General features: G+C 44.8%; 8 protein-coding genes, 1 long non-coding RNA gene and 1 pseudogene across 15 annotated transcripts; 7 read left to right on the top strand and 3 right to left on the bottom strand.

Annotated features, from left to right (window-relative positions):
- The first annotated feature begins 1,039 nt into the window (after positions 1-1,039).
- On the top strand, positions 1,040-22,512 carry WEE2 (WEE2 oocyte meiosis inhibiting kinase). Its single transcript, XM_081147548.1, has 11 exons — positions 1,040-1,921; positions 5,680-5,876; positions 7,738-7,789; positions 9,933-10,105; positions 11,279-11,400; positions 16,382-16,528; positions 17,158-17,262; positions 17,397-17,482; positions 18,075-18,245; positions 19,892-20,034; positions 21,486-22,512. Exons 1-11 carry the CDS (start codon positions 1,589-1,591, stop codon positions 21,649-21,651), a joined length of 1,695 nt encoding a protein of 564 aa, XP_081003674.1. The 5' UTR covers positions 1,040-1,588; the 3' UTR covers positions 21,652-22,512.
- SSBP1 (single stranded DNA binding protein 1) lies at positions 1,730-58,236 on the top strand. 4 transcript variants are annotated; one of them, XM_081147551.1, is made up of 8 exons: positions 1,730-1,740; positions 26,244-26,266; positions 26,889-26,951; positions 29,157-29,217; positions 29,782-29,922; positions 30,133-30,220; positions 31,571-31,659; positions 35,405-35,558. In XM_081147551.1, exons 3-8 carry the CDS (start codon positions 26,928-26,930, stop codon positions 35,446-35,448), a joined length of 447 nt encoding a protein of 148 aa, XP_081003677.1. In that variant the 5' UTR covers positions 1,730-1,740; positions 26,244-26,266; positions 26,889-26,927; the 3' UTR covers positions 35,449-35,558. The 4 variants fall into 4 exon arrangements, with proteins under 4 accessions (XP_081003677.1, XP_081003679.1, XP_081003678.1 ...); XM_081147553.1 differs by lacking the exon at positions 1,730-1,740 and adding an exon at positions 57,259-58,236 and having other exon boundaries at positions 26,188-26,266; positions 35,405-35,478; XM_081147552.1 differs by lacking the exon at positions 1,730-1,740 and adding an exon at positions 46,753-49,388 and having other exon boundaries at positions 26,188-26,266; positions 35,405-35,478.
- Positions 2,109-26,051, bottom strand: LOC308561923. Its single transcript, XR_013999569.1, has 6 exons — positions 25,837-26,051; positions 25,630-25,666; positions 21,888-22,010; positions 16,311-16,405; positions 11,213-11,349; positions 2,109-2,874 (listed from the first exon to the last, which is right to left on the bottom strand). It is a non-coding gene; the product is annotated as an uncharacterized lncRNA (long non-coding RNA).
- Positions 47,102-48,055, top strand: TAS2R3 (taste 2 receptor member 3; the record flags this gene model as incomplete). Its single annotated transcript, XM_081147549.1, has 1 exon — positions 47,102-48,055. The coding sequence occupies one exon, from the start codon at positions 47,102-47,104 to the stop codon at positions 48,053-48,055; it is 954 nt and encodes a 317-aa protein (XP_081003675.1).
- On the bottom strand, positions 51,817-52,859 carry LOC308562040 (ferritin light chain pseudogene; annotated as a pseudogene). The gene is made up of 2 exons: positions 52,449-52,859; positions 51,817-51,870 (listed from the first exon to the last, which is right to left on the bottom strand). The product of its transcript is annotated as a ferritin light chain pseudogene (transcript).
- TAS2R4 (taste 2 receptor member 4) lies at positions 54,037-54,927 on the top strand (the record flags this gene model as incomplete). Its single annotated transcript, XM_081147724.1, has 1 exon — positions 54,037-54,927. One exon carries the CDS (start codon positions 54,037-54,039, stop codon positions 54,925-54,927), a length of 891 nt encoding a protein of 296 aa, XP_081003850.1.
- Positions 58,237-64,807: 6,571 nt separating the features above from the next.
- On the top strand, positions 64,808-66,169 carry TAS2R5 (taste 2 receptor member 5). Its single transcript, XM_081147341.1, has one exon. It carries the CDS (start codon positions 65,024-65,026, stop codon positions 65,909-65,911), a length of 888 nt encoding a protein of 295 aa, XP_081003467.1. The 5' UTR covers positions 64,808-65,023; the 3' UTR covers positions 65,912-66,169.
- An 8,747-nt stretch (positions 66,170-74,916) lies between these two features.
- On the bottom strand, positions 74,917-82,674 carry LOC308562038 (putative inactive serine protease 37; the record flags this gene model as incomplete). The annotated part of the gene is made up of 5 exons (XM_081147723.1): positions 74,917-75,063; positions 75,763-75,895; positions 76,476-76,733; positions 78,040-78,181; positions 82,641-82,674. The coding sequence occupies 5 exons, from the start codon at positions 82,672-82,674 to the stop codon at positions 74,917-74,919; spliced, it is 714 nt and encodes a 237-aa protein (XP_081003849.1).
- Positions 82,675-92,406: 9,732 nt separating this feature from the next.
- LOC308561919 (putative inactive serine protease 58) lies at positions 92,407-110,113 on the top strand. Of its 3 annotated transcripts, none has more exons than XM_081147547.1 (4): positions 92,407-92,548; positions 94,741-94,988; positions 95,778-95,914; positions 110,043-110,113. In XM_081147547.1, exons 1-4 carry the CDS (start codon positions 92,418-92,420, stop codon positions 110,100-110,102), a joined length of 576 nt encoding a protein of 191 aa, XP_081003673.1. In that variant the 5' UTR covers positions 92,407-92,417; the 3' UTR covers positions 110,103-110,113. The 3 variants fall into 3 exon arrangements, with proteins under 3 accessions (XP_081003673.1, XP_081003672.1, XP_081003671.1); XM_081147546.1 differs by lacking the exon at positions 110,043-110,113 and adding an exon at positions 108,499-108,797; XM_081147545.1 differs by lacking the exon at positions 110,043-110,113 and adding an exon at positions 96,323-99,288.
- A 2,742-nt stretch (positions 110,114-112,855) lies between these two features.
- Positions 112,856-113,761, top strand: OR9A4 (olfactory receptor family 9 subfamily A member 4; the record flags this gene model as incomplete). Its single annotated transcript, XM_081147316.1, has 1 exon — positions 112,856-113,761. The coding sequence occupies one exon, from the start codon at positions 112,856-112,858 to the stop codon at positions 113,759-113,761; it is 906 nt and encodes a 301-aa protein (XP_081003442.1).
- Positions 113,762-115,463: the final 1,702 nt, after the last annotated feature.

Genomic DNA, 115,463 nt, shown 5'->3' with positions numbered 1-115,463 from the left:
TGGAATTTAGATTCTATTGGGGGTGGGATGGGAGGAGACACAATTTTTTAAATAAACCATTAGATATGTAATATATGATACAGCTCTAAGTGCTGTGGAGGAACCTGACACAGAGTTAGGGGCCGGAGGATGGGTGATGGGGACAATTTGGGGTTTCTGGGAAGTCCTCTCTGATAAATGACAGTTGAGGAGACCCCCTGGAGGAAGCCGGGTGAGTGAGCCGTGGGGGAGACTGGCATCTGGAGGGACAGTAAGGAGTCTGGGGGAGATGCAGGAGTCAGACAGGCTGCGGGTGGATCCTCAGGCCCTTGGTGCAGGGCTGGCTGTCTTCTGGGTGAAATGGGAGGCCCCAGAGGACCTGAGGACACGGTCCTTTAAAAGGATCCCTTTGGCTACTGGGTGGAGAACGGACTGCAGGGAGGTCTGGGGGAAGCAGGTCGGAAATGGGGAGGGAGTGAGGGAGGGGAAGGGGTGGAGGGAGGGTGCAGAGAGAGAAAACGGAGGAGGGGTGACGGGCCTAAAGGGGAACCGAAGACTATCAGGAGGAGGGAAATTAAGTTGGCTTCAGTCCCGATCAAACTGGTCCTCAGGGCCTCTCTCCCTCCCGGCCCACATTTATCATGTAAATAACTCCGTCCGTCACCGCCCGAGTCTCTCCAGAGTCTATGGAGGGGGCTCTTGGGCTTCATTTTCCGTTCTCACGGACCCCCTTTCACTTGCTCTCTTATAAAGCGATGTGGGTGGCTTGTTTCTTCAAAGAGTTTCTACCCTTCCCAAGGGGGCCCCTCTGAGCAAGGAACTGACCAGCGCCTGCTAAAGATCGCTAAACAGTAAGAAAACGGGTTTTACAAAATAAGGCAGCGGGGGGCGGAAGTCATTTCCATTTTCAAGGGATACGTATCTGCTTCTATGCACGACCGATCTTTCTAGCTTTTCTTTTATCAGCTTGAAAATGTGTCCAGTTCCTTTTATAAAAGCTTTAACCGCCCGTACCTGGCGGTGGGCAGGGTGGCGGGGTGTTACGCGCGCGCGTGTTTGGGGGGGGCTGGAATTGGGGCAGGTGTGTCTGGCCGAGGCCCGAGGTGCCTCTCCGTTTGGGAGATGAACTCGAGCCTGGGCTTTGTCGGAGGCAGTTTCAGGATCATTCCCACGCCCAGGTGATGCTGGATTGTAATGAGCTCCCCGGAGCCACGGGGCGGGTGGGGAGCGGGAGCGAGAGGAGAGGGTGAGATTTCTAAACGCAAAGGAGCGCGAGCCATTTCTTTCCAACACTGAGCTTGTTCCCAAGCTGACTGCTGGGTGTCTTCAAGGCCAGGCGAAGTCAGAGGAACCCACAGTCTCACCAGCCTTCTGTGCCAGGTGAGTGCGGGGAGGCCCTGTGCTGGCCAGAAGAGTTTTAACACGCACCGGATCGAACCGCTCCGGGAGTTGCCGGCGCCGTCTGGAATCAGTGGCAATGAGGCCAAGCTGAGGCCCCGACACCTGGTACTTAAGGGGGCAAATCCACCCACAGGTGCGTCCGGGCAGCGGGCTCAGGCTCCCCACTCCGGACAGGCCCTCGGCCACCAGGTAGAGCTCGGGGGCAGAGATGGATGAAAACAGCATTAACAAAGAGCTGAGGCAGAAACTGAACTTCTCCTGCTGCGAAGAAGAGAGTCGGAACAAAGAAGGGCAGGAAGCGCCCGAGGGCGGGGAGGCCCCGAGCCACACCCCGGAGAAGGCCGCGGCCCCGGGCTGGAGGGCCAGGCCCACCCCTCCCAGGACACCCCGCAGTGAAGGACGCGGGCTCCCCACCTTTCAGGGAAAAGGCCCAGTGAGCCCGGAGCCTCTGCTGTCAGGATCTCCCAGGTGTCCTGCAACACCAGCCCAGCCGGACGACAGAAGCCAGCTGCTGTACTGTGAGAGTCCCTTCACCCCCAAAGTGAGTGGGGGGGGTGGGGGGGGCCCAGGCCCCAGGCCCCAGGCCCCAGGGGGAGGGACCCAGGTTCCTTCAGGCCAGCTGACAGAGAAAGGACTCTGTGTATAGGATAGACTTGCCTCCCAGGCTCTCTTAAGCCCAATTACGTATTTATTGGTGAAAATGAAGCGTGTTCCGAGTGATCAGAAAACAGAATTAAACGTCTCGCCAGCTGTCTTCTCGAAACCACGGGCGCCAGCGACTATTTGTTGGAGGCCACCCATAAAGGTTGGGTGGGGAGAAAGCTCCCAGTTAAGTAATATTGGCACTGGGAGGGACATTGGGATCTGGGGCCGAACCTGTACGCACCACACAGGAGAAAATCAAGGTCTCCGGAGATAAACTGGCTTCTTGCTCAGCCACTGGGCTCTTTAGAGACAGGACTGCAAACCTGACCTTTTGGTCTTAGCCCCTTCTTTCCGTTACGCCAACTGGCTCTATTTTATGGGATCATTCACTAATATTTCGTGTTCACTTTGTTTGGACACATTCATATCTCCTTGCTGCTGCTCTTTCCAGAAGGAAGGCTCTCCCCCCCTGGGCCTTGCCAAGTTCAGGCGCTTCTATTATATGTGAGCAAAGAGGCGAGCTGTTGACACTTCTGTGCAAGCTGAGGGTTGCAAATAAGCAGGGGCCCGAGCAGTGAGCCTGTTCCTCTACTCCTGTTGTGGCTGGTCTCCTGCTACATGTTTCGTGTTCCTGAAGCCAGGGCTGGGGCGGGTGGCCTGTGATGGATGGGCGCCCGTGGGGGAGGGAGCTCGGGACTGCTGTTGGCTCTGCTTCCTGCTGGCTCAGCTGGAGGTGCTTGATCCTGGTGGAAACATCTAGGCTCTGATTGAAGCAGGCGCTGTCTGCAGGTCTCTTTAGTGCCTGCTGGGTATGGGCCCCACGCCCACAGGAGACGCTAAGCTTCTTGTCTGCACGGTAGAAAAACTGCTCTAATACGTTCATGTGTTCATCTGTGGGGTTTTCAATGGTCCCAATGCCCACCAATCCACAGATTTTTATTTTTATTTTTTTGAGAACCCACTGGGTGCAAGGAGCACAGGACACAGACAGAGAGAAAGAAGAGACGCGTCTGTAGACACTGTGTGATGGGTGTTTCAAGAGCGGCCAGAGTTCACTGGGTGGGCTGCTTCTCAGGGGGGTGATCAGGAAAGAAATAAAGGTGAAGGAAACATAGGAAGGTCAGTGAGAGTTGGTGTGGTTTTGACGCAGAAAGCGGGGGGAGAGTGGGCTGAGAGAAGGTGGTGCTGAGCAAACGTACACAGGCAAGAAAGCACGACATGGTACATATTTCACTCGTTAGCTTAAAACTGAACACCGTGATAGGCTAGCTGGCCCTCTGCTGACACACCCATCTCCTGCCTTCAAGGAGTGCCCACAAAATAACAATAGACACAAACTGGAACAATAATTAAAATTCAGATCCGGTGTCCTAGGGGAGTGGCACCACAAGATGAGAGAGAATTAGGAATTAAGTCTCAAGAGATCAGAGAAGCCTTTCCAAAGAGAGCGATGTTTGAGAGACGTCTCAGAGAATGAGCTGGAGTTCACTGGCAAGAAGGGATTGAAGACTTGAGGCCAAGGGAAAAGCACCTACTGAATTTTGGAGGGGAAACTGCACGTTACAGAGCTGTTGCTCATGGAATTAGCTCCAATCTCTGGAGCATATTTAGATTCTCAACCTGGTCATCTTCCCAGAAATTTTCAATCTGCTTTACTTTGATGAAATTCTTTTCATACATCTTGTCCCAAACTATGTTCTTTTAGGTTCCAAAAGGATTCCTCCTAGTTCTGCCATTCTGACAATACAATCCTTATTAATATAACTAATATCCTTCCCTCTCTTTTAAGTGGAGCTCAGAAAACCTATCAGCCTTCACATTTCCAGACTAGGAATTCTGATATTGTCTGCCCTGGTGCAAATACTTTTCCTTCCTTTTACCTGAAAACTATCCGGGCCCGTTTTGTGGTCCTGGAGGTGTGGCAGCCAGAGCTCTGTGCGGGTGTAGATTCCAGGTGTGCGGGTGCCCCGCTGTTTCATGTACGAGAGATGCCCTTTACTTCCCACATGCTGATCAGCATCACAGAAAAACCGTTTCTCAGACAATGACTATCATTCTGAATTCGTCTCTTGGATCACATGGACAACTGAGAATCTGTTCAAATAGTTGTTCTTTTGAACCAAAGCTCAGCCCTATGGTAAACTTACAGGAAGACTGTGACCTGTCATTGATGGCCTTCTCCGACAATAGCCCCAGGGTAGTTCATCCTTCCATTCTAGGACATGCAGAATCCTTGTAAAAACTCACCCCTGGCAATGACATCTTTTTCTTCATTAAAAAAAAAAAAAAATGTTAGTGCCCTGGCCCTTACGTGGTCCCACGCACTGAAAGATGGCAGGTTCGATTCCCGGTCGGGGTACATACCCAAGGTTGCGGGTTTAATCCCAAGGAGGGTGCATACGGGAGGCAACCAATTAATATTTCTCTCTCTCTCCCCCCCTCCCTCCCCCTCCCCCTTCCTCTCTCTCAAATCAATTTAAAAAATGTTAGGTTACTGTGCGTGCTCTATTGCTTCCTTCGTTTCTGCTTGTATTGGTCACTTAGTGAGCATGTACGAGGTCAATATTCATTTTTTGTAGCCTCACATCCCTTGACTGTATTTGTATGTGGTGAGCCATGGTGTAACCTACCTTCTGCTTCTAGCCTGAGCCATGGGCAGAGGCCCTGAGAGTGGAATTCTCGTAGAGAGAGCCTCCAGGACAGCGCTTGCCCTATGGGGTTATCATGGCCCCCATGTGTACCCTGTACCCCTGAAGACCTAAAACACGGGTATCCCTCTGGCCCCCCGACATTTAGGTCATAAAGGCATCTGCTGTCTCATCAGAATTCCGTCTTTGACCTCTGCCCTCTGCCTTTGGGTTCGTTCTGGTTCGGTCTTAGGCCTGTGTTCTCTTACTGTGACCTACTGGGAGTGGTAAGTCCTGCACAGTCTTCTGTTTGTTGGTATGTTAGGTACAGTGGCTGCGAAGCCTTGAAGCTCAGGGGTTTAGACTATTACTTCTCCATTTTTATTTTACTCTGCTTCATGGAGCTCTTCTCATTTGGGGCCTACGTTTTAAGGGGATTGGACATTTCTTCTTCCATGTTGTCTGTGAAATCTTTCCCTTACAAAGTGGTTATTTCCGACACATCAATGAATGGAGTGGACCGTTCATTCCTTAAGAGCTGGAGTCCCCCTCTGCACCCCTCGCCCCCAGCATCCCGCTCAGAGTACTCAGCACGCACCAAACGCGGATTTCCACGAGTGAACGAGGGGAAGCGAAAGCGCACACTCTGAGGGCATAAGGCAGGTCTTCTGAGGTCGTTTTTGTTCGTCTAAGCTTAAATGCCATCCTTAAAGTGTTGGAGGTAGGGCTAGATTTGGTGGTTTTCCAAGCTGGCTATCAGAACTGCCCAGGGCAAGGCTGGGAGATAACCCAAGTAGGGACTCTTGTGTTGGTCCCATGAATGGGAATACCCAGCAGGGGACAGGGAATCCGTAGTTTTCCCCTGAGGACCAGTTATGAAGGACTAGTTTGCACCGAGCCAGATAACCCCTGAGGCCCCTTTCAGCAATAACAGTCTTTGGTTCAAATATTAACTAGCTAACTGATACGAATTTTATTTTTTCTTCACTAACCCCATTCTGATTTGCCTTTTGTCACCCCCGTTCAGGGCCTGCCGGGCCAGTCCATGATTTCTTCAACAGGGAAGCTGCCCTCCCGAGGCTCTAAGCATTTTAGGCTCACACCTGTCTCCTTCACAGATGAAATGACCTCATCAGCTCTGGTTAACATTAACCCCTTCACCCCAGAGTCCTATAGGAAAGAGTTCCTTCAATCCAGTGGCAAGAGGAAAACTCCAGGAGACCTGTAAGTACATTGCTGCCTTTGACTTTTGAGAACTGATCTCACTGTGGTCATAGGAAGGGAGAGGGCTGAAGTGAGATTGGGAACAGCAGCTCTGCCTCCCTTCCCCTCCTTCCTAAATGTCACTGGTTTCCCCCTGCGTTGCCACGGAGATTCCAGCATCTTTCCATTCTGCAGTGTACCCAGAGGTGCCTTCTCTAGGCGGGGCCAGAGCAGAGGGAGCCACAGACCTCTGACTTCCATTAGGAAGTTAAATGGGCTATGGAATTGCCTTCAGGGGGTCTCCTCCGGCCAGCAGAAGCCTAGCAGCTGGGGAAGGTGTAGTTCACACTTCAAAGAGTCTATTACTGTTTCCAGAAGAGCTGTGGGGCCAGGAGTTGAACTTCTCTGCTGGGGATGGAAGACTGGCGAAAAGAAGAGTGTTGCTTTCCAAAATGTTAAAAGCCAAACTGAGCCCATTGTGTGTCTCACACACGGACATTTCCTTACGACGTTCCTCCAGGCTTCTTTTCTATAACGGAGCCACCTCTAAAATGGGCCAGTCATCTGTGCCCATAGGTACTCGGCAAGGCAAAGGCCCAGGGAGCCATCCGAAGTCTGCGGAGCGTTTGATGTGCTACCTTGAGTTGTTTCTTTGGGGATCAGTGACTGTGTATTAACCAGCCTCAGGCCCAGAACAGGATTTCTCAGCACTGCCTCCTGGATCTTAAGCAAAAAGGATTTCAGCAGGAGTAAACTGCCCACTCTTGCTGCCAAGAATTCGGGGGCGTTAGCTGTTTGGGATTATTTGTAAGCCATGAGAATTCATGGTTCCCTCTCACGGAAGCTGGCCACATAGACAGTTCACTCGTAATTCCGGGCAATGAAAGTGGGGACGCTTTAGTAACGTCGCTCAGTGCTCCCGAGAGGGTATTTTTCTTATTTATGGTGTTATTTTTATAAAGTTTAGAATGTAATATACAATTTAGGTCACAAATGTCGAGCACCAATTCATTTCCACGAGTGTGATGTCCTCCATTGGCCATTACTTCCCTGTACTTGTCAAGAAGAAAAATCTATGGCCTGGCTGATCTAGAAATTAAAATCTTGCTTCAGGATTCAGGATGCAGCTGCTCCTGCCAAAGAGGACACTTGTCAGAGGCGTCGGCTAACCTATGAGCATTTTTATACTAGTTTGGCATAACACTCATAGATTAGGAGGCGTGAGATCTTGCAACAATTTTGTGTTTTCTTTTATAATTTCTATTCAATCTTTGTATATTGTTTAGGACAGTCTTTGTAGTTTAAGGTTTCTAAATTCGATGTAGTTAAAGTAAATTTTTCTTTTAAAATATTAAAGAAAAGAAATCAACAATGTCTTAGCCAGGGTTTGAGCTCCTTCTTCTATACTTCTGGTCTACCTGGGGCCCGCACATGTGCAAAGCCAGGTTCTGGGGGATGTGGGGGTGGGAAAGGGAACGTGCAGGGTGGTGGTGAAGACCATGGACGGTTGCACGTATGTTCTGTGTGCTTTCCTGCCTCCAGTTCTCAGCAGCTGTTGTTCTATTTGCCTAAAACGCCGCTCCTTTCCTCTACCTGGTTCCAACTCATTCTTGGAACCCAGCTTACACGGCCCCCCTTTTGGGAAGGACTTTTACTCTTGAGATGATTAACTGGGTGTTGTCTATGGCATCCCTTGATGTCTTGCTCTTGTCCTGGCTTCTTATATGGAAATTGCCTGTTTTACCCTGTCCCCAAATATAAACTGAAGTGGCGGAGTAATTGTCTTATTTAGTCTCTCAGCTCCAGAACCCAGCATAGTACCAGGATCAATAAGTGCTAATTATGTATCTTATGGTGATATCACTTTTTTTTTTTTTTAAAGCGAGGAAGCTGATCCAGGGCAAGGCAAGGTGGAACAAGGGCTGCCTGCCAAGGTGAGCACAGTTCTTTGGCCCAACTGCAATAGCAGTCATTTGGTTCTCCTGTCACTGTTTGTCTCCTCTCTTCTCTCTTCTCCTCTCCCACTCCTTCCTTCCTTCCTTCCTTCCTTCCTTCCTTCCTTCCTTCCTTCCTTCCTTCCTTCCTTCCTTCCTTCCCTCCCTCCCTCCCTCCCTCCCTCCCTCCCTCCCTCCCTCCTTCCCTCCTTCCCTCTCCACCCCCACCCCCAACACTTTGTAGCAAATGTGCTTTGTAGCTGAATTCATTTGGACTCTCATTAGGGTCTATATTATTAGCTATTTTTTTAATAGAGGAAGGGAGAGAGAGAGAGAGAAACATCGACTTGCTGTTCTACTCATTTATAAAGTCATTGGTTGATTCTTGTATGTACCTTGACCAGGGATCGAACCCGCAGCCTTAGCATATCGGGACGACGCTCTAACCAACTGAGCTACCCGGCCAGGCCTAGCTAGTTGTTACTTTACCAGACACTGTCTGGTATGTATGTTGCTGATTCTTTATCTTGGGGTATTTTTATATTAAAGACTAACTGCTTCTATCCTTGATCGGGGGGGGGGGGGGGAGGAGAAATTCTACACTCATGGGGCAGAGAAGTTGAAGGAAAAATTGTGATATCTAAGGTCCCAAAGTAGAAAAGTAGAACCGAGAAAAATAGCACGAAACCAGGGGTCCTATGTAAAATTTTAACTCTCAAATATGTCAAATTCTATTGATTTTTATAATGGTCACAATATTTGATCTAGTAACCCTCATTGGATAATCTAACCTAAGAAAATACTGTAAATATTATCACCAGAAATGTTTTTCAGCCATAACTGTAAAAGAAAAAAAAAAATGAAATAAAAGAGGGGGGAGTACTCAATGTCCAAAAATAGAATGGCAAATAAATTATGGTTTAAAGTCAGTGGAATATTACATTACCATTAAGATATTTATCATGAAAACATGGCTATGTTCAGTGTTCAGCGCACAAAAGAGGAAGGGAGGGGTTGGGGTGGGGAGTGGTGTGGATGGTAAGCTGGCTTATTAGGCGTCTGAAATGATGGGGAGGCAGACGGCCTTGAGGCCTCTGATCAGAAGTTTGGGATCCTCGTGGGAAACAGTTAAGTGTGTCTGATTCTACAGTGTCATTTTGCAAAAATCATTCTTACTGGTCGAGGAGACGGAGAGAGAGGGCTGGTAGCTATAGGAAGTCCAGGCATGGAAGAAACAGAGCTTGAGGCTGGCTAAGGGCCATGGAAAGCACAGGTCTTGCTGATGAAGGCTGACTGATGTTGGAGGTCGAAAATGAAGAGGTAGTAAGAGTCAGGATTTTCAAAACTCAAAGTTAGATGAAAAAGTTCTTGCTCATGGAGACGCTGGGAAAATGTCTTTGTGGAGAAAAATGAGCTTGGATTGAGATTCATATAAATTTATGGAAATCAGAGCCACAATTTACTGAGAATTTACTAAGTGTTTGGCATTGCGCACACACACATTTCATTGAGTAATATTTAAAAGAACCCCGAGAAGCAGTTGCTCTGAACCTCATTTTACAGATGAGAGAATGGATTAGAAGCTGAGCGATTTCCCGGGGGTTATTTACTAGCTGGGCAATCAACGATGTTGCTACCTGGCCCAGAGGGGGAGTGGCTGTTATACCTGAACATGGAATCTGAAATAATTCAATAATTTTGTGTTCCAGACTAAGAGTTTTGAGGAAGCAAATTGAACACAAGTATGTTTATCCAACCTGAGATAAAATGATTAGCAGCCGGAGTGTGAGACACGTAGACTAGTGTCAGAGGGAGATTGTTTTGGTTTTTTCCTAACATGCTCTACCCAGGTCCCAGTCACTCCTTCAGCTGAGGCCGCAGCTCTGGCTGTGAGTGGATGTGTCTCCTCTAGGGACATACAGGTAAGAATTTGTACGGTCAGACTGGAAGCGACAGTGCAGGGAAGGCAGGCAGCCCCTGGGCAGGTTCTCGCTGCCCTGAATATTGACACAGGCAGAATCCAATGAATTGGCCCCACAAGTCATTCTGAAAACTTAGAGAAATGTAGGAATAGACTATGCCTCAGTTTGAATCCCCCCTAACGGAAGGGCTATTTTAACTGTTTTTTACGAAAATGTTTCAGAGATGTGTTCTACGAGAAACCAACATGACCTCCCGCTACGAAAAAGAGTTCATGGAGGTGGAAAGGATTGGGGTTGGGGAGTTTGGCACAGTCTACAAGTGCATCAAGAGGCTGGATGGATGTGTTTATGCCATAAAACGCTCCACGAAATCTTTTGCAGAATTATCAAATGAGTGAGTACCTTTGAAATGTTCTGGAAGCACAAATTTGGATTTGGAAAGCTAAATGTTTTAAGTAATAGCACTGATGTTATTAAAAACATTTGCTTTTCTGAAAACCACCCTACCTCCTCCATTGTATGTTATCTCACATGTATAAGCTTTCTGAGTTTTCCAGATGAGAGAGAGGTTATTTCTTAAAATATACCATGATCATTTCAGGGCATTTTGTGATGTGTGTGTGTGTGATTTTTGTGGCTTTTGCTACTGGTCTTACTGCTTTTTAATAATTAATAGATTTACGGACTGATCTTATGGCGCCTGCTTAGTTCATCAGAAATAGCACCAAGTAGGAAGTTACTGTTAACTCCCTGATTTATCTCTACTTTGTATTAATAATGAATTCAACAGTCACGTTTCAAGGACTTACAAGCAAGGAAAAAATTAACAGAAATTTGAATTTCATTCCCGGAAGTAATTGTTCGTCCTTTCCATAAGGAAAACAACCATGTTCAGATTTAGCCAATGACTTTTATGAACTATGGGGATGTAATACTTAGGCTGAATCTGAAATGATCGATTTTGGAATTCTTCAGTTTTATACTGAAACTCACCAAATACTGTATTTTGCTTTTCTTGCGTTGGATTTCCTATTCCACAATAAATATCCCTCTCCAAGACTGTCCCCGCGACATGTTGGCCGAGTTTCCTAGTGACCCTGACTGTCTAGCCTCCATAGAGAAGATCGAGGGCCCAGGTCAATATCCATAATCAAGTCCATGGAGGCCTTCCCGTGGGGCCCATCAAGATTTTTTGATTACAATACAGTGAAATTAAGACCCAAAGCCCGTCTGCAGTTGAGGTAGCCCCACCGAAGCCTCCTCTCTGTGCCATGTTTAATCGAAAAACCATGGACTTTGGTATCAAGATGACCAAGGTCCTGGTCCGAGGTCTACTACTATCCCTTGCTTGACTTGGGGGTCAGTCGCCGAACTTTCTAAAGCCTTTATCTTTGCCACTGCGTCTCACTGCGTAGTTTATGGAAACCAGGGTTAAAATAGTAAGCAAGCAGGGAGCATTCCACGAGGGTGCTGCTCTTGTGAATCACGCGTCATCTCTTACCTTCTAAAAACATCTTGCGTGTGTATGACCGCGATTCCTTTCTCTCAATGCTCTTCTCTCCCTTAGGAATTCGGCTTTGCACGAGGTTTACGCTCACGCGGTGCTGGGTCACCACCCCCACGTGGTCCGTTACTATTCTGCATGGGTGGAAGACGACCACATGATCATTCAGAATGAGTACTGCAATGGTAAGCATGCGGCCTACTATCTGCGGGGAGGGAGATGAGCTTCAAGAAAAATTGATTTAAGAGAGAAAAAAGACATTGATTTGTTGTTCCACTGATTTATGCATCGTTGGTGGATTCTTGTATGTGACTTGACTGGGGATCAAGCCTTGGCATAGGGCGACAATGCTCTAACCAACTGAGCTCCCAGGCCGGGGTGGGAGGTGCACTTTTAAGTCTTCAGAAAAAAACATCTTGGCCTATTCTTTGTAGCTTCTGCCTGGTGTAGCAGATTCATAGCTAAAATGCCTGCACTACAGTTTTGCTTGGAAGCAGAGTGCTGCAGGAGATGAGCTGAGTGGAAAAGGGGTGTCAGGTTCATGCTATGACCTATTTCTGTGGAAGCTGATGTATGACTGACACACCGAAGCTCTCACGCCTTGACTTAATAGTAAGTCAAGGACTGTGACCCTAGTGGTATGAGTGGGAAACCATCCTTTTACCAATCTGCTAGGTATTCTGAAAGATGCAAGCACAGTCCCTGCCGCTTTGGGGGGAGGAGGTGGTAAATGTATACAGCCAGCTTCTGATGAATTTTCAGGTGGACTCCCGAGTCTGGGGATTGTTCATGCTTCTTGCTGCCTCCGACCTTTTGAGCTTCAGTGTTCTCACCAGACTGAGGACACGGGGTGGGTGCTGGCACTCAAACCCAGAGACTCCAGACCTATTCTCCCAGGCCCTTCGGCGCCGGGCAGACACAGTAACCAGTACAACTACTGTTCTCGGAAATATTTTTCTCCAGAAAGTTCAGTGGTGTCGTAGAAAAAAATACCACCACACTGAATAGAAGCTTGGCATCGTCTGAGGAGCAGCAATCCATACTCTGCACACGATGCTTGGTAACAGCATCCCTCTTTCCCAACACGCCCCCTCTCCGTGGACACCCACCCGAGTCTCTAATAGCACAGCCTGTCTGCAAGTAATTTTAGTAACCGCCATAGAGGCCCGAGTGTGTGTGTCCAGCCAGGTCAGTGATAAAGCTTCATCACTGTACAAACTATTCAGCATACAAATAGGAAATAACACTGAAATGCTAGTAACACAGGAAATGGTCCCCATCCTGTAAAATAATGATGCGGCACTTTCCTCCTTTCCTTACAGTCTGATTTCTTTGTAGCCCCACCTGTGAACTTTGTGAGGGTTCTTTTTCCCTCCAATAAGCTCACCCCAAATCCCTGTCTCTCTGGGATAAAAAAAATGGATCCTGTCTTTATTCTTGGGGTGGGAAGGTTGAGCCTTTTCTGAATCTCTTCCTAATTTCCTGTGATTGTGGCCTAAGATTCCCTTTTCCTTTCCTCCCTCTCTACAAGAACATCGGTTTTATTTCTATGACTTTTAGCTACTAACCAAAATAATACCCAATAACAAAGAGTACTCAATAAAGCAAAACCACGACAGATCTGGGGCAATGTAAAGATTTCAGATTTTCAAAAAAAAAAAAAATGAGATGGAGTGGTTCCTATTCCAAATCACCTTTCAACTCTTGTCCACATTTGAATACCTCCTGCGGGTTGACACCGTATTAGGCTCTAGGGTAAGAAACACTGTAGAGTGAGAGAAGGGAAGGCCTTTAAGAAGCTTTGTTCCCCTTGCTCTGCAACCGTGAACACATTGGAGACGGCGAGGGGCAGAGCCGGGTGGTACAGCTGTGGGTAGAAAGCGTCCAGAGAAGCGGGACGTGGGCAGAGGCAGCCGGAGCGGAGGGAGGGCCTGGGGTCGCCACCCCGCCCTCTGCACACTAGTTGTGTGACCGCTGGGATGCCACTATCTCACCCAGTAGAGAGACTGTAGTAATTAGATCAGGGAGGAGCTTGAGAATTAGCAACCGTCTAGGCCAGGCGCTAGCACAGTGACGACACCCGGCACAAAGCGAGGAGCCCGTAGCCGTTATTAGAGTAGCCCCAGGGAATCTCCCACAGGAGGCAAGACCTGGAGGAGGCCCTGCAGGAGGATTGTGAGAGTTTAGGGGAGGGGAGGGAAGACGTCCAGTTAGGGGGCGAGGTGGTACTGGCCCTGGGTGCGGCCCAGCAGGACCGAGGGCACCCCTGTAGTGGGAAAGACCAGCAAGGTCAAGTGTGGGAAGGCTAGAGGGAGCCCGGAAAGCCAGTGGCCTGGGACCAGACGTGAGAGATGATGGGGAGCCACCCTCTGTTCGCCCTGGTGCTCCTCTACCCTCAGCACCTGCCAAGGAAAATGTAACTGTGATTTATCAAGCATCATTCCCACGCTTGGAAGCTTTGAGATGGGAGCTAACTGTGGAAAATAAAGCACGCCCTTCTACCTTGTCTTGTCTGTGGTTCTGGATGCTCATGGCGAGACTTTGCCTGGTGGCTCTAAATCAGGGGTGGGGAACCTTTTTTCTGCCCAGGGCCGTTTGGAAATTTTTAGCGTCATTCGAGGGCCATACAAAATTATCAACTTAAGAATTAGCCTGCTTTATTTGGTCAGACGTTTAAGGTGATGGCTGGAACTGCCTCTCTTTGGCGAGGCCTTGGCAGGGCCAGGCCAAGTGATTTTGCGGGGCTGGACTTTCCCCACCCCTGCTCTAAATAAAGGGTGAGTCCAAGGTGTCTCTAAGGCAGCAGAGTAGCCAGTGCCTCGGTGCATCTCCTCCCTCCCCGCCCCCGATCCCCTACTTCATCTCCTCCTGCCCTGTGCCCCCGCCTGTCAGAGCAGTCGGGCTGGGACATGCACAGGTATGCTTTTAACTCAGATTATAACTACTAGAGACCAGCAGCCATCAGATTTCCCCAACGGTCCCTTCCGAGCCCCGAACCAAGGAAACGTTCCCTCCTCCTCTCACCCTTGCCACGACCCCTACCGGTCACCTGTGGGCCAGCCTCAGCCACCTGGAGGTCCCTGTAGCAGGCTGATGCCGTGACTAGACCGTGACTCTCCCGACAGGCGGTATTCTCCTGGGTGGTCCCGTCCCTAAGGTTTCACAGAGCATGCTCCTCTAGAACAGCGGTTCTCACGATGGCCCCAGGGATGGGACATCGGACGTCGGTGTCCTCCGGGGAACACCACGAATACCGGTCATAGTTTCCACCAAACGGGACGCTCCGCCGGCAGGAGAGTAGGTTGGTTGCGGGCAGAGACCTAAACCCGGGTGTGTGGGCAGAACGGCCTGTCGAGCTGCTGGCCTGCCTGCTACGCTTTGTTGTTGGAAGGCGTTTGCTAGTATCGCTATGTATTCGTTTTCGTATCTGTTAGGCCTCATGAGCAGGCAGGAAAATGTAGATATGTTTTTCTTAAGCCCTTTTTTGTTTCTGCCAAGTGGGGAAAGTGCCTTTATTTGACCTGGAGGGGGGAATTCGGCAGCTGGGCGGGGGTCGCAGTTCACTCAGTGTTGCTGTGTCTATAAACACGTGCCTCCCTTAATACCAATTTATTACGCTCCTGTATGTGAGGCGGACAGTCAGCTTCAGCTGTAGCAAAGCAAGGGTGTTCAATACTCTGCGTACAGCATACCTGGGGGTTTTCAGTAAGTTCTACTGTAGCTCGGTGTTCCTGGGCTAACTTTCATATTACCACCTCCGGAGCCAAGTAATTACAAGTGCCGCGGGCACGGGTCTAGTTACCCTCACTAAGCACCTGTTGCTCTGCAGGGCATTAGAAGTACTTCTGCGTATCTAAGAGAACATATTAAAGGGTTTCTAAGTACCCCCCAGGGTGCTCTGTTCTGTCCATCCTGGTACCGGATCCTTGATTAGGCCTTTCTCTTCCCTCGGTTGCCAGGATAGACATTCAGTTCAGAAAATACTAATTACGTGCCAGACCTTGGGAAAGGGAAGGTAAGATGCAGGCGCCGCCCTAAAGGGACACCCTGGCTGGTAGGAAACCAGGGTTCTAGTGGACATGGGGGGCTGGACGCGGCCCTCCCTCCTGTCACACCTCACCGCCTCGTCTGCAAACTGAGTCTCGAGGTGACTCTGTTTTTAACAAGCTCCAGCACCTTTACTGATTCTTCCTAATTCATGTCATCTGCAGTACATACACCCTTTCCTAAACAGGGTCCCAGAAAAACAAACAAAAAAACACCCCACTAGCCCTCCTTGTGTTTCTGAAAGGGACTGAAGTCCTTTCCTTTCTGAACTTATTTTAACACAACAGATCCATCTTTAAATTCCGTTTTACATAGGATACCCTTAAATAGGGATTTCCTAAAAAAAAATATACTGTTACCGTCTGAGATCCTATTGTTCTGATATACACATAAAGGGTGGAACCGTGAGCTTTATAACTGCCAGGGAGACACAGGACTCTCTAATTTTGACTGACGAGGCTCCCAATAAGTGCTAATTAATGAAATAAAGGGTACAGAAGCATTCTAATACCTTAGTACAGGGGCATCCAAGACCAGGGAGTCAGATGAGCCCAGGCCTTACTTATTGATTATAGTGATAAATCAGGAGTCTAGAGCTGAGGAACAAAACTGTGGCTCAAATAGCATTTGGATGTATGTTGATGTGTGATGGTTTCCTTGGGCCAGCAATCATTAAATGTTTCACGATACATTTTTAATGGAATTAAACTTAGAATCAATTACATTAAAATTACTAACGGCCTATAATTACTAGATTGATACCGACACAAAATTAATTATCACACCAGTAGATCTATGACTAAGGCCGATTGGCCTTCTGGTTGATAATTAGGTAAAGCTTTAATTAGTGAGTTGGGTCCTACTCAAGACAATAGGGCCCCATATTGGATATCTGGGATATGGCAGTTTCTTTTCCTCCTTAAAAGCCCTGTAATTCTTCTTTCTAACACGTCTGTGGGATAGGCAGAGGGGAGATAGTACGTTTCGCACTGACACTGGAGTAAATCTAGACTGGCTGGACTGAGATCATTCACAAGAAATTTATTACTGTGCATTTGTCTGTAAGATGCGTCCCTTTTCTCTCATTCTGTGGGGCTACCCCTGGTGGTTCTTTCCCAGGTGGGAGCTTGCAGGCCGTTATATCTGAAAACACAAGGACCGGCGATCACTTCGAAGAGCCGAAACTCAAAGACATCCTTCTGCAGGTTTCCCTGGGGCTCAAGTACATCCACAACGCCGGCATGGTGCACCTGGACATCAAGCCAAGTCAGTAGCCCCGCGGCCTCCGGCCGCACCGCTTCTTCCCCGCCCTTCTCAGAACCCGCGTCTGTGTGTCTGTCAGGTGTCAAAGGGGCCGCTGGCTGGCGGAACCCTTTTCTGTCATTTGTTTCCCTTCCTCTGGGGATGGAGAAAGAAGAAAAGACTCTTTCCCAGGTAGTGAAGTCAGAGGATGAAAATAAGTATTTAATTTACTATGTGGATCAATAACAACATACTGGCTACATCCTGTGTTTACTGGCGCTAAACCCTTTTGAATTCACCGGATTGCAGGGAGCAGAAGTGAACGGCTTTGGCCTTTGTCAATGTGAAACTCAAGGAAATGTTACTATATTGTGTCGTCTTCTTGCATCTTTGTTGTGAGGCCACCGACCGGCCTCTTCAGAGGCTGGGGTCGTGTCTGGCGTCACTGTCATGCACCGAGGTATTTATCGATCACCGAGCCAGCCGTTCATAAGCAGAGAGAGACTCCAGGGAAGGAAAGACGCCCTGGACTCTTGTTAGAGCCACAGGGAAGAGGGGGAGAGGAGGGTGGCTGTAAAGGCAGATGCAGAAAAGAATCTTTGGGGTGAAAAAGCTTAGGGATGATTATTTATATCAGTTCTGTGTATTTGCAGGTAACATCTTCATTTGCCATCAGGTGCAAAGTGGCTCTCCAGTCCAAGAAGACACTGGAAATGACGCAGATTTGTTTCTCTCTGCTAATGTGATATATAAAATTGGTGAGTCTGTCTTATACCCTGACCTGTATTCTATTATCTTACAACATTTATACTGATGACTCCATTTATTCCTGTTTTAAGAAAGACATGCTTTTAAAGGGCTCTATTTTTTTTTTTCTTTCTTCCTGTTTTAGGAGACCTGGGTCTTGCAACATCGATAAGCAACCCCAAAGTGGAAGAGGGAGACATTTACTTCTTGGCTAAAGAGATTTTGCAAGAGGTATAGATTAGGGAAACAAACAGAGGCTATTTTATAATCCACCGAACCTTTTGGCCCTCAGATGGAAAAAAATGAAAAGTATATGTTTATAATTTAAATTTATATTATCGCTTTTCCTATTCAGAATGGAGACCAAAGATAGGAGAGAAATTTCCCCCCCAAAAAGCATGAGGAAAGCTGGCTCATTTATGGGTGAATCGATATTTGTGGCGTTCCTTGTGAAAGTCCCTGTTTCTAATCCTTCTTAGAATTCCAAAGCCCACGGTTGCCCAGTGGGAAGGGAGGCTTCATTGGTCCAGCCCAATTTTATCACGCATCCTGTTGCTGGCACACCAGCTCTGGTCACTGAAATGACCGTCAGTCATTGTCCACCTTCTAGGGTGTCTGCAGAGTCAGCCTGGCACGGTGGATCTGGGCCCTATCTGCATTCCTAGGAGCAAACCACTAACCGTAGAAGATGCCACCTTGCCCACTGTGCCCGTTTAAGCTCTCATGCCCTCCGATGAACCTTTCTTCCCAGTTGTATTTTAGTCTGGACTCATTTCACCTGGCAAAAAAAAAACCACTGGCCTCCCTGTCTTCTGTTTTGAAGGATTTTCAGCATCTCCCTAAAGGAGATATATTTGCCTTGGGACTGACAATGGCGATGGCCGCCGGAGCGGAGTCCTTACCCAGCAATGGTGCCCTGTGGCACCACATCCGCGAGGGCAACCTTCCACGCATCCCTCAGGAGCTCTCGGGAGAATTTTACAAGCTACTCAAGGTGATATATTGTATGGAATGAAGAGAAAATGGCAATATCTATTTTTTAAATAAATGTAATGGCAAGTAGGTTGGGGAAAGGGCAGTGGAAATGTTGTTACTTCTGTTGATATAGAAGGAAAAGGGAATCGTGACCAGGAAGCCCAGCAGTCACTGGCACAGCGTCTCAAGGACATTTAGAGAGTGTCATGAAGACCTTTTATGTTATAGTTTAAAAACCCTGTTATATTCTTTTCATTTGTCTTTCTTGACAACCCTGTGAGGTGGACAGTTGAGAAAACCAAGGCTCATGGCAGTTTCTTCACTTGTACACCACCTTTGATAACCGATTAACTCCAAAATCAAACCTGGTCTCTTTGCTCCTATTTTGGGGTTTTAACCATTGTCAATAGTAACAGTGATGTTATTACTAAAAAACAACAACCTTGAATTTTGGGTACATAGAAGAAAGTATAAATTAATTAATAATTGACAATACCGCCAATCGTTTGAGCTATCAGAAGAAAGAAAATGTCCATTCAGGACGCTATGTGTCACTCGTATTCAATGATACCTGAGTATGTGTAGGGACAAGGGAAGGCAGGTATTACATTAAAACAGAGAGGTATGAAAAAAACCTACACTGTCGAGAAGCTTAGAATTATACTAAGAATGCAAAATGTATACGGAAAGCTTGCTTTAGGGCTTAAGGAACAGGATCTGTTAGGCTCACCAAATCAGCCTTAGAACTATCTGCTCTCTTGGGGCTTAAATTTGAGTTTCACGGTTTACCTGAAAACTTCCTATTCAGTGACAAGCTTGTCCTTCTGCACTTCTGCTTTCCTGAGAGGAGGAGGCAGACCCTTCCTCACAGTGGCCTTTGCTTGTACCATCATTGCCTATTTTTATGTGTAAATCGGCCTTGAATTTAGTAGATAATTATTGAGTGCCTCGATGCTGGTAATACGTACTTGTTAATTCAGTTAATTCTCACAACAGTCCGGAAGGCGAGTATTTCTATCCCAGATATCAGGAAAGGGAAACTGAGCTTCAGCACAGCTCAGAGACTTGCTCAGGACTGCATGGTAGGTGGTGGAGCTGGCTCGGAACGCTGCTCCCCAGATGGAAGGAGGGCTCAGTGTCTTCTTCATTATAGGACACTGCTAACTGCTGTGTATCATTAGGTATTTTCTACTGTATTCAAGTCATTTTAGGTTATAGACACCTCTCCCCCACACACCTGAAGATAGGTGCTAGAGGAATATTGTCCTTAATTAATTTTAAGTGGGAAAGGAGCACGTTGTGGTAGAAAGTAAGCTGAATAATTAGAAGTTGGGAACCTGGATTTTCATCTTGGTCCGGCCAATGACTTAGGCGCGTCACTTTTTATTTCAGGACCCCAGTTTCTTCCTGTTTAACATTAAAGCATTAGACTAGTTAATCATCCAGCTAGCTCTCAACTATGATACTTCAAGTCAGAGGTATGGATGGCTGATGCCACCAGGCAGGGATGACGTCCTGTCCCGGTGGAGCTAAGTTTTCATCGATTCCGTCCCTCCGCACGGAGAAGAGGAGGTTTCACAAAACCCACCAGCGGAAGCTGGCTTGGGGCTGGCCTGGGTGAGCAGATTCCCCAACAGTGACGCCCCTGTTTCCTTACGCCATCAGAACATGATCCACCCTGACCCCGGGGAGAGACCCTCGGCAGCAGCTCTGGCCAGAAGTCGAGTCCTCCGTCCCTCCCTGGGGAAGGCAGAAGAGCTCCAGCGGCAGCTCTACTTGGAGAGGGTGAAGACGGCCGCGCTGGAAAGGTAGGCCTTGGCCCCTGGAGCCGAGAAAGAGCCTCTCCGTGCACTGCTCATAGTGATAGGACCAGTGTCTCTCTATGGATTCAAGTGGAACCAAGGTTATAACACATAGGTCTCTGCCCACAAAGAGAGTAGGAGCACGAGGCCCTTGGTAGCACAGGGCTGGGGCTCTGGGACCGAGAGAGAGGAAATTCAGTAAATGCGAAGGAGGCAGAGTGAAGGCTACAAGGAAATACAACAGGTAAAGAAAATTTAGTAGGATTCTGAGTCACAACAGGTGTTCAAGAAACTGGTGGATGGTCTCCCGACGCAAGGTAACCCTAGCTAAGGTGGGAGACCTACTTTTCATTTCAGGGGCAGGCAGGTAGTTTCTCTTGGTACATGTTCAGAGCGAGAGGTATTTTTCCAAACCAAAGGAAAGCATTCTGATGACCTAGTCACTAGGCTCGAATTCGTGTGCGCACTCATTTGTTAACCTATTCCTCCGTTCAACAAATGGGAATTAATTAGACGGGGTGGGCTGCTGTAAAGGTCAGGCGGGGCATTCGGGCAGCGTCCTGAAGGCGCTTCAGAGTGACGACCACATACACTGTGCGCTGTCGAAAATACAGAAGATGAAAAGGGCCCATGGGCAGAACAGGTGTGGCGTGTACATTCGTGAAGGCAGCTATGCGGGCACAGGTGACGGTCATGAGCCATCACCAGCAATGGGCACCCACCCTAGGGATGGGGCAGGTGCCTTCTTGAAATTGTCTCGACCAGGGGTTGGCAAGTTTTCCATAAAGAGCCAGATAGTAAATATTTTATACCTGTGGGCCGTGTGATCTTTGCTGTGATGACAACTCTGCTATAGTAACGTGAAAGCAGCCATAGGCAAGATACACATGAATGGGTGTGGCCACGGTTTCCAGTAAGACGTCATCTACGGAAACAGGCAGCCGGCCAGATTTGACCCATGGGCCATGGCTGTGGAGTTGTCCCCCCCCTTTTTAAATCCTCACCTGAGGATATGTTTTTAGAGAGAGAGGAAGGGAGAGGGAGAGAGAGAAACATGAATCAGTTGCCTCCCACACGCACCATGACCAGGGATGGAGCCCAAAACTCTGGCATGTACCCTGACTGGGAATCAAACCCATGACCCTTTGGGGCACAGGATGACAACTCCAACCAACCAACTGAGCCACACCGGCCGGGACCCCTTTTAAAGAAATTTTTTTAAAGACCATTTATGCCCCAATCAGGATTTAGGAAACGGAACCTGCCGTGTGTTGTGGCACCTGTGAGCCAGCCATTTTTCAAAACAATCGCAGGAGCGAATTTTCTATTCTGTGTATAGCTTAGATTTGTTTCTGTAAATACCGAAATAAAAAGAAACATCTGTTTATATGTTAGTTTTGATCATAATCATCTCTAATTTAGGATGGAGTAACACACGTTTTTCCTTTCATTGCTAGGGAACTGAGAGAAGCCCAACAGGCTCAGTACCCCCAGGACCTCCAAGAAGGCCATAGTGACCCTGAGGTCTTGAGGACCCCCACAGGATCAAGAAGCACCAAACGCCTGGTGGGAGGAAAGAGTGCAAAGTCTTCAAGCTTCACCTTGGGAGAGTCTTCCCCATAAGAATTCATTTCACACCAACCCACAATACACATTGACTGCGCCAAACTACCTCCTGTAAGTGGAAAGATTAACCAACTTGAACACCCGAAGACGTTAAAAGCCATCCTAATTTAGCATTTATAGCCGAGATCCTAAAGCTATGGAGGCCTTTTACTAGCAGTGGTCTCCGGCACAACCCTCTTCTCTATTGTCACATTCCTAACACCGCCTGGCCATAGTTGATTTCTCACACTCACTGGACACAGCGGGAAATCACGGGCCTCCGAGCCGATGGAAGACAAGGAATCGGCCCTCAGTGCAGCCGACGGACTAAGACGCTGCTCCAGCTAATTTCCTACGGAGGATCCCAGCGACTCTCCCTGCACACGGAAAAAAATGCAATTTTGTTGCGTTGAGGCAACAGCTTATAAGAAAATGCACCTGAATTTCAACAGATGTTTCCCAGGTTATCTGACGGTATCTGCAAAAGAATTCTCAGCCACTTTAGTTTTCCTACCAGGCTCTCTGAATGGAGACCGTCTCTTCCTCTGATACTGTGTTTATTAAATAGGTGGGTGGAACTAAGGTGATATATAACTTGAAATTCCCGAGCTGGCTATTAAGTTATGGGACAGAAATACTGGGTAGAGGGTACAAGAGAAGTCTGATGGCTGGTCTTCCTCAGTCTATTTGCTCTGACCCTCCTGTAGCTGTTATGACTGGTATTGATTTTCTGCATGTCACCAACCTCCCCTTGGTTTTATCAGAATTTGGCTTTGCTTCCTGGGATTTTTATCATGTTTTATCCAAATCTTTTTCTCTGTATATATTTTTAAAGGAATAGAATATTTGTAAATAAAGGTTTTTATCTCGTCCAAAGCCAAATATGGGTAAAGGACTCTTCTTTGTAATCTGTAACTAACAAAGAGTGAGAAATTTATGTGGGAAACCGTCCCACGAGTAGACAGGTGAGAGAATTTGGGGGCCTCGTACTGACAGGTCTTGGCTTCGAGGCCCAGCTTCACAGGCCCAAAAGCTTCTAATGGCCTGCCTATGATATAAAATAAGGTTGGTCATAAGGGCATTTGATAATGATGTCATATTAATAAAGGTAGCCTGTAAATAGTTTGTAAGGGTTTTTTTCTGCCTTATTTTCTTTTCCCTTAATTTTTAAGTTATTTTTAATTGAATAAACCATCATACCATTTTTTTTCTTCTGTCTTGGATTAGCAGTTCTTCCCATGCAATTAAGTGGGGTAGAGTGCTCCGTATGGCCCACTGCCATTTTTAAAACCAGTCTTTATTCAAGGTGTTAAAATTGAGTGGATTTGTCTCTTGCTTCCAACCCAGCCATGTCCTTTGCAGTACAGTGCAAGGTCAACCACGATTTGTGATTTGTAAACAGGTATATTATTAAGAGCATGCAATGTATAGACCAGAATTTTCTGTAGACTTGTCTTCTCTGGCATTGACTGCTCCTACTATTAGGGTCTATGGTCCCTTCTCTACCATGTTCCCACCGTGACACCTGGATGCATGTGGTGTCAGACTAGTGGTTTCTCTCCCTCTGTCTTTTGCTGGGCTCCACGGGAGCGAGAAGTCACTGAAAGGGCAGGTAACTGCATGGACACTGCTGAATGTGGAAGGAACTGGGACTGTTTTCAATTTGCATTGTGCTTTCTACTTTTTTTTTTTTTTTTAAACAACCTTTTCTGTGCTTCTCACCCCAAAGTATTTGTGAATACAAAGAAAGAGGGAGAGATCAGTGGCATAATGAAGAAAGAACTTTCAGGGCCAAATGACTGGGTATGGATGGATAGATGTAGGTGATCGGGAGAATTATTTTAAAGAAAATTCCAACGTTCAGTTCTGGGAGAACCTTGGTATCATTAACACAAGCAAGGAGCTTAGAAAGGGGGACACTGCCGTTGAAGGAAATGATAAATTTAGTTTCTCATTTGACTCAGCAGCTCAAGTGGAAGGAGGATTTTTAAATAGTAAATCACTGAAGGGCACTGACAGTAACTTAGTGGGTGGAATGTGGAATGGCTAATATCTGTGCAAGGCCTAAAGGCAGTAGAATAAATTAGGATAAACATCGCTAAGGGAGTCACTTAAAACAGCCAGGAGGCTATTAAGGAGGTAAGGGACACCTTGTGCCTCAGTTCTTAGAGCTGCTATTAAGTTGCTAAACCTGTTACTAAACTCAGCTCGAGGCCCAGCCATAAGCATCCTGGAACAACAGCTGCTGCCTGGACATATGTGGACCTTCCTATCCTTATAGTTTTCACCCCCTCATCTGCATCCTGGAACCAACCAGTCCTTGTTATGCTAGCCAGCAATCCGTCATCTGCATGGAAGAATTATATTTCGTGGAACCCTGCCTTCCTTTGTTCTCTCCAGAGTGTAGTTGGGTTGCTACCGGAATTTGCCTTGTTTGGATCCAAATCCTTTAAGGCCCCAAATAAACTTTTGTTTTACAGCCTCAAATCTTTATTGGTTAGCCTGGCATTTCAGGAACTAAACACTGTGAAGGTGGAAGCTACACGGAGCTAAGCGTCTGGAAATACGCTGTGAATGGAAAGGGGGCTGTGCAATAAACCTGACAAGCCCCTGGGTGGGAGGGGGGCGCACGCAGGCCTCACAAACTCGGTGACTGAGAGTAACCCCGCAGGATGGTCTGATCACAAATTCCTCACTGGGTGTCCCAGACCTTTGGCAAAGGTCAGTCTTTAAGTGAGTTCTGTCCATTGTTCCTATGCACAGAGGATAACACACCTTTGAAACGTCAGAGTCATTTCCTTTTCCTGTGCCTCGAAAACATAACTTAGGTCAGCACCAGGGCACAAGAAATGTTAATTATTAACTATCCTATACCCACCTATGTAAAAGAAGCATTTTTCTCCATTTGCCTTTTATTCAATCCTAGGGATTTCCCGGCACCCCCTTGCTTGATGCCACCTCCTTAATCTTGTCAGTGGATTTCGTGCACCTTCCTTAAGTCTTCTCCTTTAATTACGACTTATAAAATCTGCAAAACTGCCATTCTACAGAGCATTTGAGATCTTCCTTCCTGGCGTATGTCATCAGTGAGGCTCAATAAACTTGTAAAAGTTCTTGATAGGTTTGGACATTCTACGTCAACAGTACCAACTAGTAAGTCGGCCTTTTAGGAATGGGTTACTGTGTGCGTTGGAAACCACCGTAAGCAGTTCATATTTTTTTCCTTCAAGGGCGAGCATGGGCACTGAAGGGTTTTTAAGTTGTGTCCTGAGGAAATCTGCATGTTAGAAGGATCTGGAGGGTACCTTCCTTTTCTAGAAGCGGGACAGAGCCAGAGCCACGATAAAAGGGAGACCCCCCTCTAGCCTGCATTCTGCAATCTGTGGGGTTCCATACCCCTTTTCATTACCAGGGCCAAGAACAGGGTGAACGAGGCAAAATTTAAGGGGTGCCCAAAAACCCAGCCATTAAGATGAGTGATACTTTAATGCAATATTTTTTAAATGTTAAAATTAATAAAAAGTACCCACAATGAATAAAATACCAGAATTTCAAATAAAGACAAGCATCTATAAGCTGAAGTTAATTAGAAGTATTATTTAAATATTAGTCAAAAAAAGTTGTCAGACATGGCAATTCTTGCAATCAGAAATAGATAGGAAGTAGGTATTGAAAATATTGACTAGCCCAGCTGAGCATGGCTCAGCGGTTGAGCATCCACCTAGTATCCAGGCGATCAGGGTTCGAGTCCCGGTCAGGGCACATGCCCGGGTTGCGGGCTCGATCAATGACTCTCTCATCATTGATGTTTCTCTCTCTCTCCCCCTCCTTTCCTCTCTCTGAAATCAATAAAGATACATTAAAAAAGAAAAAAAAAAGAAAATATTGACTAGTTTACCTCCACTAAAGCCGGGAGAGTAAAATTATAATAAATTGTTTTTGCTATAAATGAAATAATTAACCTTAAAACAGTATTGTGAGTTTTAATACGCCTACCTGAAATAGTCAATGTTTCTTCCAGTAATTGAATGTTCTGGAAAAAAAAAAAAAAAATTTAATATATAAAAATACAAGGATGCATATTTTTCCTTGTGCTTCAGAACCCAATATGGCTCTGCTTTTTTGCATTTAAAATTCTAACTGTTCAGCACGAATTTTTTGCATCAACTTGGACTTCTTTAAACATCGCATGAACATATTCACCTTAATTGCCCATTTTTTGGCGCCTCCTTCCTCGGCGCGCTCAGCCCTGTCTGTCCCACTCCTTTTTTCTCTTGTTTCCTTTCAGCGTTAGGCTGGTCTGGACCTTTCTGGTGTTTTCCAGAGGCGGAGCTATGCTCTGCGGCGCCCATCAAAGAATCTCGTTACATTTTATAACCTTGAAATCAGCCCCATTCACCACCGGGCGGCGTTCCCGTCTCGGCTCCCCGCCCGGAAAGAAAAGCTCCCGGAACCAACACGTGATGGGGGGGCGTGTTTCCCGCGGCGACGGCCGGTAGCATCTCTACCACGCACGCCAAGCCCTTTCCGGTTTCTCTTTCCTCTCGCGAGTCCTGCGTCGCGGCTGCGTCGGGAAGTCACTTCCTGTCTCGGGGCTGCCGGGGCTGGCGCGTCCGGTGAGGGCGGGAGGAAGGTAGGAGCCCTGCGCCGGGTGCTCGCGCGGCCCCGCGTGGGTCGGAGGCGGGGTGCTGTGGCTGCCTGTCCCCTCTGTCCCCACGCGTGGGGGGGGACTCCGCGGTTCCCCGTCCCCTCCCAGCCCCTCCGTGCCGTCGGTGGGGGGCTCCGCTCGGAGAAAGGGCACCTGCCCATCCCGGCGGTGAGGCCGGCGGCCCAGGAATCCCCTTGAGCCTTCGCCAGCCGGGATGGAGGCCGTCATTCTGCAGCAACAAGTTTCAGATTTAAGTCTCTTGGTGACACTCCTGTTTATCGAGCCCTCCTCCCTGTGTTAGAACTGTTTTACCTGTATTGGATTTGACAGTGAATGATCAATCTGGACAAAAATCCCTGCACACCGGGGGCTTGCCTTTTAATAAAACTTGAGACGACAGTGGGACGGCAGTGGGAATAACTCAGAATAAGGAGTTGTTTGGATGGATGGATGGGGTCGAAAAGATACGGATGGAAGGAATGGCGATGTGTTACCGTTATAAGGTGAACGGCGTGCACATCGGGAATGCACCTCCGCATTTAGGATTAGCGAATTTGTGCTATTGCCATAAGAGGGAGTATTAATTTACCTTTCTTTTCCCATTCAGGAGGAGACTACAGATTAGGTTGTAGAAAACGGAGAAGCGATGTTTCGAAGGCCTGTGTTACAGGTAATCATTTTCCACATGAGCACGGGGATGTGTTCTCATCCGTCTTTGTGATTAGATTTCTTTAGGCTTTTGACTGCAGAGGCAAAAGACTTTTGATTCCCTCCCCCCCCCTTTGTGTGTACTTATTTGATATGGAGGTGTGGGGACAGACTTTACCTGTGTAAATAATATTCACTAAAACAAAACATATTTTCCAGACATTCATATATATATATATATATATATATATATATATATATAATGGGAGTCATTATTTATTAAAACATGTTACTTGCATTTAGATTAGTTCAGGAGCATTTAAAGTCTTCATTGGTCCAAAGACTATGAGACTCGTTGCCCCAGCATTTTTCTGTAAGTGTGGTTTCTTTTCTGACCGTCTGCCTTCTATGTTGTCAGCTGCCCCCCAACCCATCTCCGCATACTGAGGAGAGCTGCTGCAGTCTGGGCATCACTATTTGCTATATTCAAAATTCCTTCTCATTCCACCCAGTCTGACATCGCTCCAGGCATTTTTGCCAGCCCTGAGCCAGCCTGGGCTACCCCTTTTCCCTACCTAGCACATTTGGGCATCAAGTCCTGCAGATTTTCCTTTATGACGCTTCTTACTCCCCATGCTGTTCAGGCTAATGAAGAATCAATTCCTCCATGAAAACTGTTCTTATCTCCCTCCTTCTACTGGAGAATTGACCCTACATTCTTGGAACCCCATTATAACCCATGCATACTTTTAGCGTGTGTGTGTGTGTGTTGAAGTGTGAAACTTGAAAAAGTTACTACTGGCTTAATACTCAATATTTCAGTATTAAGAGATCTTTGAAACCAGATCTAGAAAACCAGAGTTAAAAGTTTCATTTAAAAACATTATCCCAGTTAAAAAATTGTTTTCCTATTTCTGCTTCTCCTTAAGGCCTTGATTTTTGTAAACCCAAATGAAACATATTAATATTGTATAAAACTTAAGAGCTAGTTTGGATCATCTGAGTTCTCAAATCAGTACATTTCTAGAATCATAATACAGATACTATTTAGCAGTTTGATTCTTTAGTATGTTCTGACTCATGTCTTTATTTTCTTACCCACTCTCAGCCCCAAAACATAGTGATAGGATTTGATAGCCAACAGTACCCCAGAAATGGGTGTTTGTATGATTGGTGGACATCTGCTTTTTATGTTAACAGTGCTGCCACCTGGCACAGGGAGTTTCCCTGAGCCCAGCGCTGTGCCCAGTGATGTGTACTCGTGTCTTAGCAGGAGCTCTTGAACAGAGTGTCTTTAAAGAGGGAGCAGAGGGCATTGGGAAAAGCAGCAGCCCTGGTGCCAGAGGGTTCTGGGTTCTAGGCATGACTTGCCACTGTAGGATTTTGGGCAAGTTACTTAATCTCTCTGAACTTCATTTTTTTCATCTCTAAAGTGGGGATAATGTCCCGGCTGGGCATGGCTCAGCGGGTGAGCGTTGACCTGGGATCCAGGCGATCAGGGTTCGATTCCCAGTCAGGGCACATGCCCAGGTTGTGGGCTCGATCAATGACTCATCATTGATGTTTCTATCTCTCTCTCTCCATATCCTTTCCTCTCTCTGAAATCAATAAAGATATATTTAAAAAATAAAATAAAGTGGGGATAATTTTGCATAGTTTATAGATTTATTCTAAGGATTAATTGATAAGAGCTAAAGCACTTAGCTGGTATTGAGTAGTGATAGCTGTTATTGTCATTGAGTGCTGCTGTTATGTGGCAGCAACTACCTTTCTCTGCCAAACTGATTTAGACAATCATATCTTTATACTTTATCAAAGAACCAAATTTGTTGATCTTAGACTTTTCCTTTGGCCTATTGAAAGCATGAGTTTGTCCAGCGTATATTGGGTTTTACCTTTTCTGTGCAGCCACAGAAGCAGCATAATCAGGAGGGTTACCACAAAAGACACAGGAGAGGAATGTAAGTTAACTTTCTTCAGCATGCTCTCTGGTGCCTCCTTCGTACCTTTGCGCTTCTGTAGTAGGTTGCCCTTAAGTGTTGCGTGGTCCTTCTGGCACCGTGTGACAAGAGAACTCGGGAAGTGTGTCTCTTGTTTTCCGTGGATGTATGCTGCAGGAGCAGCTGACTAGATGGTAACTGAATGTGAGTAAGTCTTCTGTTTGTGTTTGCCTTTCCCTGAAAATTCTAAAACATCACAGCCATTTTATTCATTTGTTCCACTCTAGGTGCTTCATAAATTTGTAAGACATGAATCTGAAGTAGTAAGCAGCTTGGTTCTTGAAAGATGTAAGTAGTAGCTAATTTCCAAGTTTAAAGTATGATATTTGTAGCAATGTGCTAATATTCTCTCACAGGTGCACTGGGTGGGTCATAATCTATTAGTCATGGTGCCTTTGGCTCACATTTGCCTCTCAGGTTTTGGCCTTGACCTATCAGGCTGTAGGGCCTAGTATAAATGGGCCCTTCTCCTTTACCAGTCAGATCGCACTCCCTCTGCCACAGAATTTCCTTGAGTCGTAGTTGGTTATCTGAGTTACCCAGGGTTATGTGCTATTTGGCCAAGGGACTGAGTTTATGAAACCTGTTGTTTCACAGAAATATTCCCTTACATTTATAAAGATTTTCAGATCTCAGATTTGTTATTTTAATGATACAGTTTTTGTAAGAGGTATTTTAAAGAAAAATTTTAAGAGCTTAATATTTAGTTTGTGGGCTACTCTCTCTAAGAATATTTTCTCCTTTCTTGCCAACCCTTTTTTCCTCCCAGCCTCTCATTATTTGCCTCCTCAGCTGATTTTCCTCTTCAGGATATTTCTCTCAATCTCATTTTATCTCTACATTGCATTTCAGCTCTGAATCGTGTGCAGTTACTTGGGCGAGTGGGTCAAGACCCTGTCATGAGACAGGTGGAAGGGAAAAACCCAGTCACAATATTTTCTCTAGCAACAAATGAGATGTGGAAATCAGGAGACAATGAGACATACCAAATGGGTGAGTATAAAAGACAGGGTGACAGTTTTATCAGCAATAAATAGACATTGTTTACTTTCTGTTACCTGACTAGAGATGAGCTACTTTTAGAAAGGATTGTTCTTCTCTGACTTTGTTCTGTTCTCCTAGACACTGTGACATTGGCTTTACTTTTGTCATCTATTTTGTCTGCTGGCATTTGTGATCCTATTTCGTGTTCTTGTGATTTAGGTGATGTCAGTCAAAAGACAACATGGCACAGAATTTCAGTATTCCGACCAGGCCTCAGAGACGTGGCATATCAGTATGTGAAAAAGGGGTAAGTGGAGGCAAGAAGCATCTTACAGTGTGAATGGTTTAAAAACTGATAACAAGTGTTCTCATGGAATGTGTAGCTCCTTTGTTCCTGAGTACTACTGATTTATATTAACTCAGATATTTATTTAATCAGTGCTTAATTCTATATGCATTTGTAGCTGTGTGTGAAAAGGTGTATAAAATCTGGTTTAGCCTTCTAAAAACTTAAAGTTTAGGGAAAATGGGACGTGTACATAAATAGAAGCAGATGAGGCCAGAGGGAAGGCAAAAGTGTACCAAGTGCCCTGTGAGCAGGTGCAGCACAGACTTAAGGCATACATGATTGCCTTAGCAGAGGATCTGGAATGTGTGAAGCCTGGCACAGTGAGGTTTATGGTCATATTCACACCAGGTATTTTATATTTGACAGTTTTATATAAGCTTCATAGTTCCCCTTTGAAATGCTTGGATCGATTATATATAGAAAGTGCTTTGTCCAAACCCACAGGACAAAGGGTGTGTGTAACAGCAGCTGTATTCACAGTTAATATATTTCGTAAAAATATTTTCAGCAACGACAACAATTCAATTTCCTTTCAGTAACTGCATACCTTCTCTTCTTATGTACTTTTGTGTCCTTTATATATGTGAGTATGAATATGTGCCTATACACACGCAAACACATGTAGGAATGCATACCTATTCTTCGTATGTACCTCTGTGTCCTTTATATACGTATATATGAATATGTGCGTATACACACAAACACATGTAGGAAATTTCAAGGAAAATGTCTATATGGAACTTCACCTTGTGTGTCATGACTATCCTCTAGCTTAGTCTCCTAGATAATGCAGAACTAGTCTTAGTTATTAACTCTGAGTGAACTGCTAAGCTGAAAACCTCTTTTGAATTTTAATATCTAAGTCTCTTGAGAATAACTTGAGGAATTGAAAGTGAGAACCAGATCTGTTAGCGAGTCCAAAATCAAAGGTCAGGGAAACGACACATTAGAAGTCACTCCTAAATACTTAACGGCTGTCTCTAGATTGCCCTTCCATTTCCATGGTCTTCAGGTTGCCTTTTTTAAAAATTTTACCTTAAGATTTTGAACAATTTTTTTTTTGAACTTCCTTATGGACCACAGTCAGCTCAAAGGTGAAACATTGTCCTTTTTACTGAGATGAGTCTGTCCGTGCGTACGCTCTGTTTCAGTCCTCTTCATTCTAAGCTTGGAGAAGTGGTAACAAAATGAGGTTATGTGTGATTATACATTCCATCCTTAGTGTACACTCATTACTGCACCCAGTTTGACTCTCTTGTAAAGCATATTAGAATCTCCAGACTGAAAGCGAAATTTTACGTATTTCAGGTCTCGAATTTATGTGGAAGGGAAAGTAGACTATGGTGAATACATGGACAAAAATAATGTGAGGCGACAAGCAACAACAATCATAGCTGGTAAGAAGCTTGTGGTAACAGCTGTTCTTTCCCCCCTTCTTTAAAAGCTTGGTTGTGTTCTAAGTAACTTAAACTGGGGTTGTAAGTGCTGATAACTGATGAGATTGTATAAGGCAGCTCACTAGAAGGATGCTGAGTGTGCTTTCTGGCCTTGCTAAGAGCTTTTACACATATCTATTCCTTTAGAAAATTATCTCTATACTCAGACACTCTTAGTTCACAAGTAATGTTGAATAGAGTATAAATTGTGCTGTCTCTGCCAGTTTTTATTGTGGGGCCATGGCCTAAACAGGGAGAAGCCTGTGGCAGGATAGAGTTCCACTATTCGAGAGGCATTGGACATTTGTGCAGATTTATTCAGAACCTCTTTGGTACTTAACATGATGCTTTTGTTTTAAATTCCTATTGTTCTCGTTAAACAAAATACAAAATAACTTAGAAAAGATGGACGCACAGAGTTTAAAGAAGGTTAAGAATCCCCTAGAGCATTTTTCAACCTTTTTTGAAAATTCTACAAGAATTTTGCAAACTACCCTTTTGGACATCTTTAAATTGACATTAACATTTTTTTCAATGTAAAATTGTTACTCTTAAATGCATTAATGGATCTAAATATAGCAGATTGATACCAATCATCATTTAAAAAAAAAATCTGAATCTTCAGGATTTGGAAATTTTATAATACAGTCATGTACCATATAACGATGTTTGGGTCAACAAAGGACCACATATAAGGTAGTAGTAGTACCATGATATTGTAATGGAGCTGAAAATCTTCTTTCACTTAGTGAAGTCGTAGCCATTGTAACATCATAGCACAATGCACAACTCACGTGTGTGTGTGTGTGTGTGTGTGTGGTGAGGCTGGTGTCAACAAACCTGCGCTGCCAGGCATATAAAAGTACAGCACATAGACCTACGTACAATACGTAATACTTGAGAATGATAATAAATGACTGTGGCACTGGTTTGTGCATTTACTTTTTATCATTATTTTAGAGTATACTCTTTCTACTTATTAAAGAAAAACTTTACTATATAAAACAGAATGTGTGTCACACCCGGCAGCTCTTGATTGTGTCATTTTTTCTAGAGCTTGACTTAATCTCGTGTTGTTTGTACAGTAGCAGGATGTATAGGCTTGTAGCCCAGGAGCACTAGGCTCTACCATACAGCCTAGGTGTGTAGTAGGCTACACCGTCCAGGTTTGTGTAAGTGCACCCTGTGATGTTCACACAACGATCAGAACCCATCCCTGTTGTTACGTGGCACATGACTGTATTCCTTTTCTCTGAACTTGTGTTTCCATTCCATTTTCTCCTCCGAAGTGTGTCTTAATAAGTTGCATAGTTAAGGATCTTTTATTATTTGTCTTGCTATATTTGTAATAAAAATGCATAAATAGAAATTTAAAAATATTTTTAAAAATTCTGTGACAGTAAGGTGCTCAGTGTCACAGAATTTCTTCTTCATTGGATCATATTTTAGTTGTTTTTAGTACATAATTGACCAAAACAACTTTAATATATAAATATAAAAACTAAAATTATATTGGAAATGCATCATATAATGAGATTGATAGTTAAAGTGCTAAAATAAGACCGTTAAGAACTAACTGTGTTCTTTTGTTTGTTTTTATGGATATAAACACTGAGAAACCTTGTTTTTATAAATAAGTAGATGGGAATTATAGACATTTTATTGTAGTAATGTCTCAATGTTTAGGAAGTTCAGAGACATGCCAAAATTAGCATTTAAAAGTTAAGTTTTCATTATGGAAAATGTCACACATACAAAAGTGGAGAGAAAATTTTTTAAAAATTCCATCATTTGGCTTCAATAATTATCAACTGGTGGCTGATAGTACTTCATCTATGCCCCCAGCCACTTTCCCTCCACCTGGGTTATTTTGACATGAATTTCAGACATTATATTATTTCATCCATAAATATTTCAGTAGGTATTTCTGAAAGATATGAACTTTGTTTTAAAATGTAACTATAGTGCTGTTAAGGAATTATTATTCAAATTTTTTTACAAGTTATCACAGTTTTCAGGGTTCCTTGATTGCTCCAAAATACAAGTCCAAACATTATCTTACATTGTTTACATGTGTCTTAAGTCGCTCTCATTTTTTTTTTGAAACAACAGAAATTTATTTTCTTAAAATGCAGAAGGCTGGACGTCTGAGAACTTAAGTCTCTTTTAATCAACAGATTTTTTCTTTTTAATGTTTCTCTTTCCCTTGCTCCAGAGTCCATGTCTTAACCACTATACCACATTGATAAATTACAATTTGTTGTAAATAATAATTACAGTATATATTTTCTTACCGATTTCTTTGAAAGTACATTGTCCTTGAAAACCAGCATAGGTATCTTTCCACCTTCATTATCAGACCTTGGATGAGGTTCTTCCTGACCATTTTGCTTTCATAATTCTCGAGTGTCTCAACAATAAATCATTTCCTACATGCCCTGTTCTTCCTTTGGTCATATCTACAGAGATATCTACCTGTTCAGAATTTTTTCTAGATCTCTGTATGGTATAGATCTACACCTGTGAGTTCAGCAGTGGGAAAACATGCTTTCTAATAAAATAATAATTGACATTTCTAAATCTCTATTTATTTATAAAGCATTAACACTTTCATATTTCACTGTAAACCAAATGTGTGGGCTAAGTTTGATTTGTGAATTGCTACGAACCGAGCCAAATAGATGCATTTCCAATTATCTGCCTTTTTGTGGTTTTCTTGTCACTGGTATTCACATAGGTTTATAGCTCCTAGTAAAAATGAATAGCTCTTCAGTGACATTTGAGTTGAAGGGAGTAGCCTTTAACTTGGTCGATCTATTTTATAGGCCTTATTTTTTCTTCCCTGGGATCGCGTCTGTAACTTAAAAATAATCGCCAGCAGATGGCACTCTTGCCTTTACACACTGATGCAATTCTAACAATCTTCTGAAATGGCCATTCTGCACCAAAATACTCCATTTTTGGAACATAGATAGTCATGAACAAATAGTCATTATATAATAACCATTTTTGAATAATTCCCGAGTTAAAAGAATCTAGATCTTCTAATGTTATACAGGAAGTGCTATTTAATTATTTTCCTTTGCTCATCCTAATTGAACTCTGTCTGGGACAGCATTTTAAGAGCAATGTCTGTTCTTAGATAAAAATGCTCTCTCTGTAATATTGATTAGTAAAAATTTTCCAAAGAATGAGTCTATAAAACTCATTCTGTTTTAAAATTAAAAAATAAAATGTCTTCTATGTGAGCGTTCTGAGTTACTTAAAAACATAAATCTGTCCTTGCTGACAAGGCCATCTGTTGAGCCCTGACTTTCCCCCACACCTCTGGCATGAGGAGTCTTCTGCTGGGTTCTTTCCTGCGTGAGGATGTGCTGCCTGGTTAATGGCATCTGTCTGAGCATTGAAAGCTTCGAGGTTTGTGACTAGTTGTTTGGTAGAAAGTCATTGCTGAGAAGACAAGAAAAATCCCACTTCTTCTAACAAGGCCGAGTTGTTGACAGACAGCCCAAGCTCAGCTTTGAACTCCATCATGCTGATTGTATGTATCTCTTGTGAACATAACAAGAGTTATTTCATATTTTGAGAATTTCTATGAAGTCCTCTTAGTTAACAGCACTGAAGTATGTATGTATTAGAGGGGAATGATTAAATGGGATGGGTAAAGAGTTCTGAAAATAATACTTGTACTCTGGCTTCTTTACAGATAACATTATATTTCTGAGTGACCAGACAAAAGAGAAGGCGTAGAGCGGACCGTTCTTCTTTGGCCAGTGTTTGGTACAGTCTCATTTCCAAATCATGTATAGTCTTTATAGTTTCTAAGGACAATAATTAAAATATTATTTTATATAAAATGAGTGATAATATTTCTCCTTTCTCCTGACTGTTGCTCCCCACTCCCTGATTTTGTGCTGTCAGCCTTGGTAGTTCCTGTCTAATGTGACATTCACTAGTTGTTTATCCTTTAAGGGATGGTTTCTTTGTACAAGTATACAAAATAGTGAACTGTCAGGGTCACCTGTGCTGCGGTGAAGCGATGTGTCCTCTCGTGTTTCGTGCCAACTTCTGTTATGGTATTGACTCAGCCGCTCAGTGACTATTGAGCATCGCTGTATGTCAGGCATCTGTCTCACTGTTGTAAATGTTGACTGTCCTACCTGTTTGCTCTGTAGACTTGAGGGCAAGGACTGTATCTTCTGTGTGTACCTGCATGTGTGTACCTGCACGTTAACCAGTGCTTGGTGTAAACAGACACTGGATAAGTCTGACAGATGCAGGATCCCAGGGGAATATTAAGCTTTAGCCTTAATTGAAGGGGGTTGCTGAGCAGTGGTTGTTATCTGACCTAAACGGCTTCAAGACTAACCTACCTTCTTCACGCCTTCTGTTTGTGGGCAATTTGAATCGTAGCATTTATGAAATAGAGTTTGCTAGCAGTAAAGACCAAAGCATGACTAGGAGTGAAATAGTTCATCTCCAGGTGATGACACAGGGCTCTGGTTCTGCCATTCTCTGTCTGAGCCACTGTTCTCTGTTGGTTGAGTCTCATCTGGAACTCTCGGAGCAGGCCCCTGGCTGCCCGTTGGCATGGCCTCCCTAGGTTAGAGCCTCAGGGATGACATTTTCCTTTTGTTTTCCACGTGGCCTCTTGATGCACATATGTTTACAGAGCATTGTGTACACACAGTGACTTCTAGTATACAATTCTGGAAACTACAGAGTGCTAACAATTTACTAATAAGGATCACACAAAATAAACTCAGCTTTTCAGTGCATCTTTTACTTGAAGTTTGCATCAGTCCTCCACAGGTCCACTTCTAGTTTGTTGCAGGGTTTTAGAGGTTGGCTGCTGCTGCGCATGCTGTCCAGTTCAAATTATAGAAGTCACTCATTCCATCTGGGCCAGGCTCCAGCTTGGACTCGGGCCCACTCTGTAGTGCCCTGGACTGCGCGTCCTCTCCCCTCTGCCCGAGAGCGTGCTGCCCACTGCAGCTTAGGTCGTGCTGGACTTGAACAGGTTCAGGATTCACACGCTATGCTATGGACCCTTAATGACCAACTGAAAGGAATTCCGAGTCCCGGGCACGGGCAGAACCGTGTGTTGTACAGGATCCTTGTGAGCCGAGGGGCTCTTCTCCAATCTCCCCCTGGAGACTCCCTGAAGGCCTTGAAGCTGGGGCAGCAGAGCCTGCAGTAGGTGTTCAGCGCAGAGGCCTCAGGAATGCTTGGTACGCAGACCCACGGCCCACACCAGTCAGGCTGTGGGGGCATAGGCTTTGCGCTTCCACCCAGGCGGCCCCGTGTGCTGCTCTCAACCCGGCTAGGCACAGAGGAGACGTGTTGAAAAAAAGTACCAAACAGCGTGTGTGGTGCTATCCCAGTTTTGAAAAGGAAGTTGCAGTTAATATAATTATGTGCTTGGAAAAGTCTGGAAGAAGAAACGTCAAATGTTAATGATCTCTGGATGGGGGGCTGTGTGGTTTTTCCTTACACTTTTGTACATCCTAATATTTTTCTTAGCATTGAAAGTGTATTACTTTTATAATAAGAAAAAATAAAGCTGTTTCCATCTTGGGGAAAGCAGCCTTTCCATTATTTCCGAGCCGGGCTTGCCCTGCTCATTTACCTGCAGCCAGTACTGCTTCATGTCCTAGAGGCAAGTGGATAATCTCACTCATCTTTCCCCACCGTCTGCAGCCTGGCAGCTCACTTAGACACTTCAGTCGCCTCTTTTTTTCCCTACACTCTTTTTCTTTCATTCTTTTATTACATGTGCACAACCCAGAGTGACCGCCTTTAAAGACCGGCCCACGTGAGAGCTACTGTTTGCTGCCAATGCAGTTTCCAGGCAGCCATCTGTTTCTTAAATATCCCTGGACGGTTAGTCCAAAGACGTCGAAAAATACCAAGGATGTGCTTCTGTGGCTGTTTAGGGGAGTCCTGTCACTGCCAACCGGTTTACAGCGGAACCTTTGCAGCTTTGTTCCCCAAAGATCATGCAGTTCTTTAAGGCAGGGCTGCCTTTGACTCAGACTACCCTCTGCCCCGTCCAGTTCCGCCTAGCACAGCGACACTGGGACGTTGTGAATGTTTGTTATTCAGTTGGAGTCACTGAAGCCCTGACATGAAAATGAGGGCAGGATCACTTTACCGAGTTTTCTGTTGGGGTTTGCATTATGTGCCCTGAAGATGGGTGGAGGCAACAGCAAGCAAATGGAGACTGCGAGATGATCAGAGTTGAGTTGTAGAGAAATCTCTTAATAATCATATGGATGGCCGACACTTACTGTGTGCTTACTGTGGGCCAGGCACTGAGCTCTGCATTCTACCATTGTCTCATTTAACTTAGACCCTGAGAAGAAGGTAGTATTAGCCCCATTTTGCCTGTGAGGAGGAAATGCTAGGGGCTAAGTAGCATATTGAAATCACACAGTGTAAAAGAGGCAACCTTGCGCTGGCCGGTGTGGCTCAGCTGTTAGAGTGTCAGCCCCATGCACAGAAGGGTCATTGGCTCAATTCTTGGTCAAGGGCACATACCTAGGTTGCATGTTCGATCCCCGGCCCTGGTTGGGGCACGTGATAGAGGCAACCCCTCCCCCTCTCCCCTCCCCCTCCCCTTCTCTCTCCTCCCCCTCCCCCCTCCCTCCTTCCCTTCCACTCTCTAAAAATCAATGAAAAAAAATATTCTCAGGTGAGGATTAACAAAAAAAATAAATAAAAAGAGGCAGCCTTGAGTTTGAACTTAGGTGTGTGAACTTTGCATTTTGCTTTCTTCCTGCTGCCTGCCTCCAGCCACCCTCCCACTCCCATTGCCCCCAGTATCCAGAACCCCCCACGACTAACCTTCGACCAGCACCTTTGCAGGGTGCGTCTGAATCTCACGGGGTTTAATATGTAATTGGTGGGGAGAGAATGACCTGTGAGAGAGAGGGAGACCTCTACCTCTGCCTCTTCATTCTTTCTGATTTTCAGCCTGACATCCTACAGGAGAGTAAGTTACAGTTGGTTTCCCTACCAGGTTATCTTTATAGATTCCTCTTCCTTTAGTCAAGCAGTGTCTCTACTGGTTAAAATGAGTTCAGAGTGTCTGCTCCTCATTGTTTCCTTCCTGTGAAGAGATGGAATTGTCAGGAAGTTGGTTCTAGAATTTGTCAGGCTCCCTGGAGAATGAGACTTGTCAGACGTCAACAACATTTGAGCCCTCTCACTGCTGTACTTGCCTCTGTGCCAGTCCCACAGTCTGGGACAGGGTGGTGTGTAGCTTTTCTGGCTGTCTGAGGGAACCATGCAGCCACAGTGATGAAATTTCTCTTTTATCTCTTTCCTCTTCATTCTTTTGCTCTCTCCTGTCCAAAAAAACCTTTTTTTTTTAAATCTTCACCCGAGGATATTTTTTCTATTGCTTTTCAGAGTTGGGGGTGGAGAGAGAAGCATCCGTGTGAGAGAGACATATTGATGGGTTGCCTCCTGCATGCACCCTGACCGGGCCCAGGGATCCAGCCTGCCACCGAGGTACGTGCCCTTGGCCGGAAGTGAACCCGGGACCCTTCAGTTCACGGGCTGATGCTCTAACCACTGAGCAAAACTGGCCAAGGCCATCTTGACATTTTTACGTTTTTCTGCCGCACCTGTCATTTGAGAAAAGGCGTCCATCATACTAGTTCAGTTAAGGGTATGCAGTCGGAGGGCCTGGATTTAAATCCCTGCTCCCCTCGCCAGCCGAGGGGCCCCTGGTGAGTTTCTCAGCTTCCCCTGCTTTGGGTTGTTGTTGTTTTGTTTTTTTGCAACTAAAACAGGCAGTAGTAGTATATACTTTATAGGCCTGCTATGAAGAGCACAGAAAATATATGTAGCTAACTTAGCGTGCAGTGACTGGATCAAGTGCTCAGCACATACTGGCTATTGTTACTGCTGCAGGTGTTTTAAACAGGGCCTGTCACTCAGTCACCATGCCCATTGCTTCGTCTTCATGGAAACATACGAGAGCATATTAACTTCAGTATATTGTACTTGACTTTTTTTGTTAGTAATGTCCACGGATTACTGAGCACATACCCCCACTTGGGAAGTGTCGTGTTGTTTTTTTGTTTTAATCTTCCATGGCTTTTTACAATTAATCTGGGCTTTTTTTTTTTTTTTTAAACTCGAGTCAATTGGACACCTGCTGTATGCCGTGCTCCCTGCAGGCCTGGGTGTAGGGATGGATATAGCAGGAGTCCTGCATCGAAGGAGCCCCTGACCTAAGGTGACGGGTTGGGTGGGGAGGACAAGCAGGAGCCTGTGCAGCTGAGAGGGATGCGGTAGAAATAAAGTCCTGTGTGGGGCACAGAAGAGGATAGTTAGGTTAGTTTTTAGCAGAAGAAACAGTATAGACGAAGATCCAGGAACTTAAAAACTCATGAAGCAGTGAGGGATAAAATCATGGAAAGTGGGTCGGGTTGAGATCAGAAAGGGCCTTGAAAGCTTGCAGAGGACTTTGGCAGTGGGCGCTCGAGGAGGTTTTAAGGCATGGGCATCTCGTCAGAATTGTGCTTTCGAAAGAACAGTGAAGACAGGTGAAATGTTAGGAGGGGGAAAGCCCGGAGGCAGTTAGCAAGCCACCGAACAAGCCTAGGAAGGTTAGTAGAGTGGGGCTGGGAGGTGACAGGAGGGCATTTGGAGTTCACAGTGATTCATTCCTTGTGTACCAGTTAGGCGTTAGGTTCCTGTTAGGCTCAGGATTGGGATGCTAGTGGTGACAGAATCGATGGTGGTAAGAGAAAAGACAATTAAAAGATAATTCTGAAGCCCCGACCTGGACAGCTGTGTGGATGGTGACACTTTGTTTCTGAGACTAAGAAGTCTGGGGTGGGAGCAGATTTTCAAAGAAGGAACAATGAGTTTAGTTTTTGTTTTTAATCCCCACCTGAGGATATGTTTTACTGATTTTCGAGAGGGGAAGGAAGGGAGAGAGAGAAACATCGATGTATGAGGCTGCCCCCTGTACTCGCCGCCACCAGGGATCGAGCCCACAACCTAGGTGTGTGCCCTGACTGGGAAGTGAGTCGGCAGCCTTTCAGTGCACAGGATGAAGCTCAAGCAGCTGAGCCATGCTGGCCAGGGCGATGAGCTTGGCTCTGAACATACATAGTTTTAAGCTTATATTTGGCAGGGTGATGATTACTGAGTCTGGAGCTAAGAAGAGAGGTTGAGATGAGCGACGTTTTTTTCCTTTTTCTGCCAAACACATTGTAAACAGATTTTGTGAAATAACTTTCAAATGTTGCCTGGATTCTAGCTTTCTATGCGGAAAACCATTAACGTGGGAAGGACCTGCAGTTGCCTGCTTGTTTTACAACATACCTGGGGTTTGTTTTAATCAGGTGTGGTGAGCTGGCAGACAGGGAGACAGCTGCCTTTGAGAGAGGTTTCTTTCTTACTGTTCCCAAGAGGAGGGGCCGCTCCACACCATGCAGGACCACTGGGGAAGCACCAGGGTAGGTCAGGAGGCAGAAGGAGCGGGGGGGCAGCATGAGCCTGGGCTTTTATTGTGTTTTTTCATGGGGAAAGATTGGATGAGACAGGATAGGCAAGCTGAGCAAGTTCAGGATTGGACAGTTTGAATAATTCCCGGCAGGCTCTGGGCTATGTGGATGGTCCCTGGTTGTCAGGTACCAGGCCCTGGGTGATTTGAGGTAGAGGCGTAGTATCCTGTACAGTAGAAGCCTGATAAAGGGAGGCTGATGGGGTGTGTGGACTCAGGATTGGTGGGTTTGCTCATGGGTAAGTCATTTATTGTTTCTAGAAATTAGCTAAACCTGGGAGGGGGGCAGTTGCAAGGCCCCCAGATGTCAACGCATCACAAAACACAGAAAATAAGAAACGTGATAAACACCCAATACCATTACCCCTTCTGCATTTATAGAACCCAGATGTTATTGGGGTGACAGTGCACAGCTAAAATACCACAGTCCTATTCTCCTTTGCAGTTAAGGTTGCTAGGGGAGTACAAGCAGAAAGCATTTGGTGGTGCTTTCAGGAAAGTCCTTTAAATGAGCTGACTGTGTTGGAGGCGCATGTTTGTGTGTCTCCAGACCCTCATCTGGCATTTTCTTGTCTGAAATGAGGATGTGATGACTGAATCTCCAGTAGCCGTCTTGGACCACGAGATGATCTTCAGGGTGGAAGCCGGGAAGCCAGGGTCTGCGGCAACTGTGGAGCCACCATACCAGTCCTTGCCGTCTATCTGTGTGGGAGACACAAATAAATCTCTACCTTGTTTAAGCCACTGCTTTGTGCTTTGTAATTTAACCCAGTCCTTATGAATGTACACATTTTTACCTTCATTGCCATACACACGATCAGCCCTTTATTCTTACGTTTTCTCTTAGATGACCTCCTACTGCAAGTAGGGGGATGACCTTACCTCTGCTCCCACAGTCCCTCAGGCTAACCTGTGTCTCATTTTAAGTTTGAAGAGGGAACCGAGACATAAAATGGATACAAAAGCTTAGCAATAGCCTTAAAAAGAGTGAATATAAGCACTTTTTTTTCCCACCAAATAGTTTAGTTTTGTTTGTAGTTCCTAATGAGGACCTTTAGCTCAGCCCCGTTGAATAAAGGAGCACCTAGGTTAAGGACAGGAGCATTGCCCCAGTGCTTCCGCTGGCCGAATGCAGACGGGATCATCTGGAGGGAGGAGGCCTCCCACTGCAAAATAACCGGATCCTAAGTACAGCGTGGTTATTGCATCACTGGTGTCCTAGCTCAGGCCACCGTAAAACACCATGGACTGGGTAGCTTACACGACAGACGTGTATTTTCTCACCATTCTGGAGGTTCAAGTCCAGGGTTGGGTGCCTGTATAGTCGGTTTCTGCGGTGAGGCCTGTTTCCCAGCTAGTAAGTGACTCATTTTGCTGTGTGCTCACATGACCTCTTTGTGCACACTGGCAGGGAGACAAGAATAAGCTGGTGTCTCTTATAAGGACACTAATCCTGTCATGTCAGGATCCCACCCTTATGGCCTCATTTAACTTTATCCCCTCCAAATACAGTCAGCATTGGGGGCTGGGGCTTCAACATGTGGATTTTGAGGAGCACAGTTCAGTCCGTAGCATTGGGCTTGCAGGAAGAAAGGCACCTCCACGTGACGAGTTTTAAACTAGGAGCTGCGACTGTAGCAGTAAGAAAACACTGAAAAGGGCAGAGTTCCATGGAGATAGGTACGAATCTTGACATCGTGGTTTGGAAATCAATGAAGGGTATGTGTCAAAGGTGTCCCTCAAACATTCTCGAAAGAAGAGAGTGTTTAAATCTGGAACAAGGCAAGGATGTCATGTTTTCACCACTTCTCGTTAACAACCTACCTTACTGAGGCTCCAGCAAGCACAGTTATGAAGGCAAAGAAAAAGTATCAAGATTGGAAAGGAAAAAGTTACAGATGCTGTGATTACACAGAAAACAAAATCCATTGATGAATGAGGAGTAAGCATTGCTGGAAATAGGATCAGCATACAAACGTCAGTTGCAAGCAACAGTGACGAAAATGTAATTTTAAAAAGATGCCGTATACAAAAGCACCAGAAGAGGAAAGGAGTCTCCAAATGTGTGGTCTCTAGAGGACATTATAAAACACCACTGAAATACATGAAAGGAAGACTAAACACATTGGTACACCATGCTTATTGGAAGCGCCAGTAATAGAAAGATGTCAACCTTTTTCCCAAGCTGATGTTACAGATCAAAATGCATAAAAATTCCCCGAAGCGTTTGGGAGAACTGGTCAACTTATTTATAAAGGTTTATTGATAAGCAAAGATAATTTACTCGTGCAGAGGAAGAATGAATGGGGAACTTGCTCCTTCAGTTGGCAATATATATATTTTAATATATCTTTATTGATTCCAGAGAGAGGAAGGGAGAGGGGGAGAGAGGGAGAGAAGCAGCAGTGATGAGAGAGTCATTGATTGGCTGCCTCCTGCACGCCCCCGACCGGGGATCGAGCTCGCAGCCCGGGCATGCGCCCTGACCAGGAATCGAACCCCGATTGCCTGGAGCCTAGGCCAGTGCTCAACCTCTGAGCCACACCCAGCCAGGCAGCAATATATATTTTTTAATAAAGCTGTAGTGATAAAGGAAATGTACTACGGACGCAGGAATTAACAGAACAGTGGTGCAGCACTGCGGACCCAGAAACAGACCCGCACGTGTGGCGTTGCTGTGTGATAAAAGTGGCATGGATCCCTGGATAACGGGCACATTAGCCAATAAGTGATGCTAGGAAAATTTGCCTTCCATACAAAAAAAGATGAGGTTGGATTCTCTACCTTACACCTGATGCAAAAATGAATACTTGGTTATTTAAAAGACTTGTCCTTATGATTTGGGGACACTGACTTTTTCTTTTCAAACAAAAATGAAAACATAGAAAATAGCGATCAGTTTAACTGTTAAAAAATCACCGGGAAGCAAAATGACAAGTCACAAACTGAGAAGATATTTGCAATAATATAACTAAAATATTATAAAGGCCTACAGAGCAATAAGAAAACAATAGCTCAGTAGAAAAAATGGTCAGAGCCATGGAGGCATTTCACAGAGAAGGAAATACAAACGATCCATTAATACATGGAAAAGTGATCATTAATCATCAAGGAAATGCAAACCAGGAACCAGTGAAATTTCATTTTAAGCTCTTGATGTTGGCAAATTTCAGTTCGTTTGCTAGAACCAAGTTGGGGGAGGATGTTGCAGACCAATGAAAACATAATGCATTGGTGGGGGAATGTAAATTGTCACTTTCTTCTGAGAAAACGTTTTGGCATTAACTTGTAATGTTGAGATTTCACCTGGTTACTCCACCTTTAGGTAACTTGCCCATGTGGTCCAAGACACACGTCCGAAGGTGTTTATAAGCAACAGTGTACCTAATAGTACAAAACTGGAAACGACCCAAAGATTCGTCGACAGGGAATGGGTAAATAAATGCTCACACAGTGGAATATTACACAGCAGTGGAAACGGATTGCAGCTATTGCTGTCACCAGATTAACTTTTAGAGTTGGACTTGAGCTTTGTGGCAGTATCGTAGCCGATGAGGTTTATCCGAGGCGCGATTTATGCTAATAGAATTGGACTTGGAATACCTATGTGGTCATCTTGGTGGTTCACAGTCAACAAATATTTTGGAAGCAGCCGTTACTAAAGCTATGATATTTAGTCCTGGTGTGATAGTTGTAGTATTTACGTTAAAAATTAGAATGGTGTAACTGGGTTTATGATTCGTATCGGCCGTACCTGATGGAACAAGGGCAGAGATGATGGAATCCAGGAAAGTCTCTGAACTCCGGTCACCAGCTAGTGTGGTGAACACTGTCCCAGGGTAGGATCAAAAGACGAGAAAAATTACAGTTAACCCTAAATTGCTCAATAATGGCTTATAAAAAGGTGCAAGTTCTCACTTTGGGAGGGGTAAACGCAATCGGGCTAGTGAAAAAATGTGATCAAACACGAGATAGTATATTTCATGAACAAAGTTGCTAGAAAATGCATTATGATAGGTTATATATTCTAAACTTTCTCCTCGGTGAATGCTAACACATGGATGGGGAATCTTATTAGTGTAAGACTGAGGGTGTGTAAAAGGTGTTACAACAGAAATCTGAATCTGGAACTGAGGCCATCAGAAAACAGCTGACCAGTGTGGGTGGTACGTTGTAAAATTAGTCCTGCAACAGGTCCCCGGGGAGATAGCTGGGAACTGGCCGCCTGATTCTGCCACACGGAGCTCTGGGGGCACCGGGCCACGTTGTTAAGTCAGCCTGAGAAAGCTGAGGGTGACTGAGGAGGACTGTGCTCACGCCCGAGTGAACTCTGCAGGGCTTTGAAATCACACTGAACACCACACGACGCCAGGACTGATGAGTTCACCTGGCTCAGGCGACTGGCCCCTTGGCCCGTACTCAGAAGAGACAGTGCCTCATTTATTCAGATTTATCATCCGCTACTCTGTGCAGTCCTTCTGGGGGGACCTAGGAGCATAGCCTTCTGTTTTTCGTTGGATAGTGTTGCTGATATGCTCTCCTCTGTGTGTCTCGATTTCTCTCCATCGTTCAGATCAGTGTTTCCAAACAGTACTTCTCACAGCTCATTAGTAGGTTGCAAGGTCAAGTTTGTGATCAGCAAGCAACACTGAAGGAAAGAGAATGTCATAGAAAATATCAGAGAGCCACACATGTAGAAAGGGGAAGTATGGTTTTGTGAAACCTCTGTGTTCCCAAATACAACGTGTATTACCTATATCACATATATTTAGATGGTGAATATGTATAATTTTATATAGTGACATATACATGTATAAAAGTCATATAAAGTATTACTGTTGGTCATGGTCAAGATTTGTAAGGCACTGTGTTAGATAAATAAGCCTTCTTTGCTTGACAAGTGATATCTGTGTGTGATCTGTCAGCTTAACTATTTAGGAACATGGGGTGGGCAAAAGCAGGTCGACAGCTGTTCGTATGGAAAGAGACCTGCAGGTTATGATTATTACAGTAGCTTTATTAAGGCAAAAGCGTGTCGCAGTGGCACAGAGCACTGAGATACAATCTCATAAGTGCTCACATTGCCGGCCCTTATTATTTGCAGTCTCATAGCCTTTGAAAATCAGTAAATGAACCTGGATCTCAGTGACCAGCCTGGGTCAGCCCCCTGCCTCCCGAGGTGGTTGTACAAAGACCTACTTCCGCCCACCCCTGTACGGCGGTCGGGCACTCTGAGAAATTCGTGTTTTGAGTAGCTTATGTGCTATACTCCAGTATGGCTATCATGCAGGTGTTCAGAGAGCTAGGCCTTCTGAGCAATGGCTCACCGGGAGGAACTTGGGGCCCCCCAAGTATGGCACACTCCAGGAGGCGCAGCGGTAGCACGGACTGAACTCTGTTTATGGACTTCCACCTTGACAGTGCCTTACGGCGGAATCCTGGTATTTCCCCCTTTCTGTGTGTGCCCCGAGTCCTCCCTCTGGGTCGTTTGTGTGACTCTTCCGGTGACGCTCACCTTTCTGTCCCAGGTAGCTCAGAGCTCTGCTCCCTTTGGAACTGAGCCCAAGTCCTCCATCTCCTTCGTGACTCAGATCTCTTTCCTCTCTGCGTGACACTGGACACTACCCTATTTGCATGTTGGCAAAGAGCAGCTGAATTTAGATGGAGTGTGACAACCCGTGTCATCTGTAAAGAGGACAGACCAAGCTGGAAGAGCCAGAGCGGGTCCCATCGACGGTGCTCCACAGCAGACTAGACTGGGAAGAGCCGGGAGCCGGGTGCAGTGAAGCAGCAGGTAGAGGCGACAGGCTCTACAGAAAGATCAACAGACTGTAGATCCACAGAAAGGACAGAGGTCAGCTCTGCCCAGCAGCTGGGATGCTAGGGCTCGCCAGGTCGCTGATTCTGTTTCTCTCTGTCACCCAGTTCATCCTGGGCATGCTGGGCAATGGCTTCATTGGGATGGTCAATGGCAGCAGCTGGTTCAAGAGCAAGAGAATCTCTTTGTCTGATTTCATCCTGACCACCCTGGCTCTCTGCAGGATTGTTGTGCTGGGGATCCTCTTTGCTGACTCTACAATAATGGTGTTCTCTCCCAGAGTCCACGAGATGGGGGAAGCCATGCAAGTAATCGATCTCTTCTGGACGTTTGCAAACCACCTGAGCACTTGGCTGGCCACCTGCCTCAGTGTCCTCTACTGCCTGAAAATCGCCAGTTTCTCGCACCCCACGTTCCTCTGGCTCAAGTGGAGAGTTTCCAGGGTGGTCGGATGGATGCTGTGGGGGGCACTGCTCTCTTCGTGCGGCAGCCTCGTGACTCTGGTTCAGGAGTTCAAGCTGCATTCTGTTCTCCGTGGAGCCGATGGCACGGGGAATGTGAGCGAGCACTTTAGAAAGCAAAAGAATCAATTCCAGCTGACCCACGTCCTCGGGATGCTGCGGAACCTCCCCCTCCTGGTCCTGTGCCTGGCCGCCTGCCTCCTGCTCATCCTCTCCCTGGGGAGGCACACGCGGCAGATGCAGCAGAGCACGGTGGGCCCCAGCGACCCGAGCACCGACGCCCACAAGAGGGCCATCAGAATGATCCTCTCCTTTGTGTTTCTCTTCCTGCTCTACTTCGTTGCCGTTTCAATCACGTCCTCCAGCTACTTCCTACCAGGGGAAGGAGAGATGACTAAAATGATCGGAGAGGTCATTACCATGTTTTACCCTGTCTGCCACTCGTTTGTTCTCATTCTGGGGAACAACAGGCTGAGGCAGACGTTTGTGGAGCTGCTCTGGTGTGAGTCTGGCCATCTGAAGCCTGTACCCAAGGGACCCCTTTCCCCATAGAATGGCCTAGGGGACAGGAGGGAGCCTGGGAGCCCCTCAGCCCGGCTCAAGACTACAGGGCTCTCTTTCTGACCCACCAGTTCTAAAATATCAGTAGGTGAGAGACCGCTGACCTTTCCACCGGGGACACTTCTCACGGCTCTCTTTGCGTGATTGTTTTGGAGACCGTAAAACAGTCTTTGGAAAATGTCAATATATCAAGAGCACTCTCACTATGTAGACATGGAGTTCTGTTTTAATAACTACCAGCGCAACGAAATGAGCTGATTACTAGCTTTATCTTAAAGTGTATACTGACGTTGATAAAGCTGTTGTAAGTAAAACAGTGTCATGGACTTGAGGAAAAGAGCAAAAGCATTGCCAGTCCCGCAGATTTGGGCTTTAACTCTGTTTCCATGTGTTCTCCAAGACTTCTGGCCTTCGGCGAGTTACTTTAATCGCCTGCCTGGTCCTCTCGTCCCCCATTTTAAAATGTGGACTGTGACATCACCTCACAGGGTCTTAGAGATTCATGAGACCAGATGCGCCAGCATTTTAGCAGAGTAGCAGAGCGTATTGTATAAAGCGCTCAATAGGGGAAGCCCTTATTGTGAGTAACAGTGAACTGTGCAGCGGTTCCCACAAGGTACCAGTTTCCACAGCTCCACTGTGTGGTGATGAGTGGCGCGGAATGACCCTTGGGCACTAGGTTCCAACCCAGTCTTCCAGTGGGGAAGTCATCTTCCTTCTAGTGCAGTCGTCCTCGCACTCCTTTGCCATTTGGCTAAAGTCAATTTCCAAGTAATTTTTTTATTTTTTAGATCGGGCAAAAAAGACCAGGCATTTTTTTTTTTTTTTTAATGGCCCAAGGTGGGTATCTGCTTTTAAAATTTTAGAGTTTTATTTAAAACATAATAGAAGCCGTTTTTATAAGTTTAATCACTGTTATTTTAATAAAATTACATAGGCATTGATTTCCTTCCCATTGCTGAACAGTGGCGACAAGTCAATGAGAATATTATTGCTTAAGATCGAAGAATTGTCGAACTTGTGCACATATCTAGGACACGTGGCCATCCTGAATCTGGGTTTTTATCACTAATGGGGTTCTCGGGTGTGGAGCTGTTGTGGAATGTGGACCCCGAGACCCTGGATTCAAATCCCGACCCCAACCCTTAGGAACTAGGTGACTCTGGGAAGTTCTTTAACCTCTCTCTATTTCACTTTCTGCATTTGTAAAACGGGAATTGTATTTTGTTGGTGGCATTGTTGGAAGGAATGAATGCGTTAACAACATGAAAAATCCTTCGAGTCCCACATGGAGTAAAAACACTCAATAAATATTGCTATTGTTATTGTTGTTATTTTGTTATATTTTGCCATAGCACGAAGGATCCCCACATTACTTGGCATTTGATCATATGCAATCAGAAATTAATTTTAGGATGGTTCTGGGATTTATAGATTCATTTCTAAAATTATAGGAACAAAATGTCTTTTGGTCTGCACCGTTTGCTTCCAAATCGATGCTTGCCCCTTGAAGCTGCTGGGAAAACATGTCATTCCGACATAACTTAAAATTCCCTTTCAAAAGGGCATCTGTTGAAAGTTAAAAGAATGGTTTAATATTCATCCCCAATTTACCATAACAGAAGGATTCTGAAACGGGTCTTTCTGCTATTAGTAAAAATCTGTGCTTCTCTTCAGCACAGGGCAGTTTAGCTATGGAAATCCACGCCGTCCCGACTGGCGTCCGCTGGTTCACCCCGCTCTCGAATTCATCCTAACCCACTCTGGGCCCCTTTCCCTGCCCGGACAACTTCACAACTTCTCTGCCCGGCTCTCACCTCCTGGTCCTTCATCCCTAACACGAATCCCTGATTCTGCTTCTTGCCTCAGGTGTGGGATTTTCCTCCCTTTTACTGGAACATAGCGTTTTACTTGCGATTTTGGCTTGGCTGCCTTTCAGTTCTAGCTTCTGAAGGATCCCTCTCTCCTGTCTCCACTGCAGCTCTGATAAATCCTACACTGACCCAAAAGATTCAGAAAGGTGCAGTGAACACGCTGAAGTTCCCACTGGTGTTCATTCCCCTGGAGCCCCGAGTGCGGCTGGAAAACCTAGAATTCCCCGAGTGGGGAGTCTGCCCTGGGAGTCCAGTTGGCTGAGTGCTGGCTCCTCACCGGGTCCCGGGGCGTGGGGAAGAAAGACCTAGTCAATGCTTCAGGCCCAGTTTTGAGAAACCCTGGAGGGGGCCGTCTTGTTAGTTTGGTTTTGCTTCCAGTGAATTAACTTGAGTTGCTAAACCCTTTAAAACTCTTAAATCTCATCGTTTGCTGCACAAGGGACTAGAGCAGGGCTTTCCTCCATTACAGCCAGGTTCCTTGGGTCAGAGCATGGGGATGGCAAATGTCCCCGCATTTGGAGTCCAGTTATATGTTAGAGCTTGTTCCTGACTGTGTGTGCCCTCCAAACACATCTCTTCTTTGGTGCATTTGGTGTCATAGCAACTATGAAAGTAGCTCATGAGACCTTCCAAGTTTCCATCCAGGGCCCTTATGTTCTATGTCTCGTGGGATTACTTCCCAAGTTTTAAAAATATGTTTTTATTGATTTTTTTTTAAGAGAGAAAGGAAGGGGGAGAGAGAGAAAAACATTGATGTGAGAGGGAAACATCGATCGGTTGCTTCTTGTACACACCTCAACTGGGGATTGAACCCCGAAATCTGGGCATGTGCCCTGGACCGAGAATGGAACCGGTGACCTTTTGGTGCATGGGATGATGCTGAACCAACTGAGCCACACCGGCCAGGGATACTTCTCATTTTCTGTACCCCCTGACCTCTTGGGCCAAGTTCATAGATCTTATCAATTAATGAGATTGAACTGTAGCTTGGGTCCAGGAGGATCATATGTAAAAAAGACAAAGCAACAACAACAAAAAATATATTCCCAGATTTCTCAGTTTCAGTGCTTACCAGGGCTCTTTACCTTATATAGTGTCCCTTATATGTTTCCCAATTGTCAGTGAACAGGGATCTCTAGAGCATCATAAAGTTGTTTGTGATTTTCTTGACTTTGGATAAGTGGAAAGTCAATGTTATTTGTTCTTAATCTGCAAGAAGTTATTTTTCAAAAGAAAAGTGACCTTATAAGCTCCAACAACTGCTGCTGACAATTGTATATTATTTTCTGGTATGTCTACCTTTTGCTGGGCTAGAAATATGTATAGTGTGATGGCAAAGAGTGTTAGTTCTGGAATCACACACATTTGGGTTCAAATCCTGACCCCACCACTAATTAGAAGCACATTCTTTGGCAAGTAGCTAAACTTCCTTGGACTTCAGTTTCCTTCACTATCACATAGGCATATTTCATAGGATTGGTGTGAGGATTATATAAGACAATGTCTGTAGAGTACTTTAGCAACTAAAGCATAGTAAATGTACTACAAATATTAGCTATTAGTATTTTTTTTTAAAGCCACACCTGAGGATATTTTTTCTATTGTTTTTCAGAGAGAGTGGAAAGAAGAGAGAGAGAGAGAGAGAGAGGGAGAGAGAGAGGAACATCTATGTGAGAGAAACACATCGATTGGTTGCCTCCCACACATGTCCCGACAAGGGCTGGGGATGGAACCTGCAACCAAGGTACGTGCCCTTGGCTGGAATTGAACCCAGGACACTTCAGTTCTCAGGCCAATGTTCTAACCACTGAGCCAGACCGGCTAGGGCTAGCTATTAGTATTTTAATCTATCGGGGGTTTCAGTCTGGAGTATATAGCTCATGGTGTCCTGCTCTTACGACAGTGAATCGGTGAACTTTCTTGTTGCTGGTGCTGTAAGACGACATGAGGTCAGGGGAGGTCTGCTCCTTCCAGTCCCCAGGGCACGGTGGGAGGAGAGAGGGAGAGAAAAGGGACTGCAGCAGGGCAGGCGAGAGTCCTGATTGCCCCTCTCTGTGAGGACTGCTTAAAAGCTCCGTTTGCAGTCTGTAGGAGCAAAGCGTGGGCACAGTCAGCTTTGAATGCTAGCGGGGCAAGCAGCAACCAAAGGACAAGGACCTCTTTCTGGAAGCCTGAGGAGACAAGGACACTAAGGGAGAGGACACGACACTTCTCTGCCACCATGAGGTGGAATTAATCTCACCCCTCTCTCCATACACCTGGACCCTAATTAAGCAAAAAGCTTTATTGTTTCCGTTTGGTCCAATGCATGGGAGAGGGCTCCCGGGTGGTTGAAAATAACGAGTGGTTTTAGGGAGAGGCTCAGGCAGAAGCCAGACACCAGGGGATGCAAAGGCCTCTGGGCTCCAAAGGCTCCTAGTCTGCTTGAGGGCGAGCCTTTCCAAGAGATACTCGCCCAGCCCAGCCTGTGGAGGTGAGCCAGGTGTCACCCATTTCATGATGAGTGTCACCTGCTCGCCCAGGGAGTGGTTCTCCAGGAAGTCACAGAGCTGAGGGTCTGTGCAGGCAGAACCCAAGGCCTGCAGGTCCACAAGGGCCTGGGTCAGGTTCCTCTCCAAGGCCACGGCGGCTTCCATGGCATCCTGAGTGTCACCCCCCTCTTCCTGGGAAGGCTTCAGCACGTTCTGGAAGAGAAGGCGGCCACCGCACTGGTTTTGCATCTTTAAGAGACGCTCAGCACCCTGGAGCTTTTTCTCCAGCAACTGGAGGAAGAAGAGGCCACGCCCTGCACAGCCAGGCCGTCCAGGTGGAAACAGAAGCCCAGAGAGAAGTAGGTGCAGGAGGCCACAGGTGCAGGTTGGCCAGGCGGTGGACAGGGCCTCCCCCTGGGTGGAATAATTCGGAGGACTTTGGGAGCTCATGGTTGTTCGGCAATAAGGAGTTATGGTCAAAAAATGGTGTTGGCTGGTTTCTGAGGCTGAGGATGGCTGAGGTGGTTCCGAAGGTGGCGACTGGAAAAGGGGTTGGAGGGTGGTCAGAGGCAGGAAGAAGGGGCGTCCCTGGGTCTGTTCCACCCAAACACTGCTGAAGCAAGAGACAGATCCAGGGAACTGCCGAGGGCATTGCTGAGATTTTTGTTTTTAAATCTGAAGAGACTGGACATTTTTCTCAGGATGTCCTTCCTCCCTGAGCAACCAGGCGGTGAGATGCCCATCTGTGAGGCCCACAAAACTATAACTAAAGCATTACTGTTAAGGGTACCAGAGTATTTTGACTGGCAGTTAAATGCCTCAGGGGAAACAGCACGTGTGCCTGAAGCATGAACCCAGATCCATAAAGGAAGCCCACGGAAAGGCTGGCGTTGCTTTTTCTAGGTGAAAGCAGATTGCGGCAAAGGATTGCGGCACAAACCTGTATACGTGACTGGTGGGGGAAGGCAAAGTAAGGAGTCCTCACGAGAGGGTGGAATTAGACGAAAAAGGCTTTCTCGGGGAAGCGAGCGCTCCTTGAGCTTGTCCTGCCAGAGAACTAAATCACCGTAGGTGCTAAGGGATGGGAGGGGAACCCGGGCATGGCCAGAATGGCAGCTGCGAGGCGAACAGATTCCAGGGGGGAGAGAGGTTGGATTCAGGTGATCCATGGACGTACGGATGGGGGCAGGGGGTAGGAGTGAGGCATGGGGGTTCCCACCCGATTCCGGGGTTGCTGGGAAGAAAAGCTGTACTCCCTGTGGAGCAGTCACAACAGCGCTGGACGGGAGCTCTCACTGGGGCTCGGAGGCCCCGGAACCTGCCCCAGCTCCTCCCCGCAGCTCTCCCCTCGGAGGAGTGGACTCCCGGGCTCCCCGCCGCTGTTGGAATCGGGAGTTTCTAAAGAAAACAGGATATGAGTGAAGAACCAGTAATGTAATCCTTGGGCGATTTGCATCTCAGTAAAAGCAGCCGGCTGGCAGACCACTAATGGCTCGCTTGCCACGCTGGGGAAAACTGCAGAGGGAAATGTCCCTCCTGGCTGGGTCCCGGTGCCTCCTGGCACGGTTCAGTGTTTCCCCTGTCCGCAGCATCAGCACCACAGCTGTTGAGTCCCCCGCGAGTAAAGATGTTGTTTGTCCCCGCTGTTACTGCCTCAGCAGTTTTGAATTCTGTGGGACTCGTCGTGAATCTGTTTATTGCAGTGGTCAATTACAAGACGTGGCTCCAAAGCCGCAGAATGTCCTCCTCGGATCGGATTCTGTTCAGCCTGGGCGTCACCAGGTTCCTCATGCTGGGACTGTTCCTGCTGTACATCATGTACCTCTTCATCGCTCCGAACCCCGAAAGGTTGGTCCACGTATCCATCCTTTTCCTGTGGTGCTGGACGTTTCTGGACTCCAGCGGTCTCTGGTTTGTAACCTTGCTCAATGTCTTATACTGTGTGAAGATCGCTAACTCGCAACACCCCGTGTTTCTCCTGCTGAAACGGCATCTGCCCCCGAAGATCCCCAGGCTGCTGCTGGCCTGCGTGCTGATTTCTGCCTTCACCACATTTCTGTATGTTGTGCTCAGACGGGTGCTACCCTCTCCCGAACTTGTGACTGGGAGGAACGGCACACAGTCCACCATCAGCGAGGACACCGTGTCCCTGGTGATCTCCCTGTGCTCGAGGTCGTTTCTCCAGTTCGTCGTTAATGTGACGTCCGCCTCCTTGCTAATAAACTCCTTGAGGAGGCACATGGGGAAGATGCGGCGGAACGCCGGCAGCCTGTGGAATCCGCAGACGGAGGCTCACGTGGGGGCCATAAAGCTCATGGCCTGCTTCCTCCTCCTGTACATCCCCTACTCAGTGGCCGTGCTGCTCCAGTACCTGCCTTCTGTACGGATGGACTTGAGGACCAGGTCCATATGTATGATGATCTCCACGGTTTACCTCCCGGCGCACTCTGTTCTCATTGTCCTCACACACCCCAAACTGAAAAGCGGAGCAAAGCGGCTTCTCCGTTTCCGCAACTAGCGGGGCATCAGCGAGAAGCGGCGGCTGGAGGCGCTCTGCGGCTCGGGAGCAGGGTTCTCCGCTAGCAGCTTTCCCCGCGGCCCGAGGAATGCGTTTCTGTAATTGCTGAGCTGGCTTCGTAGGCTTTTGAGTGCCTGTATTTCAGTTCAGTTTGCAAATTTTTTTGGGGGGGGGGCTCGTATTTTAAATGTAGGCACTTTTTAAAGGAACTTGTTTGAGGCATCCCTCTTCATGTATTTTGTTTGCATGGGCGTTGCATCCCTGCATGATGGCAATCGCCACCTTGCCCCACCGGCTGCTGAAGTAGAGCGGGAAGTTGCCCCGGCCCAACACGCTGTAGGCCGCACCTGTAGTGTGAGCCCGACCGTAGTTCATCTTCCTCGTAGGACAAGTGCCTGACTTAAGCTTTTCTTTTCTTCTTATTGAGGTAACATCATATAAGTTCCAGGTGGACAGTATTGTAATTCACTTACCACCAAAGTCTAGTTACCATCTGTCACCATGTAATTGACCCGCTTCCACCCCCCTGCCTGCTGGTAACCACCAGTCTGTTTTCTGTATCTCTGAGTCTGTTTTGTTTTATTTGTTCATTAGTTGCTTTTTTTTTTGGTTTTGTTTTATATTCTGCATGCGACTGAAATCATACAGTTCTTGTACTTTTCCATCTGACATATTTCACTTAGCATAATGCCCTCAAGGTCCATCTATACTGTTGCAAATGGTAATATTTCACCTTTTTAATGGCTGAGTAGTATTCCATCATATGTGTGTGTGTGTGTGTGTGTGTGTGTGTGTGTGTGTGTGTGTGTGTGTGTATATACACACCACATCTTCTTTATACATTCATCTGTCGATGGGCACTTCAGCTGTTTCCATATCTTGGAAAACAGTATGGAGATTCTTAAAAGAAATAAGAGTAGAACTACCGTATGATCCACCAATCCCTCTTCTGGATATTTACCTAAAGAATATAAAAACAATTATTTGAAAAGATAGAGGCCCCCCTATACTCACTGCAACATTATTTACAGTAGCCACAATGCAGAAACAATCTGACTTAAGCTTTGATTGCAAGACATCCACTTCAGCACATAAACACATGGCCAGCGTCCCCCCATTGAGGCCCCTTTGTTTTAGAGAACTTGGTTGATTTTAATAACTGGTCATTTGGGCCACATGTTTTTTTCTTTCCCTGCGCTTTAAATTCCCACTCCTATGTTTTAAATTCACCAAGAGTGAGCCCTAGAAATCCTATGTCCCCACCCCTCAACCCCAATAAAAGCAGAGCCCATTCTCTCTCTCTTTCTCTCTCTCCCTTCCCTCCCTCCCTCCCTCCCTCCCTCCCTCCCTCCCTCCCTCCCTCCCTCCCTCCCTCCCTCCCTGTGATTTCACTGTGTGGCCTCAAGTGTGCTGTGTAATTTCCAGGTTCTATAAGTAATAAATCTTTATTATTTCAAAGTTTCCTGGTTATTGCTAAAGGGTATCTTGCAGTCATAATAAGAACCACAAGAGCCTGGCCAGTCACAGTGTTGGTTATTGATAGGCTGAGCTGAGACTGGCACACAACACTGTTAGTTACATTTTTGAAGTTTAGCTGAGGTGTCCTGAGTAAGGACTCAGCACTGGGCAAGTGGTCACTGGTCATCAGTGGATTGGCTTAAAGCAAGCAAGAGAGTGCACAGAGGAGAGGAAAACAGGACAGTTTTAGGGAGAAAAGGGAGTAAAAAAGCAAAAGAAAATAGGTATACATTGTGACAGTAACTGAGCTATTGCATGGTATTTATGTACAGACATACCATGTCTTCTGTCGATGGACACTTAGGTTGTTTCCATATCTTGGAAAACAGTATGGAGGACTGGATTTCTAGGTTTGTTCTAGAAAGAAGGGAAGGGCCAGAGTTGCTAGGTGGAGGGGAGTATTGAGGAAGCCCAACCCAGATAGTTCCAAGGATCTTCAAGTCCAGGGAGCTAGCCCAAGGTCAAAGGCAAGTTCCAGAGAGCGCCCTTCTAGTGGCTTGATGGGATGCTTCCCATTCATGAGTCTCTTAATTAAAGCCAGTTACTTAGATCTTCAAATTAAAAAACAAAAGAGCAAGTTCCAAATAGTGAAATTAACACAATCTGTGTGCAACCTTACAAAAGATTGTGTCTCTGCATGTGATATGGAAATCAGTGGAGAGCCAGGAGGAGCCATTGGACTGGTTGTGGGAGTACCTGACTTTTGGTGGCTTTAGGTCATCTCTGTGAATTTATGCATTGAACTGTCTGGACACTGCACAATTCTCCAGGAAAATGCTGGCTTTTTTTTTTGTTGTTTTTTTGTTGGAACAGCAGAACTATGGCTGCAGAGGAGCAGGAATGTGAAGATAGAATATTGGTAAGTTTTGTAATGGGAATCGGGGAATAATAATTTAGATAGTTCTTTTGGTGTTCATAAAATACTTATGTAATATTTGCAGAGCTCAGAAGAAATAGTCTTATTAAAATAACATTCTCTTTATTAACAACAAAAAAGAGAAATCACCAAATTTTACAAATTATCTGAATTTTTCTCATTTGGCCACTGGACCTGCAATATTTAGTAAGGATTACCCAAACCAGTATTTTATACTACAAAACCTGGAGGTACTCATTTTTTTAAGAATTTTAAGAGTAGGAGATAAAAGGATTACTGAGTGACTAAATGCACATTATGACGTAAGAACTCTAAATGAGCCGCAGAAACCCTCTTGTTTCCCCAGTACCTGTTATCTTTCTCCTCCCTGCCGTAGTGACAGAATTTTTAGCTACCCAGAGTTTTGGCAGCTGATTTACATGCTACAGCTTCCTCTCATAGTAGGTGGTGCCTTGTGATCCAGTTCTGCCAACAGAGTCTGAGCAGAAGTGATGTGTAATTTCTAGGTGAGGCCCCAGGCAAGTAGGCCCTTCCTTCCCCTGTGCCTTGGCGTCTTCCTGTGTGCTGGAAGGTGATGATTGGTCAGCTTGGACCATGCCGGTGAGGCGACTGCCTGGGATGGAACAGTTATCCATCCTAGACTTGGCCCCATCGCTCCTGGCATCGGGGGGCTGTCGCACCAGCTCTGGACTGCTTACACCTTAACTGCAGGACTGTTCATGAGAAATAAGTATCTCCATTCTTTCAGACACCGTAGTTTCTCTGGCCTTACTCAAATGACTTAGGCTATATACCATAAATACATAAAATAACGTATGTCTTCATGATGAAGTGGTTTGTAGTTATTTATTGTCCTGTAGTCAGGGAACGTTTTTATATGACCTGAGAAAATACTTGTGACATATTAGTAAGTGAAATAAAAATAAAAAATTAAAATATGCAGTATGATACCAATATTTGTTAAAAAATGTATATCTAAAGAAAATTGCAAATAGCAATTATTTTTTGGTGGAGTAAGTTTAGAGTAATATATTTTTTTTACATTTTCTCAGTTTTCTGTGATGAACATAGATTTCTTCTGTAATCAGGAAAAACACATACTTTAAAGTATACATCGTATCTTTATAGTGCCAAAATTTCACTTAAACATGTGTGACTTTGGGGTCCCCTAATCGTTGTTACCAGCATCCTGTTGAGCCATTTTCAGCTGTTTAAAAAACAAACGAAAGAAAAGATTAAGAGGAAGGAGGCATGGATCTTGTAGAGCCTGAACTGAAGGTAAGTTTTAAGACAGCCTTAAATGCCAGTCTTCCGGGGATACGGAATCTCCCTGAAGGCATTTAAAGTAAGTTTCCCAGGAATGTTCCTTCCGTAAATCAAGCTGGAGATGGATCTTCTAGTCTAGCCCACTGCTTTCTCAGACAGGGCTGGAGCGGTGAGAAGCAGCCTGGGTCCGCTGGGAATCTTCTTCAGATTTTGTATGCCCCGCCTCCCATTCCTCCAGGCCGCGGGGAGGGATTTCGGGACGCACCCTGGCTCAGGACGAGGGAGAAGGGGCCCTTTGGCAAGGCTCCCTAGGGATTTGGATAACTGGCCCATGGCGAGTTTTATTCCTGGAGCAAAAAAGGGTGAAAGGACACGGTATGTGTGAGAATTTGCCTGGCATGGAAATAAATGAACAAGGAAGCGAAAGGGAGCGTGGAGGGTGAAGATAGCAGAGGGGGAGGGGCAGGGCTGTGAGGCCCCTGTTCTGGGGGAGTCCCAGCTGGGCGAGGGGCTGGCGGCTGTGGGTACTGTATACAGGACTAGCTCTGCCTCAGCGGAGGGGGCGAGAGGCCTGGTAAACCACTCCCTGTGTGTGCAGCTTGCGAAGGAGCTGTCTGCACCCGGGTACACACTCGATTTATTTGATAACATTTCCGACCTGTTTTAAAGACAGGAAAATTATTTGTCTCAATGTCGCTGCCCTCACAGTTCAGAATGATGACCTGCATCGCAAGAGAGGAAATAAATATACCGATATTACTCAGTAAATCTCTGGATCTTTGACTGTAGCGTATGCTTTTAAAGGCCGGGGGTAACGAGTCTTCCATCTTTACTCTCTCTTTCCAGAAACCCTGGAGTCACACAGAGCCGATCACCTTTCTCTAGAAGCCGCAACTCAGTTCTTCCTGTATTGGCGTCCTGTGAATTATGTCAGACGTCAGGGGCTCTCCTGCTGTATTGAAAGGAGTGATTATGGAGAGAAACCACCAAGGAAGGAAAGAAAAGTAACATTAATTAGATTATAATATTTTCTAGACACCAGGCTGGGCGATTTCATATGTCCTTTTATCATCACAATAGCCCTGTGGGGTAAACATACTTAAAGTTTTTATAAGAGGAACCTGAAGATCTGAGAGGTTGATTGACTTGTCTAAGGACACAGCTACTAACGGGTGGAGTTGGGACGCAGCCCCAAATCTGTCTGACATTGAAGTACATTGCTTTTCTCTTCTTTTCCCCTCAGATATTTTTATTGATTTTTAGAGAGAGAGAAAAGGAGAGGGAGAGGGAGAAACATCGATGTGAAAGCAAAACATCAGTCAGCTGCCTCCTGCATGCCTCCCACCGGGTGCCAAGCCCACAACCTGGGCATATGCCCTGACTGGGAATAACTGGTAACCTTTTGGTGCACAAGACAATGCCAACCAACTGAGCCACACCGGCCATAGTGAAGTACATTGTCTTTCCCGAATGGCCACAAGTGCCCCGTTTATAAATCCCCCTCATGGGGAGCTGGTCATGAGGTTTGTTTCTCGTTGAGGTCTGGGGCTAGCGTGGCCCTGGGAGCACTTGACTTTGGACGAGCAGAGATCCAGGGAGCCCCGTCTGCCATCCTTGTGGTATGACTCCTCCTAGCATGACCTTACAATGTTAGGGGAAACCTCAGTCTCCTGAGTCCCCTCTGGAGAAACGTAATGCTCATCTTGGTAAGAAGTAATTTTCACACAAACAGTTTTCTGTAACTGAGTGTTATATAACTTGTCAAAAATAAAGCTTGCATTTTTAATTTATTTTATTTTATTTTACAGAAAAGTTGCAGAGAGTACAAAGATCCCCTATTCTCCTCACTCAGTTTTCCTGAGGTTACTATCTTACATAACCTGGTAAGTTGTTAAAACTAAGAAGCTATAAGCCAGTCAGAGAAAGACAAGTACCACATGATCTCACTCATAGGTGGAAGCTAATGAACGCAGTAACCTGATAAGCAAGATAGATAGATGGATAGATAGATAGATGGATGGATAGATGGATAGAGAGATACAGAGACAGAACCATGGGGCAGTCGGACAAACTTCAGAGGGAAAGGGGGGTGGTGGGGTAATGAAGAACTTAGATGCTTATATACAGGACCTATGGACACAGCCAATAACGTGGAGAAGACCTGGGGGGGAGGGTGGGGAGGATGCCTGGTGGAGGGATTCAATGGGGAGGGAAAAGGGGGACATCTGCAATACTTTCAACAATAAAGAAAAAAAAACAACCCAATACCCTAAGAAACTAGCATTGATACATTACCTATGAACGAAAAACTTTATCCAAAAGTTACCAGTTTTCCCGCATTTGTGTATATATATATTTTTTTTGTCTTTTCCAGGATCCAGTCAAGGATATCACGTTGCATTTGGTCATCAGGTATTCTTCGTCTACCCTGGCCTCTGATGTTCCTCACCTTTCCTTGGTTTTCGTGGCCTTGACAGTTTCGAAGATTGCCGGGCAGGCATTCGGCAAACCGTCCCCCAATCTGGGTTTGTCTGATGGGTTTCTCACGGTTAGACTGGAATTACGGTCCGTGGGGAGGGGAAGTGCCCTTCTCACCACATCTGTCACTGGTACGTGATGGCATCATCGCTCATCACTGGCCCCGTGACCCCCGATGGCTTGGCTGAGGCGGCGTGTGCCAGGTTTCCCCGCGGCAGTTACTCTAGCTCCCTTTTCAGACTCTCGTTTAGAAGCCTCTGAGTCCAGCTCACGCCCAGGGGCAGGGGGATGAAGGCCAGGCTCCTGCAGGGTCCCCCAAATCTTGTCTCCTATGCTTAGCTCTCTTCCCCAGTCTCCATGCTTCTGGAAGCCGGGGGACAGAGCCCCCGCTGCCCCACCTGCCAGCCCCCTGCCCCTGGCTGTCACCCCTGCAGGCCCTCCATCCCTGCAGCACTGCCCCTGCTCAGCACGTTCTCCCTGCGAGTCTGTGATCCTGCCTGCAGGCCAGGGATGCATCCTCTGCCCCCCCAGGGCCTGGGCTTACTGACCCAGCGCTCCAGGGCCCCACGGCTCACACCATTTCTCTTCCTGTTACACGTGCTCCTCAAGGATGCGCCTTGTCAGCTCGGTTTCCGAATTTCTGGAGCCACGCAGCTCATTAAGGGAATTCCTTTGCTCAGGTTGGCAGCTGCTGCAGAAGTGCCTGGACACCATCTGCTGGCCCTGCAGGCACAGATCTCGGCCTGCGCAGAGTGCGGGCCTGTCTGTCGCCGAGATGTCAGACCCAGAGCCGGGATGCAGCTGTGCTCAGCCTTGCAACTCGGTGGGGCGGGGGCAGGGCGTTTTGGGGGAGGAAGTTTCAGACCTGAGTCTTTGAAAGTGAGACCTTGTAGCTACTCCTTTCTCCTTTGCTTGGCTTTTTACGCCTTGGCAGCCTTCTGGCATCATCTCTGACACTCCCTCTCCCAGCTCACCATGGGCTGGCTCCCCTCTGAGACTCGCAGGCCGCTCCCCCTCTCTCCTTTCTCTCCTAAAGGCCACGAGGAATTCCCCCGGAGGTGGGCTGGGCCTGGAGGTCCCAGAGGCCAAGGCGTGGGAGAAAGATCTAGTTAGTCCTTACTCCAGATGATTGCCGGCAGTAAAATCAATTTCCCGTGAAATTAGGTGAAGTTAAAATTTTTGTTCTCCGTTCTGCTTTGGTTTCGAAATAAAGTAAGAGGATAGCATGGAAAACAGAATAGAAACCAGAACAATGCAAAGTACATTATTTTAATAAACTGCAGAAGTCAAAACTGAGTTTTCATGTTTTGCATGGCAAGTATCACATTTTTCTAAAGTACTGCAGATACTTTAGTTTTCTTTGCCAACACACGGTGTCTCCCTGATGAAGGGAAGTAGAAAAGAGCTATTATTTTGAAATAATGTGTGTTTAAAAAAAGGACAAGCCTGTGCATTAATTGCTAAGTATTATTTAGGAAAGCATTTTACTTATTGGAATTAGCTAATTATCTTAATTCCCTATGTGGTTTAGCCTTTCTTAACACCAGTGATAAAGTAGACTGTCAAGAAACCATCGTATTTATGGCAATTTCTTTCTTTCTTTCTTTCTTTCTTTCTTTCTTTCTTTCTTTCTTTCTTTCTTTCTTTCTTTCTTTTCTTTCTTTTCTTTCTTTTCTTTCTTTCTTTTCTTTCTTTTCTTTCTTTCTTTCTTTCTTAGCTAGATTAGGCTTTCTGGATACATGTCCGGTAACCACTATGCTTTGTATGATACTCCACTGCCCAGGACCCAGGTGGGACAGGGCAGTGTCACCACAGAAGCCCTGCTCTCGTCTTTCTCTGGCTGGCTTATTTCACTTAGCATATGCTCTCCAGGTCCGTCCATGCTATCGCAAAAGGTAAGAGTTCCTTCTTTTTTACGGCCGAGTAGTATTCCATGGTGTAAATGTACCACAGTTTTTTTACCCAGTTACCTACTGATGGGCACCTGGGCTGCTTCCAGATGTTGGGTGTTGTAAATAACACTGTGATGAGCTAATGTCACCCCGATTAATTCAATAAAAATCAAAAACAGAAACAAAACACAATAAAAGGTGAGAAACCTCGGTCTTGGAGAGGTCCATGCCTCACACAGGTTTTCTGGCCTGGGGCAGGCTGTGACCTCCTCTGCATCTCCACAGCCGCAGCCAGGGTTTCCAGGCACCAGGTCTTGCCTCTGGGTGAAGAGGAGACCGTGCATGCTCGCTGCTGTGTTCGTGTGCCTGGCACAGGGCCTGGGACATAATGTGCCTCTTACCTTACCATCTGAACAAATGGAAATCTGGTCCTACAGCCCATTATATCATTAGTAGACCAGCTGAGGTCCAGAGGGGCAGTGGTTTGTCTGCAGCTTCCCAGAGCGCCCACGACAATGCTGGGACCAGGCGCTAGAGCCCGACCCCTCGTACAGAACTCTTTGCATAGCACTCATGCCGCCTTCCTAAAAGGCTAGCCCAGCCCTCCCCTTTCTCACCCAATTCCTCTTTCTCCCCATTGCCTCAGAGTCATTTCTACCTGGTTTGAACACTGTGCCGCTTTTCTATTTCCTGTGTAGCAACACAAGCTTAGCAGCTTAAAGGGACGCACATTTGCTGTGTCACAGTCTCTGTGGATCATGAGGTTCGGGCACAGCCTAGGTGGGCCTCTCCGCAGGGTCTCACAGGCTGCCGTGAAGATGTGGGCTGGGCTGTCCCTTCCTGGAGCTCAGGGTACTCTTTCCAGCTCACTGGCTGGGGGCACAGTTCAGTTCCCACCAGTTGTAGGACCAAGGCTTCCTTACTGGCTGGCAACTGGGGGCCAGTGTCAGCTTCTAGGGGCTTTCTGCAGTTTCTCACTGTGTGGCAGCTGGACTCTTCCAGGCCGGCAGGAGGCCCCGTCCCTCCTCCAAGACTTTAGGTGATTAGGTCGGGCCCACCCAGGATGATCTCCTTTTCCATGAACTCAAACTTCCACGATTTGGGATCTGGGTCACATCTGGATCCTCTTTGCCATGTCACGTAAGCACAGACGTGCCATCCCATTTCATTCCCAGCTCCATTGCAGCGCGAGGATTACTCAGGGTGGGAGTCTTGGGGCCACCTTAGAACTTAGTCTTCCACAAACACTTCTGTGTTGAGCTGGGCCCAGGGATGTTTGAATCTGGACCATACATGAAGCACTTTCCCTATATTTCTTGATAGCTGTGCTGGTTCTTTTCCCCCCCCTCACTTCTCTGAGCGCCTTTTCTTCCTCATTTCCTTCCTCTAAGACCTTGATGTGAGAGAGATGCTGAGTTGAATGTGGGAGGATCATAGGTCATAAAGTGCAGGTGACATCAAAGGCCCTGACTAACGAGAATGGCTCCTCTACCTGACCTATATATTTTTTATTATTTGGCACTTAAATAGAATATTTTGGCTCGTTTCCGTCCCCAAACTTCCCCTACTTCTCTCTTTGATAATGAAATATATTTTAAATTTCTTCAGCTTTCATGCTTATATGTTCATAGTTCTTTCTATGAAAATAAAATTTCTTCTTTATACATATGAGCTCACATCTGGCAGGGTATAGAGCCTGAGGACGTTTTGATTTGGCCTCTCTTGTTGGGAGGTCGTGTCATATTATGTGCTGATGTCTAGACTTTAGCCCGTGACCTTGGAGAAAGAAGGTTGACATCTGAGCTACTGTTTCCAATTTCTGAGTCTAGGATCAGAGTTCATTCGTGTGGATGCAAATACAGAGGGGATCATAACTTCTGAACTCTCTGTTCCTGGTCACAGCCATTCAGTCGCTGCTTGGGGACAGGTTAGGAAAGAGCCAGGCCAAATCCAGGCTTTGTGGAGCGAAAATTTACCGTGAGTGTGGGGTCCCTCCCAGGGCATCTGAAGCTCAGCCAGGGGCCGCACACGCTCATCAGCACAGAAGCACACTCCTCCCCCAGCCATGCAGGCTGCTGCCCTGGGGCTGCTGATGGTGGTGGCCGTGGCCGAATTTCTCATTGGCCTGGTTGGAAATGGCATCCTTGTGGTCTGGAGCTTTGTAGAATGGGCCAGAAAATTCAAGTGGTCCTCCTACGACCTCATTGTCCTGGGCCTGGCTGGCTGCCGGATCCTCCTGCAGTGCCAGATCATGGTGGACTTGATCCTGATCCCGCATTTCCAGGGGATCCCCTGGTTTCACTCTCTCAGCATCTTCTGGGTGGTGGTGAGCCAGGCCAGCCTGTGGTTTGCCACCTTCCTGAGTGTCTTCTACTGCCTGAAGATCACGACCTTCGAGCACCCGGCCTACCTGTGGCTGAAGCAGAGGGCCTATCTCCTGAGTGCCTGGTGCTTTCTGGGCTGCCTCCTCATCAATCTGCTACTTCTACCCCAAGTTCGCCTACAGTCCTCCAGCCCTTCCCGTGGGAACAGCAGCTTTCTGTGCCCCCTTTCAAACTGGCACTACCTGTATGTACTACAGCTCAACTCGGGGAGCGGCTTTCCTTGCGTGGTCTTCCTTCTTTCCTCCGGGCTGCTGATTGTGTCTCTGTACAGACACCACCGGAAGATGAAGGGGCAGATGGCTGGCCGCAGTGATGCCCGGGCCAAGGCGCACGTCACCGTCCTGAAGTCCTTGGTCTGCTTCCTTGTGCTCTACTTGGTTTACATGGTGGCCAGTCCCTACTCCATAACCTCCAGGGTCCCCCCTGTTAACCTCCCCGCGGTCTTCATCTCCGAGACGCTCATGGCGGCCTACCCCTCTCTGCACTCCGTCACGCTGATCGCGGGGAACCCCAGGCTGACGCAGGCCTGCCAGAAAGCGCTGCGGACAGTGCGGGCCTGGCGGCCCTGAGGCCGGGAAGTGCAGGGAAAGTGCTGGGCAGGGCACTCTTTTGAGACACTGTTGATAGCTCCCTGTGAGGCTCTTACAGCTCTTAAAATTTTCCTTCTTTCACACAAATGGGCAACAGGAAATGCTGGATAAAAATCAATACTATTTCTCTCCTGGCAATGCAAAGTACAGTATTTCAATGTATTATGGAAATCAACGCTGGGTGGAGGTGGGCAGAGGGGGAAAATGGGGGATCACCTGCAATAGTGTCAACAGTAAAAATTTAAATAAAAACGAAAAAAAAGAGAGGAAAAAGATATCAATGCTGGGGCTTGATGGTTGGTCAAAGGGGTGTTCCGTTTATATATAATAAGTAGTTCATTTCTTTTTAATTACATATATAAGTTACATTTTTCCTATTATAAGAAACAGAGGTTAGGACAATTAATACAGTGATTATGAATTTTTATGAAATTTCACCTATCCATTAATGTTAGTCATTTCAGATAAGCTTTTAGAAGAAATATGTATTTAATAATTTTCCCATTTCTTTAAGGTAGCAGGTCCAGTTATCTAACTAAAAAACAAAATAAAGCATCTTTATATTTCTGGAAGGTTCTCTGAGCCCTAAAACTCAGTTGGCTGCCGTGATCTGTGTTAAGCTTCCAAGTCCCATCCTGGAGTGGGGCAAGGCGGGAATGCGGGCACTTGCTTCTGCTCTGAGAAGGAACGCTGCTCCTTGGAGAGGTCAAGCCGCGTCCCCTTTGGTCATTACCGTCCTCACTGTCCACACAGGCCTCTCCGCAGCCTGAAGGCGGAGTTGGAGCCTGCCACGCCTTTGAGTTGGATGGATAGCATCTAGGGAGTCAAATCTGTAGCAGCAGGAACTGTGTCTGTTTCTGTTTTCTCCTAGGTTCCTGGTGCCTAGAAAACTATTTAGCCCATAATAGGCACTTGATAAATATTTTCTAAATGATTGATTTGCTGTGCTGACTAGTCTCAGAATCCCTCTTTCTCTTTTATGTTATAGAGAAACTGAGGCCCAGAGAGGGCAATGGAGGGCCCAGAGGTTCATAGACAGCCTGTGGCTGTGATGGGACCAGAACTTTGTGTCCCGGTTTCTGGTCCAGGGCTCTTTCCTTGGCATCAGCTACCTTCCTGAAGAGCTAGCTTTGCCTTCCCCTCCCCTGAACCCCGCATCTCTTCCTATGCACTTTCTCAGCCTTAAGTTTTGGCCTTGTTTCAACACATTGCTTTTGGTTCAGTGCTAGATGGTCTGGAATCTAATGGACAATACTTAATACACACAGTTGTTGTTGTTTTTCCGCTTCTTACACACTATGCTAATCTGCTTTCGTTAATCTCTTCTCTCTAACATGTGTCTTTTTCTTACTGAAGGTTGTGGACTGAGGTGCATGCTAGGCCCACGTGGATGTCAGTCATTAGGGGAGAGCTGGCTCCGCCAATGTCACTGTGAGTTGTGTGTGTTGTGTTTTTTGTCTTCTGGGAATGATGATCCATTCCTTTCAGGTAGAGAGATGCTTCTCCTTGGTTATGTTTTTAGTAGCAGGATGAATTTGTCATTATGTCCTGGCTATGTTCATATAGATGTCCTTTGTTGACCAACTATTGTAATAATGATAATAACAGTACCTAACATTTTGGGGGGACTACATTTTATTAAGTATTCTTATATTTAGTCCATAATTTCATTAGGTTTTATAGCAGCTCTATATAGTTAGTAATGCTAAGCCCATTTTACAGATGAAAAAACTTAGGCTGGAGTGATGATTTGCTCAAGATCATCAACTATCAACTGGTAAAAATGCAGGTAAAACAGTTCCAGATTTTTGGACTCTGAGTCTTGTGTATTTCCAGTAAACCTTAAGTCCCTCTTGTTCATGCTTGTAAGAATTTATGCTGGCCTCAGCCTGTGGAATGCTCAAGTTTATGAGTAATTTTAAACAGATGAAATAAGCAACTAATCTTGCAAGCTTCGTCTTGGTGGGATGCCTGGGAGCCAAGGTCCAAAATCATGACAGATAGGAGATTCTAAGACTTGCTGTTCTTAGGGACAAAGCACTTGTGTTTTTCCCAGTTATCTTTTTGGATCGGATTTCCTTCCCTTTCTCTACATGATTTAGCTCATTCTGGGTGTGAGGCTACTTTGTGTTTACCTAAGAAAACAAATCTGGAGGCAAATCTGTGTCCTTGACTTGCTTCCTATGTAACTAAATCTTCTATAGTTTGCATTCCTGGAGCTGGGGAGCTGCAGCTGGCTCCATGTGTGCATGTGTGCATGCATGTGTGTGGGTGTGTGCAGATATGCCCTGCCTCCCTTGCTCTCATGGGGTGTGATCTGTGATGGTGCAGGGTTCAAAAAAGCTGAAATGGTAGAGAAAGGTAGAAATGGAGCTGCGACATTTGCCCATTCCACTCTCACTGGCCAAATATAGTCCTGTTTTACCACTTGTCCTAGTTCTCGCGATTATGTTCACGGCTCTAAATAATATGATTCGCCTCTCTCACTTGGTTTCTCCACTTTGAGCAGTAACTTCTGAGCCCCATTCATCAAAGTTTGGAGGTGGATCTTGCTTAATCCCCAATCTCTCACCCTCCCCTAAATCCGATTGGTTTTACTTATTTGTCATTCTACCAGCCATTCATTTTAAAACTTTAAAGTAATATGTTTTTTTAACTTTGTTTCTTTGAACCGTAACTTATGATAGTATCTACAGAATCTGAATTGTGTAGAAGGAAGAAATTAGTGCTTCAACCCTCCTATCCTCCCAGGACCCAACTCATGTTCACCTTCATGTGACTTATGGAGAAAACAGATCTGTTGGAAGAAATCAGCTGTCTCAGAGGATCACTGGGAAGCTGGAGAGTCAGTGTCGGGATGGGAGCCAAGAGGGTTTAAACAACTGAGAGCACCACCAAGTCACTGTGCGGGACTGGTGCTGGCACCCCCCGCCCCCATCTCATCTGTGGGCATTGGTCCTGGACACTGCCACTGCCTCTGCAGATGTGTCCCTTTGGGTCATAGCTCCAAGGTCCAACATCCTGGCCACGAGCCTCTGGTTGGCTGATTCTAGGTCCCACTCCCGCCCTAGCGGACAGGTCCTGGGGAGAGGACCAGTCTGATTCCCCTTTGGCTTCTGAACTATGTATTTTTAAATCACATGAAAAAATATGCTCAACAATTAGGTTAAGCAGCAGAACCGGTACAGCTGATGGTGAATTAGTGAGCAGGAAGGTCAGCGCAAAGAACCTGGGTGGGTCCAGAAGGCGAGAGGAAACCAGGGAGACAAGGCATTTGTTTCAATGCCGAGCAATGGAGCCGGCGGGAGGCCTGGGTTTCTGACTGTGACAGTGCAGCTGATCAGTGACTCTCATCACTGATGTTTCTCTCTCTCTCTCCCTCTCCCTTCCTCTCTCTGAAATCAGTAAAAATACATTAAAAACAAACAAACAAATAACCCCCCTCCCCCCACAAAAACGAAAGCCTTAGCAATACAGGAGCATTCCAGGAAAAAGCTGCAAGTTTGGCTGGAGTGCTTTCCTTTAGGGGGAGCTGGTGGAGCAGCTTCAGGAACCTCACATCCTACGCAAGGTTGAGTTACTGGCGAAATGATGAGTGAGGATTATGTCTCTGAAAAACATTCCTTTTGTGTTTTTAAAAAGTTCCTTGTTAGATAAGACTGTACTATGGTTCAGATTTTTAATTGTAATGAAACCCACCTCTAGAGAGTAATGCCGTTAAAGATTTGTACCTGGAAAGAGCAAGCCCCAGTTTAAACGCTGAAGGATGGTTGCTGAGTGCAAAGGCAGAGAGAGCTCTTCCTAGGAGTTTTAGTGGATTGGTTTTGTTGCCATTAGTGTTGGCGTTACAAAGGTGCATAGGTTTTCGATAGCCTTCTCCAACATTATTTTCCTCATAAGCTCTTTTAATTTTTGTGCATGATTTTGCAGAGTTAGACGTTTTATGAGAACATGTATATCACTTCATGGCAGGAAGACTTATTTGTTGTAAGTTTGTCATGAGGATTAAATGAAGTAATATAAGTAAAGTGCCTAGAAGAGTCTCTGGTGCATAGTAATAGCTATAGATATTTTATATTATTATCCTACTACAGTACCTTTAATGTTATTGTCATGCGACTCTTTGGAAAAGTAACTAAGCATTTGCATTGACAAGGAATCATTGAAGTTAGAGAAAAGACTAGAAATATCCAATAAATATGGTTTGGTAGTGGCTTCCTAAATATCTATGTGCTTCACCATCCCTTGCTAGTTCCTTTAATCCTGCCCACACCTTTATAAATTATTTATTAAATTCTCTTCAATGATCTTTTTGAGTGTATTGTTCTTTTGACTTACATATATTAATAAGTCAAAAGTTTGCCCTTTGAAAAGACAAAGTAAAAAAACCCACTGATTAATAAAAGAGAAAGGCTGATGACGTGGTCTTGTATCTAGAAAATCCTAGGGAATCCACAATAAAACTGTTAAAAATAATAAACAACATAAGCAAGATTACAAGGATGCAAGATCAATATACAAAAGTTAATTGTATATCTGTACACTAGCAATTAATATTTAGAAAATGAAGTTGAGAAAACACACTTATAATGGTAGGCTCTCTGTTCTATAGAAAGAATAAAACACTTAGGAATAAATTTAACAGAAGTGCAAGACTTGTACACTGAAAACCATACATTGCTGAAAGAAATTAAAGACCTAAATAAATGGAAAGAGATCCAAGTTCATGGATTTGAACACTTAATATTTTAAGATATCAGTACTCCCCAATTTGATCTACAGATCAACACAATTCCTATCTGAACCCAGTTGGCCTCCCCCTGCAGATATTGACAAGTTGGACCTAAATTTTTTATGGTGCTGTAAGAGACCCATAATAACCAAAATAATTTGAAAAAGAACAAATTTGGAGGACTCTCACTTCTTAATTTCAGAACTTACTGCAAAGCTATAGTAATCAGAACAGTGCGGTACTAGAATAAGAGAGACATATGAATAAATGGAATAGAATTGAAGGTCCAGAAACAAACCATCACAATTATGGAATTATGGTCAAATTATTTTAGTCATGGGTGCCAAGACAATTCAGTGGTAAAAGAAGTTTTTTTAACAAATGGTGTTGGGAAATTGGATCCTTACCTCACACTGTATACAAAAATTGACTAAAAGCGTATCATAGACCTAAGCATTATACCTACAATTATACAACTCTTAGAAAAAAACCTCTGTAGGATAAATCTTTGTGACTTTAGGTTAGGCAATAGTTTCTAGATTCACACAATAATACAAGGAACAACAACAAAGTAGATAATTTGGATTTCAACAATTTAAAAAACTTCTGTGCCTCAAAGGACACCATTAAGAAAGGAACAAACTATAGAGTGGGAGAAAATATTTTCAAATTATATATCTGATAAGAGACTTGTATCCAGGAAATATAAAGATTTTTACAACTCTATAGTAAAAAGGCAATCTAATTAAAAATGGACCAAGAGTTTGAATAGGTACTTTTTCAGAGAAGTTATACCAGAGGCCAACAAGCACATGAAAATATGATTAGCATCTTTAGTCTTTAGGAAAATGCAAATTGAAACCACAATGAGATACCACTCCATATCCATCAGGGTGATTAAAATAAAAATAAAAAACCCCCCACCAATAATACATTTGATGAAGATGTGGAGAAACTGGAACCCTCATTCATTACTGTTGGGAATATAACCTAATACAGCCACTTTGGAAAAAAGTTTGGCAGTGCCTCAAAATAGCAAAAGCATACAGTTACCATGTGAACCAGAAATTCCACTCATAGGTGTATGTTGAAGAGAAAAGAAAATATATTTCCACACAAAGACTTGGGCATGAATGTTCATGGCAGCATTGTCATTGCAGATGCCATTACATCTGGGAGACAACCCAGATGTCCATCATCTGATGAATGGATACACAAAATATGGTATATATTCATACAATAGAATATTACTCATAAAAAGGGAAGGGGTGCTCATACATGCTACAACATATATAAAAATTGAAGACATTGTGCTAAGTGAAAGAAGCCTGTCACAAAAGACTATGTATTATATGATTGCATTTACTATATGAAAGTTCCAGAATAGGAAAATCTATAGAGATAGAAAGTAGATTAGTGGTTTCCAGTGGCAAAAGAGAGAGAAAATGTGACTGCTTATGTGTGTAGGGATTCTTTAGGGGGTCATGAAAATATTCTAAAATTAAATAGGGTTGATAATTGCTTAACTCTGTAAATATATGTAAAACCACTGAGTTATACACTAAAAGATATGTTAAAGAAATTAAAGACATAAGGATTGCTGAAATGTTTTGAAGGTAGAACTGGCAGGATTTAGCTATAGACTGGACATGAGATATGAGAGAAGAGAGGAATCAAAGTGATTCTGTTGCATGTCTCCATGCCTCTGAACCTCTTTTGTTTGTCAGTTTATTATGTTCATTAGATTCCACTTGCAAGTGAGATCACTTGATATTTGTCTTTCTTTGGCAGGCTTATTTCACTCGACATATCTTAGAGTGGAGTGGGGGTGGGTGGGAAGAGATTAACCAAAGAACTTATATACATATATGCATAACCCATGGACACAGACAATGGTGTGAAGGCCTGGGGTGGGGCAAGGGCTGGAAGGAGGAGGTAAAGGGGGGGAAAATTGGGGGACATCCGTAATATTGTTAACAATAATAAAAAGGCTAATAATATTGAAAAATATATACTGAGAATTCCATAAGTGTTATAAATGTTATCCTTTCAACAGTGATACCACTTTTTAAAGAATTTTAAAATGAGGGGAAAAAAAGATTCTATAATTTTTGGCCCGAATAACTTGCACAGGTCATCAGCTTATCTGGGGAAGACAGTGGGTGAAGCATGTCGATTTGGGGGGTAAGATTTGGAGTCCAGTTTTGGACAAATTAAGTCTGAGATGTTTATTAGATATCAGAGTAGAGATATTGAGTAGCCAGCTGAACTTATGAGACTGGAAGTCAAGGGAAAAGTCCAAACTGGTGATATTTAAAATCATAAGAGCCCGGCTGGGTGTGGCTCAGGATCCAGGAGATCGCAGTTTGATTCCCAGTCAGGGCACATGCCCGGGTTGTGGGTTTGATCCCCAGTCGGGGGCATGCAGGGGGCAGCCGATCAATAACTCTCTCATCATTGATATTTCTCTCTCTCTCGCCCTCTCCCTCCCTCTCTCTGAAGTCAATGAAGATATATTTAAAAAAAAAATCATAAGACTGGTATAGGCCACTAAGGAAGTGGGTATATATAGATAAAAGAAGAAGTCCAAGACCTAAACTTGGGGAACTCCGATGTTAAGAGATTAAGAGAGATGTGGTGACATCAGTAAAGGAGACTGAAAAGAAGTAGCCGGTGGGGAAGGTAGAAAAAAGATCATGATGTCCTAGAGGCCAAGTAAAGGAACTTTTCAGAAAGAGGAAATGACTAACTTTGTCAAGTGATGCTGATAATATTAAGGGAGTGCTGAGAAGGGACCTCTGGATTTAGAAATAGACAAGTCATTGGTGACTTTAGAAAGAGCAGTTTAAGAGGGGGCTGAAGTCCCCATGTCCTCGCTGGCTGGTGGCCGAGGTCCTTCTCAGTTTCTAGAGACTGTTCACATTTCTTGCCTTGTAGTCTCCTTCTTCCATCTTCAAAGCTTACCGTGGTGGGTCAGGTCCTTCTCAGGCTTTGAGCCTCTACTGCCTCTTTTTCTCTTGTCAGATCTCTCTGGCCAAGTGTCCTGCCTTCTTCTTCTACTTTGAAGGCCCATGTGATTATGTTGGTCCCACCCAGATAATCCAGGATAATCTCCCCATTTTAAGGTTTATAAACATAAGCACATCTGCAACACTGCATTTTTCATTAAAATACCATCTTCCTGGGTTCTGGGGATTAGGGTGTGGATATTTTTATGGGGCAGGCATTTTTATGCCTAACCCCAAAATCATTAAAATATAAGATTGTATTTTAAAGCTTGGGAATAGAAAATATTGCCCAAGGATAGAGTGTGGTTGTCTCCTATATCTTCTGCTGGGAAATTACTTCACCCATCCTTGTCTTATATGCCCCAGTCTCTTGAGTACCCAGAATTTCTCTGTCACTTCCAGATTTGGGATATCAAGAGAGGTGTTTTACCCAGTTCTCAACAGGAGGACTGGTACCCACTTTCTTGACCTTGTTAATCTCATGATCTGTGACTAAGTCCGACTTCTACCCAACCTTCGCCTCCTCTCAGCCATCTCTGCCTCTTGAGCTCTGCTGCTGCCCTGAGAATATGCTCTTCTTGGATCTAGGTGACTTATTTACCTTGCTCTGGAGCTGCCAGGCCTCCTTTCAGACTTCATTGACGGCTGTTGACTCTTTCCTGAGTTCTGCTTTTTACTTTCTGCCCATCCACTAGCTCCCTCCTTGCTAGACACTATAGTCAGTACATCGGTGGGCTCAAGCATGACCATTCTTAGGAGAGCTTATTCCAGCACCCAGGATCTTAGCCACAAGTGAGAGCTTCCAGCCCTTTGAATGATAAGAGAGGTGGCAGGAAAGTAGAAGACAACATCTCTTGTGATGCCACACGGACTCCCCTAAAACTTTGAGGCTAAGAGCGTGGGATTGAGAACCTGACATTTGGGGGTTCCAGGCCAGGCCCTGATATCTACCAGCTATGGATGATGTTAAGTAACCTCTTTTAGTCCCGATTTTCTCATTTGTAATGTGGGGATAAAAGACAACCTTAAATGTTTATTATGAGCATTAAATGAGTGACCCCCAGGGTAGTGCAGCAAGTGCTCAGTTCCTCTTTTGTCCCCGGTTCTTCCCATCAAATAAGGAAACAGGTCACTGGTGCGATGCATCCAGATATTTCTATCTGGACATTTTATTTTGAGTTTGGGGAAAACAGCGCTTGCAGATTTAGTGGTAGAGATGGTGGGCTGCAGCGGGAGTACTGTCCTTAGTCACGCCTGTCTTTAGTGACGCTCTCAATCCAGGACAGGTACTTGTAAACATTGGTATAGATGCCAACGTCGCCACCCAGGAAGTGTCCGACCTCAATCCCCTGGAGCTTGTTTTTGCAGATGACAGTGGCGACAGCCACTTCCTGCCAGAGGTGGTGCAAAGAGAGGGAGAGAGAGAGAGAGATGGTCAGACCAGCCCTTTAGTCCCCAGCTTGGGTGAGCCCTGCCTAAGGTAGCGTGCTGGGTCGTCCTCTTTAGGACTCACATGTAGAATGAGTCAAACCCCATTTCTGTGAACTGGTGAAGCCAGCTGCAGTTTGTGAAATGCGTGAATTATTTTGGTCACGATGCCCATTTCCACTTGCGGCTATGAGAATAAAAGGCTTATTAACTGCTGGTACTACACGAAGCCCTTGCACGAATAAAGGCATTTGTGCCTGGCTGGGTGTGGCTCAGCGGTGGAGCATCGACCTGGGATCCAGAAGATCTCGGGTCGATTCCCGGTCAGGGCACATGCCCGGGCTGCGGGCTCGATCCCCAGCACGGGGTGTGCAGGAGGCGGCCGATCAATGGCTCTCTCATCATTGATGTTTCTCTCTCTCTCCCTCCCTCTCTCTTCCTCTCTCTGAAATCAATAAAGATATATTTTTTAAAAATTAAAAAAAAGAGACATTTGTAAGGAGAGCCAATTACTGAAGAAACAACGGGAGCTTCCTGAAGCCTTATCAGATTCTCAAAAAATTCCAAGAGGATGAGGGCCTTCTATTTTTTTAAATATCAGGATTAAGTAATTAACTAGACACTTACACGTTCATGACAGCTGAATAGAGAGAAAAGATTACCCCAAAAATCCGGCCGAACACTTTGACAAACTTCAGACATAAGGAGTTGCGGTGGCTTTTCCCTTGCTCGGTTTTCTGGCAGTCTTTGTCGGACATCACAGGGGCCTCCAGGTTCTGCCTGAGGTCAGGGTGCCTGCCTGAGGGAGACAGGGGGACAACCCCTCCTGCTCACAGCTGTTCCTTAGCCCCCCTCCCTGCAGCCGGGGCTCTGTGTGTGGTCTGAAGAGAAGGGGGAATGAGAAAAGCGGGGAGAGGATCCCGGGTATTTATGAGAGTCAGTCCTGGGGATTGTGAAATAGCCTCTATGTCTCTGTAAAGAGCAGAGTTTCCTTTCTGCTCCATGTCCAGGCTCGGAGGGGTAGGAGGTGACCTGACTCAAGTTCCCAGAGGCCTCCTCTGGATGTAAAGGAGCCTGTGCAGGAGGCTCTTCAACGCGAGTGGGCCTCTGACAGTGGACAGTCAGGACCCCAGTGCTCCGGGCAGTGAGCTGGCCTGTGGATCCAGCTGCCGATGCCCTAAAGAGGCAGCGGGGCATCGGGCTGCCTGGCGAAGGAGGAGCTTTGGACTCCCGGGCGGGTCTCTTTTTGCCAGACCACTCGTGTAGTCTGTCCCTCCGGTCTCCCCCCAGGCTCCTCTTCCCTCTCCTCAGCTATGCAGACTCGGGTGCTTCTTGAGGGACGACCGATGCCCCTGACCTGCTGCGGGAGGTGCACTCACCACTGTTTTCTCTGCTCCAGTCCAGGCCTGAAAGCAGACACACGGTGCCTGGCTGGACATTGCTGGTGGCCAGGCTGAGGGTCTGGACTTTGTGGCTGAAGTTGGCTGGCTTGCCCAGCTTAATGAGCATGAGGTCATCCTGGGGGTAGCTGTCGGAATAGTTCCAGTAGCGGATGATATTGATGGGGCTAATCGTCTGCTCTGTCCCATCTCTGACTCTGATCCGGAAATTTCCCAGCATCACTTTCAGATTTCTGGAGGGAGAAGGGTTTGGAAGTAATCATTGTCATCATCATCACCATCATCAGTCATCACCACCATCATCATCATCATCACCATCATCATCACCATCACCAAAGCTGACATCAAGCGTTACAGTGTGCCAGGTACCGTGCCAAGGGCTCCATCTGGGCTCTGGGTTACCTCATGTAGCACTCACAACAAATCTATGAAGTAGATTCTATTTTTAACCCTCATTGTCCAGATGAAGCCATGGAGGCACATACAAGTAATTCGCCCTTGCTCACACAGCCGTGGTGGAGCCTTCACCTACTGTGTTTTCATGTAGTGTCCTAGGGTAGAGGAGAGGAAAGTTATGCCCGGCACGGATCTGTTATTCCCTCCTTACCAGCGCCAGCCTGCCCGCTGGGGCGTGTCCATTCTGGTGGAGTTAAGGGACTGGGATGACCTGAGTGCTGGACAGCCCCTATTTGCTTCGTCAGATCCACTCCCAACCCTTTTTGTCCTGCTCTGTACCTTTGGAAGGTGATATATGTGGATTAAATCAATGGGATTTGGCCAGTAGGAAGCACCAGAAAGTAACTGAAGGAAGAAGGGTGAGACTGGAGTATTATCCTCCGGGCTCCCTTCCTGCAAGGTTGCCACAGACTGGCTGCTGGCTGTGTCTCATGACCAAAGGTTACAGCTCATGTAAGGCCTTCTCTCTACAATGATTCCTTTCTCTCCTTCCTCCCCGCCTCCTCTCTCCCCTCCCCACTTGTACCCAGTCTCTCCTTGCCCTGTTGGGTCTAGGGGTAGTTAGTAACTGCACCTTTCTAATACTAACCGTGGGAGTACTCAACTATTCTTTGTGGTTTTCCTGTTTCCCTTGTCCATACCTTTGTTGTCGGTGCTTTTAAAAAATTCTCCTCAATTTATCCCATTTGAGTGCATCGTTAAGTTAACTGCTGGTCCCTTAATTTATAAAACACGTTCATATTGCCAGTACAAAACTTGAAAAAACTGCTGGGAGACCGAGGAGGCATAATATCTAGGACAGGGCTCTTCAGTGGCAGCACTGTTGACTCCTGGGCTGGGAAGGTCTGTGTTATGGGGCTGCCCTGTGCAGTGCAGGATGTTTAGCAACCTCCTTGCCCTGGCCTCTGTTCACTAGATGGATGCCGACAGCACAGCCCAACCCACACCCAGCTCCATGGTGACAACCAGAAATATCTTCGGGCTTTGCCAATTGTACCCTGGGGGAAAGTGGCCTCTATTTGGGAACCACTGACGTAGAATGAGTAGTAGCTGTTGCAGGGGGTGGGGATGCCCAACACTCACGGTAAGTAGCAGTGAGCTGGGGCCAGCACCCAGTCTTTTTTGATGAGGACACCCACACAGGGGTTGAACTGAGACCTGAGGTACACCAAATAGGGAGCATTGTCTTCTTTCTGCACAGATGAGTGAGCGGAGGAGAATGTCCCTGAGAAAATGATATTTTTCATATATAAGACATTCTTAGAACAAATAATACCATCAACAGTTTCCTAGTTGAAAATAATACCATCAACAGTTTCCTAGTTGGGAAGGAATATGTACCATTTTAAAGAAGTAATTGATTGGCCAATGTAAAAAAATATTTTTTCTAATAAAAATGTAAATTAAAATGACATGCCATTTTACCTAATATTTATAATAATCATTTTTGTTGAATGTTGATAAGATTCAGTCAAGGAAAGTACAATGAGAAAGACTCTCATTCACTATTTGTAGGAATGTGAATTGATTCTAACTTTTTGAAAAACAATTTAGAAATACGTATCAAGAATTATAAATGGTGCCCAGCAGGCGTGGCTCAGTGCTTGAGTTGACTTATGAACCAGGAGGTCACAGCTTGATTCCCTGTCAGGGCACATGCCTGGGTTTCAGGCTCAATCCCCAGTAGGGGGCTTGCAGAAGGCATCAGATCAATCACTCTCCCTCATCACTGATGTTTCTGTCTCTCTCCCTCTTCCTTCCTCTCTCTGAAATCAATAAAAACATATTAAGAAAAAAAATTATAAATGGTTCATCACCTGCGACCTGATAGTTCCAGCCCCAAGAATCCATTTTATTAAAATAACCAGATGTAGACAAAGATTATGAATAAGTATGTTCATTTCAGTACTATTTATAGTAGCTAAACATTGGAAAACTAAATGTCCAATATAGTAGTGTTGGTCATTGAAATGAAAAAGTACATATACAAATGGAACATCATACATATTAAAATTGTATCAATATTACTTATGAATATTAACCAGCAAAAGAAAAATTGGTAACTTTAAGTTAAAAGTAATAATTAAATTCAGTAATTCAATTGCCTAAAAACAAGAAGCAATAAACTATTTTTTAAATTTATCTTTATTGTTGAAACTATTACAGGTGTCCCATTTTTTTCCTCCATTGACCCCCTTTGCCTTGCTCCCACCCCCTCCCCAGGCCTTCACCCCATTATTGTCCCACCCCCACCACCCTTCCCTATTCCCTCTGAGATATGACTGTCTATTGCATGCTTCAGTGTCTCTGGATCTGTTTTGTTCGTCAGATTCTGTTGTTCATTAGCTTCTTCTTAAAGAAGACCCTTCAACATTTCCTGTAGTGCTGGTCTGGTGGTGATGAACTCCTTTAGCTCTTTCTTATCTGTGAAGCTCTTTATCTGACCTTCAATTCTAAATGATAGTTTTGCTGGGTAGAGCAATCTTGGTTGTAGGTTCTTGGTTTTCATCACTTTGACTATTTCTTGCCACTCCCTTCTGGCCTGCAAGGTTTCTGTTGAGAAATCAGCTGACAGTCGTATGGGGGCTCCCTTGTAGGTAACTAACTGCTTTTCTCTTGCTGCTTTTAAGATTCTCTCTTTGTCTTTAACCTTTGGCACTTTAATTATGATGTGTCTTGGTGTGGGCCTCTTTGGGTTCCTCTCGTTTGGGACCCTCTGTGCTTCCTGGACTTGTAAGTCTATTTCTTTCCCCAGGTAGGGGAAGTTTTCTGTCATTACTTTTTCAAATAGGTTTTCAATTTCTTGCTCTTTCCTCTCCTTCTGGACCCCAATAATATGAATGTTGGGCTCTTGGAGTTGTCCCAGAGGCTCCTTATACTATCTTTATATTTCTGGATTCTTTTTTCTTTTTGTTCTTCTGGTTGAGTGTTTTTTGTTTCCTCATGTTCCAAATTGCTGATTTGATTCTCAGCGTCCTCTACTCTACTGTTGATTCCCTGTAAATTATTCTTCATTTCCATTCGTGTAGCCTTCATTTCAAATTGGTCCTTTATTATGTCATCGCTTTTCTGAATTATTTTTGTCATACTCTTACTAATATCCTTGAGCATCCTTATAACCATTATTCTGAACTCTGTATCTGTTAGCTTGCTTGGATCTATTTCATTTAGTTCCTCTTCTAGAGATTTCTTCTGATCTTTCCTTTGTGACATGTTTCTTTGCCTCTGCATTTTGGCTGCTTCCAGGTGTTTGTTTCTATGTATTAGGTAGAGCTGCTATGTCTCCTGGAATTTGTAGAGTGGCTTTGTGTAGTAGGTATCCTGTAGGGTCCAGTGGCTCAGCCTCCCCAGTCACCTGAGCTGGGCCTTCTAGGTGCTCCCCTGTGTGGGCTGTGTGCACTGACCTGTTGTAGTTGAGTCTTGGTTGCTGTTGGTGTCACTGGGAGGAATTGACCCCCAGGCCAATCAGCTGTGAGGACCAGCTGCAGCTACAGCCAAAGAGCTGCTGTGCTGGAGACTCCCCTATGGAGCAGGATTTACTTCAGTGGGGCTTTGGTGTTCACCAAGTGCGCCCCTTGAGTGTGTCCCTCGTGGATGTGGTAGGGTTGTAATCCAGCGTGGTCGAGTCTGAGCACCGGGTGCACTGTCTCTGGGGCCTCCCTGGAGGTGCACAGTCAGCCTGTGCCAATGCCTTGCCCAGGGCCACCCAGCATGAGCTACACAGCAAACCGTAGTTGGCTGCTCCTTGTGCTGGGCTTGGAGATGCTCAGGAGAGGCCCAGCTCTGAGCCAATGCAGCTGCCGCTAGTGCCAGGCCTGGGGCCGCTTATCAAGCCGTACGGGGCCCGCTGCTGCTTGTTTGAGAGATTTTAGGAAAGTCCTAAGCATGGGGCTGGAGAGGCCACTTGCACAGAAAAGACCCTGGAAATGGCCCGGATGAGCTGCAGGTGGGGAGGGGCGGGGCCTCCGGGAATCACGGGGCGGGGCCAACGGTGCGAGTCACGTGCTGGCGATTCAAACATGGCGCCTGCCTGCCGGCTGTGCGGGGAGGACTCGCCACAGGAGCCGTGGCCTCCGCCAGCCCTTCTGCCCGGGAGGAAGCCGCCCTCCGCCTCTCGCCCGACTTCAGGCAGGTTAGTTCCTCCCCGAGTGTCCCGGGTCCTTTCCGGCTGCTCCCGGCGCTGGGCTCAGAGGGAGCGTCCGAGTGAGTCCGCGCCGGGCCCTTTGAGAGGAGCTGCTGGGGCTCCCGCAGCCTCCGCGACCCTCAGCCACAGTCCCCTCTGGTTTCACAGCCCGGAGTTGTGGGGACATCTCTCCCCGGCCCTGGAGCCCTGGGCTGGGGGCCTGTGTGGGTCTGGGACCCCTCACTCCTCTGGGAAACCCCCACCGCCGAGATTCCCTCCTGGGTTTACCTCGTGGCACCGGGTGTGGGCCCACAGCCCAGTCTCCAGGATTCAGCCCCGACCCACCGGTGTCCCCGCCCCTCCTCCTGGTCTTGGTGCTTCCTCAGCTCCCTGGCTGTGGGGCTTCTGTTCAGCCAGATCTCAGGAGGCTCTGAGCGATGGTGGTTCTGTATTTTAGTTGTGATTCTGATGTGGTTGCGGGAGGCGGCGGGTATGGCTGTTACCTAAGCTGCCACCGTGTTGTCTCTAGGTCAATAAATAAACTATTTAAATGCAGAAATATATAAATAAAGTGTGGGAGTAAATTCAAACCAAATATTAGCATATGTTGATTGAGAGGCGAGACTGTGAGTGATGTATTTTATTTCATTTTACTTTTTAATATTTCTAAGTTTCCTAATGTGAAGATGCAATATTTTTTATAAATGAATTATAAAAAAACAACACCACCTAGAGAAGTAAGGGGAGGAAGGCTAATTCTAGTACCAGAAATAGAGCACTGTTCTTGTCCCAGCTGCCCTCAGTGCTTCTGTTAATCCACCCCACGTCTAGCTAGGCCTGCATCTCCCTCACCCTCCTCTGTATGATCACAGTTAGAAACGCCAAAGGAAAACAGGTGGCATGTTAATAAGAATACAAGACACTGAGCCTTTGTTCTACATGCTTTACATGGGTTTATTTAATCTTCACGATGATTCTGTATTGTAGGTAGTAATGTCCCCGTTTTGACTGTAGGAACTGAGGCACAGATAGATCGATGAGCTTGCCCAGGCTCACACAGCTAATCTGGGATGCGGCCAGGCAGCCAGTGGAGTGATGGGAAACACCTCCAGCAAATCCTGCCATCCTAACTTGATGGAAGTCAGGGGGTGCAGGAGGTAGGACTCTGTCATTTGACCTGTTTCTGGCTTCCCCATTCCCTCATTCTGAGTCTCGAAGCTTTTGATGCCAAAAACGAGCTCTCTGTCCTTGGCTACACTGGGACTTGCCCTGTGGGTGATGGGGTCCACATTTTAAAATAACCAGGAGGGAGCACTCACCTTTGAGCATTCTTCAAGGCTGCTGTACACCATAAACCACCCCAAAGCTTAGCACTGGGAGAGTGGGCTCAGCCTGTCCCGAGAGCCTTTGGATGGGGTGGAGGAGGGGAGAACCCTAATTCTGCCCATGACCCTTTCTTTTGACCCTCTTTTTGCACCCTCCACACATCCTGCATCTGCGTTACTCCATCCCACTCTAACCTGTGTCTTATAGGATAGAGTAGAAGGTCATGGGTACATACCAACAAGGACACTCAAACAGAAGATAAACTTCATAGCAGCCCAGATCTTTCCCTGAGACATGCGGAGGAAGATCAGTAGAGTTTGGAACTTGGGCTCAGCCTTCTCCTTGAGAACACCTGGTGGGATCAGTGGATATGGTTAGGCTTGGGGGCACGCGATGGCAACAGGATTGGAAAGTAGCTCCTGCCTTAAATCGGGGAGGAAGAGGGTTCCAGATGGACAAATGGAGGCCCTTCTGCTCCAGGGAAGGTGGAAGGCTGTACCTCTATTGGGATTTTTTAGGGAAGGAAAAAGAAGCCTAGTTCCTTAGACTTCTGGATCCAGGTTCCTCTATCTGCTGTTGCTAAAACTCATCTGACTAAAAGCAGTTCAGCTGCCCATGGGAAAGGGCGCTCTAGGCTCAGGGCTTATACTCCCCATGGAGTTTCTGAGGCTTAGACTGTGGGGGACAGGATTCTTTACCTTAGCTCAGGAAGACAGTGCCCCCAGGTTTGCTCTGGACCCCCTAGTAGTTACTTATACTTCCCCTTAGCCCCTCCCTTCTTTATTACACTAGCTTCATCTTTCTCTGTGATCACTATTTCATCACTGAGTCATCACGGCCAACTTGGGCTGGGCATCCTGATCAACAGCTTTGAGCTAAGGAAATGTAGAAATGAAGTGCATTCACATACAAGTTATTTTGACATTTGGAGAATGGTTTGAATTCTAGATTACATCAGGTCTGGGATCCACTATGTGTTGGTGATGTTAAGGAGGCAGGGCCTTTAAATGGTTTTTAACCTCATGAAAAGGTTTCTCAGCCACTCATAGATGGCCTCAGTCATCTTGGAATAATTGGGAGCACACTTTAACGAGAAAAAGAGGTAGCTACCACCCATCGAATGCTTACTGAGTCCTATGCACTGAACTAAATTCTTTACAGACATTGTTAGTGGTGATTTTGTATTAAGTTAGTCTAATATGATGTAAATTAATTACATTTTGTATCACTACAACTGTTTACATTTTCTTAAATCCATAATCTCATTCCAATGTCACAACAACACTGGAGAGAAGACACAGGGCTGGGCTGGTATTTTCTTTTTGGAGCTGTAGGTGACAGAACTGAAATGGAGAATTTTAAGTAATTTTTTCAAAATCACACATGCCTGGAAAGACTGGAGGTAGAATCTGGGTCCTACTGGATAGGCACAGCTTTTCAATCAAATCCTCTAGGCTGCAGCCAATCAACCAGCATTCATGGATCTTGGAAAATATTCCCTCATACAAAGTCCCTCAAGTGTGAAATGAAAAGCAGACACGGCCCATACTTTCCTGAATGTGACAATGAACACAGAGGTGCATTGTGGAGTAGGGCTGGTCTATGAGGCACGGGGCAGGAAAAAAGTAGGTTTACAGTTGTTTGTATGGAAAATAATACAATAATTAATAAATAGTGCCTGGCCAGCATAGCTCAGTGATTGAGCATCAACCTATGAACCAGGAGATCATGGTTCGATTCCCGGTCAGGGCACATGCCCGGGTTGTGGGCTTGATCCCCCGTAGGGGTCGTGCAGGAGGCAGCCGATCAATGACTCTCATCATTGATGTTTCTCTCTCTCTCTCTCTCTCCTCCCTTCCTCTCTCTGAAATCAATAAAAATATATTTAAAGAAAAGAATAAATAGTAATACAAGAATAAACTTTGTGTTTCGTGCACTCACAACTGTAAATCTACGTTTGCCCCACCTTGTATACTGTGGTTCAAAGACAGCATGGAGCTGTGGAAGGTTTTCTGTGGTGGGGGGTGGGATTAGCTAACACAAAAGTTGAGAAAGTGTTGTACTTGGCTCTGAAGTTGTTTTTCCCAGATCTTTTGAAATACTATGGGCCAGGAAGGGAGTTTGAGGCCTGGTTTGGGAGTGTGAGTGCCAAGAGCAGAAAGGCCATTTCACTATCTAGGAAGAGATCTCTGAGGACAACAGATTTTCTGGAGGACGTTGGCACTGAGGACTACTGCCTGTCTATGAGCTTCGAGTCGGTGTCGCTTGCCTAGGCCTCCAGTCCCACATCTTCAGATGCCTCTTAGGAGCCGTTGTTGGCGTCTTCCTCAGGCCCCTGAAGTTTAGCATGTTAAAAGGACACTCCTCACTCCTCCGGCCTCTCAGATTTATTCTCTCACCTGTTTTCCTTACTTTGGGAGATAAACCTACCTTCCACTTGTTTGATTTCTCTCTTTTTCTCACCGCTCAGTCCCAAAGTCCATCTTACTTTGAGGGATCTCTAAAATCCATCTGTATCTCTCCATTCTCGCCTGCTGTCATCCTAACCTAGGCCATAACTGTCTCACACCAACTAATGTGTGTGCCCGTCCACTGTTGCTCAGATGATACTTTCTCTCTGACTCGGAACTGTTTTTTCTCTAAAATGCAAAGGAGATCATATCAGCCTTCTTCTTAAAACTCTTCAGTGGTTCCCTGCTGCCCAGGAAGAAACTCGGAGCATGGCCTAGGGACCTCCCTTGATCTTGTCTTTGTCACTCTTCTCACCCCCTCTTCGACACCCTCTCCCGTCTGCCCACCCCACATACTTTTTACAAGGCCTACCATACTTGTGTGGATTTTCTTGTTTTATTACTAATAACTCTTTGTATTACTTTAGCCCTTGATCTCTCCCTTTAGTTCATCAATCCCATTCATTTCCCCCCTCTTTGTTTTGGGTTACCTATAGCTGGCACGGCCACTGCGCTTAAGGCTTCTCTTCAATAAAATAACTTTAGAATCTTACCAATGGATGGGTGATGATGATGATGTGAGTGTGTGTGTGATATTCAACATTTCCTTGTATGTTTGTAAATTAGTGGTTAAATTCCTTTTTTTAAAAAAAATGTATCTTTATTGATTTCAGAGAGAAGAAAGGAGAGGGAGAGAGAGATAGGAACATCAATGATGAGAGTGTCATTGATTGGCAGCCTCCTGCACGCCCGCCCCCGGCTGGGGATCGAGCCCACAACCTGGGCATGTGCCCTGACTGGGAATTGAACCCCAATCCCCTGGGTCCTAGGTCCACGCTCAACCGCTGAGCCACGCCCAGCCGGGCTAGCAGTTAAGTTCTTTATCTGTTAGTGTTGTTATAGACTCTGTATACATATGGAGACATATCTGTCCCCAGCTTCATTCCACAGAATATCTCACATTTATAGGACTCTATATTCATTATTGTTTCATTCTACCACCTGGTTTCCTGTTTAAGTAATACTCTTGTTATATTTTGCCACCAAAAATAAATTTGAAAAAGGCAGCTAGAGAGAAAGCTGAGAGAGAGAATGCGTGCAGGTGAGCGTGTGCAGGCCATGTCCGAGAGGGCAGTGTAGTCAGAACAGATCGAAAGGTCCTCCAGGAGCCACTGGCATAGGTGCTGGTTGGCAACTTTTATTCAAATGATGCCTGTGGTTACATGGTATGAATCCAGCACAAGGGAAGCCCCCTCAGGGAGGGGCGGGCTGAGTGTGACATATGCATAAAGGGGAGGGGAGTCAGTGTCACACAGGGGGGTGGGGACAGCTGTGCTCCCTCAGAGTGGCCCAGAACCGAGAGGGCTCAATGGGACATGTAGAGGGAGGGGTGCAGGACACACATTGTGGGGAATGAACTGGTGAAAAGAACCAAGAGGCAAGGGAAGGAACTGGGGATGAATTGTAACTCCACCGAAGGTTGACGTGACTCCTAGTTTGGAACTCTTTCCCCTAGATGAGCGGATAAAGCTCAGATCCCAGGAACTCATCGTCTCATAGGGCTGAGTTTTGCTTAGACTAAGATTCCCATGGCTACTGTCCTGGCTCACGCTGAGGCCTAAGACGGGAAGTAGAGCCCTCTAGACCACAGACCTCTGTAGAACCCTCAACCCTGTTCGATCCCCTGCATCCCTTCCAGCTGAGTCCCCGCGCAGGCTGTAAGTTCTGGCCCTGCGTTGTGTCTGTTGGTTCCCACTACATCCTTCAGAGCAGGCTCCAGGCAGCAACATGAAGTGTGCCCTGTTAACCTTGCTGATGGTGACTGGTGAGTGGCTGTCAAGTTGTGTAGGACTCTGTTGGGGGGTGAGGCTCGGAGCTTGTTGGAGGGGGCGAGCTGGTGGATCAGGGACATGGAAGTCTGGGAAGTTGGTGATAGACTGACTAGTCATTTTCTGCACAGGCTCAGCCACTTGTTGTACCTACTGGAACCGTTTTATTATGGGCTCAAAACCTCTGAACGTCTGATACCTACTTGGGCTGAAACATTTGAGGAAGGCAAGCCAGAGGGAAGGTGGAGAGAGGATCATGGAAGGGAGCATAGGGGTTTATAAAAGACATAAAGAGCAAAGACAGCAGGTATTTTGCTGTAAGGTTCAAAAGGAAAAAGTAGATCTTGTTCTTTGGACTTTAAAACATAATGTGTAATAATAATAATAATCACCACCACCACCATAAAAAGCATATACTTATATATAATAGATACTGCCCTGATTTCTACATATTAACTCGTTTAATTCTTATTACAACTTTATGAGATAAGTATTATTGCTCTCATTTTGTTGTTGAGGAAACTGAGGCACAGAACAGTTAAGTATCTCGCCCATAATGATATTAGACTGGCTCTGTAACTAGGCAATAACGCTCTCCTACTTCATAGTTAAGTGGCTTTGGACAAATACCCTAGCCTCTCTGAACCTCAATTTTCTTACATGAAACATGAGAAATATCATGTCTTTCACTTAATGATATGTCATGCTTCCTAAACCTGTAACAGACTGAGTGTAGTTAACCAAGTTATGTGTCGGGGGGTGGGGGCGTGCGTGAGTAGGTCATTCACACAGAAGAATCAGCAAGCGTGCAGGTCGTGAGGTGTGACGTGTTTAACCAAAAGACCACCTGTGTGGCTGAAGGCTAGGAGGCTTGGTTTTAGGAAAGATCCTGGATGTGAGAGAAAGCCTTTAAAGAATTTTAAATATGGGAGTTACGTGACAACATTTATGATTTGAAAAGATTCATGTAACTTCACTCAGCATAATCCTCTTGAGATTTTTTCCAAGTTGTGTATATTATTCCCTGGTATGGATGTACCATAGTTTAATCATTTGCCCGCTGAAGGACGTCAGTGAACGAAGCTGCTACATTTTTATTTGTCTGGGATACATTCCCCAAAAATGCAATTTCTGACCCCCATGGTAATTTTATGTTTAGTTTCATGTCAAGCTGTCAAATTGTTTTCTAGATCAGCTGCACCATTTTATATTCCCACCGGCGATGTAGAAGTGAGCTGTTTTCTCTACATTCTCGCCAGCATTTGGTGGTGTCACCCTTTTTCATGTTGGCCATTCTGTTACATGTGTAGTAGTATCTCGTTCTTTTAATGTTCATTTACCCAATGGCCAGTGATGCTGAATATCTTTCCATGTGCCTATTTACCACATGTATATTCTCTTCAGTGAACTGTCTATTCTTGTTTTTTGCCCATTTTCTAATTAGACTTTGGGTTTTTCAAACCGCTGAGTTTGAGAGTATGTCGATAGTTTAGATACAAGTCCTTTGTCAGATGTGAGGTTTACACATATTTCCCCCCCATCGTGTAACTTGTCTTTAAACTCTCTTCAGAGGGTCCTTGATGGAGCAAACCTAAAACTAATTTTGGTGAGATCTGATTGATCAAACTTTTTCTTTTATGGGTTTTGGTGTCAAGTCTAAGAACTCTGTGTAACCTTAGATCCTGAAAATGTTCTCTCTTTCTCTCCTGTATGTTTTATTGCTTTATATTTAAGGCTGTAACCCATTTAAGTTAAATTTTGTATAAGGCGGGAGATTTAGGTGGAGGGTGTCCCCCCCCCGCCAATAAAGGCTTCACTTTATTGAATTGCTGTTGCACCTTTGTGAAAAATCAGTTGGGTATGTGTGTGTGTGTCTATTTCTGGATTTTCTGTTATGTTCTGTCAATTATTGTGTTTGCTCCTCTGCTAATACCTCATTGTCTTGAATATTGTACCTAGCTAGATAAGCAAGTCTTAAAATTGGCTAGAGTGATCTTTTCCACTCTATTTCTTTTAAAGATTGTGTTAGCCTGTGATTTTTCCAATACAATTTTCAGTAAGTTTCTCTGAATAATAATAAATCTTGCTGGAGTTTTGATAGGAATTTTGTTAATCCTGTAGATTGGTTTGGGTAGAATTGGAGTCTTTACTATGTTGAGTTTTTAGCTTATGAACATAGCGTGTCATTCCTTTTATTTAGTTCTTTGATTTGTTTCATCAGCATTTTGTAATTTTTAGCATAAAGATCCTGTACATATTTTGTTAACTCTATGCCTAATTATTTACTTTATTTGGAGGGATTTTAAATGATATTGCATTTTTAATTTTGGATTCCATGTATTCAGTTCTAGTATGTAGAAGTTTGGTTGATTTTTGCTGATCTTGTATCCTGTGACCTTGCTGAACTCATGTATTCTAGGAGTTTTTTGTAGCATCCTTGGAATTTTCTATGTAGACAATCATGTCCCATACACATAGGGGTGGTTATTTTTCTTCCTTTTAAACTGGTTTGTCTTTTATTTCTTTTTCTTGCCTGGTTGCAGTGGCTCGAATGTACAGTACTATTTTGAGTAAGAGTGTTGAGAATGGACAGTGTCGTCTTATTTCAGATCTTAGGGGGTAAGCATTCAGTTTTTACCATTGAGTATGTTAGCTGTAGGGTTTTGTAGATACTTTTTATCAAGTTGAGATAATTATTCTTCTTTCTAACTTCCTGAGAGTTTTTATTAGGAGTGAATGTTGGCTTTGTCAACTGCTTCCCACCTGCTGCATCAATTGACATAATAAGTTTTGCTGTTTAGCCTGTTGACCTGGTGGATTACACAGTGATTGATTTTCAAATATTGAACCAGGCTTGCATGCCTGGAATAAGCCCCATTTAGGTGTATAATTTTTTAATACATTACTGGATTGGTTTTCCTAATATTTGCTGAGGATTTTTGTCTTCACGATGGATAGCCATTCTAACAGCTGTGAGATGATATCTCCTTTTGGTTCTGTTTTGCATTTCCCTGATGATTAGTGAAGCTGAGCATCTTCTCCTGTGCCTCTTGGCCATTTGGAAGTCTTCTCTGGAAAAATATCTATTTAGTTTTCCTGCCTCCTTTTTAATTGGGTTATTCATTTGTTTTTGTTAAGTTGTCTTGCATACCTAGGATAAATCTTATTTGGCCTTGGCGTATAAACAGAACAGGAACAGACTCATAGATACAGAGAACATTTTGATAGTTGCCAGATGGGAGGAGGTTTAGGGAGGTGGGTGAAACAGGGGAAGGAATTAAGAAATACAAATTAGTAGTTATAGACTAGTTATGGGGATGTAAAGTATAGCATAGGGAATAAAGTCATTAATATTGTAATACACCAGGTTTACGCATTTAGTCCCTACCACAAGGCCATTGGAAGATGCCAGTCTCCCTGCTTCAAAGCAGATTTTAAAGTTTGCTTGTATATAAAAGTGGCACTTTAACACACACACACACACACACACACACACACACACACACACACACACAATAAATAATATTGTAATAGCTATGTGTGGTGTCAGACGGTAGTACATTTATCAGGGTGATCACTTCATAAATTATATAAATGCTTAATTATGTGCTGTGTGTCATATAATATTGTATGTCAACTGTAACTGACAAATAAAAAATTATTAAAAAATGAAAATAATCCTAATTCTTCCCTCCTGTCCCTTATATCATTGCTATCATTCACTTCACGTATATATAAGCATATATACATATAATACATAAGCATAGTTAAATGCATTGTTGCTGTTATTATTTTGAGCAAACTTATCTGTTATATCAATTAAGAATAAGAAAGTAAAAGTTTTTTACCTTCACTTATTTCTTCTTTGATGGTCTTCCTTTATAAGGATTTGAGTCTGTGGCCTATATTGTTTCCCTTTTCTTAAAGATCTTACTTTAACATTTCTTATAAGACAGGTATACTGGCAACAAATTCCTCAATTTTTGTTCATCTGAGAATGTCTTTATTTCTCATTCACTTTTGAGGGGTAATTTTATAGGGTCCTGAATTCTAGGTTCATGTCTTTTTTTTCTCTCTCGATGCTTTAAATACCTTTCTCCACTCTCTTCTTCACATGGTTTCTGGGGAGAAGTTGGATGTAATTCTTATCTTTGTCCTTCCATAGGTCAGGTATTTTCCTCTGGTTTCACTCATGATTTTTTTCTTTATTTTCTGTAGTTTGAAAATGATATGCCTAGGTGGTGTAGGGTTTTTTCTTTCTTTCTTTCTTTGGCATTTGTCCTGCTTAATGTTCTCTGATCTTCCTGGATCTGTGGTTTGATATCTGCCATTAATTTGTAGGACATTCTTAGTTATTATTGTCTCAAATATTCTTCTGCTCCTTTTTCTATTTCTTCTCTTTCTGGTATTCCTATTATGCATATGTCACACATTTTGTAGTTGTCCTTGGATATTCTGTTTTAAAACTGCATTATTAAGAAATAAGATTATTGAACATTCATTATATGTCAAACATTCTTCCAAGCAGCTTACATATATTAACACATTTAATTCTAAAAATAACCCTAGGATAGGAGTTTAAGATCTCAGTGTATGCAAGTGTCCGTCAGTAGGTGAGCGGATAAAGAAAACTGTAGCACATTTACTCAATGGAATACGACTCTGCCATAAAAAGCAAGAAAATGTTACCCTTTGCAACAGCATGGATGGACCCAGAGGACATTATGCTAAGTGAAATAAGCCAGCCAGAGAAAGACAAGTAGTACCATATGATTTCACTCATATATGAAATTTAATGAACTACCAAGCAAAATAAAGATAGACTCATTGATAGAGAGCAGGCAGACAGCCCTGGGTGGGGGTGTTAGGGGTGGGTGGAGGGACTGAACAAAAAAGAAAAAAAGAGAGAACCCATAGACAGGGACAACAGTGTGGTGATGGTGTGTTTTGGGGGAAGAAGTTGGGTGGAGGTGGAAGAGGGAATAGAGGGGATAAATGCTGTTGGGATAAGTAAATAAATAAAAAGGAAAGAAATATTTCAGTGTACAAATAAAGAAATTAAGATAGAGAGATTTACATTATTTGTTGAAGTTGGTACTAGTTGAAATGATAGAGCCAGAATTTTAATCCAGAGAATAAGTACTGTACTGTATTGAAGTGCCCATCTGTACAAAGTATCTCACCCTATATTCTCATGCCAGAATTAGAGTTTTAATTTTAATTAATTTCTGTTGGAGTCATGAGGACTAGTAGGAAGAGCCAAGGAGCTGTGGGAAAGGCTGCATTGCTGTGACTGGATAGAGTCAAGAAATAGTAAGATTTTGGAAATGAGCAAGGCTGTCTGGGGAGAAGTAGGGAGGTGAGGTGGCGGATAAGTGGGTACATGGGATTTGGAATTAGATACACAGAAGCCTGAATCCTTGAGCCAACCACCATCCACTATTTGTATGGACTCAAGGAAGTTTCCTAATGTTAAGTTATTAATCTATAAAATAATACAAAATTTATCCACCCTAAAAAAAATTTTGAAATATGTGAAGTGCTTAGTACAGTGTTTCTATAGTATGGTTTTCTAGTACCATAGAGCAGGGTCTACCTGATTAATACGTGGTAAATACTGATATGTTCTGACGTTGGCATCCTAAAATCTCTGTAACCAGCCCATTTCCTTTAATTGGCTGGGTTGTCTCCTGATTCTCTTCTCTCTGTGTTCCAGGAGTTGTTCCATTTGTCATGGGAAGTGAAGACATGGGAGAGTTAAATCACATGCTTTACTTATTATATCTGAAATCCAATTACCAGCCCTGCGTGGGGACTCTGATTGCCCCTCAGTGGGTGGTGACGGCAGCCCACTGCTTCTTACCGTAAGTAACAGGGATCAGTCCACTCTGTTCCAAAGCCCCAAGGCTGGGCCTCTACACTCCTTGGGAACTTCTAAAAAGCCTGTGCTGGCCCCACTGGGCACAGCTCAGCGGTTGAGCATCGACCTAGGATCCAGGAGATCGTGGTTCGATTCCCGGTCAGGGCACATGCCCGGGTTGCGGGCTCCATCCTCAGTGGGGGTGTGCAGGAGGCAGCCGATCAATGACTCTGTCGTCATTGATGTTTCTCTCTCTCTTTCCCTCTCCCTTCCTCTCTCTGAAATCAATAAAGATATATTTAAAATAAAAATAAAAAGCCTGTGCTGGTCAGGAAATCCTAGGGCTATGATGGTCAAGGGGAGTGCAGCTACTCAGATAACACTTGACTAAGGAATGTCCCATCTTCTCAGGTTTAACATGTCCAGAAAGAAAAATAATACGGTATTATATCTTACATATTTGTAAAATTAATCCTGCCAATCATTCTTTTTTAAAAATATGTTTTTATTGATTTTAGAGAGAGGAAGGGAGAGGGAGAGAGATAGAAACCTCAGTGAGATACATTGATCGGCTGCCTCCTGCTCGCCCCCTCCTGGGGACTGAGCCCACAACCTGGGCATGTGCCCTGACTGGGAATCAAACTGTGACCTCCTGGTTCTTAGGGCGATGCTCAACCACTGAGCCACGCAAGCCAGGACTGCCAGTCATTCTTAATATTTTTAAGATTCATCCAAAGTGTTAGGTGTGTGACTATATATTTCATTTTTTTATTGCTGTATAATAATATTTCAGTGTAAGTATCACACGATGCATTCATTCTTTTCTTGACAGACATTTGAGTTATTTCTAGTTTCTGTTATTTTAAACAGTGTTACTGTAAACATATTTGTACCATGTACCTTAAAACATATTTTTGTGTATATATACATATACACAATATTTATATGTGTTGGTGTGTACACATATTGGTTTATATCTGCAAGTATACCTCTTGGTACATCCCCTTTATCCATGGTTTTACTTTTCATGGTTTCAGTGTTTGGTACAGAGGACCAAACAGACTGAGATGATCCAATGAGAATGGCAACAGTCAGTGAAAACAACTTGGCCAAGACCAGTCATCCCCAACTGGGGCCCAGCAAAATCCTTCACTCCAGGCAGGTGAAAGCGAGGACAGCAGTTCTCAGGGACACAAAAACAAGATACGGGAAAGCCCTTCTAATGTACAATGTCTTGTAAAATTGACCAAAGGCAAAGTTTATCTACAGGATGCTGCTTTGATAAGATCTTCTAAACTTGTCAGTCCATGGGATTGGCTCAAGGATGGATTTATCAGGCCCATTCCTGTCGTATCCCTTTAGACTTTATCTTATAAACTCCCAGCCATGTGGTAAGAACAGACTGAGAGACAAATGGTATTGTTGTTAGGAGACAAAAATCGACAACATTTGGGAATTCAACAAAAAAATTGATGTGCAGCTTTCCATGTGTTACTTACCTTACTGTCATAGTTGGAGAGACCCCTGAGTGAGAGACGCAGGGGCCTCAGCGAAGTGTCTTGTTCTGAAATTAGGGTCTTGAGACATGATGTTGAGTGGATCTCAAACGGATCTCAGGGGAACATCCAGGATTTATGATGATTGTTCTAAAGGACCATCAGAAAACCTTGTTGATCCAGCAAAGTTTTGATAGAGATGTAGAGCATAGTATATTCAGGTGATCCTCCCTAGCTTTAAAATACTTCAGCACTCTAAGCTGTAACTTATTTTCTTTGTACAACCTCACATTTCTTGTTCCCTCCTACTCCCAAAGGAACCTCCCTAATAGAACCTACTACTTTCATAGACGCCTTGACTACTCATTTGCATGCTTTTATCAACTTTCTTGGTCTTGAATTGGAGCTACTCTGAAATTATGCTAACAGTAGAGCCCAAGCCATTGTATTGCTTAACTCCTGGAGGCACCATTCACGTTATAGGCCATGGAAATGGCAACCTATTGAATTTATATAGTGCACAACCTACATGATCACCTGTGGTAACTACACATAAAATGAACAGAGATGAGAAGAGAAGGTTAACTGGGTTATTATAGAAGGAAATTGTGTGTGTGTGTGTGTGTGTGTGTGTGTAAGTAAGTGATAGATTAGCCTCGTGATGTGTGATGGTATCATTTTTTCCCCTCTTCATTTCTAGAGATCTCCAGGTTATCTTTCTTGGTGGTTCTCGACGTTTTCAAGGCTTTACTGGGGAGATTCTACCTCATGAGAAGATCTTCGTTCACCCAAACTTCACCATCACTTCTCCTAAAAATGACCTTATGCTGATAAAGTTGTCTATACCTTTCACGTTTGCCAATGACATTTTTCAGTTGCCTACTCATGTGAAAGATGAAGATAGAGATTGCTGGATTCACACCTGGTTAAGAGATGTAGAGTTTTTTGGTGAGTGACTGTCAAAAAGAAGAGTTATTTGTATTCTTGAATGTATTCACAACTTCAGGATCTCTGATGTATTAGGGGAAGAAATTGGAACTCATAGGCCCAGTGCCAGATTTCTAAGCACATAGTGAAGCTAGAAATGGAGCAACAATATTGCCTCTTTAAAGTAGAAGGGATGCTCTCTTTTAGGGCTTTGGGAATCAGATTCTGAATCAAGGTGTTACATGTATGTGTCACATTGGCAAATGTGGCAGGGTCTGGGATTTAGGATCTATGCTTGAGTATTGGTTCGGCCATTTATTATAGGGTTATGGACACATCATTTAACTTCTTTGAATAAAATCCTATTTTCCCTTTGCTTAACAGGAGTGATATTATTATAATGACAACATCAACAATAGCTACCACTTGTTGAGCACAAATTATGTACTAGGCAGTAAGTTCCCTTTACATATTATTTGGTCATCATCATAGATCACATAGATGTTTTCTTAGGATTTGTATCTTTTAAATGAGAAAGACTCGGGGAGATGACCTCATTGTCCAAGGTCACAAACTTGGGGATGGCATAGCTTGGGTTCAGATGTTGCTTGCTGTCTTTTCACCAACCACCCCTCAATGCTGGTCATCTGCCAGAGATGATAAATTAAGCAGGAGCGTATGTTTAATCCATGATGAGTCCCATAAGTTCTTCCTCTGCAGTCCATTTTAACCAAGAATGAGCCCTGAAGGAGACAGGATGCCTTATGAAAATGCAAACAGGAATGGAAATCTCTTATTTCTTGTGCTTAGGAAATGAAGACAATAACCTGCGCAGCATAAAGATTCATCATAAGCGTGGTTTAAATTGCGCAAAATCACTGGGTGAAAAATTACCTGAAGACATGTTCTGTATACGACAAATGGCGGGAAGCCAAGAGCACTGCAAGGTAACTTTTCTTCTTTCATTTGCCTATATGCTCAGTAGCTTTTTTCTCTGTTTCTGTGTCCCTATTACCTCTCGTCCCTTGTCGAGGGTGTGGAATTTACAGTCAGGTTGAGAGCTCCAAGAGTAAGTAGCTGAAGAAGGATGACTCACTGTCCTCTTCCCTCTATTAGAGGGCAGAGGAATAGATATTCTGGGAATTCAAAGCTCTTTTCCAGCTCTTGCTTTGAAATTTCTGTCTAGGGCTTACTGGAAGGTAGGAGTAGTCAGTGCAGGGGAGAGAAGCCTTCACACTATTTTCTTATATCCTGGGCTCCTTTGCATGGCAAGTGTAGTGGCTCTCATTTACATTTAGATGTTGAGGAACCCTCAGGTGAGAGGGAAGTTCTGACGGCTCTCCTCTGTCTGGCAGGTGGTCACAGCTGCACCAGTCATATGCGGCAATGAATTACAAGGAATTTTGTCTTGGGCAACTGGATGTATTCTGACAGGACACATTATGGTCTTCACTGACATCCACAGCTATAGTCCATGGATCAAGAACATTATTTCTACAAAATAAGCTGATCTAGAGCTCCATTGACACCCTTACATCCCATCTGACCCATGGCAACCACAATAGGCATCTCAGTCCCAGGCTTGCCTAGGATCTAGGCTTGGCTGGAGTTTCAAAAGAGATCAGTGATGATCCTGGGTGTTGGCATGGCTCCTGTTTCTTTAACTGCTTGTTTACTTATACCCAACATGTGAATAAGTGTTTATAGCATTGAAAACATGAATGTTGGTTGCAAGAAGTGGAGGTTACCCAGGACGCTTTTTGGATCCTACTAACTCAGATACTTCTCCTAAAATACTCTCCGCTTTGTCCTAAGAACAAAAAAAGACAGTAGAAATGAGGGACAGTAACTACCAGGAGTCTCTCTGGGCAACTTATAAACCACATGCCACATAGTTGAACAGTAATTTGCTGAGAATTGATTAGATTATTTATCAATTCTTCTAAAGACCAACTGTCTATTGGGTCAGTGTGTGTCCATGTATGTGTCCGTGCATGTGTGTGGGTAGTGGTGGTGGCTATAATTAATCTTTTCATTAGCTACTTAAAAAATCTCTAGAATTCAAGTTTTGCTTAGGTTTGCTGAGGCTATACAAATGTTGGTATAATTTTGGGCATAAGGATTTCTGTATTTTGAACTACAGCTGTAATGCATATTACGAACAGCAAGAATTTCATAAGTGGTAGGATGGGTTTTATCAAATACATTTTCCTTCCAGTTTACTGCTTTTCTATTTGCTTAGAATCACACATACTTTTGAAAGGGGAAGAGTGGTGGAGGTCATGAGGATTATGCCTGGGAGTTTTAAAACATGCCCCTGGATGCACTTTCTATACCATACATGTGTTCATGAGCATACACTTTCATCCACAAGCATACACCAGAGGTACCTGTTGGTTACTTTAAATATGTGTTCTCCACATATTATTTTTCATTAATCCATGATAGATTAAACTGATTTCTAAACTAAAACCTGTCCATTTTCATGTAAAATATTGGACATTCAAGAAATTTCAGTGTCTGAAATGTGAAACACATTTTGTTTTTTCCTGTGAAATATTGAGATTCTTTTGTTCAAGTTGCTATCTGATTGATACAAATCACCTACTTTTGGAGTCCTAGCAGATCTTCATAATAAACAGAAACAAATCCAAACAGGCAGCCAACATGGGGAGACAAAAAAACAAGCCCCAAGTGAAAGAACAAAAGAATTCTCCAGATGAAGAGCTAAATAAAATGGAGATAAGCTATCTATCAGATATAGAGTTCAGAATATTGATCATAAGGATGCTCAACAGCATGAGAAAAGATATGGAAACTATGAAGGAAATTAAGAATGACAGTAGAAATAAAAAATACATTGGAAGGAATAAACAGCAGATTAGGAGAAGCTGAGCATCAGATCAGTGAATTAGAAAACAAGGTAGAAAAAAATCAGATTCAAAAGGAAAAAAACAAAAAACAGAAGGACAGTTTAAGAGAGCTGTGGGACAACATGAAATGTAACAATATTCTCATCATAGGAGTGTCAGATGATGTAGAAAGTAAGCAAGGGTTAGAGAACTTGTTTGAAGAAATAATGGCAGAAAACTTCCCTAACCTGGTGAAGGAAAAAGTTACACAAGTTCAGGAGGCACAGAGAGTCCCAAGCAAGAACTCAAAGAGGACCACACCCAGACACATCATAATTAAAATGTCAAAAATTCAAGGCAGAGAGAATCTTGAAGGCAGCAAGAGAAAAACAACTGCTACCTACAAAGGAGCTCCCATAAGGCTGTCAGATGATTTCTCATCAGAAACACTACAGTCCAGAAGAGAATGGCATGAAGTATTCAAGGTATTGAAAAACATGGATATGAAACCAATGCTACTCTATCCATCAAGGCTATCATTCAAAATAGATGGTGAAATAAAGAGCTTTCCAGACAAAAAAAGGGTAAAGGAATTTATCACCACCAAACCAGCATTGCAAGAAATGTTAAAGGGACTGCTGTAATAAGAAGTTGAAATAGAATGAGAAAATAGGCATAAAGAAATAAAATGGCAATAGATAAGTACTTGTCAATAATAAACTTACATATAAATGGATTAAATACTCCAATCAAAAGACATAGAGTAGGTGAATGGATAAGAAAACATGACCCAAATATTTGCTGTCTACAAGAGTCCTACCTCAGAACAAAAGATTCACACAGGCTGAAAAAAGAACACAAAAAACTTCTAGAGGACTTTAAGGGAGGGATAGACAGCAATACAGTCATAGTAGGGGTCTTTAGCACCCCACTGACTTTACAGGATATACCTTCCATACGAAAAAAATCAACAAGGTGACTCTAAATGACACTCTAGATCAGATGGATTTAATTGACATTTACAGAACATTTCACCCCAAAGCTGCAGAATATACATTCTCCTCAAGTGCACATGGGACATTCTCAAAGATAGACCACATGTTAGGACACAAAACAAGTCTCTACACATTCAAGAATATTGAAATCATATCAAGCATCTTCTCAGACATTTTAACCATGGAATACTATGCAGCTGTAAAGAAGAAGGGTCCCTTACCCTTTGAGACAACATGATGGCACCTAGAGAGTACTATGCTAAGCCAAATAAGCCAGTCAGAGAAAGACAAGTGTTACATGATCTTACTCATATGTAGAATCTAATGAACAAAAGAAACTGATGAACAAAATAGATCCAGAGACATAGAAGCATGGAACAGACTGATGAATCTCAGAGGGAAGGTGGGGATGGTTGGTTGGGGAGAGATTAACCGAAGAACTTATATGCATAACTCACGGACACAGACAATAATGTGGTGAAGGCCTGGAGGGGGGATCAGGGTAGAGGGGATCAATGGGGGAAAAGGGACATTTGTAATACTTTCAACAAAAAAGATAAATAAAAAAAATAAATAAAAAAAATAAATAAATCACCTACTTTTACAAAGCTTCACACAACAAGAACTATTGTTTCTTTCCTTTCTCTTTATTTTTATTGTTGATACTATTACAGATGCCTCCCCCACCCCCACTTTGCCCACCTCCATCCAGCCCCCCCTTCCCTCTGGCCATCACCACATTGCCATCTGTGTCTATTTGTTATGCGTATGTGTTCTTTGGCTAATCCCTTCACCTTCTTTCACCCAGTCCCCCCTGCCCATCCCCTCTGACAGCTGTCAGTCTGTTCCATGCATCTATGCCTTGGTTTCTATTTTGTTTATTAGTACATTTTCTTCGTTAGATGAAACCATGCCTTCTTTTAAGATTATTAATGGGTATCAGAGATAATATGGGAAATGCTCAGTGTGCATAGAGGGGTTCAGGAATTGGGCAGTGATTAGTATTTTAACAGTTTCCACCTGTTTCACCCTTTTGTCGCCTACCTAATTCCTACTACAAGTTGAAATATTCTCCATCCTTACTTATCTATACCAGTTGGTGTATTGTCCTCAGCCAGCTGAGCTAGTTGCAACCCAGCCTTTTCACTGGGAAGATCTTTCTAACAACCTACCTTCACTTCTGTCCTCTTTTTTTCTGGCTTCAAATTTTAGATCTGTCTCCATTAGACTGCAGTTGTTCTAGCTTGAATCAAGCTTTTTAACTGCTGGGTTACCAATTCCTCAATTATTGGGCATCTTCTCTTCTTCCTATCTTCTAGACTTGATCTTTCTGGTATGAATTCCTTTCTCTCCATCTCATCTTGCTCTGCAATATAAAAAGAAAAGAGTAAATCTATCATCTATCTATCTATCTATCTATCTATCTATCTATCTATCTATCTATCTATCATCTATCATCATCTATCTATCTATCTATCATCTATCTATCATCTATCATCTATATCTATCATCTGTCTATTATCTATCATCTATCTATCTATCTATCTATCTATCTATCTATCTATCTATCTATCTATCATCTATCTATATCTCTATCATCTATCTATCATCTATCATCTATCTATATCTCTATCATCTATCTATCATCTATCTATCTATCTATCTATCTATCTATCTATCTATCTATCTATCATCTATCTATCTATCTACCTTCTATCTATCTATCTATCTATCTATCTATCTATCTATCATCTATCTATCTATCATCTATCTATCTATCTATCTATCTATCTATCTATCTATCTATCTATCTATCTATCTATATCTATCATCATCTATCTATCTATCTATCATCTATCTATCTATCTATCTATCTATCTATCATCTATCTATCTATCTATCTATCTATCTATCTATCTATCTATCTATCTATCTATCATCTATCTATCTATCTATCATCATCTACCTATCATCTATCTATATGTCTATCTGAGACTGGACTGTTTATCACACTACTAATTTTTGAAGAGTGTCACTACTTTTCTAATTATTTTGTCAATTTCTCCTAAGCTCTGACCCTGTAGATAGTTGGTTCTAAAGCCTTTTCTATGCTCATTTTAACTTGGTCTACCCAGAACTTCAGGTAACCTGTGCTCTGTCTTCTCCCATCCACCTCCCTCTCCTGACGTGCCTACCAATCACTGTTGCATTCCCTTTCTGGTTCTTTTTTCTCTTTACATGGGCTAATGTTCCATGTCCTTCTTTTTAGCTTAGGTCAGTTTCATTGAAATGGATCCCTGGTCCAAACCAGCAGATTTCAGTATGGTAAGTGGAGAACACAACAACGGGAACAGGAAGGCTCGCCCTGTTGGGGGTCAGGTGGGTGGTTCTTCTCTGCACTCTGGTTCCCATCTTGTCTCCAAACCTTCTGATTGATCACATCTGACCTTCAGCTCAGGAGGAGATAGATCACTTTCTTGGGTCCATAACTCTATTTAGTGATGGCTTCAAAGATCCCTTCTAAACTCATGGGTATATGTTACATATTTGGCTTCTGTTTACCCCTAATTTATTCTGTTTTATTCATCTCAGATGCACTCCAGCTTCCTGGAGAGTTCATTCAGAAACCTGATTATGGATCTTCATTTCTATTGATTCCCTGGGTAAACAATTCTAATCTCCTCATGTTTATTACACACACTTGCCTACTATTTACATACTTCTGACTTTACATCTTTTCTTCCCCAGCTCACTTCCTTCTTTGGAAATATATAGGGACTGATATTCAGGAGACTGTGGTTCGATTCTTGGCCTAGAATTGACAAATGATGTAAATATGGAAAATCATTGAGCTTTGGTTTTAAAATTTGTTTTATCTATAAAACAAAAGACTTAGACCTGATGATCTTAGTAGTGGACACAGTGATTGCCTTCTCAGCATTCTCTGTACCCCTCCTCTATTCTGTCACAATCATCCTCTTTAGGGGTGTGGCCTGCTTGACCTAAGCTGATCAGAGAAATTTCTGTGCTTGATCCAGGGGTGGACAGATTACACAATTTGGCTTATTAAACATCCACCCCTCTACTTATGTTCAGTGTTGAGATAACCCTGTAATAAGCTGTGTTGAGACATTGCTCTGGGCAGTGTGTCACCTGACTGAAATGTCGGAATTGCTGTTGTCATTTTTGCAACCATCAGAAAAGTTGTCTAAGGATGAAGCATGCCCACAGAAGAGTCAGAACAAGAGAACTGCCCACCAGTGTAGCTGACATCCGATAAAACCATGCTAAAATTTAAGTCTTCTCTCTGGATATTTTTAGTTACCGTCTAAGTTCCTTTCAGTGTGTAAGACAATTTGAGTTGAGCTTTCTGTTGCTGCAATTAAAAACATCTCACCATCTCACATGATACAGTTTCCAAAATCCTGTCTAGCAATGCTACCCGCCTAGATGAAAGTGTGCTAGGTGCCTCATATGTTCATTCTCACAAATTTTAATGGACTCTGCGGGGTCATTTGTGTTTTAAACCTTCTGCGTCTCCTCAGATCTTCTAAACTGCCTCCTCCTTCCCAAAAGTGTCATCTGCCTCCTGGATCACGCTGGTGCCACCTTTCTGGGCTCTGCAAGCTAGAGGGAGGCTGCGTTGAAGCTCTGAGCACCAATAGTTCTCATGTCCATAAGCTGAGCCTGTTCATGCCAAGTGCCCACACTACCTTAAAATTCATAAAAAGGCACATTGTTAGGCCTTGAGTGGGGCTTCCTGAGTGACAGTCAAGGGGTAGAAGGTACCATCAAGTGTTCCATCATGCTGGACATGAACTTTGACCAATGAGCAATGAGATGGGGGAGCCCCTCAGGCAAACCCCCACTGTTCTGGCCCAGCCGGGGCTGCTTGGAGCTGTGGTTTTGTCTTTTACATCTTCCCACGGCTTTGCTTCCTGTCTCTCCTTGCCTCACCCCACTTAATCCCTCGCTCCTACTTCCCTGGGTTTGTAACTTCAGCTCTTGACTCCTTGCCTCTGCTTTCTGAGGGCACCTTTATTCTAAGGAGGCGACGGAAGCTCAGAGGCCAGCTGTTCAGAATTGGTCGGCGGGGGCGCCCGGATCTGCGCCTGGATCTCATACCAAGGCAGACGGCCACAAAACATTTTAAAATATTTCCTTTTTGGCTTGTAGCTTTCTTTTTATGGCACAGTAGCAAACAGTTCAAGGACCAGCACTGGTCCACAGACCACACATTGTCCTGATAATGCGAGTTCTCCAAAAGCCTCAGACCCTCGAGTTCTGTTCTTTTTGCCATCTCCACCCCACACCTCCGGCCCATCACACTTGCTGCTGGTGAACTTGAGTAGCAAAGGGACTTACATAACCCGCCCATTTATGTACTAAGTAGTCCACATTTCCTTGCAGCCCTTCTTTATTTGGAGAGAGAACGAATGGTTAAGGACCCTATAGATAGCTATAAAATCTATAGATACCTATTTATAGATATTCCAGATTATTATTTCTCCTAGGCTCCATCCTGCCTTCTTGAGGCTCAAATCTTTGCCATTCAAAGTATTTTTCAGTGCATTAGACAGGAGAGCAGGTTCTTTTGTAAGGTTGGCAGCAGACGTTAGGGGTTGATCTGAAGCTGTAGAACCATGTAGATCTACTTTCAAAATCCTGCCTCACTGCGAATGAGCTGGGTGTCTGGGGGAAACTGAAACCTGTGCAGCACTCAGTTTTGTCATTCCACAAAAGGGGGTGAGAATAACTACTGACTAAGGAATCAGACCGTGGAGTCAGGCTGCTGGCTTTTGCATCCTGGCTTTTTTCCAACTGATGAGAATCTTGGGTGTGTTCCCTCACCTCTATTTTATTTTCCTTATCAATTAAAATAGAGATAATGCTACTAGGAGCACACAGAATAGCTGTAGATTATAAGCCACATAATACGTACCTCGTTCTTAGAAGAGGGATAGTAGACAGTAAGATCTCAATAAATGTCAGAGTCTACTTTGGCGACGGGGCTCTTGCATTGTGTCACTGAGATAACCCAAAGCTCTAAAGCATCCGGCACACGACAGGTACGCAATCGATTGAAACCGTCGCTCTGTCATTATGCCCCTGGGAAGCACATCAGTCTCTTTGAACACCACAGCCCATGTCTGCGTTTATCAAAGAGCATTGGGGTTTCCGCTGGCAAAGCTTTTCTGGAAAAGAGAATCCAGGTACTTCCTCGTTTATTACACATACATTTATTTCTCTTTTAACAAAAGCTTACTGAATACTTGCACCATGTCAGATCCTCCACCAGACTCTGCGAAGACTGTAAAAGTGAACCCTGCCCCTGAACCGAGACCTGTGAACTAAAAGTCACATAATTGGGACAAGACCTATCCACAGATAACTACAGTGCCGAACCTGCTCGGACCTGGAGGAGAGAGCCGAGGGCCTGGGAGAACCCAAGAGGAAGAGGCCACATCTGGATGGAAGAACAGCTGACTTGAAGGTGTCATCACCTGAGCAGGGCCACACACTCAGGGCACAGCATTAAAGGACAGGGATGGGAAGAGGGCATTTCAAGAACTAGAATGAACAGAAGCCTGAATTCAGGGAGATCGGGGGCAGCACTTGGTGAGTAAGCATTTGGCAAATAGTAAGTAGTCCAGAATGGGGACAGGACAGGGAGGGGGAGCACACAAGATTAGCTGGATATAACCGAAAGGGTTATGTGATAGGTTGTTATTAGGGGAGTTACATGTACTCCCTGTCTCAGCGGCTTCTAGGAGAGGCTGTCCCTTAACACTCCTGCCCTCTTGCCTACTCCCTTCCCTACTTCTAAAGGAAGGTGGAGGGATCTTTCTGCTTTGAGTTCAGGGGCAGAGACAAGCTCACCTCCATTCCCCTCTCTTCGATGGCTCCTCTGAGGGCCAGTGACTCAGCAGCTCCGTGCAGTGGGTTTGCGGGGCAGAGCTGGAGGAGGGCTGGGGTGGGAGGAAGCCTGCAGTTTTTCCTCTCTGCCTGAGGTTCATGGATCCCTCCTATCCAAGCCATGTGTTCCAGCCAACTTTTGTCAGTGACGGGCTGCTATATATTTATTTATATGTACATGTTTATCTCCTTCAACTTCCTTTTATGTGTGTTCTTGAGGGTGTTTTATCACAAGACCTAATCCATCAGTATCAGTCTCCTGTTAGTACAGAACAGAATGAACCGTCGATGGTGTCCACATACCCCCGCCCCCCTTCCCTCTGTGAGTGTCCTTGAACCTGCCATCAAGGAGTTGGTCACCAGAGAAAGTAGTTTTCTCTGTTCTACCTCAGTCTTCCCAACAAATCATTTTGCCTGTCTTATTTGTCTTTTATGTTTGACTTTGCTTAAGCTTATTTTGACAGGCCAAAGTTAAACTTTAAAACATTTTTATTCAGTCAAATCTATCATTTCTTTTATGCTTCTGGACTTTGATTCACAGTGAGAAAAGCTTTAGGTTCTCCCAAATTTAAAGGAAATTTGCTGCTCCCCCCTCCCCCCATTTTTAAAATTTACATTTAGCCCTCCTATCCTGAGCTTACTCTAGAATAAGATGTATGGAAAAAATTCACCGAACATCTACTATGTGCCAAAAGGAAACGATTTCTATAGGATACCTTCTAGTCTTATAATTTCTAAGTTTGTAGTTTCTAAGAGATCATCCAAGACAATTTATTATTTATAAGAAACTCTCCAGAAAATGTTATTTTGTATTGATAATGACCACTAGCCTAGGAATCAGGAGACCCTGGTCGCTAAATCTGTTTTGCTATTGAATTGCTGTGTGACCTTGAGTAAGTCATTCGACTGTGTATTTTCCAGTATTAGGTATTGACTATCCTACATTTCAAAGATTTTCTTATATGTATAAAGAACTCAAACACTTCCTAACTTCAGAACTTACTGCAAAACTTCAGTAATCAAAACAATGTGATACAAGCAGATGGATAGATGTATAGACCAATAGAATAGAATTGAGAGTGCAGAAACAAACTCATATGATCAATTGATTTTCAACACGGGTTCAAAAACATTCAACGGGAAAATAATAATTACTATAACAAGCGGTTCTGGGAAAACTGGAATTCCACATGTAAAAAAATGAAGTTGGACCCCTACCTTATGCCATTTATAAAAATTAACTCAAAATGGATCAGTGACCTAAATATAAGAGCTAAAACCATAAAAGTCTTAGAAGAAAACAAGGGTAAATCTTCATGACCTTGACTTTGTCAAGAGATTCTCAGATATGATATCAAAAGCAGAGAAACAAAAGAAAAGTAGATAAATTGGAGTTAATCAAAAACTTTTATTCATCAGAGGACATTATCAAGAAAGTGAAAAGACAACCAACAAAATAGGACAAAATATTTGCAAGTCATATATCTGATAAGGGTTTACTATCCAGAATACAGGAAGGATTCCTACAATTCAACAACTAAAGACATACTTTGACTATTTTTTATACATTTAAAAAAATTATGTGGAAAATAAAATGGAGTTAGAAAAATAAAAAAATACAATAAAACTGGCTTTTATATGAACTCCATTTTAGTGGAGATCTTTATATCTTCATGTGACTTCAAGTTACTGTCTAGTGTTTTTTCATATCAGTCTGAAGGACTCTGGCATTTCGTTTAGGACAAGCCTACTGGATACAAACTCTCTCAGCTTTTGTTATCTAGGATTGTCTGCATTATTGCTTATTTTTGAAGGACAGTTTTGCTGGATCCAGAAGTTTTGGATGACAGTTTTTTTTTGTTTTTTGTTTTTTTTTAAATTTTCTCTGGAGAATTTTTTTTTTTTTTAATATATCTTTATTGATTTCAGAGAGAGGAGAGGAGAGGGAGAGAGAGAACGAGAAACATCAATGATGAGGGAGTCATTGATCGGCTGCAGCCCGCAACCCGGGCATGTGCCCTGACCGGGAATCGAACCCCGATCGCCTGGATCCTAGGTCGACGCTTAACCGCTGAGCCACGCCTGGCCAGGCAATGACAGTTTTTTTCTTTCAACCCTTTAAATATGCTACCTTACTGCCTTAAGTGTCCTACATAATTTTTGATAAAAAATTGGCTGTTAATCTTATGAGGATTCCTTATAAGTGACAAAGTGCTTCTGTCTTGCCGATTTTAGGATTCTCTCACTGTCTTTCTCTTTTGACTGACTGTACTGTGCCTTGGTGTGGATCTCTTTGAGTTTATCCTACTTAAAGCAAAAGGTCGGTGTCTTCTTAGCTTTTTTCTGAGTGTGCACCTTGCCCGGTGCATCTATATGGATTTTTAAAATTCCCCAGTACATGCATATGCTTTTAAATCCCCTAGTTTCCCAACTAGGAATATTCTCCAACTTTCCTGCTGAAGGCTTTAGACAGTCTGTTGTATTTTCAACAATATTCTTTTGCCCAAGGTGGCTGCAACTTTTTAGTAAGCAAAAAACCACTTGGGCAATGCTAATCTCTTTCCACCCTGAATGAAGTCCGTATTAGATTAAACAAAGATCAGCATCCTGTATGAATCCTTCGTTAGCCCCAGGCAGGTAAGAACAGACATGCACAATGCTTTGCATAAGGTCCCCTCTGCTGCTTCTAGAACCGGGAAACCGGGTCCCCCCGGGAAGGCTGGTTGCTGTTTTCAAGACTCCTGCCAAGCCGGGGAGAGAGTGGGCAAGGGATGCACGATCACCACAAAGCTTTGCTAACATTTCGAAGTTGCCTTTTTCTTGAGTCAGTGTTTCCTTGGTTGCTTTAACTTTTTGAATGTTTTCCAAAGTTCTGACAAAGTGAGTTCTGACAGCTTCTGCTGGTTTTCTGATGTTTCTGTGGAACTACTGCCCACTCCCCCGTTTTACTCATGTCATGTGCCTGTGAGCTTTTGATATATAATTTGGAATTAATTGTGGTATCTTCTGCTTGGGGGGATCTTAGGCTCTGTAAGGCTAAGGGAGATGCGGTAGATACACAGAAGAGAAGCTGATTTGAACTGCTTTGTGGTAACTAGGATTTGGGGCCCAGGAAGAAGGCAGCTTGGGTGTTAAGAAACTCCCTATAAGGGAGACATCACCTTTTCCTGTAAAAAACTTTAAAGAGTTCAACAATTTGATTAGCCTCAGGAGAGAAGGGCTGAAAGTTTCTCTGCCTTTCCCTTGACTGCATCCCTAGGGTTTCTCAGTGTATAACTCTCCTTGGGGACACATTGGAGATGTAAAGTACTGCATAGGAAATATAGTCAATAATATTATAATAATTATTTATGGTGTCAGATGAATCTGAGACTTCTCAGGGTGATCACTTCATAAGGTATATAATATGTAATCACTATGTTGTACACCTGGAGCTAATATAATATTACATGTCAACTGTAATTGAAAATTTTAAAAAGAAAATGACATATAAAAAATAAAATAAAAAATAAAAGGCTAAAAATGATCAGAGGAAATGTGATCAGTTAAAAAAAATTCTAAAAAAAACAAATGCAATACTTGAAACTTGATAGGATCTTTGAGTTTTATAAAAGCTGTAAAGGTATTTGGGAAACATTTAGAAAATTTTAATATGGACTGTGCATTTTATATTACTGAAGAAATGCTAAATTTCTCATGCGTGATAATGGTATTCTTGTTACGTCAGAAAATGTCCGTATTCAACATCAAGTGTATTCTCAATTTCAGGAACGTAGCAGACACTTTATACCACTTAGTTCCTTGAAGAGTCAGCAGGCAGGGGAAGGAGGACTAGGGGAAGCGCAGGAGCCACCAAACCGGATTCCTGCCGACCACTCACCCAGGCTCCCCTAAGCTCGCTGGGCCAGGGGGGGAGTTGAAGCCATTCTGACCTTCGGAGGCGCAGGGAGCGCTGTGAAACGAACCCAAGGACTCCGCCTAGCAAGCTGGCACGTCCAGTTCACATTTGCCTCACATGCAATTACCCTCCTAGCCTTCCTCGCATGACATTATGTGCCCCCTGGTCTCTGATGAATCAAGAGAGAATGCAAGGGGACCAAGAATCTAAGGGTCAGTCTCACCGGGACAGATTTCCTCCTTACTTTCAAGGCCCCCTTTCTTCCCATTGGAGTGAGAGATTTTGGAAGCAGAATTATTTGGTCTAGCTTACCAGACAAGTTAATGCAAAGCTTAAACTAAGCTTTCTGAGGTTCTAAGTCTTAGATGTCTCTTCAGCAATAAGATCTGGAAGAACAGTCACCAGAAGTAATGGCAAATACTTCATAAAATATTCCTTTAGCAGGGTCCTTCAGGCCCAAGGTTAAGAAAATATCTGCCTAATGGCTCCATAATAAAATTTATTTTATATTAACCTAAATCCGAGACAGAGTTGCTCCTGTGGGATTCTGGGGATGATGGGGTTATTTGTTTATCCTAAACCAATTCCCAAACCCAGGAGTCAAGAACTTCATCACTTTGGGAGAGGAGAGCAGGAATGAAAGGGTCCTGTGCTTGGTTTGCGACGGGGGGAGGGCCGTGATTCAGAAGTCGGGAGAGTTGCAGGGAAGAGTCTCTCAAGGGGAAATTCTGAGTGATTTTTGTGCCCTGATGTATTAGTAGAGGCTGAGAGAAGGTGCGTGCCATCTGACATAATCTCATTGCAAGAGATTATAAATTCATGCAACTTTTCGGAGACTGATTTGATAGCAGTGAATAAATTTAATAAGAAGATGTAACTGTCCCAATGCACAGGCCTACGTGTGAAGGTATTTATTGCAGCATCATTTATACTGTGAAAAAATGGAAAAACAATGTTTATCAGCAGGTTGCTCATTAAGTAAATGATGGACTTTTCATAAGGTGAATATTTAGCAATTGAAAGGAGAGATATACGGGTGCCCATATGGAAAGGTTTAATGCGCACACACATATACATATAAAAAGAGAAAGTAGCAGGATGATATGTCTGCTAAAATCGCAAGTAAAGATTATACAGAGATATGCTTGTGTCTGCATAGGAAACTGCTGTATGGACACAACAGAAGTCATAATAGTGTTTGCCTGTCCGAGATGGGTCAGGAAAATCAGGCATCAGTGAGAGGGAAACTTGCATTTTGTTTTATATTCTCTATAAAATTTTATTTTTTACCCTGAGTTGTGCTAATTTTATGTTAAATGGAAGTTTTAAAAAATATAAATATTTTAAATGTCATTTAGCTATTTTATCTAGCAGCCCAGCCACCCTCACTTTTATATACTATTGTTTTGGTCAGTTCTGTATGTTGGTTCTTCAGCCTTTACCTCACTTCCAGCAGCTCAGGAAGGGACCCTGAGCGTTTGAAGACCTGGATGGGAAAATACGGCTGAACAGCCGCAGTTGGAATGTGTGCGTGTTGGCAGAAGGGAATGGGCAGGGGCCTCAGCAGATCGAGAGGTTGGTTTGTGTGGCGGATCCTCTCTGTTTCTCTTACCAGGTTCCCATAACTATGGTCGGAGCGTATCAGGTAGAGGAGTGCAGAGCTTTTCTGGGAGAAATGAGATGAAAACTTTTTGACAGAGGTTACTTGGTGGCCACTGGGTGTTGGATGTGTGTCTTGGAGCCACTGTGGTGTCTTCTGCTTGAGGCTCGAGTGGGCTCTGCAGGGCTAATTGGAATCAGAGAGTCACTGCAGAGAGAGTGCAGGGGGGCAGCCCAGTGCAGCCTGGACTGTTTGGGGGTAACCAGGATTTGGGGTCCGTGAGGAAGGCAGCCTGGGCACTGAGAAACTCCTGGCTGGGAGGCATCAAGTTTGCCCATCACACAAAACTTCTCCTTGTTCTAAAACTTGATTATCCTGGGGAGGGAGGAGTGCAAGTTCTCTGGCTTTCCCTTGACTGCATCCCTAGGGTTTCTCTGAACTTCACAAACTTAATTCCTCAGTGAGAGACTCTCCTCGGGGACAGAGAGACGGAAAAGAGGAGGGAGCGAGACAGAGGGAGCCGCCTGGGCTTCCCACAGCACTGTTGCCGCTGGGCTTCTCCCCGAGCACCTGGAGAGCAGTTTCCTCCGTCACCCAGACAGGCCGCCGCGGCTTGCTCTGGCCCGCAGACCGTGCCCAGCACCAGTCAGGCACGAGGGGGCCTGGGCTGATCCCTGGAGAGCCGTGGACCTTTCCGGTCCAGTCCCCTTCTCGGGAGGTGAGTGTCTTCCAGGGATTCCCCTCTGAGAAGGGCAGGGTGGGAGAGGCTCAGGATGGGCAGTTCTGGGCCTTGCTGTCGTCTAGCACGAGGACACCTGGAGCATGAAGGGTGGACTGGGGAGCTGCAGAGTGGGTGGCTCTACTCCAGGTTCTTTCTCCACGGCGGAGAGCCGGCCCTGCTCTTCTCAGTGCTGGTGACCAGCACGGCTCTGCCACCACTCAGTACCCTGCTCTGTCACCCCTCCCCATTTCCTCCGCATGTGTGCTTGCCATTTAATCGGGGATCTGCAGGCAGAGAGATCACCGATTAACCAGACAGCGCCTTAGTGAGGAGTGAAAGAAGAGTCCTCTCTTCTAACAGGAGAGACAGCAGGTCAGGATGGAGACTCTTTGCTCATCCACTGGCTTGTTTGTCATTCGTCCATTGATTTATTTATCGACTAAACATTGAAAGAATACATGCTCTGTTCTTGGCCCTGGAGGTGGGACAGTGAATGATAAAGACACAGGAACTCCCTTGAGTTACTTCAATTCCAGCGGTGGACGAGAGCTGGTGAGTGGACAGGACGGCCCGTGCGAGGCTGGGGTGCGAGCCAGTGCACCCGCTGGCTTAGAGAGGCTGCCTGGGGAAGCGCCTGTGGGCTGGAGACGCTGGATCAGGGGCCTGCGCGTGGCGAGGGAAGGAGCCCAGAGACCCTAAGGACATCAGTGTGATCTACTTTGGTGTTTTCCAACACTTTCCCTTATTTGTAGGACTTTGAAGAAAATGGACAAGCAGATGCTCTCTGGGGCCTTTTCCAAGCTTCTCTGTGGGACTCAGACTGTGGCTGGTTGGTGATCAGGACAGGCTGCCCGTTTGGATGCCTTGTCCCCTTGCCCGAACCAGAGATTCGAGGCCAGGTGAAGTCACAGGGTGCTGCCTCTAAACCATAGCTGTTTCCTTGTCTCCTGGCCCCAGGATGGAGACCATGCGGGACAGATGGGAGTTGGGGATCAAAGTCCCAGCCCCCTCTTGGATCCTTGGGCCCCCTACTCTGTCTGTCATCTGGTGGCAAAAGGGATCATAATCTCAGGGCTAGATGTCACTGACTAGGAGCTGGTGAAGCTCTTCTACTTGGAGGAGGAACATTCACTGAAGTGAGAGGTGGAGGGTGGCTTTTTATCATAAGAACAAGGAGAAGGGAGGGGATAATCCACTCCAGGGAGTCAGCTCCCCAGAAGTCAGGGAAAGACTCAACACTCTGTCTCAACTTAGGACAACGTTCCGAGTAGACCCCATCTCCCTGCCAGCCAGGCCTCCCAACAGGCTGAAATGATGATAAAGATGAGTGAAGTGAAAACGTTAAGTGAACATAAGGCAAATGGAGTCCACATTTAGAGGAAACACAGGGAAGTAATCAAGCCTGGGGGGGATAGCTAGGAGCACTTCCCTGTCATTGCTGAGCTGCAGCAGCGCGGCAGGGCATGGACATGACAGGCGCAGAAGGGTGAGTCGGGGCGTTCAGGATGGGAGGGGTGGTGGTGACAGCGAGCACCTATGGTCAGGGAGGTAGACAGGGTGGCAGGTGAGAGCAGAGTTGGAGGCAAGGTGTCCAGTGAATTGAGAGAGATGTGTTCATAATGGGGTGGCTGGGTCCTCAGGCCCGGGGTGCGGTATTGGTGACCGTCGCTCATCTTCTTGGACACACACATCTGCCCTTATATATTATATATTTCTTCATAAAACATTGAACATCAATCTTTATACAGAGGGTAGTGGAAGATGGACCCACTTGATCATGACATGGCGCTTAAGAGCGGAGGGGCTGCTTTCTCAACCTGGAAATATCTGTAGTCCTTTGACATTATAAACGTGTTTTCTTTCTTCTGCTCTCCAGATTTCACAAGGCGCAAGAGCACAGGACTAAATGTTGCAGAATTACTCCAGTGCCGTTGAATTTTACCTCCTTGGTTTCTATGGCTCCAAAGAAATTCACCATCTCCTGTTTGCTACCTTCATCTTCCTCTACTTGGTGACATTAATGGGCAACACCGTCATCATCCTGACTGTCTGTGTTGATAAACGCCTGTGGGCCCCCATGTACTTCTTCCTCGGTCACTTCTCTCTCCTAGAGATCCTGACCACATCCATCATCATCCCTGTCATGCTCTGGGGCTTGCTGCTCCCTGGGGTGCAGAGAATATCTCTGGCTGGATGTGTCGCCCAGCTCTTCCTGTACCTTGCTGTGGGGACCACAGAGTTTGCATTGCTGGGAGCGATGGCCGTGGACCGTTACGTGGCTGTCTGTCACCCGCTGAGGTACCACGTCATTATGAACAGCCACACCTGCCTCTGGGTGGTAGTTGTGTCGTGGCTGTTTGGGTTCCTTTCTGAAATCTGGCCGGTCTATGCCACGTTTCAGCTCACCTTCTGCAAATCAAACCTGATAGACCACTTTTATTGTGACCGAGGGCAGCTGCTCAAACTAGCCTGTGATGACAGCCTTTTCACAGAGTTTATTCTTTTTTTAATGGCCGTTTTCATTATCGTCGGTTCTCTGATCCCCACAGTTGTCTCTTACACCTGCATCATCTCCACCATCCTCAAGATCCCCTCGGCCTCTGGCCGGAGGAAAGCCTTCTCCACGTGTGCCTCCCACTTCACCTTTGTGGTGCTGGGCTATGGCACCTGCCTCTTCCTCTACGTGAAGCCCAGTCAGACGCAGGCGGCCGAGTACAACAAGATAGTTTCCCTGCTGATCTCTGTGGTGACCCCTTTCCTGAGCCCTTTCATCTTCACCCTCCGGAATGACAAATTCATAGAGGCCTTTTGAGATGTCGTGAAACACTGCTGTCAGCTCCTCAAGGGTTAGCTCTGTCCTAAGGACAACCATGGACTCACTGTCATGGACCTGAAGAGTCTGAAATACCTGAAATGATCATTTTCACTGCCTAATAGTTCATGTCATCTACAGGGGAATTTTAAGATGCTGACAGGGCTCCATTTTGTAACTGGGTGGTTCCTACACGTGCATTCACTTTATTAACTTGTAAGTGCAATGATACATTTATACACACTTCTGTAGTTATATATATGTCTTATAAATATGACAAATGTAAATATACAAAATATGTGTGATTTTTTTTTTTTTTAAGAACACTCAGATCTTTGAGTGGGAAAAGCAAGGAAAAGGAAACTTCATTTCCTGCCAGCTGACCTGAGTTTGATTCTAGGTGCTGCGGTCATCTTCCCCTGCCTTGTTCTGTGCTTTCACCATCTCACTGCCTGAAGCTCCCAAGCCCAGCCTCAGGCCTCAACCATTTCTTGAGGTTTCTGCCCCAAGGTCCAATAGGGACAGAACCTCCCTGTAGATTTTCTTGACTGGCAGTAGTGAGAGTGAACTCACTCCCAAACCCTGACCCCTTACTGACCTCAGGGCTGGACAGTCATACAGACACTAATTGGTGGGCTTTTTCAGGCTGTAGAGAGAAGGTCTTGGGAAGACACATTTTCTTACCAGGCATCACTTACACCATCATGCCAGCCCCAAATGTGGGAGGGCGATAGGCCTGTGTTCTCAGAGCTAAAGTAGCAAGAGACAGCTGGCCTTGCTGTGTCCTTTCGCCTGGGCTGAAGGAGGTTGCTCGGAGGGTGGAAAACAAGGCAGCCTCTGGTCCCTCTTCCCAGAATTTCTCACATTGTTCAACTCTGACATGGCGCATTTCATCTCCCTCTCTCAGCTACATTCTGTGTTCCTGTCCCCTCCCCTCCCTCACAAGGACCAAGTTTACCAAGCTGCCTTCTAGCTCTACACTGAGCTCCCTAACTTGGACATCTCAGTTCCCAGATTGTTGCATCCTAGCCTCGGTTTCTGTCACACCACTCTTGTCCATTCTTGTGTGGCCAGGCAGGTGACAGAAGAGTAGGCACATAAGACTGCCTTCCCAACATTATAAATGTATGACATGACCTCACGAAGGGGTGGGGAAAAAGGAAGTGACCCTTGTAGCTTTGAAAGCAGTGTTCAGACTCGAGTCTCTAAGGCTAAGTTAAGGAAAGGAACCATGTGCAGTCAGAGTACTCTTGTCAGTAAAGGTGTTTCTCGCTGGGGGGATGAGCCAACAATTTTGAAATTGCTGTGTGTGCCCACTACAGCTGAACAACTAAGTAAAGGACAGCAAGTTGTGGGACCCAGGTCTTTCACTGTGGGTAGGAAAGTTACATGAGCAAGGGGAGAAGGCTAGAATAGGGCAGATGGTGCTCAATCAGAGTTGGAGACATCAGCATATACTCATATTTAGAATAATATATGTGCACAGGTGGTTAGATTCATATGTGATATAAATAAATAATATAAAGAAATGGCTTGTGTTTTTCCCCCAGATCTGTTTTGGCTGTTCTATTACCACTCTCTTTGCATGTAAATTTTACAATCAGTTCATATCTACAGGAAAGCTTTCTGGGATATTGATGTGGACTGTGCTGAATCTATAGTTAAAGCCCCGAGGTAGAGAACTCTCTCAGTTTATGTATGA

This window comes from Miniopterus schreibersii (assembly GCF_964146895.1).
Source record: "Miniopterus schreibersii genome assembly, chromosome: 9".
NCBI lineage: Eukaryota > Metazoa > Chordata > Mammalia > Chiroptera > Miniopteridae > Miniopterus > Miniopterus schreibersii.
Note: the sequence above shows the minus strand (reverse complement) of the source record. Positions and strands in the feature narration are given on the sequence as shown.

Bases quoted from the DNA above. Each gene is read 5' to 3' on its own strand.
- SSBP1 (XM_081147553.1), top strand. From the start codon at position 26,928: ATGTTTCGAAGGCCTGTGTTACAG. The intron at 26,952-29,156 runs GTAATCATTTTC...GTTCCACTCTAG, and splicing joins TTCGAAGGCCTGTGTTACAG to GTGCTTCATAAATTTGTAAG. The intron at 30,221-31,570 runs GTAAGTGGAGGC...TACGTATTTCAG, and splicing joins TATCAGTATGTGAAAAAGGG to GTCTCGAATTTATGTGGAAG.
- TAS2R5 (XM_081147341.1), top strand. From the start codon at position 65,024: ATGCAGGCTGCTGCCCTGGGGCTGCTGATGGTGGTGGCCGTGGCCGAA.
- WEE2 (XM_081147548.1), top strand. From the start codon at position 1,589: ATGGATGAAAACAGCATTAACAAAGAGCTGAGGCAGAAACTGAACTTC. The intron at 1,922-5,679 runs GTGAGTGGGGGG...ACCCCCGTTCAG, and splicing joins AGAGTCCCTTCACCCCCAAA to GGCCTGCCGGGCCAGTCCAT. The intron at 18,246-19,891 runs GTGATATATTGT...TTACGCCATCAG, and splicing joins AATTTTACAAGCTACTCAAG to AACATGATCCACCCTGACCC.
- LOC308561919 (XM_081147545.1), top strand. From the start codon at position 92,418: ATGGGAAGTGAAGACATGGGAGAGTTAAATCACATGCTTTACTTATTA. The intron at 94,989-95,777 runs GTGAGTGACTGT...TCTTGTGCTTAG, and splicing joins AAGAGATGTAGAGTTTTTTG to GAAATGAAGACAATAACCTG. The intron at 95,915-96,322 runs GTAACTTTTCTT...TCTGTCTGGCAG, and splicing joins GAAGCCAAGAGCACTGCAAG to GTGGTCACAGCTGCACCAGT.